This window comes from Uloborus diversus, chromosome 2 (assembly GCF_026930045.1).
Source record: "Uloborus diversus isolate 005 chromosome 2, Udiv.v.3.1, whole genome shotgun sequence".
NCBI classification, from domain to species: domain Eukaryota; kingdom Metazoa; phylum Arthropoda; class Arachnida; order Araneae; family Uloboridae; genus Uloborus; species Uloborus diversus.
In genome coordinates, this window is record NC_072732.1 from 64665507 (window position 1) to 64809685 (window position 144179).

At 33.9% G+C, this 144179-nt stretch overlaps 1 protein-coding gene across 1 annotated transcript; it reads left to right on the top strand.

Moving 5' to 3' along the window:
• Positions 1 to 4895: 4895 nt before the first annotated feature.
• LOC129217085 (glypican-6-like) lies at positions 4896 to 120818 on the top strand. Its single transcript, XM_054851333.1, has 8 exons — positions 4896 to 5052; positions 72195 to 72397; positions 76231 to 76419; positions 96072 to 96237; positions 109771 to 109901; positions 110878 to 111158; positions 117146 to 117321; positions 119883 to 120818. Exons 1-8 carry the CDS (start codon positions 4923 to 4925, stop codon positions 120137 to 120139), a joined length of 1533 nt encoding a protein of 510 aa, XP_054707308.1. The 5' UTR covers positions 4896 to 4922; the 3' UTR covers positions 120140 to 120818.
• The last annotated feature ends 23361 nt before the right edge of the window (positions 120819 to 144179 follow it).

Sequence of the window (144179 nt, forward strand, 5' to 3'; positions counted from 1 at the left end):
TATTGTGGGTATGTAAAGGGCAGTAACTGCTTTTTTTTTTTTTTTTTTTTGTCACCTATTGTACGCTTGCCTTATGGTACAAGCTAGCTTATTTGGTTTCCACCGGAACAAAGACTTGAAAAAAATGCCTAATTCCAACATTTCCCTATTGTTAGTATTGAATCCAAAACGCGTTTCTTCAAATGCATCGAAAACTCATTTCTGCAGATACCGCCGTTTACCTGCCCACGGCAGTATGGTCGAGAGATTATAACTCTATATTGACAGTTGAATTCAAGAGTAACCGCAGTCGAGAAGTGCCTGCGGATAACTATATTGCTATCAATAAAATAAATTACTATGAATCAGTGTGCTCACTTTCAAATCTGATGTAGTTACGCTTTCATTTAATAGTTTTACATTAGATCAGATAAGTTGCATTAAACTGCAGTTTCTTCGTTTCGTAATTATCTTTTTATTAATTTTTATTTTTTAATATCTTGCAAAAGCTTTTGTGTTCTATAAAACAGTAGTTGCCAACAAATGTTTCCTGATGCTCAAAGCCTATTGATAGATTTCCACCGTTTTTTAACCACATTTAAAATTGTTAATTATTGATAGAATTTCTTGTGTTATAAAAGTTTTTTTTTGAGTAATCACGATTGCTTATTGTTCTCATTTGACTGTTTTTGACGTTCCTTTGATTTTTCCCACCGCCACCCTCCGCACCATCACCGTCGACGGGCTCCTCACGATGCTGCACCTATAGCGAAAGCGGTCTCCAGGTTGCATCCATGTCCTACACACACGCGCGCATACATACACAACTACACACACACACACACACACACACACCTACACACACACACATACACCTACACACACACACACACATACACCTACACACACACATACACCTACACACACATACACCTACACACACAAACACATACACACACACATACAAACACATATACACACGCATACATACAGACACCCACACATACACACACAAAAACATACACACAAACATACACACAACTACCCACACATTCATGCCTGCACACAGACACAAACACATATGCCTACACACACATACACATACCCCCCCTCACAGACACAAATACACACGCCCACACACACACACACATACACATAACACGTACACACAAACACATACCCCTCACACACAAACACACACGCCTACATACACACACTCGTGATTGCGAAAAACATAATTTGAATTCAAAATGTCAAAATTCAAATTATTATTATTATTTTTTAGATTTTGACTCTATGTCGGGATTTCTCTTATCATCTAAGTTCATGTCAATTTTGTTTTTGGAACACTGGATTTTGGACAAGGCACCAGTAATAGACAATGGTCCAGTAACAGACAGTCATAAGTTTAGATTTAAATAATAAGAAATTTAGGTGGGTAAAACTGACGTTGCTGTGGCCCATGAATACGGTGCAACCACCAAGGGTTATCATAGTGAATTTTGTGAGGCAGCGGTGAACAGTTATGAACAGCACCACGAGGTCAGCTGGTGTTTCCTGTTCCTTTAAATTCAATGAAGCTTTAGTTCTAAAAATATAGATTTTTTGCACATTTTGAATATAAAAAGGGAATTTTATCCAATATTCATCCTTTCCTCATCCTATCTATTACTGGGTATCATCAAATTTTTCATAGTCTGTTGCTGGGGGTCGGACCTTTTTTCGAAATTTGTGCAAGGAAAAATAGAATTAACTAATTCAGAGGATCCAGAAGCTGCCAAACGTTACATGAGATGTAGTTGCATGAGAGAAAAATAGTTTAAAAAGTCCAAATACATTAAAAGACTCAGAAGTTTGAGTTAACCTGAGAGCAATGTCTTAAGCATGTCTGTAACTGGTGCCGTTACCCTACATTTTCTTCAAAAGAGAAGACCATATCACTAAAGAGGAAGACAACATGTTTTTTTTTTTTAATACAAGAGTACATTTGCAGAAATATTTCAACAATAGGAACATAGGGTGGACACTTAGTGAGCGAAATTCCTAAAGTAGTTCTTATGGCTTCATCTTTTCTGTTTCGGGCAATAATGGCGTCTTTTTGTCCGCTTCGTTTCTCCAAAACGTGTGGGAGTTCTAAACGACAAAAGCAATTGAAAACTCATTTCCAGAAACGGCTGAAGAAAAAAGAAAAAGATTGACTACAAAAATACACCTATTCAGATGTTGAGGGGTGGGTTTTTGTCTGGGTTTCGCGCGACATCGTGTGTTGTCACCATGGTTACCATCTACGTCGGATCAAGGATAATGGAAGACTATACGAAGCTTCTGCGTGTATCGAAATGTTCGAACCATGTTGAACCAAATTAAAGCAGGCGTTTGCACAAAAATTCGTTGCATGTCATTTTTGTTTTTTTCTGTAGTGAGTTGATTTTGTCGTTCGGAAACATACGAATATTTTATTCTGTGTTTCTTTTTTGTTAAAATATTTCTGTAGCTCTCAAGTTTCTGAAAACTGCAATCATAGTTTTAGTTCTTTATTTCAACTTAAGCACACTAGGAATTAATGATGTTTTCTTCTTATTTCAAAAGTAATTTCTACACCTCAGAGCCAGACTAGCTTAAGTCCAAAAATTGCAATTTTCAGTTTATTAGTGCATTGTATGCAGAATTCTATCCCGCATAGAGTTATATGAACATAATTCTTTAAAAAAAAAGGCTTTGTAATTATTTACCAGCAAGATTGCCAACCTCGGAGAAATAATTTGAGGTGCATCTGTTTTAATTTCAAAATTTTGCAGAGCAACTCGGTACTTTGTATAAAAATCAAAAAAAAAAAAAAAAAAAAATCAACCTCTCATGTAAAATTGCTTTTGAGCTTTGATAATCATTTTAAGCACTAGCATACGTATAAGGATTTAATTTTCACATTTACATACCTAATAAACTAGCAAAATATAATAAAAATAAATTTAATTTCATTAAAATCTTTGGTTTGTCTGGTCAAAAAAAGGGGGGGGGGGGGAATACGGAGCAAAATTAATTCTTTGCAGAACTGTGGAGTTTGGCTATTTTTTGAGTAGCTACTCCGCAAAATACGGAGTACTTGGCAACAATGCCAGCGTTAAAAGAGCGCAATTCCTATCCTTTGTATGCACCAGACAAACGTTTTCCTTCTCTCCTGTAAAGTAGCGATTATGTGACTTACGTTAGTCTGGCTCTGAGATACAGGTTTGTTCTTGATAAATTCTGTATCTTAAGTGATGGATTTTTACATGGAGTAGTTCTGTACTAGAAACAGGATCAATGCTCGGTTGTTATAATTTGTGTCATATGTAAGTATTGAGGAATTAGTATTTCCCCTCGCCACCGTTTTTGTTTTCTCCAGTTTCAAGGTTTTTCTTTCAAATTCAGGTGGAATGTGATGTTTTATAGTGTGGCTCCGATAAATTGAGCTATGGCCTTGACAATGCTCTTTCTCGGGTAATAGGGAAGGGTAATTGACACTGAGTTTAATTGGGTTTTTTGTGTAATAGTTTCGCGAAAGTATTCCAACTCAAATGGATATATCTGTTTGTCTTGTCGCTTGTCCTACTATGAGCCTTCACTAGGTCCGGCTTACGTTCAATTTTTTGATTTGAGCAATAATACGTTTAGTTTTCAACTGCTCAAAGCTCAAAAATTCTCGAAGAGTAAATGTGAATCTTATTTAAATCTTGATCGAACACATATATTTCAAATAAACTTCATCAGAAAGAACTCTTAATGTTCAGCCTCAAAGCAGACTACTACTAAATTTGCGAGGTACATTGCAGAACAGATGCCTGAGCCACAGAACAATTCTGTTCAAATGTGAGAAGAAAACTTACAAATTTTCTGCAGAAATTCTGCAAATTTCAGTGAAATTTCTGCAGAAACCGCGGTGCTGAAAATCTGCAGAAACCGCGGTGCCGAAAAACTGCAGAAACCGCGGTGCCGAAAATCTGCAGATACTGTGGTGCTGAAAATCTGCAGATACTGCGGTGCAGAAAATCTGTAAAAACTGCAGATTTTCTACAAATATCTTCCAACTCAAGATAGATTTTTTGCAAAAATTCTGCAGATTTCTTAAAATTAGAAAAAATCTAAAACTCTCGAAAATTATGATAATTTGGCGGAAAGCTTGCAATGTTGGATTCGATAAGTCCTTTGTAGGCTTTCCCAGTAGATCTTCATCCACTACAAAGAATCTCAATCGGTTTAGGTTTGACACCTTGTTGAAGTTTTTGCATGATCAACTAATTTTCCAAATTCAGTGCTCTATAATTAGTCGTTTGTTTGAAATCTGTGATATTTCCGAAAATATCTCATTTCCACAGAAATAAATAGCAACTGTCCAGTTAAAAAAAAAAAAAAGCCTACATGAAACGATTTTGATTTTTGACACCCAATTTGTGGAAAATGTCACGTTTTTTCACGTACAATGCTTGAAGTACTTGCAGAACAATTTTGGTCAAATGATTTTACGTTGCAGAACATAGTAAAGTATTCTGCTTTGGGGATGTTCAGCATGTACAAAACGAACTATTGTTTTGTTTGCCTAATTTAAACAGTTGAAAGTTTGAGAGTAGAAATTCTAACTTTTTCTTTCATTTATTCCTAGAAATAGAAAAATCAAGAAGTTAAGGAAGAAACTAAATTTCTCCGTAGAATTTACTTTTATGATGGTTAAAATGACAGTCGAATTCAGTTTACGAACTCTGGATTTATTTGGTACGCAAAAATAATGAAATGCGGCAAACAGTTTTATGTTTCATCAATTGATTATTGGAATATAAATATTTTATTTTCATTCTTAAAAAATATCATTCAAACTCTATTTCTCAAGATTTGTTGTTATTAATGGTTATGTGAAATTATATAAGATTTGTTTTTCAGGGGAACATTTGCGTATCTGTGATCGAGGCATGACGTGTTGCACGACAGATATGGAACACAGGCTAAGTACGCACAGTCGAGCCGAATTCGATCGTCTGTTAAGAGACACCATTGGTCAGCTCAGGACGACCTTTGGGGCACAAGCACAAAAGTTTGATGGTGAGTTTTTAAAATATAATTTAGAAATATGATCTTTGAAAATTACTTGATCTTATTGTGGTTCTCTCGAATTCATCTTCTTTGTTCCTTTCACATCTTCCACAATACACTTCAGGACTTCAGGTTCCCCCGTACCAGACCACTATACGTAGTTTAACCGGTTGGATAGGGCCCGGAAGATAGCTCTGCTGTTTTGATGCAGACAGAAACCGAGCAATCCCTGGTCCAACACCCCCAGAGGTATTGATTTGGAATGGGAACTTGGAAGACTTTGTCACCATGACGTAATTTAATTAGCCCCAGTCCCTATTAATAAGCTCACAGGATGTTCGACCGGCTGGCATCGAACCCAGGACCGTCCGGTTATGAGTCCGACCTTCACCAAGAACCCTCACATTTTTCGCATAAGGTTCAAGACTCGTCTAAACCGCTTGACAATTTGACTCCGGGAGCGTGGTCGGACTGTACCTTTTAGCGTGAAGCTTTAGCAATGCTATACAACGCGGGAGAAGTGGTGTGTTTATCCCATGCCCTATATCAGAGGTCGAGTCCAGGTAGTCTTGGCGAAAAATAGCAGCTCTAACCCATGGACTTCGTGGGACACACAGTTGCTGAAGACGACCACCTTGTCTAGTGTTCTGAAAAGCCTGACTGCGACGGGGAGCTCCCGGGTTAGATTCCCGCCCCGGGCATGGGTGTACTTCCTCACTCCTGTCCTTGTCCTTTCTTTGTGTGAATGTATTGTTGTGGATTGTCTACCCAAAAATGAGTCCTTATGGCATGTGTCTACTGTGGAAGTTGGACTTCACACCAACAGAAACAGTACGGTTGGAAAAGTGAAGCTTCTCACCTCAAATTGCTGGCACACGACATCAATATCAGTCGCTAAAAAAACTCCATGAATTAATCTTGCTGACTTACTTCCCGAAGTAAAATCAGAATGGCAGACTATTCCCCAGACAGTTAACAATTTTGTTGAGCCTATTAATTTCAACGTTCTACACTTTTCTTCGTGTCGTAATTTGAATGCTCGCTGGTATTCTTCAAAATACATTTCGTATATTTTGTGATAAATAGCTAGCTACCCGTAACATGTCGCGCTTACTTTTGAATGTTATTTTTTCGAAGGTGGAGGGAAAAAAATGTTCTTTTCCGGTACGTCACTAAAAGCACTGCTTTTTGTGTCCCTCGTCTTTTATCCCATGTCAAATTTATCGTGAAAGAGACGTCTCAGTTTTCTTTGGGCGTAAAACTCCGCTCCATATTTCTAATGGAAAATGCCTCAAGCCATTGACAAACGATAGGGATCGAACTTTTTTTTCCTTTATATAAAAGAATAAATATTCAAGAAAATGTAATCCATAGTAGAAGCGTTGTTTATGTTTTGCTCGGTTTATGAAAAATGATCTAACTTTTAGTATGGGGGAAAAGTGAGATGTCATTTCAGCATGTTAATTTGATAAATGCTAAAAGTTGACAGTTTGGTTTCTTTGTTTTTAGTTTTATTGTTCCAATCCCATTTTAATAGACGCATAAATTGTTGCACGAAACGTCTTGCAAAGACTACAAATATGTTAGATCATTTTTGTCACTATACGAACTTTATGAAGAACATGATCTCTAATATGCTTCTATCTTTATAAATTTTGAACTCTTCCAGAGATAACATTTTTTTTTTTTTTTTTTTTTTTTTTTTTTGGGCTCAGTAATATGCGTATCTCAGTCTGTCACCTTGGACTTGCCCATTGGTTAATTTTTACTAATAATAAAGATCAAAGTCTGTCTGTCTGGATGTCTGTAGGATGTCTGGATCTCTGTGACACGCATAGCGCCTAGACCGTTCGGCCGATTTTCATGAAATTTGGCACAAAGTTTGTAGCTTTGGGGTGTGCATCTCGAAGCGATTTTTCGAAAATTCGATTTTGTTCTTTTCTAGTTTAATTTTAAGAACATTTCCCGGAGCAAAATTATCATAAGATGGACGAGTAAATTACGAAATTATCATGACGTGGAATGGGAGAGCGAATGAACATAGCCAATTGGCGGGAAATTCGTCATCCATTATTTGTAAATATACAGGCGAACCAAATGACCTTTTAATTTTCAACTACAGGCAAAGCCGTGCGGGTGCCACTAGTACGGACATATATGGTCAGAAAATGCATCACAAGTTTATCATAAGGTTTGGAATCATTAATTTTAAAGCAAATGAGGTCTAATATTTAGAAAATGAAACTAGGTCACATGGAAAAAGTTAGGAAAACTTTCAGTTTTAAACCGAGTAATAATTTAAGAGCTATTAGTTATTATTTGTGCTGCTGAGTATAGTGATTGCCTCTTCATAAACATGTATATTTGCGTATAGATATGGGTCTTTGGTTGTGTCGAAAATAGGATGTAAATGCACTCTGTAGACTTATATTGACGATTGTTAGCAATTAATTGAGTCAATGAAAGTGAATTCAAAACGCTTTTTTTTTTCACACAGTAGAAATAGATGCAATTGATTTTACCATTGGTCACCGAGATTATTTTTTTGTATTTATTTACTATCTAAAAAATTTTATTTAATTAAAGCTTAATTTCTCTCTTTTTTTTTTTTTTTTTTGTTTAACTACGAAAAATTTAAAGTACGTGTATCTATTTCCTACCATTTTACATTGATGAAGGTGGGAATTTATTTAGTTGGACTTTTTTTATCCAGTAAATTTAAAGCACTTTATTTTCCCCGCAACTTAAACAGCAGCAAATACATTTTTTTAATGCATCAAATACATTTTTGTACCTACTATGTGTTGAAGCATTTTTGAAAAATTCTAAAGCGTGTTTTTTTTTTTTTTTTTTTTTTTGTTTACTTAACCATTTCACAAAATAAACGAATTTCCTTCCATGAGCAATATGGCTATTTCCAAAGTAAACATTCTTTATGAAAAACATCCTTTTAAGCTTTTTGCTAAACAAATATAAATTTGGAAACAAACTGTTTCTTTTTGATGTCAAAAAAAAATATTTCTTGAAAATCTGGAATCATATAAAAAGAGATAAAGTAGAAGGTCTATATTCAGCATAAATCTTTAAGTGAAGTCACAGCGGATAAGAGTGTAACATTTGAGAAGAAAGAAATGACGTGGAAGAGTTTTATGTATTCACTTTAAGTGGGAGAATTTTTCCAGCGTTCTAAGAGTAAGAGAAACACATGAGATCGTGAGTGAAGTACATTATGCCGTTACGAAATGTTTGCACTAATGAATAAAAAATGTTACGATCAAGTTTTTTTTTCTCCAATCATTTCAACGAGTGTTATATAGTTAGTTTATTGTTATGTAAGTTGTTATACAATCAGTTTCGTTAGAAACGAATCCCATTTTGTGGAGATTTCAATTAAAAAAAAAAAGATTTTTCCATCTTCTCTAATAATGAAGCTGAAAGTCTCTCTGTCTGGTTGTCTGGATCTCTGTGACGCGCATTGTCCGTTCGTCCGAGTTTCATGAAATTGGCAAAAAATTAGTTTGTAGCATGGCGGTGTGCACCTCGAAGCGGTTTTTCGAAAATTCGATTTCGTTCTTTTTCAACTCTAATTTTAAGAACATTTTACCGAGTAAATTATCACAACATGGACGAGCAAATTACTATAACGTGGACGAGCAAATTACTATAACGTGAACGAGCAAATTACTATAACGTGGACGAGCAAATTACCATAACATGGGCGACAAAATTAACATAGCATATTGGCGAGAAATTCATCCTCCATTATTGGCATCCATAACCAAATGACCTTTTAATTTTCTACACTGTTAAAAATTCAGGAAGATTTTCTGGTAATTGTTACTGTAAAATTGCATCGCCGACGCATCGCTGATTTTTACGGTAATTTATACCGGAGAAATAAGCGATCCCAGCGCCAACTGGTTGCTGTGGCCTACCGAGGAAACCGTAAAATTTTACAGTAACATTTGATTTTTACGGTAATAGTTACTGGCAACATGGATGCCAGTAACAATTACCGTAAATTTTCCGGAAAATTTTTAACAGTGTACTATGAGCAAAACCCACTAGTTCATAATAAAACGACAAAATATGTTTTGCCTTGAAAGTTGAGAAACATATGATGTTTAGAACTTTCGAACTCCTAGTCTTCCTGTAGTCATAAAGGTTTCAAATAACTTTCAAACACAATGTTGGGAACAAAATAAATTAAAACGCTTACTATATTAAAACATTTGTAAAGACTGAAAATAATATCTTTGGGGTTTTGCTGTGCAAAGTTGCCGAAAAGGATTGAATTAAGTGTACAACATTTCTTTACACATTTTTAAATACATTCCTATTTTACTTGGAGAAACAAAAATTAAAAGTTCAGTGTAAAAGCATCATTACGTTTAATGACGCGTGGAATAAAAACAGAAGAGTAAGCGAAAATAGATAAGGAAAAACATTTTAGCGAGTTAAAATAATAAAGTTTCAGATTAGATATAATTAGCTGAGGCTATCTTAAAATAAATAAATAGCTTGAACTATCCGGATGGGATGCGTGTTTCAAAGAGTTCTTTCGAGATAAGTAGATTGATTTCAATCTGTGAGAGAAAAACTGGGTTAAGGAATTGATTAATCAAATTAAATCTGGTAAGAAATAATCAACAAAGGTTAATTGTTTCGATTAGTTTACTTATTCTAAGCTCTTTTTTTTTTTCTGTCAGCATCAGAACTAATGATAAAATTCATTTCTAGTTATGGGCATTAAATATTTTTTTTTTTTTTTTTTTTTAACCATGAAGGTTCAGCCTTGAAGATACATTACTATTACTTATCTAATGTTTACGTTTCACTAGACGGAAACGTGCGTGTTTTTATTCTCAGGGTTTTTATATAACTAAAGTCCAGCTTGCAAAAAGCTGGTAAAGGGGGAAAAAAAACAACAAATACTGGTCAAAATGATTTCAAATTTGAACTGACTGTACTTGAAGAATAAGGAAATGGTATGGAATAAGACTGAAAAGTGTGCGAGCCTTTTGATCAAGTAACGCGCTCTGCATGTGATGCTGCTTTAAAAGAACCGTGACCTTTTCACTTTAAGTACATTTTTCACTCCAGAGTTCCCGTACCTGCCACTATTTGTGATTTCAACCAGTTGAATATTATCCCGAAGACAGCTCTGATTTTTTGAGCTAGACAAGAAACCGAGCAATCCCTAGTCCAGCATCTCCAGAGTTAGGACTTTGTGACCACGAGCATATTTAACGTCCCCCAGTCAATATTAATGAAGACGGTGGACCTTCGATCTGGCCAGGATTGAACTCGGGATCCTCTGGTCACAAGTCCGATGCCTTACCGCTCAGGCCACCACGGCTCGCAAGAACCGTGACTGTGCGCTTACAGTTTTAAACAAATGCTGGTCCTTGAAAAGAGGGAAAAAGGCTGTGGTTCGATGTCTGCCAAAGATCTGAAGAAAAATGATTCGAAGAGAGAGGCACGAGGGAGGAAATCAACAGCTTCGATGCTAGTAGATGTATACACAGTATTAGAGGAGAAACATTTTTCTAAAGATAGGAACTATGTTCTATCATATAGAACATAGAGTTTTCCCCCTTCTTCAAGTACATTCAGTTTAAGTTTTAAAGTCGTTTTGACCAGTGATTCCTTTCATACAGCATTTAGAAAGTGGGACATTAATTATAGCCCCCCTGTGTGTATATATATATATATATATATATATATATATATATATATATATATATATATATATATATATATATATATATATATATATATAATGTGTGTGTGTGTGCATATGTAAATCGATCGATCGGGAGATAAATAGTCCCGCCACTTTGCAACGCTCGGTTTGGAATCGGGTTTGTTATTTTTCAAAACCGGGTTCTTGTTTTAGCAGGAATGCTGTGAAACAAATTGTTCCAATGCAGACGAGATCTTAATTGGGGAAATTTTGTCAATGGTAAAAAACAATAAACAAATTCATTCTATTACTTATTTGCAGACAGTTGTGTTCATTCCCTATGGCGACTTCGTTGAAGAACAATTTTTCACATAATTAAACTAATTACATGCAACGGGAAATAAAGATTTGGAAAGTAATCGCTTTAGTTCATCAGAAGCACGTGCCTTTTGGCGAAAAACTCTGAAGGGAAGTCAATAAAAAAATATTTTAAAAAAATGCTATTCAACTAAAAAATGGATTTAAACACTTTTCCTCCGAATGCATGCACGGAAGATAAATAATACGGGATATGCTGAGGGGGAAAAAAGTATAGAATTTATAACAATAAAATAACGTTGCTTTAGGCATAGTTCCATCGAGAACAAATAATAATAGATGTGTGTTTGCACAGCGCCCCTTTTTTTTTTTTTTCGTTTTATAGAATGCGATGCATTATTATTATTTTTTTATTCCATTAAAGTAAACGGCAGCTTTAATTTTAATAACATTTTCAGAGCATAAAAGGCGGAATTTTAAAACGCGTTTTTTAGAGTAAAACGATACCTTTTCTCTTTGTGTATAACAGCACAGTTAGAACATGATTTATTAGCAGCGGAAAGAATTAGGAGGGAAGGATCTGCGCAAATCATCTACATGGCAGCCAAAGGAAGGTATGATGGTTTTTAGATTACCGAATGCATTTATTTTATTTATTCATTTAATTGAATTCACCAAATCCGGATGTGGTTGAGGAAGGAAAAATAAAAACAAAAACATGCCTTCGCAGGGGAGTGAAATTTCATTTTATTTGTAGATGATGAAGTGCAATTTTTCTATCTTTTTTTTTAAAGTACGGTTTTCATACTTGCTTTTTGAGGAAGAGGTAAAATTATAAATAATTTACTAGCACTCAAAATATTGAACCTTTTTTCACTGTATTTAATAAAGCTGAAACGAAAGTTGGTCAACATATGCTTTCATCATGCAAAAAAGTTGGTCAACATATACTTTCATCGTGCAACAAAGTTGGTCAACGTATGCTTTCATGATGCAACAAAGTTTGTTAACGTATGCTTTCATCGTGCAACGAAGTTGGTCAACATATGCTTTCATCGTGCAATAAAGTTAGTCAACATATGATTTCATCGTGCAACAAAGTTGGTCAACATATACTTTCACCGTGCAACAACGTTTGTTAACTCATGCTTTCATCGTACAACAAAGTTGGTCAACGTATGCTTTCATCGTGCAACAAAGTTAGTCAACATACGCTTTCATCGTGCAACAAAGTTGATCAACGTATGCTTTCATCGTGCAAAAAAATTGGTCAACGTATGCTTTCATGGTGCAACAAAGTTGGTCAACGCATGCTCTCATGGTGCTATGCTTTCATCGTCAAACCTTTGAGGTTTGATTTTTAAGCTTAACAATGATCGTAGCAACACAGTCACCTATGTGTCAAATCTCCAGAAAACGAAACTTTTGAGCGCAAATATTTTTCAATTTCGAAACCTTTTGTTTTCTTTCTTTTTTAAATTCTTACATGAAAGTGTTGCCTCCTAGAAAAAACCATAAAAATAGCCCAGCAAATTTCCAATTATTTAACTCATTAATAAAAAATTTTTAAAAATGCCTTGTTCACGGAAATTTTGAAAAAAAAAAAAAAAAAAAAAAGAAAAAACTTTTAATATTTAAAAATCGAGGCCAATTTAATATCAAAGTAGTAATTTTTTTAATTGTGCAAACAATCAGTTATTTTAATGATTAGTGGGAACATAATATTTTTGCTCTCTTAATTAAAATACGGCTTAATTAGAAGTTTCAAATGTATGTTAAAAAATAGTATTTAGTAAATTTGAGGACATACTGGCAATTGTAAAATTTCTATTATTGATGTATTTCTCCTCCTTCATTTATTTTCACCTCAGAAACAAAGACGTGGATAAGGGCTGTCACGGAGGTGAGGAATTTTCCATTAATATAGACCTAATAGATACATTTTTCAGGCAATTTTTTTTTTCTTCGTTGCTACAATCTGCACTTGTTAAACATATGGAAACATGTTCACTTCTTTTTTTACATTGATTTACATCCCCGAAATTCAAGTTCACGGATGTGAGAAGTCAGAATAACTACACTAGGTTTTTAAAGCAAAATCTATCTTGTTTTTTTTGACAAAAATCTCACAACTGCAACTATGGCTGAAAATAAACAAGGGCGTACAACCCTTGTATTATGGAAAGTAAAATTTGATGTCATTACTGCCAACCTGTTAATGAGAAATGGCATTTCGTGTTTAGGTAACGGACGTGAGAATTTATTGTGGGACATGACTCCTTGTCCTTCTAAAACGAACTAAAACACAATATTAAAGAATCAAATATGCTTAAACAATTAGGATGAGACACTTGTGAAAGGAATAATAAATAAATAAGTACATAATTTTAATTAAACAAATTATTAAGCAACATAAACAGTCACTCAAGGTGTGTGACATGCCACGGAGGTGAGAATTCACATGTTGCGAACCAAAAATATACTAAAATAAAAATTATTACTAAAAAATTGTTTGCAGGTTTAAATGGATAGGATTTTTGATGAAATTAAAAATCATTGTTAAATGAATTGTTCCTTAAAGTTTTTACTGTAAATGCGTGTGACAGAAAAGTTACACTTTTTGAACAATGACCCGCATAAAGAATAATCAAAAGTAGACACAACATTTGCATTTTTTATCTCGATAATTGAATAAATATTTGCAAATTTTCCCTCTCATTTTTTTTCTCTCTTTAAACAGCAATGTATTCATTCGCCAATAATCAGCTGTGGGATTTTGACTTAGTTTATGGGTGTAATAATTTATTCCTTTCGTTGCTTATCGCTATTTATCGCTATTTATTGTCCTTCGAACCATGCTATCTTCACAACGTTAATAAACTGAATTTTCGAACAACTATCGCGTCCCCAAATGCAAATATTCTATTCTTGAAACATTCTAAACTTGCGAGGCAATAATTGGACAATGTCCGGAATTATAGTAACGAGAGAGAAAAAAAAAAGGAAAACGTTGAAATGCTGAAAATGCCAAAGGATAAGAAAGTATTCAATATTATTGCCATTTACTTAAAATGTATAAATGCACTTTTTGTTTGCTTGAAGCACTAACCACCATTTCTGATTCTCCACATACCACATTACGATATTAATATTTTATTAACGCTCGCAAGTATTTTTTATGTTGAATTTCAACCACATCTCTCAGCGAGGACAAACTTCGTTTTTAATGGAGTCCACAATTTTTTACCATAGTACGTAGGATATTTTCTAATAGGAAGAACAGGAATTTTAAAACACGGAGAGGAAGAATCATCATATAATCTTAAATCAGTCCATAAGCAATCCGATCCTGTATGAATTACGGTTCATAACATTAAACGAATATCTTATGCTTTTTTTCTCCTCAGTTTGTTCAACACGGGGTGGAGGGAAGGTATAGTGGCTTTGAGACCAAACATTGTTTATTCTTTATGCCTGCAGTATAACGTTCCCGATGAATCTTTCATAATGGTCTAGTGGAGGTTCATTATTTTCCCTCCCCGCTTTCCTGCTAAGTCTCGAGATTTATTCTGGCTTATTCATGGATGATAAATAAAGAAGATTCCACCAGAAAGCCTTTTTTCAATTAGAGTGCGTTTTGGGGAAGAAGTTTTATTGCCGAAAATATATGGCATAGAGCTGCAGGATTGATGGCCCAACAGCTTTTGCGCAGTAAACGGAAAAATGTATTTTTTGGATGATATCAGAATAAAATTTCGGTTTTGCCTCAAGTCTGCTAAGACTAACGAGGAAGTTAGATTAAAAGACAGTCAGTTTTCTATTTTTATAATTGTTAGCACCATTAATCAGATTGCATTGCCTGGGTCAACTAACGGCTACTTTCTCTCACATGCTAGAGGCAACTACAACCAAACAACGGTCGTGCTGAATGGGGGTCGTTTCCAGAATTTTAAAAGCTTTTTTTTTTTTTTTTTCTGAAAGAACGTGCTTAAAAACATAGGATCTAAACATTTTTTAAATCATTTGTTTAAGTTTAATATTTTTAAAAAATTACTTAAGTCGTTGCGCTTTCATTGTTTACATTTCTTGCCGATGACATCATAAATGATGAAATGCCATTCTGTGTTGCCATTCACAGAGCAAAATATTTAATTCGCATCTTTACTCACGTGTATTGGCAATGATATGGTTGACAGCAAGCGTAGAAGCGCAATTTTAATTCGCTTCTTGATTGTTATAATGTGGAAACGCGGTGCAAAATACGCCAAAGAGCATCATTTGTGACGTCATCAAGAACACGCCTTGTTTGCAAAATCGGACGTTTTAAAAAAATAATCAAAAAAAATAACTGTTGGGGAAAATGAAAGAATTTTCTCGGTCCATGTTTTTTTTTTTTTGAGCAATCACGATTGCTTATTGCTTTCATTTGACTGTTTTTGATGTCCTTTGATTTTTCCCACCGCCACCCTCTGCACCATCACCGTGGACAGGCGGGCTCCTCACGCTGCTGCTCCTATAGCGAAAGCCGTCTCCAGGTTGCATCCGGGTCATTCCATGTCAAGTGATCCAAAGTTTTTTCCCTCACCTTTTTGTATTTCTTTGAAATTTATCTCATCAATTGTACCCTTTGAGGTAATCAAAAAGTCCAAATTTTTAGATTTTTATCTCTATTATTTTTTTATTTATGACACTTTGATTTTTCGAAAAACCCTCTTTTTTTCATGGATGTTTGAACATAAAATGGACGATAACTCAGCACCAAATGTAGATAGAAAGATTTGGTGAAAAGCATGTTAAAGTACATTAGTTGCTGTTTAATTGGATATGCAACATGACTAATTTCAGAAAATTTTTAATTTAAAAAAAATGAAATTTAAATTTTAAATTTAAATTTCTCAGAAAAGGTACAATGAATTTTTTAAAAAAATTCTCAAAAATTTGTGTGTATTTCATCTTTATTTGTGCAAAGTTTCAAGTTGGGATCTCAATGGGATCATATTTTTATGAATTTTTAAATAAAAATTTAACTTATGAAATAATGACATTTTTCAGATTCTAACTAGTTAAATATAGGGTTCTCTTACTAAGGATGGTCTAGTAAGTAGTAATTGATCATGACTATGCTTGAAATGAGCTGACATGAATTTGTAGATTTCTACCCCCCCCCCCCCCCGGGCCACACAACCACTTTTTATCTTTTATCTTTTTTTTTTTTTCCAAAACTATTTAAAAAAAAAAAAAAAAAAGCTGGCACGTAAGAGTTATAATCATAATAAACTGGGATGCACGCTGCTAAACATCAGCAGTGACTAAGGCTTATAAATGGGGGGGAGGGGTCATGAAAACTAAAAGTCAGAAAAACTTTAACAGACAAATAGAACCACTCATTTGCAGCTTTTTTTTTTTTCATTCGAAAAGTGGGACGATAGGGGGAGGGGGAAAGGGAGGGGGAAGAGCAATCTGGAATGAAGCTTAACAACATGGAAGGTTATGCTCAAACTAGCAAAATTTGTTTTGATCTATAATTGCTTTTGAATATATGCATAAATAGATCTCGCTGCATTGCTCTCCTTTACAACTGAAACTAAAAAGAAAACTAGCATTAAAGAAAAGAAGACCGCCGCACTCCAAATGTTGTAGAAAGACAGTTTTATGCGGAGATACATATGATCTGATTCTTAGATTGATTTATAGTTTAGTGTGAAAAGAATGGGAGGAAACACTTCTATTTTGCTATGATCTTGGGGCAAACTATTTCTTTCCTCCCTCCAAAATTGAAAGTTGGCGCAGGGGTAGGGGATGAAATGAATCATAACTTTCCTTATCAGATAGTGAATTAATCAAGTGAATTTCGGATTGAAAAAGAAACACTTGATCCGAAAAAAAAAGCGTCAGGTGAGGCGTGATACTATTATAGTGTTAATCGTGTGTGTGGGTGGGGGGGGGGGAATGTACTTCGGGTCCTTGCTTTAAAGAAGAACATTTACCAGCTTTTTATATGCTTTCTATTCATTTTGTTTTATTTTATTAATTATTTATTTTTTGCGTTTTGAAAAAAAAAAAAAGTGGGTGGTGCTGGGGAGGGGGGCTTTTTTTTGCTTTAAAGAAGATTATTTACCAACTTTTAATAAGTTTGCTATTTATTTTGTTTTATTTATTTATTTATTTATTTAATTTTAATTTTCGAAATGTTTTGAAAAAAAATTAAAAGTGGTGGGGGGGGGGGGGGGGTTTACTAATTTACAAATTCATGTCAGCTCATTTCAAGCATAATCATGATCAATTACTATTTACTAGACCATCCCCAGTAAGAAAACCCAATATTTAACTAGTTAGAATCTGAAAAATGTCAGTATTTCATAAGTCAAATTTTATTTAAAAATTCATAAAAATATGATCCCATTGAGATCCCAACTTGAAACTTTGCACAAATAAAGATAAAATACACACAAATTTTTGAGAATTTTTTAAAAAAAAATTCATTATACCTTTTCTGAGAAATTTAAATTAAAAGTTTAAATTTCATTTTTTAAAAATTAAAAATTTTCCGAAATTAGTCATGTTGCATATCTAATTAAACAGGCAACTAATGTACTTTAAAATGCTTTTTACCAAATCTTTCTATCTATATTGGTGCTGAGTTATCGTCCATTTTATGTTCAAACATCCGTGAAAAAAAGAGGGTTTTTCGAAAAATCAAAGTGTCATAAATAAAAAAATAATAGAGATAAAAATCTAAAAATTTGGACTTTTGATTACCTCAAAGGGTACAATCGATGAGCTAAATTTCAAAGAAATATAAAAGGGTGAGGGAAAAAATTTCCCAAATTTTGGATCACTTGACATGGAATGACCCATCCATGTCCTACACACACGCGCATACATACACAACTACACACACACACACACCAAACACACATACATACAGACACTTACACATATACACGCACAAAAACCTACGCACACACACACAAAACTACCCACACTTTCATGCCTGCACACAGACACAAACACACATGCCTACACACAACATACCCCATACACACAAACGCACATATCCCCCCCCCCCCACACACACACTCGTGATTGCGGAAAAACATAATTTGAATTCAAGATGTCAAAATTCAAATTAATTTTTTTTTTTTTTTTTTTTTTGCTTATTTTATCAATTTCAGTGACTAGAAGTACTACTTTTTATTGAAGGAAACAACCTTATTATGATGTGGTTATTTTCCTAGTTTGGGATACGAATCTTTAGACTGAATTTAAGACTTAAAATTTTTTAAAAAGTGAGATAGAGAGAATATCAGACTTTTAATAATAATAATTATTATTATTTTAAGTTTTTCATTTTTTTTTTTTTTTTTTTGTAAACATAAAACCTCACCAAGCAAAGCAGACAAAACCGATATTGTACTCAAAATTCCACTAATCTTAAGTTTAACCAGTTTTTTTTGTAACTTAGCTTCTTCTTTTTTTTTTTTTTTTTTTTTTTTTTTTTTTTTTTTTTTTTTTTTTTTCACGTAACGCCGAACCGTCCGCTCAAAATGTTTTCCTTTCATGCGCCAAAATTTTAAATGATGTTATGAATTTTTTTTAGCGAAATTGCGCTTAAGTATTTACTAGTTAGTTAAAGCTACCCAAGAAACAAGAAATATTCGCACCCCGGTTGAAAGGATTTGCTCCAGACTGTTAGTCGAACAATTACCTCACAATGATAGAATGCTGTTATTATTTATTTTTTTGTATCAGCAATTCTGATCGATTGCCGTTACCAAAACATTTTCATTCAGGAATCTCAATTTATCAGATTTCTGGAGAGCAAACAAAGAAAGCAGATTGCAAGCTCGTATACAAAGCTGGGACTTGATCCCAGGAATCCCACAAAAACAACAATAATCTTCGTATCCGGATCATTTATTTAAGGAAATTGTTAGCGTTTCTCCTTCGTAGGCTCCCTCTGCTGTTCTTTTTGAGTAGTGCTTCTTGGAATTAGTGGAAAGATTCAGAAGTAGGATTACTGATCTCTAAGCAGCCAGACCCATAATTGTTTGTTCCTCCTTTTGCGTTGTTGGCTCAATATCTCCCTCTGGTCTGGATTGTATCTTACCCTTTCGTGGTTTCTTCTGCTTTTTATTTCGAAGGCAACGACAAATAATATGTGTTTCCAAAAGTATTACTTTCGATCATTATTTTTCTGTGCCCCCACCCCCCCCCCCAATTGATTTCAAATATGAAAAACCTCTGCAAGAAAACAGAAATACTGCTGAAAACTATTTGTTAGTTTGAGTGATAAGAATAACGTTGATCAGGCACGAAATTTGCAAATAATTGCAGACTCTAGTTTCGGGGTTAAGCACGCGTTTGAAATCGTTTGCTAATTTTTCAGTTGAAGGGCTCGGGGCAGAAATGTGACAAGCCACAAGTATTGACTTTTCGATCAGAAATGTTGTTTCTGATAACTAAAATTGAAATAAACATGACAATGGATTATGTCGTTTAGAGAAAAACATATCTGGTTTTAATACTGCAGAATATAGAATGTATACCTTTGAAAAATTCTATAAATATTTTTTATAAGGTGGAAATTGGTCTACTGAAAAATTCATAACATTTGGCATATCACATTCTTGCCCCGAACTCTTCAATTTATCAGTTCAAAACACTGAAAAAATAAATAATCATTAATTAATTTTAAGTTTTCATTAATTACATTTTCAGTATTAAGGTATTGTTTCTGTTTCTTATTTCCTAGTTGTTTTGCTGCGTTTCCATTGATTGAGTATCATCCGCTGTCTAAAAACTGTACTTACTTTCTTTGTTTCTCCTAACATTTTGTTTTAAAGCCAATGGCAAATTCTAAATGGTTGTAAGTAGTTAAGTTGTAAGTAAGAAGGGGGAATAATCAAAACTTTTTGAGTTTAATAAATTCGGTTGAACAGTAGTTCAGTTAAAATACTGACAACATTAAAAAAAAAAAAAAACATGTTTGTTCTTCTTTTTTTTTTTATGTCGACTCAGTATCTTTTGCTGTCCAAATAGACGTCAGTCTTCTCTTTTCAGCTCCCTCTTCTTTTAAACTGTACTCAAATGGTTTTAATTTTAATTTGATGTGTAAAATTTTTTACCTTAATTTAAAAATTAGTGCAGCAGCTGAGCCCCCGTGATTTCCAATGCAAATTTAGTCATGCTAGTAAATCCGAAATTATAATGAAAGCGGAGCCAAAATATTTTAGACATCTGTGTTAACAGCATTTCCTTACATTTTTCGCATTATTAAAATATTTTCTTAAAAAATATTTACATTTGTTATTTGGTTCAAGCAAGGGCTCCCCGATGGGAGGTCACGGGAGGGTCACCGTCACCTTCAATAAATTTCTTTAATCGGCAAATTTTGTTTGACGATTCAGCAAAATTATCGTCATTCGGCAAAATTTGGAGTTCCATTCGGCATACATATCATAATTCTGCGAAATTTGGAGTTCTGTTCGGCAAAATTATCATCATTCGGTGAAATTTGGAGTTCCAATCGGCAAAGTTGTCATCATTCGGCAAAATTTGGAGTTCCATTCGGCTAAGTGGTCATCATTCGGTGAAATGTGGAGTTCCATTCGGCAAAATTATCATCATTCGGTGAAATTTAGAGTTCTATTCCGCCAAGTTCTCATCATTCGACAAAATTTGGAATCGGCAAATAGAGAATTTCTGCCCTTCCAAACATTTGAGTTCGGGGTGCCACTGAGTACAAGTGAAAAGTAACATCATGAAAAACAACATTCCATTAAAATATTTTAGCATTACTCAATAGTTCTTATAAAAAATATATAAAAATGCTCTTATTTAGGTAATTTTACCATCGCGAACTTTTTGATGATGCGTGTTCTGGCGTCATCTGCTATTTTTCATCATGTTTCTCAGAATGACGGAAAATAAACTTTCTTTGCAAAGCTAATTAGATTCTTGGCATTCCCAGTCTCTAGGCGTCGCGCCTAGAAAGATTAGTGGTGGTCGTAGTTCATTTAATTTACCTAAGAACTTGGGTAAAAGCAAAGAAAGAGTTTCGGAAACATTTCTTAATTGCGCCCTATCACCTTTGTTATTCACCTATTGTTACCCTGATACATTTCAGTAATAATGAGGTACGCGTTTACCTTGGTAATGCCGAGTTTTCTGAAAAATTATTTTCTTAATGATGTGATACTTTCACGAATGAATGCAATTTTTTTAATAAGTACATTTTTATGGTTTTAGCGAGACCTTTTGTCATGAGTGACGCGATGTTGGACAGGGTGAATGCTTGTAAAAAAAACTTTATTTCATTCAGAATTGTTTAGTAGTTTGGAAAGTATATGTTAGCCGTTTGAAGAGGGGGATGTTACCTTCCTCTTATGAAGATAATATTGATTATACAGATGTAAATGTGAGCTAACTAACATGAAAGTATTTTGATCTACGACACTATGGGAAAATTCTAATTCGATCGATGTTGAGGTGTGCAATGATGCCCCCACCCTCTTCGTATTTACGAAACCATGTGAAAATATTACTAAAAATTGAAGTTAAAAAAAAAAAGAATAAAGGGGAAGGGGGACGGAGATGGTGACGATATGCACATTTTCAGCTACCAATATTAACTTTCGTACGACTAGCTATGTCTCTTTATCATTACCAGCTTCATAGTTCGGTAAATTTAAGATGTACAACTAATTATGTTTATTTTGTTGAACTTTTCCCTTCACATGGGCGAGTTTTAGAATTATAATAACTATCTTTTTCCTTTCTGTTTAGTTAAAAGAACACATTAAACTAAGTTTGTTTGGATTTCTTTCATGAAAACAGAGTTGAACAAAAAAATTGCTTTTAATGATTTTAACTAAAGCTTAATATTGTAATCTGATGACTTGGTATTAAATTAATACTTAATGATATTTATTAAGTCTTAATGCTTTAGTTTCACGTAATCTATCTTAACGCGCTTGAAACTGATGTCAGATACTACAAAAACATCAACTACTGGACATCTTGTTCATTTTTTAGGTAGCCCGTGCAACGCCGGGCACGCAGCTAGTTTTAAATAAATTCTCGATTACAAATATTTACTGTTGAATGAGAAGAGTGATGCCCTCTTCTTTCAAATAAAATTTTTCATATTGATTTATCAACGAATAACCCTTTGAGGGGCAGTACTTGAAAAAAAATTAAAATCTACAAAAAAACTCACTTTTCATAATGTTTTAGCATCATTGAACTGATTTTCATTGGAAAAAAAAATTAGAATTTTTTTTTAATATTGGAACCATACGTTCTCAAGACGAGGACGCTGCCCGTCTGGAACAGAGAAAGCACAAAACGCTGTGCATAGGAAAAGCGCTCTTACAGGCACTAATTCAACTATGATATTTACATTTTTACTGATTTATTGACTTTTAATCTTATGATAAACACATATTCTAATGCAATACGATGGAAATAATTGATATATACATAAATACAAACGCAAAAATAATTTAGCATTTTCGAAAACAATTGTATTCTTATAATTTGGTTCCATTTTAACTAGTATAAATGTATAAATAAATATATACATATAAATATATTTATATATAAATATAAATGTACTATATATATATATATATATATATATATATATATTATAATATATATATATATATATATATATATATATATATATATATATATATACATATATATATATATATATACATATATATATATATATATATATATATATATATATATATATATATATATATATAATATTATAAACAGATACTTGAATATAATACGGTTGTAATAGATCGCATATATAAATAAAATTGCACGCAATCAGTGAAGATAAAGTTAAAAGCAGAATAATATGCATGTATCTATATGCAATATTTATAATTATAAAGCTAAAGAGAAATCTAAGGGAACTAGTGCTGCCATCTATTGACTGATAAGAAATGACATACTGAACCGGGGCAATGTCTTCACAGTGAGGACGTATAAAATAAATGTATATTTCTCAATGTTTTTGCACTATTAAAATTTGGTAAAGACATTTATGAAGTCTTAGGAGCCTATAAAAATAAAATTTGTGACTAATATTTTTTAACTCTGGGTCTTACTACTGAAAAAAAAAATCCTCTGACCCTAAAAATTCGCACATTTCAAACCTCTCTCAGAGAAGGAAAAAAGACTTCAATGGTGCTGACATCTATTGAGTGAAAAAGCAACTATAAGGGTTCTTTAACAAATCGATAGTTTTTTTTGCAGAGAGCTATATATATTTGGAAAAAAATTGTCAAATATGCGTTCTCAAGGCGGGGACGCTGCCCTTGAAAGGGATAATGTATAGAGAAAAGTTAGAAAAAACACATGAACTGAATTCAACATTCGTAACAAAATTTTGAAATAAATATTTCCTCGTAGAATTGATTCTCACAATCAAGCGCTTGAAATAAGGAAAATTGAATTTCATTCTTATAATTCTTTTTGTTTTGCATTATGAATAATCATTGAATTCGTGGGCTGGTGAAATTCAGGAAGAAAAACTTATTGTGTTTAAATTGGCTAATATAAACAAAACCGCATACCTTTGTGAAGGTCAATTTTTTTAGTTTTATTGCAAAAGCTTGGCAGTTTATTGTCAATTTTGTTCCGTGTGAATAACCTTTTCGTATTTAGATAAAAGAATTTATATAGATTGAAAAGAAAGAGGAAACAAAAAACATGGTTCATTTGTGATTTTCATTTTGGGCGGGGGGGGGGGGGGGGAATGTAGTGATTTTTTTTTCAGTTTTTACATTAATTCTATTGTTTGTTGCATTTGTGTATGCAACTTTTCTGTTGATTCTGTTGAAGGAGGATAGTTATTAAATTTGGTTCGTGTTTTTGATATTCTTGGCATGCTGATTGATCTGCAATAAAATCTTACTGCTGTCAACATTCGAAATGGTAATAAGTTAGGCAACAAATACTACTGCAATTGAAAGATAGAATCTTTTTTTTTTAAATTGTACTTGTAATAATTAGGAATGAATAAATTTCAAACATAATTAAAATGCTTCGTTTGTAAATTGTTCGATGTTTCAGCTTGGATTTGATTGCTCTTAGCTTATGGTTTTTAGAAATAGCTTTGAATATTTAAGCTGAGTAAGGTATTTATTTCTTCAAAAAAAAAAAAAAAGAGTAGTTAAGCGATGCTAGTGAACTGTTTTCTTTTAAAAATTGTGTGAAAACTCTTACTTTTATAGTGATGCGTAGTGTACACATTCATGCAGCTACCTTAAGACTTAAAAGTGTAATTAAGTACAAGTTTTTCCCCTAAATAATAATATACTGGTAAAGTTCTCTATCTAAAAAAAGGTGATCAGATTTCGAAATTCAAGACACGATATACACCTATATACATAATTTTTCATTTGTTTATTTTATTTTTCAAGTAAAAAATTTCATTATTATTGCGATAGATGTGGTATGCTGGTCAAATTAAAGGGAAAAAAAAAAACATTTATCGATCTATAAATAAAAAACTAATAATTTTTGTGATTCATACAATATCTTTTTGAATAAATAAGAATAAATCACAACGAAGTACAGTGTAGCTCTCGTTTTACGCGGTTTCGATTATACGCGGTTTAAGATTTGACGCTTTTATTGAAGTGATAACTTCTTATGTCACAAATCAGTTTACCCTCCCATAACTCGCGTAAGGGGGTAAATTTAATTATAGTATAGAATGCTAGGAACGTAGGATATGCATAGCCACGGTGGCTCTACCTGAAGACGCGGGCATCGCGATCCAGTGGGCGTAGGTTCGACTCAGCCGTGAGGCAAATCTCGAGGGCACTTTTCGGAGAAAAACGAAACGTTGCTAAAAATGATTTGTAAAAAAACAATATATATACGTATAATTGTCATATTTTTCTTATAAATTAACCAATAATCCTCTTATATTATTTCTGAAGCTTGTTTTTTGTTCCTACGCGAGATCTTCCTTACTTCTTGATCGATTTTTTTGATTTACCCCTCATTTTAAAGCTTATCGTGTAGGCTAGTGACGAAAAATACACCCACGTTCAAAAAAAAAATTTCTGTTATTTTTTTTTTTGTTGTTAAAAAAAACCTACTTTAAAGCACAGGACTGAGGTTTTCGGTTAATTTTATAAGTTTAACTTGCGCTCTGACTGACAGAGCTGAATGGCTCGATCGTCAGAGCGTTCGACTGGTAACCAGGAGAATGAGTGTTCGGGTCCAGCCCGGACTATCTGTACCGAAAAATCAGACTAATCACGCATTACATGAACACTTAAAATACAATGAATAACACAAGTCTGGCAATAGAATAAATGAGATTGGAATGCTCCTTGCTGTTACGAAAACTTGATGTTACCTGTAGCTAAATTGCTTCTTAATTGTAAGGATTTTGTTTTTCTTCTGTTTTTGAAACTTAGGACTCCGATCAGAAAACTAAAGCATAATATAAGCGAAAATATAAGTATCAGGTTTAAGATTTCAGACTACAATAGAATAATTTTTGCTCAGAAAAAAAAAATCGTGTACTGAAATGTAGATTCTTCTGATGACAGTTTTTGACCCTTTGTACAAATAAAATAATTACTACCCCAAATTGAAATTACGGTTTTCATTTAGTTAACCTATGAATATTTATTAGAATACAAAGCAAAACATTAAAATTACAAACAACTCGATGGGTAAAATATTTTTTTTTCCTCTTTCGGAAAAAAACAAATAGTCAGTTACATTTTTACTAAATTCGAAAAGCTACGCTTAAAAAACGAACTTAGTTCAACTGATTTTGTATTTAACCACGCGGTCAAACGTAATAATAAACATGTGCTGCCATCTAAGCCACAACAGTTCAAGCAGCTTGCGATAGGGAAAAAAATTGTATAAATTTTCAAAAATAAAAACACTTCTCATCAATATCTCATCTTAGATATTATTTCTGTAGATTATTTTTCTGTCGGTATGCGAGATCTTTCTTCTTTCTTGAAGAAATCCCCCCCCCCCCTCATATTAAAGCTTACCGAGCCGGCTAATGACGAAAAATAGACCTACAGTCTAAAAATCAATTTTTCGGAAACGCCCCTTGCTGCTGCAAAACCTTACTTGAAGGTTGTTCTTTCTTTTTTCTTTTTTTTTTTTTTTAAGTTTTGACTCCGTTCAGATAACTAAGCATTATCTATACTAACAATATAAAGCAGTAGAGTTTGTTTGTTTGAACGCTCTAATCTCGGGAACTACTGGTTCGAATTGAAAAATTCTTTTTGTGTTGAATAGTCCATTCATTGAGAAAGGCTATCTATACTAATAATATAAAGCAGTAGAGTTTGTTTGTTTGAACGAGCTAATCTCGGGAACTACTGGTTCAAATTGAAATATTCTTTTTCTATTAAATAGTCCATTCATTGAGAAAAGCTATAAGCTATATAACATCACGCTATAACTAATAGGAGTGGAGCAGCAATAAAAAATGTTATGAAAAACTGGAAAATTTACATTATAATATAAAACGTTTGAACGCAGAATATGAGTAGCCATGGTGGCTTGACCTGAAAGTGTGGGCTTTGCGATCCAGTGGGTGTAGGTTCGTGTCAGCCATGAGGCAAATCTCGAGAGTACTTTTCAGAGAAAATCCTAAACGATGCTGAAAACGTTCGTAAAACAAAAATATTACGTACGTATCATTGTCTTATTTTTCTTAATAATTAACTAATAATATAAAGCTGAAGAGTTTGTTTGTTTGAACGCGCTAATCTCAGGAACTACTGGTTCGAATTGAAAAATTCTTTTTGTGTTGAATAGTCCATTTATTAAGGAAGGCTATAGGCTATTTTTTGAGTGATAACTTCTTATGGAAGGGTCAACCGATTTGTGACATAACGCGCGTAACGGCGCAACTCTCTTCTGGCATTCCTTTCGTTCGCGCATACGACAAAAGAGCGCATGGTCGCTGAAATTTTGTTTCTTTACTCTTTGGGATCAACTTTAAGCGTTAAGTGATAGTAGAAAAAGTAATGAAACTAACAGAAGATGAATGATCGTCGCAACATAACGCAATCTCCTAACGAAAGGTGAGTTTAATAATACAATATAATGCAAATAACATTGTAAACAATATATATTCAAAACAATATTTAATCTTAAATTTATTTTCAAAACAAAAACATTTTTGCGATTAGTTATACTAAAAATATCTCGCTTCATTTAGGGTTCTGAACTGTGATAAGGTGTACATATGTTAAACGAACTTCATCCCCGCAGACTCCGCATCGCGGGGTTGGGGACGGCCGAGAAAACAAAAAATAACAAACTTTTAATTTGTACATCACAGTATAAAATCTAATCCGACTTTAACTTTAAAACAATCACTCATTAAAAAGTTAGTTATTTGGGGGGGGGGGGGGGGTGAGGGGGGATCCAATAAAGTGTGCGGTTAGGGTCCCTGGTGACTTTTGCAGGGAGGGGGCAAAAATGATGATACTAAAATTATTCCATTTTTTAAACGTATTGTGCAATTAAAGCGTCAAAATATAAGAGCAGGAGGCGTAGCAGTTTATCAGAATGATCTTGATTGCATAAATATTGTTACTCCAAATATAGGATTGCATGTTAATAATGCTACAAGCTTTAATACGGCTACACAAAACGATATTGGTGAAATGTGTATCGTGGAATGTCTCAATGAAGCAAAGAAACAAATAACTATTGCCAACATATATATATATATCTCCAAACAAAAGTGTTTCAAGTATAATTCAATTTATTCATAAACAGCTTTTAAATTATACACAAGAAGGTTCTGCCTTAGTTAATGACGATTATTATACAACTCCTTTAATTTCAACCGCAGATTTTAACGTTAATTTTGCTTCTGATCGAGCTAAAAATTTAGTATCGTTTCTACAAGCCAAATTACAATTACAAATGATTAGTGAACCTGAAGAAGCCACTACAAGTCACGGAACTGTACTTGATGCAGTCTTTGCAAGATTTTTAGTTAACATACAATGCAAAAATTTCGTTGCTTGTTATAGCTACCATAAGCCAATTGTTACTTTCATAGGATTAAAAAAATGATAATAATTTATTCCTATGAAAGTTATCACTTATGCCGAGCGTCCCGTGACGCACTTTTTTTTTTTTTTTTAAATTTTACGCGGATGAGTTTTGATTTTACGCGGATGCGGGAAAGCAAACAGATAAAATTTTCCCCTTTTTCAAAATCCCAACTCCTGAGACTGTAGATAATAAGTAATAAACTGCATTTTGGCGTGCTAACAAGCGAGCTTGGGCCACTGGAGACATTTTTTGCGATTGGTTCCCGAGCTCTTTCCAGAAGTAAAGTAATCAAACTCGCAAAATTTAGAGTTCACAGGAAGAACATCGAGAAGTGACAAAGGGGAGAACTAAACCAATGAAGGCATCAGTGGCCCACAATCGAAAGCTTTCGCACTGAAAAATTTGAGCCATTCCTAGACAATGATTAATGATCTGATTTATTGATGAAGGTAGAGCCCGTCATGAAAATTAAGCTAGTGATCATGAAAGCGTTAATGCCCCACATAGAACTGCAGAGATTTTTTTTTTTATTGTGTGCCAGAAGAATAACATAAACAGTTCTTGTTAATAAGCACTAACTTAAATCATGATTTCTTTATGCACCTTGTGCGTATGTATTGGAATAAGTACATATGAAACTTAGTATATATATTTAACACTATTATTAAGTCTCAATTTCCGCGGTTTCATTTTACGCTGCATTTCTGTGGAGCGTAACTTCCGCGTACAACGAGGATCTACTGTACTTTTTCCTTCTTTCAACAAATTAATGAATTTGTTACCTTCCTAAATTATTTTGAAATGTAATCCTGTATCTCATCAAAAACAACCCTGTTTTAAAAATTTCCCCACCAAGAAAACCTTTAACTTTTCCGCACAAAAAAGGAACGCCTTCATCCTAAACCCCAAAAACCCTCTGCCTTAAAAAGTTATGATATCTAGTTTGCCCGTCAAGTATCTGACAAACTATCATCCTCCCTCTTATCCTCTTTCATCACCCACCTCAACTCCTCAGAAATATGAATAGATCCTTTAAATTGTTTATCCTGTTTCGCGGGAAGCTTTTCAAAGTGAAGTGGTTGCTTGGTGAGCAAAAAGCTTCCCGCCACTAGTGACTATAGTCCAGCGGATTGTATTTTGGTTTACGTCGTCAGGGTCCACTAGAGATTGAGTATACGAAAAATCAACTCCGGGGGTCTTCATGGCTGCTGACGTTTGGTTTCTTTGGCGGCCGGGACGCTCCTGCGTCCCGTGATTTATCTAAAGCATGAATATTTCTTCTGACAACTTTTTCTCTTTTTTTAATCTTTTTACAGGGTGGCTACAGATCAGGGAAAATTCAGGGAACTTTATTAATCAGGGAAAAATCAGGGAAATATCAGGGAATTTTGAAAAAATAACAAAAAATCAGGGAAAATTGATTTTATGAAGAAAAAAAATTTTTTTTTTTACTTTACGAAATTAAGTACTCTAATTCCCTACACATTTTCTGCCAATTATCTGTTCTAAAAAAAAAGTAAAATTAATGAGGTGCGATTTTACACTGCTGCATATTTGTGCATTTTTGGTTGTTTATTTTACCTAGCTTGAAATTTCCTTTTACGCTTTCAATGCTACGTAAAATAAACAACCATACAGGCAAAGAGAAAGCCTTCATTAATGCCTTAGCTCCTTTGGCTTTATTCCATTGTCTCGAAGTAATTAAGTACTGTAATACCGATTTCAAGAAGAAATCTTTGGTTTTTGAATTAATACTATAAAAGCTTAAAAGTTATTACTTCTTCACGATTTTAATTTAATTGCTAAAATTGAACTTTCAATAAAAAAAACTTTGTTTTTTGCCGTTATACTATTTCTTGTCACCGCTGATTATAAAGGCTTTCCTTTCTTCAGACTTAAGTAATTCTTTAATTTTATAACCAAGTTGTATTCTTCTTTTATATATTTTGAAATTAACTGATTGCTTTTTTTTTCTCTTTTTTTTCCTTGCATTTCAAAGTTTGTTACAAAGGCAATCTAAGATTTTTTTTCGTTACATACTGAAATCATTTGAAATAGAGTTAACTTGTGTACTTAAGTAAATATCTTTACTTTTTTATTGTTAAAATGCTGTATTCATTCATTAAAACCTATGTTCTTGATTAGAGAAAAGCTCCCTATGAATGCATGTCAAATGGTTTAATCTGTTTTGCATAAATATGTCAATTAGTTATGTAAGAATAACTACATTACTTCTATTCTTTCACTATTACTTGTTATTTTTGCAACAATTATTATACTGTTTGAAAATTTAGTTCAAAATAATTTCAATTACTTTTTAGTTCTATCATAAATACACGAATGTTTTTAAGAGTAATTTTAATAGTTTCTTAAAATTCTTATGCTAAGTGGTTTCTGGAAGTAAAGTTTTTTTTTTTTTTTTTTTTTCAAATTTTCTATAATCTGTTCATGTATAAAAATTTAATATACTGTTTTGTAGGTCCCCCTCCCCCCCTAAAAAAATTGTCTTGGCTTTTTTTTTAAAACCATTTTATTAAAAAAGTAGCATCTTTTTAAAATATATCTTTAGTTCATCAATTTTACACAATTTAAAATGTTTAAAATACTGCATTTTATACAAACATACAATGGATTTCAAGTGGAGCAAAGAAAGAAAAACATTATCATTGGTAACGTAAATCAGGGAAATTTGGTGAACTTAATCAGGGAAATCAGGGAAAAGTCAGGGAACTTTTTTTCACAGTTCCTGTCGCTACCCTGTTTTACAAAAGTGCACGCAATTTTAACGCGCCCCTTTTTATAAATTCGGGGGAGTTGTAAAAAAAAAAAAAAAACGTCTCGTTGCTAAAAATTTGAGACTGTCCCTTTTCTAAAATTTCTAAAGCACTTTTCTTGAGCTCTTATTAGAGACGCATAACTACAACTGTTGTTTAAATCATACCAAATATTTCAAATGTTCTGTAGCAGTAATATAATTGATTATTTCTTTCATCCACCAGCTCTTCGAATAATATTTACCACAACTAACTGTTTTCCTGCAAAATATAAATTTTTCTTTATATACAAAAATCTAAGTCTTTCTTTTTCATTTCTTCTAAGGAGACAAAATATTATCATATGGAAAAATGTAAAAAATAGTACTTTAAAGCATGATTTTGTATCGCACAAGTTTTTCATCTTTGAAATTACTCTGGTGTATATTAACTAATTATTATTATTAATTTGCCAGTCGGTTAATGTTTTCTTAACTAAAAGCAATTTGAGTGTTTTTTTTTTTTTTTTTTTCATTTAACTTTGACTCTTAAAGCTAAGCACATTATCGCTGTTTACAGCATCTTATTTCTTAAAAAAAAGAAAAAGTTGTCTAACTAATGATCGTCTGTTCTAAGCCATTTGTATCTTAAATTAGTTTCTGATTTTTTTAAAAAAATCTTTATTTAGATCATTAGCGTCCAGTAATTTGTTTATATAGCTTATGAAGTATATATTTTTTTTTTTTCGTAACACAACAGTTGTTAGCAGATAAGGAGAGCTTAGCACCAGAGGCTGGAGTATTTTTTACAATATTTTTTTACGAATTGTCGCTTCTCTGTTTTTCTAGATTTTTATGAACACTTATCAAATTAAGAATTAAGTACTGTGATGTATCATAAAGTAAAAATAAAGCAATAAATATGTAAAATATGAGAGCCATTCCGTCAGCAAACTAGTTAAGCTCTCGATATCCTTCTGAAAATTTATGAAGAAATAATTCTTATGAAGCTTCTTAAAAACCAATTTCCGTTATTCACTACGAGCCGAATCAAGTGTCAGTGGCTATTATATTGTTAGATAAGACAATATTTATAAATATTTTTTTTAAAGTATACGTATACAGAATACGGCATATTTTAATACTCTATACTTTATTCTTCGATTTTTTGCCAATTTAGAAGGTAACAAAATCATTTAGCTGTTGAAAAGTAAAAAGATCATTTAGTCTGTAGGTGATGCCGCACTTTTTTTTTTTCAACAAATTCGATCCCGGCTTCCCTCTGCCCCCACTTCGCCTTAGCCCCTCCCCCACCCTTGTCACATGTCAAGCCCTATCTCATAAGCACATTGTTATAAAAAATAAATGTGTTGTCACACTTCTTGTATCTCCTCCCCCCCCCCTTGTCACAAACTCAATTTCACGAACTTCTCTGGTGCCCCTACTCGTACTGTACATCATTTGAGGACGACCTATTAGCTCACTAGTTCCGAATGTGACTTTTTTTGCTGTGACTGCCGAAGGCGGCAAGTTTTTATATTAAAGTGTTACCCCCCCCCCCCCTTGTTGTTTTCCAAACTTTCTTCGGAATTTTCAAAAGCTTAACATTTTGCTCATTTTTACCTTAACAAATTAGTGTTTCTCTATTTATTTCATTCTATTCGTACTATTAAGCAAAATCTGTGTCAAGAAATAAATTATTTAAAAAATTAAAATTAGCTGTACAATGAGTGTTACTTGCGAAAGAAAATTTTAATGTAGAACCACAGCCATCTTAACACAAGGCCTGCGCGCTCATTCAACATGGCCGCCCGTGAAGGCGGTTTGTTTACATCTCAAAATAGCTCTACCGTGAATAAAAATTTAGATTTTTTTATAATCCATTTAAAAAAAGTTAATTTTTACATGAAATACTCCGATACATCTCTAAATTAAAAATTTATATCGTTCGAGTTTTAATATCGACACAAATAGTTCTTAAATAGTAAACTAAATTAAAATTCATGCATGACACATTTAAATATTATATTCGCAATGAATATATAGATAATGAATAAAAATGAAAATTTTAATGGGTAAAAAGAAAATGCACTTCAACTTCAAATCATAATGCAAAAGAAAGTACGAAATAAATTTTGCTTACTGTAAATTGTAAAATGATTAATAAGACAGACGGGGAAGATAAACGGGAAGTGCATATTTCTTATTCATAAACTAATAAATATTTTGCATTTTTCACACGAATGATTTACAGTAGTATTGATTTCCTTTGATAAAAATACAGACAAATGAAAAAAAAAAAAAAGATGGAATAAAATAAACCAATATTTAGCCATATTTCTAACTGTTACAAACAAAAGAAACAACATACATTTTTGAGAAAAAAAATCACTCCAATACCCAATAATAATTACAAAACATCTGAACAATTGAAACAAACTAAACAATTGGTATAAAAGGGCAATACTGATGCGTATATTTCAGAGTAAAAATATAATTAAATTTGTCATGAGTTATCTGTTTTTTTTTTTTTTTTTTTTTTTGGAGAAGTTATTCAACAGTATGTTATAAATCGTTTGCATAATATTTCTCAAAATCAAGAAAATGGTGTGAGAGCTAAGCTTGTAATGGTCATGTACCACATTTCTAGTGCATGGCTCGCTAATAGTTGTTAAAAGCTTTTATTCATTTTCATTTGCTATGAATTCCTCAAAAAAAAAAAAAAAAAAAAAAATCCACAACATTTTAAAATACATTTATACAAATAGAAGCTGGGTTTAAAAGAAAAAGTTGGTGTTTTTCAAAAGTCACGATTTCATGTATCTATTAAACTGCACTCTTCAGAGAATTCATATTAAAAAGCTCCTTGGAATTTTAGTTACAAAAAATAATCATTTAACAAAGCGATGGCAAAAAGCTACGTCATTAAAATCGAAAGTAATAAACGTGTATTACATGAAAAAAACATAAATAAAAATGTGTACCTTTCAGTAATAGAGTACAGTACCTTACAGAAATAGAAACTGCTTTAAAAGTTAAAACAGTTGCTCTTTTTAATGAACCGCGACCTAATGTATATATTAAACAGCACTCTTCAGCCAATTCATGTTAAAAAAGTTCCTTGAAACAATAGTTACAAAAAATAATCATAACACTAATTGAGGGCAAAAAAGCTTCGTCATTAAAATCCAAAGTGATAAAAATATGTAGCATGAAAAAACATACATAAAAATTCGTCCCTTACAAGTAAAAAATCCTTAAAATATTATTTAACAAGTACAGTAAAACTCCTCTAATACGGACACTAACAAGACAAAATTTTTTGAATTAAATACTGTCCACATAGGAGGGGTATCCGTTAGGAGGGATTTTACTGTATTTATTTTTATTATTAATTCTGCTTAAAAATAACCATTGGTAACCACACTTACCTTCTTAACATTTTTTAATCCAACAATAGTAGCTTCAAACATATTTGGAGATGTTAAACATTTGATACGTTAAATTTTCACCACCAAAGTATTTCAACGGCTTATAATGTAAACTTGACGAAACGTAACGATTTAGCACAGTCAAATACAAAGAACAAAAAAGAAAACATCATTTCAAGTCTCCATAAAGACAGTTGATAACGTATTCACACATTTGGAATAAATATTACTTTGCTATTTGATACTAAAGTTGTGAGATGAAATACAATATTGCATCCGCAACGAGCAGCTACTAGTCCACAACACTGTTTGAACTAAAGGGATTTTCCCGCTCAACGCCTGCTTGAGGTCACATGACATCGATTGCGCAATACAGCGCGTAGACCTGATATATAGAAGGCTGTGGTAGAACCCATAACATTAGCTTCCCTCACTCGATACATCAGGTTTCTTGTTTTACTCTGTGTAACCAGTTTTGTGGAAACCGTTGTATACATCTGACACTTTAACGAATGGTCGTTTTTTAAATTTGCACCAATGTTTTTTTTTTTTTTTATTTCTTTTTGATCAAAATTATTTTTTTACATACGTTTCGTTTAAAACTACCACCTATTTGCGAACATAAATTTTTAAAATTACTTTTTAATTTATTGTGCTGAAACGTGGATTAAATTACATCTCCTTAACACCAAAACAGGAAAAAAAATAGACTGTCTCAATAAATTGCTCATTACTCAATATTGCTTCTTACCTTTCACGTAATTCAAATCCTAGATCTTTGGAAAACTAATTGTATCCCGCCTCCCCACTCCGTTATAATCGTGTTGCACAAGTTCAAAAACACTTCGGAATCTTCGTGTTAATATCTCAGCTAATGAAACTGTTTTCGTTGCATTTTGTTCCTTCAGCATAATGAGAAAAATTTGCACTCTATTAGCAAACGTGATCAGAAAATTGTAACACTTTTCGAATCCAATTTAAACCGTGATTAGAATTTTCCTATTCCTGGTTCATGACACGTTTTGGTTAGTACGGTTATCTTCCTTGGCTAGAAGTCGAGTGACCACCTCAATCTCTTTGCTTCCATTTTTGTGTTCCAAAACCTATCTTCATCCCATCACTCTTTTTTTCCCCTGATATTTTTCTTTAATCCCGGTTTTCATCTTCAGGGACAAGCAATGAGGCTTCAGCGGTCACGCCATTTGTCGGTGGCGGCAAACATCAAAGGGAGAAAACCTTGTAAATCGTCGTTCATCTTCTTGAGAATCCTTTGACAACAAGCTCTACATTTTTTTTCTTTTTTGCAGCCATCATTGTTATTTTTTCTCTAGTTTTTCTGGGACAATTACTATTTAATTTAAGGGCGAGCAGGTTTCTTCAAAGGTGCGGCCATGCCCGATGAGTCATATCAGTAGGAAGGAGGTTTTATGATTAACCCCTCCAGTCGGAATTATGAAATATTGGACCAAAAATGTTGATATTTGGTACACAGTGTACTATGATAAAGGGTATCTTATAGACAAAATTTTGAGTTTCCCGGAGAAAAATTAAAATAGTTATGGCACGTCCAATATTCCGGACTTATATTTTTGAAATCAATATTTCATATACAAAAACGATAAAATACCTAACAAACTTCATTATAAAATGTTCTGCAAACAATTATAAAACATAATATAAGCGTTTGAAACGATTAATTAAAGATTATATATTTTTTTAAAAAATCAGGAAAAAAACCTCGCTTTTCAGATGAAAATCCATGGTTGGAAAAATGAGCCACTCTCTTATCTCTCAATCCCTATATGTCAGTGTTGTCAATCTCAAAACGAAAAATTATTTCATAGATTATAATAAGTAGAATGTAAAGAGTCAACTACAAAAAAAATCAACTAATTAAATCAATTATTAAATGATTAGCAGCTCTTTAAAGTGCATGTCCGGTATACCGGACACCAGGTCTGAAGAGGTTAAATGATCCCTTCGAAACGGTTCAGAGCAGGAAATCGCTTTGTGTTTTTAACGTACAGTGTAACCCCCGATTTAACGATTGTCAAGGGACTGGAAAAAGTTATCGTTAAAGCAAGGATATCGTTAAATCGAGGAGCATAGACATTCAATGTAGCCAAATCCGGACCAGTGTAATGTATCACTAAATTGAGGAAATCGTTAAATCGGGTATCGTTAAATCGAAGTTATACTGTAATTGAATTTAGTCGTATTTTGCAGGGCTGCGGAGTCAGAATCAGACTGATTTTGAGGTAAAGGTGTCGGAGTCGAGAGTCGAAGGTTTTAAGTTTCATAAGTCGGTGTTGGTCAGATTTTGGGGTAAAGGCGTCGGAGACGGAGTAGAAGGTTCTAAAATTTCAGGAGTCGGAGCTGGACTCCGCAGTTCTGGTATTTTGGACGGTAAAGATGAGAGAGTATGAATAATTTTTTACTGTTCTTAAACGGTGGCTTTGTAGAAAATCTATACCGCAAAACGCACCCTTCACAAATATCTGAATCTCTAAAATAGCATCTTTTCAGGAGTCTCATTTGTAAGAATGGACCATTAAAATTTTTCGATCGCAAACACGAACCCTTTACAAAAATTTCGGTCGTAAAAATTGCATGAGAAAAGGGAATCTTTCAAAATATTTTTCTCTGCAACGAGTTCGGGACGCAAAGGGTTTTATCACAAAATCGTCGAAAATATCTTTTTTTCTTGTTGCAAAATAGTTAATGGCTGTGAAATAATTTTTAACTTCATTGCGCCTACGAAAAAATTTCCTAACATGCAACAATTTTGAGTTGTCCGGGGGGGGGGAGGATCTCCCTGCTCTAAATGCCATTGTACATTTAACAGTTCTTAGATTTTTGTTCTAGAAGTTCCAAAGGACTGCACTTCTGTGTTTAGAAATAGTGATGAGTCTTTTAAGGTGTATTCTAATTCAAAATTTTGTATTGAACGGAATATTAAATCAAAATTAGAATAATAGTTAATGCTAACACCTTTATTACAGATTTTTTTTATCACGCATATACACATTTAGCTAGTTGTCACATGAACATTAAAAAAAATATTTCCTGGAAATCCGAGAAAGCCATGGATTTTGATTCTGAATTTCTGTATTGAATGCTTAATGCATTGCTACTCGCAGCGTTATTGTAGGACACCTATGCTCCCAGTATTCTTATTTCATCTTAGAAAACTTGTAACCTGTCACATTTTTATGAAATTTTAATTTTACGACGATTTTTCTTCTGTTCCATCAAACCTTGTGTAGCATCCCTAACTGTGTGTGCTTCCAACTCATGAAGCGCGAGACTGTTTCAAAAGAATAAAAAATTAAAGAAACTTTTTCAATAATAAAAAATAGTATATGAGCAAATGTTAAGAAAATTTTCTGTTTTTTTTTTTTTTTTTAGTGTAGAATACATACAATATTTCCTTCTTTTTCGTTGATATATACTGAATTGTTCTTCAGTGCGGGAAATAAGATGCACCATGCTTCTTTCTTTTCTTTTTTCCCCCCTTTCCACTGTTTTATTATTCGTAAAATAGTTTTTTGAATTGCACGTTTTATTGCAACTCGCTCGATTTCAGCCTTCTCATTATTCAAGTAAACTTCACAAGAAAAGAGAGAGAGCAATGCTTTAAAATAAGCAAGCTAACCGTACGTGCAAACCCTTCCGCAAAATTTAAGTTTTATTCTCGGTTGTTTGGACAGCTAACTTCGCCAAATAATTACAGCTGCAAGCCAATACCCTGTAAAAATCGCCGCTGCGTAGGATCTGTGTTAATTACGCCGGCTAATAATCCGCGCTCGACACCCAAATAAACCTGCTGTCCTTAATTACATTTCCTTCGGCCATAACTATAAACGAAGCGTGCCTTATTTAAGGATGCATGGCCCCATCGATTTCGCGTGACGGCCTCTCCTCTTTCATATCTCTCCTGTTTCCTCTCATTAGAGCCCGCACACCAGCTGGAGAGGAGGGTCTCAAGTTTCCTCTCTCTCAGACTTCCTTTTGTCGCCAAGTTTTTAATTAGGAGATGGCCTTTCAATCGCCAGGTTCTTTTCCCGAGGACTTCGATGAATGAGCTTACCTTTATGAATAACGATGGTTTAGTATGTTTCTGTGCACTTTTACCCCCCCCCCCCCATATATATATATAATGTATATATATATATATATATATATATATATATATATGTATATATATATATATTATATATCCTTTTTTGGGCCGGTTAAGGTCAGTAACTGCGAATTTTTCAACCTTTTTTTTTGCTTTTTTTGTCTTTTATTGTAAGTTAGCAGCTTTATTGAAGAGTTTGATTATTTCGTTTCCCCTGAACGAAAAAGAAATATATATATATATATATATATATATATATATATATATATATATATATATATATATATATATAAGCGCATAAAAAACGTCGAATTTCAACACTTTCTTATTGTTAGAATTGAATCCAAAACGTGTTTCTTCAAATTTCTACAAAACTCATTTCTGCAGGTACTACCGTTAACCTGTCCGCGGCAGTGTATATAAGCAGTGGAACCTCAGAAATCCGAACCCCGGATATCCGAAATTCCAGATACGTGATCGTTTGAAAATGACCCGCGCAATCACACACAGCACCTTTTTTATCTTCACTTCCCTTTTTCACTTCACTCTTCCTTTTCTGAAGGGGGAAAAAAACTTGTTCTGCCCCATATTGTGCACTTTGCTCGTTATTGCACCTTATACCCTGTATTGAGCGCTTCTCCACTCCGAATTTCACATTTAACCAGTATATACATTAATTTTCCTTGAAATCGAATCAATACCTTAAAAGCCCGTACTTAGTGTTTATACAGATGAAATAAAAAAACTTATTTTTAATGTATTCCCTGCCTAGAGAAATCTTTAAAAACCGTTCTAGTTAGAATGGTAAACACTTGTATAACGTCAGTTATAGAGACATTTTTAAGACAGTATTCTAGAAAAATGCCAAGGTTAAATAAATTGAAAATCATTAACTTTAAAATAAGAAACTTGTTTGTTATCTTTGAGAATCCTTTTGAAAACGTCGACAACCTGGGAAATTGAAAACATGATCAGTATATTTCACTGTTGAAAGAAACGTTCTTCCCTTCCTTTTTTTTTTTTTTTTTGGGGAAACCAGAAGGAAAAAAAGTTCTCGCTTAAAAATGAGTGTGAAACTGATGAAGGCAATGCGGATTACAGTTTGAAAGTTTATGATGAAAATTTTATGTGTAAATATAACAAGTGGTATAATTACCGGGCGCAGGAGGGGGTGGCCCGCCCGGGGGACACCTTTCTAGGGGTGACACCCAAAATATGTTTAAGAGTTTATGAAAAACAAACATACTTTAAGTCTGAAAAAGTTTCCCCATCTATTTCAAATTTTTTTTAAATCAAATGTTTTACATTTTATCTTTACACACGTTGACTTTAAATACAAGTTTCCTTCATGAACTTTTATATGCCACATTATGAAGTTTTTTTTTTTTTGGGGGGGGGGGGAGCTGCACCAAAAATTACCGCCCCGGGTGACATCCGTGCTAGGTACGCCACTGATATAACTATTATTTATTTGCATTCATTCATGTTATAGAAGAGGGCAAGGCTGTGCCCATTTCTAATCAAGCGTGCCGTACATTGTTGGGAAAGAAGAAAAATAGCCCCTTATTCACTATGCTCGCAATGATTTTTTTTTTTTTTGCGAATGTTCCATTTTAGTAATCGTCTTCATCTCCCCCTCCAAGAACTAAATTTCTTTTATACTCTCCTGAGTAGATGGAGTTCCATTAGCGGTATTGGGGTAATGTCATATACGGAAGTTAGACGAAGACGAACCACGCTTTGTGCTCGGAGAAGGAATAGCCCGTGCAATTAGTTACCGTCTTCCTTTGAAAGAAACCAACAGTATCGGGTATATTATGTCGTCCCTGTATGATAGCTTTTCCTTACAAAACATTTTCTGTTTTTTTGGTCTCTACTTTGAATGGCTTACGTTGTTTTTCGTGCTTTCTAGGTTATTAATTCTTTCGTTGCCATTTGGAAAGTAGGCGGGAAATAAAAGTGTTTTTTGTGAAAACAATTAGGTAAAACCACCGATAGTTGATACTGCAAAAGTAGTTGATATTTATAAAACAAAAAGAAATTGACAAAAGAAACACAAGATCGGCTAAAATCACTCTGGCTAAATAATTTTCAGTTTCTGCCGCACTGTAAACTACTGACGTTTTACCTTATTAGAATTCTTTTAGCTAGCGCGCTAAGTTTCCTTCAATGGTTAATAAATTCTTAAATACTAATTTTCCATAGTGCAGTTTTTTTCACACATGTACCCTAAGGTGGTTCAAAAATACATGTAAAAAAAAAGTTTATCCTAGATAGCGGGGTAAAAAAAAAGTTGATCCTAGATAGCGGGGCACCCCTCAATATTTTTAGACTTGTAGATAGCAATATACTGGAAGAATTTTAGCTTCCTATTTCAACTGAAAGAGGGTGCTCATCTCACCCCCCCTCCCCCAAACTACATAAGCATAGGGAGGGGGGTTAAAAAATACATTGAACATAAAAAGTAACTAATGTAACTAAAAGAACATTAAACTTGCCTAAGTTAATTATGCATTTTTTCCAAGTGCACATACTTACCTTTCAAGCGACAGTACTTTTGCCGTGGCAACTGAAAGGTGCAATCTATTTTTCAACCTCAAAAATGCTAAAAAATGTCAAAAATGCCACTTTTTTGTGACCTTCATTGACTCTGCGGCAACAACTTGCTACAAATTTAACATTCATTTTGTAAAGTTTGAACCTTCTATCCTTCATACGTAAAAAGAATTTGGAGGCAAATTGTTCTCGAGCAAGTTCCGTGTCTTATAAATCCGCTCAATTTTTGCAGCCGCGCGTTGACCTTTAGGGGCCTATAAAAACTGAACAACTCAACTTCAGAACATAAAATTCTGGATTTAGATTTTTATTAAGATAAGTAATAATAGGTAATTTTTCGAAGAAAATCTGAGATGGCTTGAATCACCTCATAATGCTAGGCGTGACAGCTTCTCAGATTCCCGCTCTTAACCATTCTCTTTTGTTTCAGTTTAATTACTTTTTAGTTTGTATTTATATAATGTCGTCAAATTCGAGATAATTTTTAACTTAATAAAAGCTCGTTTGATTAAGCTTTACGCTTTTGCACCCAACAAGTTTCAAGAATCGAAATTATATGCATTAAAAACACAAAATGCATGCGAATTTCAGCTTAAACGTTCATGAATTTCACGAAAAATATAGTACAACCTGTGAAAGCGAATCTACTGTCTGTTCTTCTATTGTATAACTAATGCATTATGCTGAGAGGACTTTTTTCTTCTTTAAAAAAGAAAATCTTTATCATCACCACAAGTTATTCGTTTCAAGTTTATTTTCTCTTTGCAGTCTTTTACTCCACTTTTGCATCTTTTAAAGATACAAAGTTGCGCTATGTATATTGGTATTTCTGATAGTGAACAGCGGTACATTCAGTTGCTATAGTAGTACCGTTGACGCTGAAACTTGTGTAATAACTTCAGAAACTTCTTTTGTCGTGCGTTTTTCACTAGCACAACTTTCTTCAAACGAAAAGTATGCTTCTTATCAAAAACACGCTTTTGCTTTTTAATGACTTTCTACACCGTCGGAGAAAGGTGGACGTTTTCAAAACAATAGTACGATACTTTCTACATTTAGCATACATACAAATCTGCGATGTAGGGGATAGACTGAAAACTTCTTTTTGAGAGTTTTATATAATTTAATAATTTTTCAAGCTGTATGTTATTATTATTATTTTTTTTACTTTCTTGAGTATGAAAGTTAATTATTTTATTTATTTTTGAAAATAAATATGGCACTTTATAATATGGCTTGCTATTTTTCATTCTTCATTATTTTCCATCTGCACTTTTTTTATAAGCATGAAGCATTTTTATCAAGTTTTAATAACGCTTCCTGACGCATTTAAAATCCTTACTGTTATAATATTTTCAAAAAAGGCAAGTTGAGGATAAAAGATTCGTATGACTGTCTAGAATTAGATATTAACGAAAAGGTTTTACGGATCTTTTTTATTTCATTTGTATTCCTTTACTATTTTTGAATTGTTGTTTTTGTGTAAAAATAAAAATTTTGTATTTTTTTTTTAAAAAGTACTCGGGGTAATCTTAATCGCGATTCCTTTTTATATTGCTGACGTTGGGGAAAATTCTTATTTATCCTTTTCATTTGAATGAGAATAATAAAAGCGTTAGATTTTTTTTTTCTTTTGCGCGTTTTTATTTTCATAACAGTTTGGTATAAGCTGTTGAATCTATTCCAGTAGAACTCTGTCTGATACTTCGCTAAAGCCAGTGGCATTCTTGGCACTGGTGTTACTCGGTGCGAGAATAATAATTATAGTATCATCCTTCCAAAAAATATATTTATGTCCAGTGTTTCATAGAGATAGTTCAATCTGCCTGATTGGTTATCATTTATTATATTACTAAAAATTATTTTCACTCTTCGACTATAGTTTGATAAATGCACCATGACGTCAACAGAACTGGAAATTCTTTGCCAATGGTTTATGTCGTTTGCATGTCCACTTCAACTAAAATGGCAACAACGTGAAATCAAAAAATAAAGAAATAATTAATAATATTAGTTTAATCATTTATCCTGAAAGTATTGGTCTTCATTCTAAAATTAATAATTAAGTTATTTTCGCTTTAACTAATTTTCCATTTCGTGTTCTTAAACGGTTTTCTGAAATAAGAATTCTAATTCTGCTCAAATTTTTCATCTTATAAATTAAATTCTTCAAACAACTACACTTAGCAAATGTATAAGTCAAGAAAATTTCATCATTTCCATTTACTATTTTTAAATTTATGCTCCGAATTTCAATTTTAATTAAGTCTAGCGTTCTAAAACTACCGGGTATTTTAAATGTGTTTTTGTTTAATTTTCCCTAAAAATTGTTAACATTGTTTCTTCATCACGCAATTAACTTTTAGCCGAAGGCGTTTCTTTTTCTTTCCTATTTTCCAAAATTTGATCAAAAAGTTCCAATAGTGTCCTACCTGCATTTTTTCCTCTCTTTTTAATAAAGCGGCCGTAAGAGAGTGTTGTTAAAACTTTTAAAATATTGATTCTGAGAGAAAGATTATTAGGAAGGGCGGCTGGAAAGTGAGTTAATTTTGTTTTCTCTTTGTGAGTTAATAAATTGTATTTTATAAAAGTACATTTTCTCGACATACTTGTTTAAAGTCATTACTTCATAATTTTGAGCCTTAAATTAATTGCTTTGAGTGCTGAAAAGAGGGCCAATTGCATTTATTTTCAATGTGTTTGTTGAATATGGAAGCGAACAGTTACGGCAGTTACTAAACTATATTTTCATATTTTCGATGAAAATGGTAAATGTTGATTTTAAAAAAAAAAAATGATTTTGCAAAGTTCTAACACCTATGTGTGAATCTTGTTAGAGTCGAAAGTGTATATATATAATCCCGGCGTCCCCGCCAGTTTACTCCAAGTCCCGGAAAAAAGATTAAATTGATTACAGATGGCCAAGGAAGTCTAAAAATTATTAATTTTGAAAGATTATGTAGGATAATTATTCTGTCATTTGAAACACTGACTGAAAAAATTAATATTGGATTAGCTTATGAGGATTTTCACAAGATTGAAACCAAAATATTGTTTAAATTTTTATTCCTCATACGATATGTTCCTTCTTACTAAAGTAACTTGTAAATATTAGCATAGAAGAAATAAAATGTTTAATCTGCTTGTGTCATTTATTGTTACCCCTGGTTTAGATTCATAATTAACCATTGATCCATACCATAGCAATGAGAATGAATTACTCTCTAAAAACAAGCTAGAGATAGGTACCCTTTTGAATGCTCGCTACACTGGGGGGGGGGGGGATGGGGGTGCATCCCGGTGTTCCGGTTGAACATTTCGAAAATTTGGCTAGCCTATATACATATATATATACACAAAATGATGTAGATAGGATAGATTACGTTTTTCGAAGTGAACAAGTTGGAAATTTGTTTTGACAATTACAGGGCATTAGGAAAGAACAATATATTTTATAATAAAACTTGTACTGAAAGACTATTTTTCCATTTCGGCCTTAAAGTTTTCCCTTCAAATAAAAGTGGTAATCAAAATAGTTTTCTAATGAAATATTTTCTATTTGACAACTAAAAATATTTTTCTTCAAATGAATGAACGAATAAATAAACAAATTTGGGAATAATAAACGATTATAACAATTAATTAGTATGAGTAAAGAAATGAGTTAATGAATGGGGGGGGGAGTGAATGTATAAATAAATGAGCGATTGAATAAACAAAGAAATGTAAATGTTTTAATTAAGGAATAAATTAATGAATTATTGGATGAAATAAAATATTTCCCTTGCCTCCTTCACTTGCCCCGCCTGCACTTAATGAATTGTATTAAACATTTAAAATCAACACAGACCTAATATTAGATAAATAAGTTCTGCACTGTACATCAGTAGCTTATATATACTTTTTACAAAAACTTAATTTTAAAGAAACAAAAGTTATGTTTTATTAACCACAAAATATTACAAAAAGAGTATACAATTTTGAAAATGACTTGTATTAATTTATACCTTGATCTTTAGAGGTATTTATCTTTTGACCAGAATCAACTACAGGTTTAATAATATAGCTTATATATTGTTAGTTAGGTGGCGCTGCAAAATGCAAAACATTTTATCGTTTGGCTTTTCCCCGCTTTTTCATTTCACTCCACGTTCCCCTACATCAGCGCTTCCCAAACTTCATAGCCAACGGACCCCTTTTATGAACCAATATTTATTTTTGACCCCCTTCATTGGAGTGTATAGGATACTTGTACTTCCCAGTTAATTGAACTTAATTACATTAACCAGTACCAGTTAGAGGGGAACATCACTATTTAGAATTTTTACTTTATTGGGTTTAATATTTTATAGCGTGAGTCATCAGGTTCAGCATCTGCACAACTTCGATGTTTAATTTCAGTGCCTTCATAGGTTGAAAATCCGGATTTGAATAGGTAAGGTGTGGCAAATGGAAGAAACTCTTTGCTTTTGCAACGAGCAGTTGGTATTTTCCTTTTTCAGTCCTAACCGAAACTAGGGGTATATTCTTGGAAGGGTGATTTCAAGGTACGTGTTTCAGTTATGCGTTTAAATTTTTATGCATTTAGTGTTTTTTAATGACTAATTTTATTTTGTTTGTGGATTTTTGACTTTACCTTTTTCTTTACTTTTCAATGACTGAATTTAATTATTTAGCTGATCATACGTATTATATTTAAAAGGAGCTTTCTGATTTTGGCTTATTCTATTTAAAAGACTCCAAAATGGCAAAATAATGCATGGTGTTCTTCGGAGGGGCGGCAAATGGGGGGGTCGAGAGGGGGCGGTCGCACCTCCAAATTTTTTGAGAGGAATGATAAAAATCGAGCAAATTCAATTTACGTTAATCGCAAACCAATGTTCATGAAAAAAGAATCTTACTCGTTCTCCGTAATGGTTGAAGAAACTCGACATATTTTCAGACATGAGCAAGTGTTTTCCGTTTTTTTAAATAATTAGAACTTCATCAAGCCTTTACCGGCCTTTTCAGAACAGAGAAAACTGATGAAGAATCATGGTTAATTTTAACTGAAGACGTAAACCTTATATAGGCTAAATATTTCATTCTTGTGTGCTCTGTGTAACGACGGTTATGAGAAGCCCGTGCAGTGGTTTGGCTGCATGATTTTCACTAAATGTCTTGGTATTTTACATTCATTGTTATTTTAAGTTTGCCTTTTTAATGCCTGTTCATCACTTTCTTCTGCTAGAAACACATTTCAACTGCTCAATGCATAGTATACTTTCATAGATACGTCTTAAAAATACATACTGTTTTTGGAAAAAAAATCTCACAGCAACAAATATCTTTTCTGTGGGCTCTTTAACAATGCAATCTCAGGGTGACACGAGAGGGTTTTCAAAAGACAACACAAGATGGCCTTTTAAACCATAAAAACCCTTCTTGATAATTTCAAAGCAGCGATTTTGGAAAACAACTCTTTCAACATTAAAGAAGCTAATATCCTTTAAAATGTCTTCATATGAATTTTTATTCGTTTTGTTTGTATTGTGGAGAGTTTTTGAACAATGCTCTACTCCATCAAAACATCTTCAATCAGCTAACCTTAATTTTTGAAGTGTTCAAGCTTCAGTTTAAGCTACAACTGAAACTGTTAATAAATTTCACATGGATGCGTATTTCAACCAAGATCTTTTTAAAAAAATTCTTACTCCAGAGAATTAAAAACTTGCAAAGAATATTCAAATGAATTTAGAAGAGATCACCAAAATGATCATGATGATGTAAAGTCAAACCTTGATTTAACATATTGTATGAAATAATAGATTTAGTTTTGTAATGAAATTAACACAAGATTTGATGATAAATATTTTCCTGTATTATTGGCTCTATATTATCTGGATTGGATCTTGAAAACAAAAAATAAATTGTTTCAATTATGAATAAAATTTATAGCATGAGGCAAGAAGAATTGCTCAGAGACTAGCCTAGAATGGACTATTCAATGATGAAAAAAGAAGATCATCAGAATTTTTAAAGTTACCTGGGTGATTTTGAAGAGTAATATGTGAAAGGTGTGTTCCAACTATTCCAATCAGTTCAGCTCGAAGAGAAAAATCATTTTCGTGTTTCAGGAGGTTAGAGAATTATTTGCGAAGTAAAAATGGTGGAAAAAAACTTAGCTGAAAAAAGAGCATGACACTGGGCATTGCTGGATTAGTAACAAGGTTTCCTGTTCTTCCGTATTTTAAAAATCAAGCATCAAAACATTATTAAAAGATGAAAACTATAGTACCAAAACACTTGATATGATAACATATTCTAAAACAAACTACAAATTTTGTCAAACATTTAAAATTTTTTTGAACACTTATTTTTATTAATTCTAATCCCATATCATGATTGCTTGCCAATATGTGTTTTGGTTTTACACCGTGGTAATGCATATTTAAGCAACTTGACCCCCCCCCCCCAAATGAAATGCTGAAATGCCGCCTCTGCTCCGGACCAAACGTGGTAATTAATTACCTTCAAAAGAAGAGCTTGGACAAAATGTTTTCGTGAGCACCGAATACTTTAATGTTCCTCAAATCGTGGATGAATGCATTTAGCAGGATAAGACCTCTTTCACAGACAACTGTTAAGACATATGAGCTAATTGAAGTAAAAATTGTCTCAGCTTTACATCCGCTTCTTCCTGCATACATTTCCCTCTGTACACGAAGTCTTGAATCGTTTTAACCAATACATCAAATTTCAAAGTAGCACTTTAAAAAATGGAAAAAGAGGATTGTTTTCGGGAATGGAAGATCCGTCCATCGAATAGGAGAAACTTGATCGAAAAACTCTTTTTCGTTCCTCGGTATGCTGCGTCAAAAGTAGTCTTTTTTCCCCTCGACCTATTCGAAATGGACAATATTCTGCGCCGTATTTGCATGGAATATATCAGAGCAAATGGCAGTCGAGGTTGATTGCACACGTGTCGTAAGATTCACAATATCGCAAACAAGGAAAAGAGAAACAACACTGGTAAATTTCTTTTCTTTTTATCAGAAAAGGGAATCGAATTTCTTCGTGTAAAAAAATATCTATAGTTGAAACAAACCTAACCTGGCAGGCTCGTAAATTTGTGTTTGGGATCTGTGTAACCTTAACAATGCTGCTAGGCTAGGTTTGTCCCAACTGTAGTTGACCCTGCATTTTACGAATAGTTTGGAACCACAAAAAGAGCTCATAAAATGGAAAGTTTATAAAATCGAATAGCATTGAATCAATAAAAGACATTTTGGCACTGGTAAGCTGTTTGGAAAATCGTGAGTGTTTGTAAGTCAGAGGTTCGTAAAATGGAGCGTCAATTGTATTTTTAAGACACGAGTTTTTCGCTAACTTAAGTATTTTTTTCCCTCCCTGATAAGTTTTTTAAACATATTTGATGCACTATCCTAATTTTACGTAAATATGCTTTACAGTCTAGTCTTAATCTAATCTAGTCTAGTCTAGAATGTAGAACTACTTATATTCCACAATTTCTAAAATAGCAAATATTTCCACAAAAAAAAAAAAAAAATCATTAGAATTTTTTAATTTTTATGTTGGATACGACTTTTAGTTTTTCCGAGTTCAATTTTTGGCGACAAGTATAATCAATAGTATTTTATTTATTTATTGCTTTTAACTATATTTGTTAATAAAATATGTATTTCCCGGAATAAGAGTTATCTTTCGATCAATGTTTTTATAACCTTAAATGCATATACATATGCGTATTTTTTCAGTCTTTCAATGCTTTTGAATAATTACTTACTTTGGTTTTAATTTACAGCATTCATCTGAGTTATTTAACGCCGTCAGTAATTTCTAATTTATGTAAACACGAATCTAACTGATGTCTATTCAATAATAACATGCATACCTTTATCATGTTTCACAAAACAGGAGATTTCAATTCCTTTCCAACTGCGATATGTAAAACTATTATTTTACCCACATAACAAGCAACTAATATTTATGAGTAATGCATTTGTTATTCCAGTTAAATTTCGAAAACGTAAATATGAAACCCCTCTTCCGTGTGTGATTAACGATTGCGAAAGTAATTAATCACCCCTTAAATTGCATGTATCGAATTGCAGTTGCGCTAGTAATGACTAAAATCTTCAATGCTGGTTGAAAGTGTTAATTGCTTTATTAGTTTCCTCTGAAGGCATTTGGTATTGGTTTACCTATATGAAGCACATTATTGCTCTGAATTTGATCACTTCAGTGGGAATTAGTATTGGAAATTGCCACAACTGTCGAAGTTTTCGTTTACGTCGTTTTAAAACGATCGGAAATGTACTATTGATTGCTGTTACATTCCTTTGAGCGTAACAATCAAATGCACATTAATTTAATTTCGAATACCGTTTTGTGTTTGCTTTAATTATCTGGTTTTGAGGTTATTTCTCAGGTCTGTTCTTCGCAACGAAAAGTAAGTAACTATTTTTATGTCTTTTGTTCGAAAACTAATTCTTCTGTGATTTTAGAAGTTTTCCACTTAATAATTTTTATTTCTTTCCTGTTATTGCAATGAATTTTATTGATTGCGTTGAAATATCTTTTGTTTTCTGTATTTTAATCGTTGAAGTGTGACTTTGAGAGCTACATATTTTACTTTCAATGATTTTGCTTTGTAAATTTTTACATAACTATTAGTATTCCAATGATTATGTTTAGATGATGATTTTTACATAAATCAATGGATTTTTGAAAGATGTTTCTTCCGTTCTTTTTTTTTTTTTTTTTTCGTCTGTACGAAGTTTGAAAAATTATTCAAATCGATCATATGCTTAGTCCAGAAGTTCTCAAAGTCCAGGCCACCGTGAATCCCGCCTGAAAATGTACCAACTTTGCATCCCCCCCCCCCCCCCCAATCCATCCACAAAAAAAAACTTTAGATGATGCATTCAATTCTTATTTTCGAACTTTTTAATTTCGTATTGTTTTTTAATTCATGTTTCCATATATTTTTAGAGCTGCTATCAGTAAAAGTTATTTCAAAAGTAAACGTCTAGGAATAAATCACCAACTCACAAGTTTAATAATGAATTTATTGAAGTGAAGGAACAAAACAATGTTAGCTTGTTTGAGTCATAGAAACATTGTATTAGGATTTTAAATAACAATACGGAAATGTACAAAGGTATTTATTAATGTGTGAGAAGTATTGAAATACCATGTTGGAATTGGTAATACAATGTGATAAAACCAAGGATTATGGAGGGTAAGCTGTGTGGGCCTCTGTGTGTGCGTAAACTGGTACATACTTATTTTTTCTCAAATTTGTTAACAAAGTACGTCTTCAAATGCGTTTATAAGCGCTTTTGTTCTAAAATAAAATGTAGCCTACTCACCCTGTGATTGCAAATTATTTTATTTATTTTGCTTTTTTTAGCAAGCTCATACCGCTGACCAGGGTTCGAGAAACTTAGGCTTAGTCGACTACCGCGCGCCTAATACAGGTCGCTCTGAAAAGCTCCAAAAAGTAGCAGACAAGTGTGATGCTATGCAATTACACATCACACTCCAGGGTCTGCCGTACCTACCACTATTTGTGGTTTTACCCGGTTGGATGGGGAGCGGTTCCTGGTCCAGCACCCCAGGGGTGTTGATTCACTTGTGAAGTGACCACGACATATTTAACGTACCCAGTCACCATTAACGAACACAGAGGATCTTCTATCCGACTTGCGTTCGAATACGAAACCCTACAGTTACGCGTCCGACGCCTTACCTATCAGGTCACCACTGCCCTTTGCAATTAAGCACGTGGCTTCATAGTTACTGAAGGGGAAGGGTTTTTCTAACCAGGGCAAAGTACTCCCAGTATATTTATGGAGTGCTTGCCTTAACAGTGCTTGCTTGAAATGTCAGTGAAATAGAGCATATGAAAGTTAATTTTGAAAAGCAACATTGCTTTTTTGACACAATTTTACCAAAACAGTTGAAATTATTGAAAAAAAAAAACGAATTTAGACTAGTTTGTAGGAAAGCTTACAAACTCTATTCCTCCCTTTTAGTCTCCCCACACTGTTGTTAAGCTCTTTTCTTGCAGAACGCACGTAGCTCTTAGCAATCGCTTTAAGTAAACGGAGACATCATTGTCATTCATGAATTCTGGGTCGTCTGTTCATTTTTCTGTATTTTGCGCAAAGCCCCAGATGGAGGGCACTTATGTCTTGTCCACAGCCTGGGCGTTAGCTAATGTCCTGTATAATGAGTGAGACGTAGAAGGGAGTCTATTTTATGTCCCTCTTTTCTCGACTTTGCTAGGGCTTTGGTAGATTTTCTTCTTTATTTTTTTTTTCTTTTACGGTTTTCATTTTTTATTTTGGGATATAGAGCATTTTTTCAACAGTGGAAGAAAAAAGTTGGATTGAAAGCCTCAAATATTCCTAGTTCCTACCGCCAACTTTCGTAGCTTTGTATCGTCGTAATTCTTGGAAAACAATGTAACTCAGTGCTGACAAACAGAGTCTATTTATTTACCCCCCCCCCCCCCCAGCACGAACACTTACACACTATATCGTCGCCTCAGAGCAACAGTAAGAGATTTAATTCCAGGAGTAACAGTAAGATATCCTACTGTTGCGATGAGGCGACGATATACAAATAGGATAGCTTGCGTATTAATGCATCATCGAAGAAGAAGGAAATCGTAACAAAGTAAAAGTTGAAGTTATTAAAAGTCTGATTTTTGAACATTAAATAAATGCAGACGATAAACGGAAAATAACAATTAATACGAATATAAAAAATATAAAATAAAGTATACCACAACAAGTAGAGTCATTCGGGGTACAGACGATCCGCAATTTTTCTATTTTAAACTAGCCCCACTTATATTTCAATACTCTTGATGTATTTACCGAAGAAAAACTTCTACTGCATTGTATAGTTACCAAAAATTAAGAAATGATGATGATAAAACTATTTCAAATGAATTATTAACCTGGTTCAAAGTTATCCTACCACTTCGATAAATTTGCGATATTAGTTACTAATTGTACAGTAATACAAATTATAAATTTTCTAATAAAATTCTTACATTTGATGATAAAACATTAGTGTTCATAATTATGTGCAAGTTGGCAGAAAAATAATAGAACTATTATTATACTGAGAAAATACACACATACATACAAGGGGGGGGGGGCAAAAGAACAAAAATGAAATCATCTTCATTTATATAATTGCGAATTCACTGATCGAGTAACCCTCTCACGTCATCAACGATGAAATTCGCGCCATAGCATGATAATTTGATAACATTTTTTGGTAATGTTTGACATGCAGGGAAATGCTTTATTTTGACAATGCTGAACTGTATCCGGTCACTTAACTGCTTCACAGGTAAGACTCATTTTAGGAGAAAGATGAAACGAAAAAGTGGTCAACAATGAACGCTATCCACTAGAGTTTAGGGTCAATCCACTGGAGTTGGGGTTAACATTTCAACTATCAAAACATCACCAAAGAGGTAATTGCTTCGTTCAAATGTAGAAGCAATTTTCACTCGTCATACCTTGACTGGCGATTTACTACTTTGGTAATAAAACATTAGTTTTCATAATTATGTGTGAGAACTGTTGTTATACTGAGAAAATACACATATACAAACAAGAGGGGGGGGAAGACCGGTAGAACAAAATAGAAATTCTACGCATTTACACGAATTAAAAATAGGGACAGTTCCAGGAAAACATGCAGAAAAATCCTGTATCCTAACGCACACCTTTCGTTCTCTTTCAGCCATGAGCTACTACTACAGCTATCTTAAAATTCGTGTTTCTAACCTCCCTCCAGGTTCTTATTTCATTCCCCTTCTTACGCTCTAACATTAATCCATGTGACTTTCTAGTAAATAAACGAAAGGAATAAAATTGTAAGTAAGTTGATGCGCTTCGGTTGTGAAGGCTATTTTTGAGATTGCACCCCTACACTGGCATTCCGAAGCATCCTTTTCTCGAAATGGAACATTTTGCTTGTTCCATCATCGCCCCCCCCCCCCTTCCCATCTGAAGTTTCTTTTTATGAGGAGAAATTCCCGTTTCTGTGAGATTATTTTTTGAAAATTCTAAAATGCTTTCGAGTGTTTTAATGAAGTTGTGAGGGTAGAGAAGTCTCTTGTTTTTTATTTGTGCATTTTCTTTATTGTGTGTGTGTGTTGGATATTCTTGGAAAGCATTTTTTATTCTTCCTCATCTTGTAAAAAATTGAGTATCATCAACTTCTCACTATTTTTCGCAGTAATTTCCGAATTTTGACCGTTTTAAAAAGTGAGTGGCACTAAATCTCTTATTTTAGTGAACTGTATAACTTCATTATTGTTTCTGCATTTTTCTACATGAAGATTTTTTTTTTCTTATGCAAATAAATAATACTTTTTTTAAGTCAGGTATGTGCTGTAACATCAAACGACATCCGCAGATAATAAAGCTCTTAACTCTTTAAAGATTCAGATCACTTGTTCCGTAAGTTCAAAATTTATTTTATAAACTAGAAAATCGCCCGTCAAGGTATGACGGGTGAAAATTGCTTCTACACTTGAACGAAGCAATTGCCTTGTTTGGTGATATTTTGATGGTTGACAGCTTAACATTAACTCCAGTGGACTAACCCTAAACTCCAGTAGATAGCGTTCATTGTTGACCACTTTTCTTTTATTCATTCTCCTTAAATGACAAGTGTTACCAGTAAAACAGTTTAGTTGCCGGATCCAGTTCAGCCTTCTCAAAATAAAGCATTTCCCTGCCCCCATGTCAAAGATTAACATAACATATTATCAACTTATGCTTTGGCGCGAGTTTCATTGTTGGTGACGTCAGGAGCGTGTCTCGATCAGTGAATTCGCAATTAAACGAGTATATATGAGGATTATGGAAAACTGATAATCTATAAGTTATATATATTTTTTCACGTTATTGAGAATCAGAATCGTAATTTTATTAGCAAAATGAAAAAAGTTACCACTTAAGGAACGTACTGTAGTTTTTTTTTTTTTTTTGAGCAATCACAAATTGCTTATTGCTTTCATTTGACTTTGATGTTCTATGATTTTATTTTCCCCCCACCTCCCTCTGCAGCATCACTGTCGACCGGCCGCCTCACGATGTTGCTCCTCTAGCGAAAACCGTCTTCAGGTTGCGTCCATAACCTACACACACGCATACATACACACCTACACACACACCTACACACACGCATACATACACACACCTACACACACATACATACACACACGCATACATACACACCTACATACATACACACATATACATACACACACTCATGCCTGCACACAAACACAAACAGACACGCCTACACACACACCTACACACATACATACACACATATACACATATATACACACATTCATGCCTGCACACGAACACAAACACACGCCTACGTACACGCATACACATACACACACACATATCACACGCGTACCCACACACATATATACACACGCCTACATACACAAACACACACTCGTGATTGCGAAAGACATAATTTGAATTCAAGATGTTAAAATTCAATTTTTTTAAAAAAAATTTTGAAAGCAGCACAAATTTTCATGTTCTACCTTAAAGCTTCAAAGGGTTGACCAATTTAGCTTTGAGAAACCATTGCAACTTGATTTACAAAGGAGTCTTTCGACTGATGGTTGCACATTTTGATTCTCGCATGTTAAATTAATTTGAACTGCACTTATATCTCTTACGTAATGTACACTGAATTAGAAAGTTTAGGGAAAAAAAGAAAGATCAATAGATATAAACAGAGTAATAGGAAGACAATTGAGACGATGCGAATTAGTAAACTTTTCATAGTATTGTGTTTATAAAAGCGAGTACGAATTAAAGGGCTCGGCTCAAGAATGTGATTTGACACATGATGTGAATTTTTCAGTAGTCTAATTTCTAATTTATGAAAATTTTTTGTAGAAATATTCAAAGGCATTACACACTCTATATTCTGCAATACTAAAACCAGATATGTTTTTCTCCATGTAACATAATCCATTGTCATGTTTATTTCAATTTTACTTATGAGAAACAAAAATTTTAATCGAAAAGTCAATCCTTGTGGCTTGGTCACACTTTTGCCCGAGCCCATCAATTCTACTTTTTCCAGTCAATTAGTGTAGTTAAAATGTTCTGTTAAAGATTGTAACTTTTTTGAACAACGGTTCTACTCTGTTAGGACAGTCGGATAAGTAATTTTAGAACTTACGTCATTAGTATATTTATAATTAATAAATGTAATGTTTGTTGTGCCCGTCCCCCCCCCTCCCAGAGCCTGATTACCGCAGGGGCATGTGGGCACAGGCCCTCCTCTTAGATTTTAGGGGGGCACAAAATCCCCTTAATTTATCATGCTAATTAAAATTAAATAATGATTTCACTCAGAATCTAGAGTACAGTGATATTGATAGTTTTGCAAATGCCAAAACAAGGAAAAAAAATCTATTTGTTGATAATAAAAAAAAATTCCCCTTAAAAATGTGATCTCTTTGCAAATCAGAAAACCACTCCAAATTTAGTACGGTGTACTTCAACCGGCAAAGTTTAACCACATTTTATATATTTATCGTATACTACTATATCTCTTCTACTGTTTAAATTTAAACGTATATATTACATTGGGATATGAGGTACCACCAAATTTAGTATGGTTGTGTAAAAACGCAAGTATCGAAATATTTTATTGCTTCAACATATAAAAAAGCGGGAAGGGGGGAGGAGCACAAAATGAATTTCGTGCCCCGTGTCTTCAAAAATCTTAGTCGGGTCCTTGGGGGGGGGGGGGCCTGAAATAGAAATATTCCCCATGTCTAATGTCAGGATGATTGGGCTCTGCCCTCCGCCCCCCACTCTGCACTACTGGCGCTTATGCTCGTGCTCATTGCTAATTTCATCTACGACGATCGCTGGTATTAGAGATGGCTGCTTTTTTCTTTCTTCCTTTTTCTTTTTTTTTAATAAATGTTTTTTGTAAAATGTTCGTGAATTCAGAAAATACATGTGCCATTCCTCAAAATATAGCTGTCGCGTGCCTTAACATTGCTATCTCTGCTCTAGACCTTTACTTGTTGAAGATATTAGTTAAAATTCATACCTTTGAAGTATGTATCCGCAACTAACCGCGATTGGTATGAGATGTCTTCCGGATTGACGTCCAATTTTGCGATATGGATGCCTCAATTTCCAAATCGATTTAACTCTACTTTTTTTAAAAAATCCTCATTTCTGCTTTAATAGTGCTTTATTAATGCTTAGCATCTGAATTAATGTTTTGGTTCAGTACATTTCTGTCCATGTGATGGCAGAGAATATAACATGATAGCCTATTTATTCCTATGGATAACACCATCTTCTTCATAACTAGTATCTACTTTTTGCTTCATGGAGTTGGTCGATTTGGCAAGTGAGGCATCCATATATCACTGGATATGTCGCAAACTCTAACAAAATACCGCCAGGACCTTTGCCAAATGCCATCCAGCCTCCAAAGGCGGCTGCCATTGAGTGGTCGCTGGTCGCAGCTCGAGAAAGGGGTGAATGCCTTTATGCCTCATAAAACTGGAATATCCATACGTTGTTGCTTGTTTTAGACAATTGGAACCTGAAAACATAATGAGTGTTAAAATTACTTCGTAAACACAATTTCAAGTTATTTTCAAATTGTGAGTTCTTTGGATAAATATTTCTACAATGTTTATTTTGCCTGTGTCAAAAATTATTTTTAAGTTTTCGCATCCGCATTCTTTTATTTCCATGCATACGAGTAATGACCCCGAAAACCATTTGATTAGAAAATCTTATTCCTGTTCCACCACATTTTCTCTCGCTGCGCACATTGACTTCGAACTCCCCTCTACGTAACAAGAGTTGGAGATCTAATAGTTCTTGGTGGTCTCATTTTTAGGTCTATAACAACTACTCAGTTCTCTAGAAGTCATTTTCAGTCAATTTATTTGACTTCTTTCCTCTGGAGTTTCGGATTTTGCGAAATGTTTACGAATGTAACAAAGGGAAACAGCGGGAAGAAAATATGAATCCGAAGAAATTTTGCTTTATTTTTATGGGGAATAGTTTTCTTTTCCCCTCTTACTTTCCTAAACGAGCTTTTCGAAAGCACTAGGAGCCCAAACTTTTTTCAAAAAGCTTTTTGAAGTAGAATCTTCTGCTGCTGCATGATCTCATTTAAGGTCTAAACAATTTTTAGTCGTTTCTTTGCGCACTTTGGCCGTTTCCTAAACCTTGCGTGCATATTTATTCTTTCGCTACTGTAAACTTTTACGTTATTTATAACATGTTGTTCTGAACAATGAAACTTAACAGATGAGTAAAAACTTTTAACATCAAACTTTTAACTTGAAGGATCAATATTGGAGATTTTTTTCTGGTCGCCTCTATTTTATTTTTTAACCGTAAAAAACAACAAATTAGTTTTTATATTTCCTCTGAAGCAGGAAAATTTCCAGTTTAAATAAAGGTTAATATTAGGTAAGTAGTTAATAGCATTAACTTAAATCAATAACGCAAGTGGGGGGGGGGGGGGTTGCGAAAGTAGTTGAAAGAAATTAACCGAAAGACAAATGATGCTAATATTTTTAGTCGCCACTTTTTCTAAATTAGTCACCACGTGGAGAGTGGCGATCACTAATCTTTATCTTTATTTTAACTCTACTTTTCAGTCCTTAATATTATGGTATTTTAGTTATCTCTCGACTAATTAAAAATTTTAGATTGTAAACGGTATGAAAGCTTTATTTTCTATCAAGTCTTATCCTTTGAAAATCGTGTGATACCAAAAAAAGTATGACATCATTTCATGAACAGCATTTATTCATCTTTTTATTTCGCAACCGTTTGTTGTCTTTACTAATAATAAAGCTGAAAGTCTCTATTTCTGTAGGATGTCTGGATCTCTGTGACGCGCATAGAGCCTAGACCGTTCAGCCGATTTTCATGAAATTTGGCACAAAGTTAGTCTGTAGTATGGGAGTGTGCACCTCGAAGCGATTTTTTGAAAATTAGATTTTGTTATTTTTCTATTCCAATTTTAAGAACATTTTCCCGAGCAAACTTATCATAAGATGGAGGAGTAAATTACCAAGTTATCATAACGTGGAACCGTAACATGGGTACAAACCAATTGGCGAGAAAATTCACCATACATTATTTGTAAATATACAGGCGAAACAAAAGACCTTTTAATTTTCTACTACGGGCAAAGCCGTGCGGGTACCACTAGTAGATATATAATTTAATAGCTAAAGTTGTTAGTAATGTAGAAGTAGTAGTTAACTATGTTACAGTCAAAATTTTTATTCTCGTTTTAGCAATTACTTAAGTTGAATTCTTGCTAAGCATTTCCGAAAGTTTTCTTTTTTTTTTTCCCCCAATAGTTTAGTTTAAGAATCAATCAATTATCGCTTGCTTGCCGAGACGACTGATGGCTGCATTCGATTCTGATAAATGGAAGCTGATTTGCTATTGTACACAATAGCTTCGTTGTTTATTTATATCCTTGTGTCTTAAGTGCCGAATAAACTCGAGTGCTTCGTCCGGCTTGATATAAAATACTTCGCATGCCATTTTTCCGATTAAAAAAGTAATGTTTACGCTCGTTTGTTTACTTTTGAAGAGAGTTATTAAGAGAGTATCTTCTTAGTTCATTTGGCTGCATGATTGTCTATTTTGAGACTACAGTTGAGTCTCGAAAATCCAAGGCAATCGGGGCTCACTCCACCTCGGATTACTGAAAAGTCCGATTATCCGGAGCATTCTTGGCGATTAAAATTTTTCACTACTCGGTCAACCCAAGGCATCTTTTACTTCCTTGTACAATGAAAGATGTGTATTGTCTTCATGACAAATTTATCACTCAAATTTCAACAGAGATTCATTACCTCGAAACGAAGTTTGATTAGCTTTATTCATACCAATAACATATTTTTGTGTCAACATTATTTTGCATGCAAACTTATAGGCAACGAAAAATGTATTTTCTCTTTATTCGAATTAATTTTGATATTAGAATTCATGTGTGTGCGATCGAATGTAAGTACCTCGCATAACACAAAACGGTTAGTGTAGTACAAAGTTGAAAATTCGTACATAAAACTTGTACGGCGTTAAGTTGTGTAGTTACTGTCCAACCGCAGATTGCATAAAATTGGCAAACGTACAGTTAAGATGAGTTCATCTGAATGATTAAGAAAAATAACAATTTAATGCGAGTGTTCCGCTCATTTGAATGTGCGACTCTGCTTAATTTAGAGGTTAACATACATCTGTAAAAGCTGAGATGTCTAAAAACTAATAGATGCGCCCATATCCGCCAGTAAACCGGATGTTTGCCTTTCCATACAATCCGTGGTCAGACAGTAGTTACCTTGTTGATTGTAATCGAACACATCAAAATGGCTGTTTAATCGCCTTTATTGGCAAAACAATGTTACTTTTAAGGTTTTTTTTTTTTCATATCCCTAAAGTTATCTCTGAGGCATCTATAACCTATCTTTAGCAGTCAATGAATATTTCGTGCCACTTGGCAAGTGTTGTTGACACCAAGCTTTTAATACCTCTTTAGTATGGTTAAGTAAGTTTTACAGTTGCAATAGGTTTCGATTTTCGGATTTTACTAAAAATCATTTTTTCAGCTTAAAAAAAATTTCTTTAACATTTTAATAAATTATCTTGAACTAAATGAAACCTCGGACTTTTAAAACGCGGATTTTCGAGACTGTACTGTACCATCCTCTGTTTTAAATCTTGTAGACCTAAATTCTACGTTAGTACAGAGTGTGCATAAAAAAACTCCCGGGGTGTTGAAGCCTGTATTTTTTTATTCAATCATAAAATTGTTAATGTTATAAAAATGTACTAAAAGGTTAATTTATCAAAAATTTTACCATTTAATAGATTTAAATGTGTGCTTAGTTTGTGCACTGTAAAAAAAATTCGGAAACGTTTCTGAGTATATCGTGCAGCTGCGGTTCATGAAATTTTCAAAAACGTTTCTGAGTATTTCGGAATTCTCTTTCTGTAATGTCCGGAAACGTGTCTGAGTATTTCGGAATCCTCTTTCTGTAATGTCCAGAAACGTGTCTGAGTATTTCGGAGTCCTCTTTCTATAATTTCCAGAAATGTTTCTGAGTATTTTGGAATCCTCTTTCTAAAATTTTCAGAAACGTTTCTGAGTATTTCGGAATCCTCTTTCCGTAATTTCCAGAAATGTTTCTGAGTATTCTGTGCAGCTGTGGTTCATGAAAGTTTCGAAAACGTTTCCGAGTATTTCGGAATTCTCCAAACAATTTTCAAAAACGTTTCTGAGAATTTCGGAATCCTTTTTCCGTGATTTTTTTCTAAAAAATAATTTTTTACTATAGTATTGCATGCCATATCAGTTTCAATTCTTTCATATCTAAGAGCAATGAAACAAGCAATTTTAGAATCATTCGTGGATTTTTTTTTCTGAATTTCTAATGACAAATAGCATGGTAAACAGCATAACATATGCACAGTTATAAATTTTTGAAAATTTATGAAATAATATAGTAGTTTCATTCATAATCACAAAATCGTCGGGGGAGGGGAAGGGGAGTACTTTCTCAAAAGTGGGATTGTTTGTTAAACAATATTAAACATCAGTTTTTCTCTCAATATTTTCAAGACAAAATTATCAACATATTGTATTTTTAATGCAGAACTTAAAAACATATCTTGTATCAAAGTTGATAGCTTTTATTTTCGGATAAAATTTGACAGAACTTACCTACACTTTGCGTTCCGAAATTCGTTCACGTCAAGTCAATTTCTTTGACGAACAAAGTGTACCGAAAAGTACCAACAGAGAAATTGATGAATTTAAATATGACACCAAAGTCCCCCTGCTGGAACCTTTCGGGATTATTCTTCTGTTCTTGCCCTTTTCCAGTTTATCACAAATATAGATACTTAATCAAAATAGGTTACTGATTTAGAGTGTGCGCAAAATGCATTATATATTTTATTTATTAAAACATTGAACTCTATTACATGATTATTCCATTTCATATATACGAGAGTCCCCCCCCCCCCCCCGCACACCATAAGAGTGATGGTGCACCCATAAAATGATATAAAGCGCCCCCCCCCCCACCTTAAAAAAAGCAACCCCTTGAAAATGTCAATGGCACAGTCTGCGTGGTGAACGCCCCTCGTCTTCTCACCATATGTGCATTGCATATTCATAACATAGTATTTAAAAACTGATCACTTTTAAAACGATGACATGAAATAATATTACTTTTTATTTCAGCATGTAAATGCAGCTGTTCCATTTTTGCCACTGACTCATTTCTCCTGACTGTCCTACATTAAACTAGTATATCCACGAAGGAAATGTTATTTTTGGAACTAATGTCAAGGAATTTTTTTATTGTTAACCACATTTAACAAAATGAATAAGCAGATGAATTAATTTCATAACTATGTTCTTACTAATAGATAACATGGTCATTTTCTAATGGTATAAATATTTTTAAATGAATGAATAAATTATAATAAAAAAAGATAAATTATACCGGCACATTTTTTATGAAGCATATTACAATACTAGAAAATATTTGCATTACCATATTTCTAATGAATTAAACAATTGATTTTTTTTTCTTTTTAAACCAAAATGTATGTACATCCAAGTATTTCGAAATAACTTTTCTGTGATTGCTTCTCAAATATAAATCTTACTTCTTTTGCGTAATTAATCAGTTTCAGTTAGTTACAACAAATAGTACACCGCGCACATAGGTATGTAGGATAACTTTAAATTAATTCGATAAACCCAAAAACAGTTACAACTGGAGCGTCATCAAATGCAAATCAACAAAAATATAAATGTATATAACAACATGTTTTAAAATATTCATTAATACTTACAAGTGAACATGAGCGGAAGAAAATCTAAGTACCTCCATTACAACTGAATAAGTAATCCAAAGGGTTTCGTTTCATTAAGTATAAACACGGGTGTTGAAACTATTCACGCTTGAACACACAATATATATCTAATTATGGTCGCATTGGAAATTGTAAAGAAGCAAATGGTTATTAACTAACTTAATAGCTGCGTACATCGTCTAAAAAATCAAGGGCAGTCCAAAATGCAAAGGCATAAAATTAGTTTCGACACATTTTACTACTCTCTAGACATGAAATAACAAGCAATCCAATGCTAAACAGTTGCTGACTGCAGCAACCATAGATAAGAAAAAAAGAAGTTCTCGTTATTTCCGACTCATTGACGCCTGTGTTGGAAGGATGAAATAGGTTTCGAAGCGTTGCGTCATCACTTCCGCTTCTAGATATCTTGAAATAACAAAAAGCTTTCTGAATATTGAGGAGTTCGCTATTGGATGAAGGATTCCTACTATTTCGGAAACGTTTCCGATATATCTAGAAACGTTTACGAAATTTGTTACAGTGTGGCACACCCAGTTTGAAGCACATCTAAACGGTATTTGACGTCTTCTCAGGTTTTGACCAAGATGTCTGGAATGATATTTGCCACTCTAGTGTTGAAAAAGCAAACTGAAATTGGTGTGCATAAAATTTAACGAACTACTGATTTCTTCAAAATTAACTGACCTCACCTTACTCATACCGTTAACTTGATTTGATTTTTTAAAACCGCGGAGTTCTTTTGTGGTCACCCTTGTCTAGTTCAACCAGAGGCGCCGACTTGCAAAAATTATTGAGGGGGCTAGACATCACCGGGGGTTTAGGTGGTTATGCAATCCCACGGAGGTGCCCCCCCCCCTCAAATAAAGGTCAGATTTTTGTACCTTGTAAATGCCAATTTACATATTTGCTGGTGTTTAATTTAAACAAACAAATGTGACATGGCGTTTTTACCGTAAAACAATCTAAAAAATGGTACACAAATTTTCTAGTTCAACTAGATTATGTCACTTGTCTTAGAAAGAGACAGGTTTTTGTTCTTTTCTACGGGGAGCCGTGCAGTGCTGTAGCGAGGCATTGAAAAAGGTAGGGCACTTGACTTGCATGGAAGGGCACTCCTAGAGATGCCGACTTTAAAAAAAATATTGTGAAGGGCCGGGGGGGGGGGGGGGGGGTCTTGCCGCGGGAAATTTTCTAAATTTGAGATCAAAAATAGTGAGCTTCAAAGTTTTTTTTAAAGCATTTTAAAGGCATTTAATCAACGTTAGAACCCCGAAAACTCGACAAGCCTGACACATATTTTTTGGCTTTGAAAAAAGGAAATAATAAATACAAACACGCACAGTATTTTTGTAAAAAGGTAATTTAATTAACGCATGTTTTTTAAGACCAGTTGTTTTTTCATAAGTGATATCGGCTGACATATTCAAGTGTAAACGCAGTTTCTCAATGTCTAGGTCATTTTCGAAAAACTCACTTGATTTTTCAAAATTTGTTTCACTTTTGCTTAATAAAAGCAAGCACTCTTGTTCAACTGCAATGACCTATGTGAGTCCAGTTGATGTAAACCGCCCAGTAATGCAAGATTGTACCATTTCACAAACCTCAATGTATTGCTTTGTAGTACTTAGGGATTTTGAAAGTGTGCAGTGAGCTGGCTTTGTTGTTTTCATACTTCTTTGGTATACGTCGATTCCGAGGAAGCGAAAGGATCATCATTTTGTGAAGGTTTTGCTTTTAAAAACAATTCCCAAAAGCATTCAAAACTATCACGCCTCCCATTTAATATACAAATCAAACCCTCATATATTTTTTCCAGATCAGCAACACTTAGAAGGGCGCGCCGCAGCGCTGCCCACTAGCAACAGACTTGACCCGTAAGTTCGCGCTCTGGGACAAATTCTTAGTGTGCTTGCAGCACCGTAACATCATCATTGTTCACACCACTCGTTTTCAGTTAACCTGCTTACTACCATAATAATTATTTGTTTTAACTCATTACTGAATGCATTTTACAAGGTAAACTATCTTCAAACAAGGAAAATAAAAGATAAATTTATGAGTTTAGAAAGCATAAAATGACTAATAATTTTCTTAATTTATTGGAGGGGCTGTGCCCCCTCAAAAATATTCTTGAGGGGGCTCGGGCCCCCTCAGGCCCCATGGAGTCGGCGCCACTGAGTTCAACTTTGGAAATATATTTGTTTGGAGAAGTAATAATTCCAACAGAACATTTCACCATCAACAATCCTTCTTTCCTGGTTAGACAAATTGTTTCCTCAGACTCCGCCTTTCTAATATCAAATTACTGGTCTCATGAAAGATACTTCTACCTGTCACGATTTTCTTAATCATTTCGTCTCACAGGGAGGTATCGAAAAAAAATTCCGGATCTCTGATTAATGTTGCTGCCCAACGTCCTTATCATTTTCGCGTTTGAGGTCTCTTGCGTAGAAGTGGTTGCGTGGAATGGATCGTCTGCAGGGGAATGACAGCTGAGGATGGAATCGGGTGTCTGGAAATGGACATGCGTATGAAAAATGAAGGATTTGGTGGTTTGTTTGCTTCGGTCATCTACTCCTAAAATGGCAACAAGAGTGTTATTTCTATTGGAAACGGTTAAGTTCGGTTCGAGAAAAGCATTAAGTAATTGATAAATATGAAAGAGAAAGAGTTAGTATTTCTAAAGAATGTCTTTACGTGCAACTTGAGAAGGAAATGCCATTGCACTTTTTTCCTCGAGAAGTTTTCACACTGCTAATGAAGATTGATTGATAAGTGTGAGATAAGGTTGGATGTTGAAAGCTGGATACGTGTATCTGAAGCGTGAAAATTCATTAGTTCGGTTTTTTTCCTTTTTTTTCTTCCTTTTCTTTTTTCACTTCCTTTTCACTAAAAAAAGCTTAAAGGATTTTCCAAAATAAGAACGCTCTAGTTATGTCAATCGAATTAAAACATATTTAAGTCACAGATTCAAAACATCAATCACATGTTAAGTATAAGCTGCGGATTTTTTTAGTAGATAAAAATGGTTTTACGTAACAGACTGAGAAAATTTTATGTTTATAATTTCACTCCTCAAAATCAGCTATGATAGTTTACCGAAATATGTCAATTATTTTTATTGCAATTCTATTTGTTTGAATCCATTTCTCTCCTTGCTTTGGCACATTAATTTTCTGAATTGGAGAAAAGAGATTATTTAAAGCAGTATTACTATGATCAATTGCCTGCATTTTATGATACTAATTTATGCCTTAAAGCGTTCAATGTGACTGTGTTGAGTACTTGAATAATATATTTAAAAAAGCTTTATGTCATAATTTTGTCCATTTTTAAGTCAACAGTTGATTGTAAATCGTTAACAAATGACAATATATTGTATATCCGATCAAAACGTTTGTTTATAAAATAACACCCCGTGGATATATCCGTTCAGGAATGTTAGATAAAGGTTGTAAATGGGACAGAAAAATAACTAAAAAGTTTAAATAATAACGTTTAATTTTTAGTTTTTCAGATAAGAGAAAGAAAGTCACGAAAAGAATCGCAGTATCCGAGGTAGAGAGTAATATACACTTAGAACTTTTTTTAAAAAATCCAAATAAAAATCTTGTGTTGTATTACCCACATTTTTTTATACCACCTGATCAAAAATGTTCCACACAAACTAAATCATTTTTAACTTCGAACGGTTTTGTATCAGGAATTCCACAAACATCAACCATCATAACACTGATATCCTTTGATCACATCATAACTTTGAATTGATGCATTAAGTTTATCAGAGCAACGTCACATTGCATCTTCTCGTTAACCAAAACGTATCGGATGTTTCTCTGCAGTCAGAAATGTGTTTCTCAAAGACGCCGCTAGACGAATCTCTTTTGAATCGTATTTATACTATACTTTATTGAATACTAGCGGCTCCCGCACGGCTTTGCCCACAGTAGGAAATTAAAAGGTCATTTGGTTCGCCTGTATATATACAAATAATGGAAGATGAATTTCTTGCCAATATGCTATGTTAATTTGCTCGTCCATGTTTTGGTAATTTGCTCATTCATGTTATGGTAATTTCCTCGTCCATGTTATGGTTATTTACTCGTCCATGTCAGGGTAATTCGCTAGATAAAATGGGCTTAAAATTGGAATAGGAAAAAAAAATCGAATTTTCGAAAAATCCCTTCTAGGTGCTCACCCCTAGGCTATGAACTAATTTTATGCCAAATTTCGAGAAAATCTGCCGAACGCGTAAGATATCCAGACACACAGACTTTCAGCTTTATTATTAGTAAGATATTGCGTAAAAATAATTCAAAGTAAAAAGTAATAACACACGACGCGCTTCTTTTCTTTCATTGCCGAGTTCATGCAATCCATGCCAATGCCTTTCTAAATGCTTTTAATACCACCCTAAAGCTACTGGCACATTACTTAAGCACACATCTCATGGAATCCCAAATTGCTCTGCGAAGATAAAACCTTTTACCCTGCTTCACCTTTTAAATCAAATCAAATAACAGGGGCTTCTGTGCGAAAACCTAATTTTATCTCCGGTTAATTGCTTGTAAAATTCCGCCATTTTCACCCTTGCCTCGTACACATTTAATTCAATCAGAACTTTTCGGAAATGCAAATATTGTAGACGCCTCCTTTGTGTGTGCCCTTTGGGACGTCGCGTTAATGCCTAGGAGGTATCATTTTCTGGAGGATTTCTTTGTAACTGAGGTTAATATGCAGCGAAGGAGGGTGATGCATGTCCCGCGCGAGAGGCGTCTTCGAGGTCAATATTTCTAGGCATCTTTTTTAGATTTAGTTATGGGAGTGTTTCTTGTATTTATACTGTGAAGCTCAGCTTTCAGAATCCGGATTTACCAAATGTGGCTTAGGTTCGGGATTTGAAAATATCATGATATTAATTATCAAAAAAAAAAAAAATCTGTTATTTTGATAGTCGTTAAATTGAGCGTCGTTAAACAGAGAACCAACTGTATATCGGATATTTTGACGATATTTTCAATCAGCACAAGCTCGAGTCTTAGTACAGTAAATGCATCCTCAAATCCCTCTTTATTTTCTTATATTATTATTGCAATATGTTTCTTTCATTATTCATATCAAAAATTTCATTTTACATTTTTATAAATTTTAATGGAATTAATTTAGCATTAATTGTTTTACTATTTTTTCTTCTGTTAGCTACTTTTGCACAGTTACATGATTCAGAAATAAAAAATATGCAGTAGTCATTGCTCAGTCATAAGACATTTCCTTTTTTCTGACCAATGTTTAATATTTGATTAGGCACTTTCAATATGAATTAAAATTCTTACACTACAAATAATTTTATGTATATAAAATAAAAGAGGAATATTATATTACTTTTTTACATCAATATTGTATTTCTACATCACAAAAATGTAGTTCATAACTTTTGGTTCTTTTTAATAATAAATATTACTATGATTAATATAATTTTTATATTGAAAACACCGTAGTTGAAAAAATAAATATCGGATATATATCATGATATATAGCGACCGATACATATCGGCGAACCCTGCTTAGGTTTATCCCCAAAATTTTCTCCTCACACTGATAAGAAAACGGTAGATTTTTTTTTTTTTTCAAATTATATTCGTGTGTATTATTGATAAATAATAATGTATTACATTCCATCTTTGGGTATAAGAAACAAAACAGAAAACTGGTTATACAATGGAAATAATCTGTTGAAGTGCAATGAAATTTTCACTTGTTGTTGAACAAAAGGAGAGGCTATGTCGCACAAAATGTCAGAAGAAAACAACAATTAGTTTTCAAACACGCAGTTTGATCCTTAAATGCATCTTGTTGCTATTTGGAAAACCAATTTAGTCTTCTGAAATACTATAAGAACAAATTGAAACTCTGTAGTTGACAATAACCGAGAAAATACTCCCTGAAGATGCTATTAAATCAATTTTAAAGTTGTAAATGCACCAATCTGATGGGAAACGAAAATAGATTTCTTTCTTCTGCATTCGCGAATAAAGGTTTTTTTTTTTTTTTATTTATTTTTTTTTATTTATTTTTTTTTTCAGTTTAGTGCACTTGAAAATGCCTACTTTTTTAAAATTCTATGACGAATAAGTTTTACTGACTGTAATTTAAATAGTAAGGCACTTTTACAATTTTTAACCATGTTTTGGAACATTTGACTGAAAATTATTTGTTGTTTTTCTTCTTTTTTTTTTTTTTTTTTTTTTTTTTTTCAGTTAAAGCTCTATGTTGCCAAGTGGCTGTAAATAAATTAAACTATGATTTTTTAAAAGTATTTTTCTCATGATCTGAACAAAAGCTCAAAGCCAAAGAATATATTTTAAAGTGTTTTTAAAAAATCATGGATTTATGGGATAAACACTAGTGACTTTAACTTCTGCTAAACATTTTAATGGACAATATTTATCACTATAGTGTGTGACCATCTCTACTAAAGATGGACTGTTTTTTTTAGAAATTTATTTTAAAAAAATGAAGAAAAAACTAGAGTTTACCAATTTCTTACCTTATTATAACGGCCTATTGGGTTCATCTACTCTTATATTTTTTACAGAATAATAATTAGTATATTAAATTACAATGCTAGCAGTTTTTAACGTTGATTTTGAATTTCCCTTTTTCTTTTTAATTACTTGTTACATACGGAATTTCAACATCACGGTCTTCTGTCTGTTATAAAGCATTATTTATGCCTCGAAGGAAAGAAAATTAAAACCCTGTTAATCCGACATGAAATTGTGAAAAACATAATGACAGTCATCATGAAAGTTTTAAGACGACAAGAAAAAAATCACCAAAAACAAAACGCTCATTTAAATTTCCCTACCGGTAATACTTGAGAAATGTTGTTCATGATGATCAAATGTTGAGAAATGACACGTTCATTTGATTTGCCATTTATCTCTTCTCTATAATTTTACTCTAAAAAATTATAATCAAGTATTCGATGATAAATATTTACGATTAATCAGTTTCATAGCTACGTGCTAATCATCATGCCGTCAAATTGTCGAGTTGATGGATTGGACAAATACCATTCATTGACTGTCGTAAAACGTTGATGTATAGCTGTTGAATCATGTCGGAAAGGGATTGCATATATGGCACTTATCTCATTCTCATTTTGATCGAATACCAAATTTTTCAAAGTCGCTGTTTTCTTTCTTTCTTTTTTTTTTTTTTTTTTTGGCTAATATGTGTAATCATTTCCTACTTGAAGTATACTTATTACGTCCAACAGGCAGCCTTCCATTATAAAATACGAGAAAGCTTTCTTCATTGCTTTTTTCTCCCCTTCTGAATTTTTTACTTTTGTCGAACATTTTCGAAAGAAGACATTGATAATCTTAAAGGGCTGTTCATATTTGAGGACGAATTTTTTACAACAAATTTGACACCACTCCCCCTGTGTCACTCTTCACCTTACCCTCTTCCTTCTCCTTGTCATATTTCTCGCTGTTTTTCACAAACATATTTTTATATTAATGTGTGATGTCGCATTTCTTGTTTCTCCCTCCCTCCTCCTTTTCACGTGCTCACAATTTTACGCCCCCCCCCCCCCCCGAAAGCGTGACATCATTTGTAGACGGCCCCAAATAAATTTTTCAAGGTTTTTAAGCACTATAACTTCAACGTGTATTTGAATGAAGCAATTTGCGTACTGAAAAATCCGTATTTGTTACACCTATAAAGCAATGGTCAATTGGTACCGGTACGACGTTCTGGCAACGCTTTTCTAGGAAAGTATTATCTTTTCACATGAATCGCTTCATTTCACATTAAATTTCACTTAACACTAAAGATTAAATGTATTTTCGCTGTACATGCCCTGTGCTTATAACTTAATCTTCTTCTGCAAATTCATATCTTGAAGCCAACAGAAGTTTGAACCTTAGAACAGGAATTAGTAACTGGAGGAAGCATGTCCAATCATTGACTTAAGAAATGCTAAGGCAGAGGTCTCATGTCACATGGTTAAACTTTGACGAATGGGATGAAAGCAAAGTATGCCAATACTTTGTTATCAAATATATCACGTGACTTGGGATCTATGCTTTAAGAATTAAAGGCTTCACTTTCTCCATCTTTTATTCCTTCTCAATTGTCTGAACGCCTGAGACTGAAACCGAAACCATCGCTGTCGACTGGACTCAGTAGTGCAACTATAATTTTCTTTTTGGGTGGGGAGGATGGGGACTGTAAAAATCCTTAAATAAAAAGTACCCGAACCCAATGGGCAATCACATAATTTTTTTTTTGGAAATGACTATTGCCTTACTACATCTAAGAAAAACGTTTTAAAATCTAATTTATTGAAAGAAAAAAACAAAAAAAACGAGCGTTCATTCACTGAGAGGGGGGATGGGGTCATTCACTTTTCGGCATATCTTTTTCCAATGACGGGGGGGGAGGGTATTTTCTTAGAGTAATTTCGTGAGAATGAATTTAAAAAAAAAATTTTTTAAGAGTACGTATTGGTTTTATATTTTGTAATAAATATTTGCACTTTTCCGTTATCGTTCGCAATATCAGATATCTTCCGGATGTTTTCGAAATGATGAAAGCTATTTTATGCGATTTTCATGAGAAAATTTACTTTAATCGATCATTTCATGTTTTAACAGTGGCGTTTCAGAAATTACTGCCTCCTTTATGAAAGGATTTGAATAAGCTCTGTTAAGTAAATTACTCTTATTCATATCTAGTAAAGTCTCTTCCTTCCATTCACATTCCCCGAGCTGGCAATACATTACTTAAGCAAACATCTCATAAAAGCCTCAAAATTTAATACCAGAGCGGAAAGGATAAACTTTCTATAGCCGGCTTCTTCTCCCTTTAAATCAAATCAAACAAAAGGTTCCAGATACCATATCGGTTAATTACGCGTAAAATTCGAACATTTTCAATCGCGCAGAATGCAAATATGTCCCCCTCATGCTTGTGTACTTAGTCCTAGTTGCCATAAAAGTCAAAGGGAGCTTCATTTTCTTAGAAGAATCTTATCTGTCGCCAAAATTTTACGCTTTTCAGAAAAAGATATTTACTTTTGGAGCCATTGAAAAGAAGTAGAGTCTATTCCTGGAAATTTAACGTGATGGGGTTTGTTCGTAGAGATGATCACGGCGCTGAGAATTCGCTTTTGATACTTTACGACACTTTGTTTTAAGAATAACCGATTTAATGTTAGAAAAATTTGTAAAGGATTCGGTAAGAGATTAGTTTTAAACAAAGAACTTTTGCTATAAAAACTATTCACACAATGGCCATTGTTTTTTTGGGTTTTTTTTCAAGATATATGCCTTGTGATTGCATACAGAACTAGCTTTATATGTACAATACAATTCTTGTTAAGCTAATATCGATCGCTAACAAGATTTTAAACTAGTTTTAGGTAGAATTTGAAATTATACAGAACTGCAGTAAGAAAAAGGCTTTAAATCGAGTTGAAGCTTAAAATTCTTTCCTTTTAGCTGGGTTTTTTTTTGTCTTAAAGTTTATTATATAGTTACAAAATCTTAAAATATACTCTCAATCTTTATTCATTTGTTGAACAACCATAACATTAGAGATTTCATTCTTACATACGTGGCATTGAGAGTGAGCTTTAAAAGTAGTTTAATCTTTAAAATATCAGCCTGATGCATTATATTATCATACTTCATTATACAGTGACGTACCTAGCATGTGTGACATCCTGGGCGGTAATTTGTACTGTCACCCCTCCCCCACCCCCAATCTAAAGGCGCAAAAGAAGAAAAAAAAATGGAAACATAAAAATACGATATTTATGCAATTTTCAGAAACAACTACATTTGTGTTGTAACGAAATTTTAAGTGGGCTAATGTACAAAAAAGAAATAAAAATGGGAGATCCAGGGGTTTACCCCCGAAAAATTATCAAACTTGTAGTCTTAAAAATGCATGCGAACCGTCCCCCCCCCCCCAGTAGTGACGCCACTGCATTATATTATTATAACATAAGATGGGGAAGTAGTCCACTACCGAATCTTTAAAAAAGTAGTGTAATAATTACATCTGATGTGAGTAACAATTAAAATTGGACTTTGAATATTGCATAGGGAAATCCTGGAAAGTGAAGAGTTTCAATGTATTTCTATGTGAAAAGTTTGATTGTGATTAATTTACTTTTAATTTTGAATTTCTTTTCTTCCAGAGTTTTTCAAGGAGCTTCTTCGAACGTCGAAAAAGGATTTCCACGAAATGTTTCTTCGCACTTACGGTATGCTGTACGACAGGAATTCTTTCATATTTAATGACATGTTCAACGATCTTGAAAAGTATTATTTAACGGGTGGTGTGGACCTCACAGCAGCTCTGGACAGCTTTTTCGATCGTTTGTACAGAAAAATGTTTCAGGTAGGTTAAAGTTTTTTTTTTCTTTTTTCTGTCCAGAAGTATCAAAGAAAAAGAACGTAAAATACACTCACTGGCCAATGAGTTAGAAACCTTTGAGAGAAACTTCTTGCCTTACTCGCACTGTGCAAGAGTTTGGACGGAGTATCATGATATGAAGCATGTTCTGCTGGCATGGAAATGGTGCCCTGGTGTTCCTCGAGGGTCAACAAACAGCCATGCGATATCTAGATATACTGGCAAATCAAGTGCAACTTGCAATGTTGCATTTTTATCCTGTGGGCGACGGATACTTCAAGAACGATAATGCAACTATATATCGTGCCAGAAGTGTTGAAAATTGGTTCGCTGAGCATCAGTCTGACTTCCAACGCCTTCCCTCGCCACCGCATAGCCTGGATCTTAACCCCATAGAAAATGTGTGGGATATGGTAGAAAGACGCATCCGACAGAGCGTCTTCAGAGCACTCTGCTCTTCCATATAATTCGCAAGATCTAAAAAGCTGCACATCCAATGCATATTATTCTCTGGATATAAATGCACTGCAGAAGCTTGTAGACTTGATGCCCAAGCAAATTAGAGCAGTTATCTGTACAGAAAGTGACCCAATAAAATAATGAGCTTGGATTTCTAATTCATTGGCCAGTGAGTGTATGTAGCCTTTATCTTGCCACATTTGCAGTTTCCATTGCTCCATATTTGCAATTTTCATTAGACAATATTCTTAGCTGTGTCATTGTTTCTTCGTACTTCCGCGTACAAGCCAAATAAGTTTTGATACGATTCATTTCTACTACCGTATCCATCCCTCCCGCTTACAATAGAATAAAGATGTTATATTCCCTTTGGAAATTTTATAAAATGTTTTTCATAATGAAAGGTTATGAAATTGTTCAGAAGAATAATGAATTAAAGAAGAGGAAATGTATTGATTTTTTTTTTTTTAAACTAGACAACCTCGAAATGGTAATTTTTCAATTGTTATACTTTGTTTTTTGACAATTACTAACAGGTTAAATTTTGAATTTGACGTAAAAAAAAGGAACTCTAACATCTTGATTTTTGTGATTTTGTTTTTGGTGTATAAAACATACAGTGGATGCATCTTAAAATATTTAAATCAATTAATGATCCATATTTGCATTACTTTGAGTCTAGTTAGTGAGAGATCTTAGAGTGCATACTTCTATTTCTATAGTAATCAGAGGTTCCATTTGCTATACTCGACTTGATGCCACATCCTGTGACTTGTCTTTTCCCTCAGTGAAGTGAAAATCCGGTCCACAGCAGGTGGTTTGCTCTTGCCGCTTTGATAAAAAATTTCGTTTAAACGTTTCTTTTGTCGCCACCCGTTGGCAACTGTTTCCTTACTTTGCGCCATCAGTGTGAAAAAAAAAAACTTTGGCCCTCATTCAAAAATGTACTTCGGAATTTTAAAAATAGTGGGGGAACACCAGCGGCATCAAAGCATTTCTTTATCGCTTTGATTACCTGCTAAATATCTTCTGCTCGGATGTTGATGAACGTTTTTAAGTTGGAGAGAATGGTTCCTTTTATTCTTTAAATTACGAATCAGTTGAGGTCGTTGGAATCCTGTTGTCACATTGGAAGTCCTGTGATTAGTTCTTGATTTAAAGTGGGTATCCATTAAAGTTTCAGAAAGCTATCAAGCAGTTGCGTTTTCTTCTTTCTTTCTTTCTTTTTGTCTTTTTGAACGAATTAAATGTATCGTGAAAAGTTTCAAAAATAGCAAACGAATAATTTAGAATGGTACTGATAGTTTTTCTTTGCATTAAATGCTTTGCATTGGCTGTCAAATGTAGACTTGTCTTATTTATAGAGCTTCTATAAATGAGCTCGTTCATCGCTCATATATATTTCGTGGATTACTTTTATGTATTGCTTTAGTGCTGGCAGTAGTTCATAATTTGAAAGAAAAATAACGAGAGTTAAATAGATCATTCTGCAATAACTGGTTCATTCTGCAAAGAATACATAAATACCTCTTTGCTGACTTGTAGAAGGTGATTAAACTACTGTAAAGTGCACGAATTTAGAAATTAGTTGCATGCACGTGTTTTAGAGTGAGAAAAAATGTGGTTCTTTTTCAATGCAAAAGAAGTGAGCTAATGGATGAAAAGATATCCTACAAAAGCTGCTTTTGTGCATTGAAAAAAGACCTTTGTAACCTTTGTAGAATCTTTGTGCTTGGCTAGAAAATGTCTGTCAACAGATTCTGGAAAAGTTTTATATGATGGTATATTGATGAGTGTATACTAGGGTGGGCCGAGGAAAAAAAAAGAATGTTTTCGACAAGCAACTTCTAAGAGCGATAAATAAATAAATAAATAAAGTTGCGTATTGGCATCTTAAATTCGGGAAAAAAGATTAAAAAGAAAAATAAACAAATTTTTCTGCCTTTAGATCTTAGATGAGCTTCAAATTTTGGAAAAATGGTAAAAAATGATCAGTTTTCAAAATTACAAATACAAATATTTAAAAATTTTGTTATAATACCATTCAAATGCTTCCTCCATATATCTTCGAAATTATTTAAATTCCCTTACAGTTTTTAGTTCGCGCATAATTCGCAACGATTTCTGTGAAATTTTAATTTTTCAGTAGTCTAGTGATTTTACTTTTTTTTTTTTTTTGCAATAAATGTGCACTATGCAGCTCTTAGTTGGAAAAGTAATTATATATTATTACATTAAAACTCAGACTCAGACCACCACAAGTAGGTGGTAAAGTACAGGTATGTAGGTAAGGTGGTAGGTAACACTTTGTGTTACACCGTACACTTTTTATCCACCCAACCAAGAAGGATAGTTATTTACGGGACTTGTATGTTTGCAAAATACCTTACACTCACAACAACTATATAGTTTTAAACAAGTTCCAATGCTTCGATCATGGTTTTTAGTTTTAATTATGATTCTCATATGAATGACTCATTTTGGCATTGATGTTTGCGAGCATCAATTTTTTCAGATGAATCCATCTTTTGCTTCTATCTCAAATGCAGATTCATGGTGTGATTAATAAAACAAAATATATTTGGATACATGTATTTGGTTCTTTTAAAATGACATCTAATTCGTTTGTTTTGACGCCTAAAAACTTATACTGGGCGCCATCATTCCAATTTCTAACATTGACTTTCATAAGATCCCTTCTAGTGCACAGTAGCATGAAAACCCAGCAGAACGTTCAAGGCAAATTTCAGCAACATTGTTCCAATTATTAAACGAATTCCTAGCCATTAATTACAAGATAATTAAGCTATGAGCTCTCTAATGTTTTTCAACAGTACAATCTGAATTAATTAATGCATTACATTAGAATACTCATCCAGATGAGCAGAACGCATAGTTGCCCAGAAGTACACAAAACGCAATCAAGAGAGGCAATTAAGTTAAAACTGCTTAAACTATTACATCTTTCAATTTCATGCGTTGGCCTTTATTGCAAGGTTTATAGACGATTATTTTCCACTAATTATGCTCGGTTACGTTTACGGGTAGCCAGGTTGTCGTTGAACTGTTTTCACAAAACTGAAGCACTTCTTAGAACCATCCGATTCCTAGATTTATCGTCGAATGTTTATTCGTCGACTTCCACTGAATGTTTCTGATCTGCTTATCCTATTTTGTCTAGTACCGGCAATCACGTTCTGCTTGCTACCTTTGATCCACTTTAAGATTAGCATTTCATAATCTAAACTCATTGATCTTTTGCCGATGTCCAACTAAATTTGATTTTGTCACCCATAACGTAATTTAAAACATGTAATTTGGGTTTATTTAAATTGCAATCTCCTAATTATTCATTTCAGGTGCTAAACAGTCAATACAGCTTCAATGATCTATACATGAACTGCATCAGCCAACAAATGGACGAGCTAAAGCCATTCGGAGACGTGCCAAAGAAACTCACCGTCGAAGTGAAACGATCCTTCGTGGCCACCAGGACGTTTGTGCAAGCCCTTTCCATAGGAAGAGATGTTGTTAAGTTTGTGCAAGAGGTGAGAAACTCGGTTGTAAAATATTTCAATTGACGGATTTTTTTCAAACTTCCAGTCATTCTAAGATTTGCGACTGACATCATATCCTTTCCTAATCGTATAGGATTTCCGTAGTGTTTAAGTTTTGGATTTTGATAATAGTTACGGTATGCACAGAGCTTCCAAGTTATATTCAACCTTGCTAGACTGGTCAAAAAGGTCGAGGGTGAACTCGAATCTAGGCTGCTGTGAGAGTCAATTTTAATTGAAAAATCTGGGCAAGAATGTGATATGCCACATGATGTGAATTTTCAGTAGGCCAATTTCCAACTTATTAAAAATATTTGTAGAATTTTTCAAAGGTATCATACGTTATATATTCTGCAATACTAAAATCAGATATGCTTTTCTCCAAATGACATTATTCATTGTCATGATTATTTCAATTTTAGTTAGGAAAAGCTAAAATTTGATCGAAAAGTCACTCCTTGTGGCTCGTAACATTTCGGCCCCGAGCCCTTCAATTCATCTAGCTTAGATTAAAGTTACTACTATGCTATGCAATTATCTGTTTTGTATTTTTCATTTAAAGATGCCAGAGACCTTATGTATCATAGATATAATAATGGTGATCGAAACAATGTTATAGAAAGGAGAGGAGCAGACACTTGGGAAAGGAAAACTTATTTGATCCAATTTTGCAACTTCAAAAATTGGCTCAAGCAAGAGATAATTGGTAATGAAGTTAAAAAAGTGTAATTTTGAACAAAAATGACAACGCCCATTGGGAAATCTCTCAACAATTCACTTTGTCAGTACGATGGCCTATTTATAATTCATAGAACATAAAAAAAAAAAAAAAACCGCTACTAACTATGTACATCAGTGTCGACTGTCAATTTTAAAACATCTCGTCATATTTTAAGATAACCATAAGGAATATATTTAAAAAAAATAATATGCTTTTTGACAGGTTAAACGTTTTGCAATGAAGGTTTGCTTGTTGAGTGAAAAGAAGGAAATTTCCATTAACAGTATCAACATCTTTAAAACTCTTCCATGTTTCAGCCATTTAAAGTCAAAATGAGATTGTACTCTGAAACTTTTAGTAAAATCTGTTGGTATAACTGTTAAAAAATTAGATCTAAAAATGTAAGTAATTAAAATTTTTATAACAATAATAATAACTGAACATGAACAAAATAAAATATTGATATATATGTATATAAAAAATTTGAAAAACTAATCATGGAATATTTTTCCTGAGATTTCGTCGAATATTATGTGAAGTGACGAGTTGAAATAGTTTAGAATTTCTGAATGAATTCTAATTCAAACTCTGGTTTTTGACACATCAAAACCTGCTTATTTTAAAATAAACATTTTAAAACCGCTTTGCTGTCAACTGCAGTGAAAAGCGAAAAAGTATGTATTGCAACAAGAAAGCATTTAGTGCCATTATTTAGTATTTCTTTTGATGTTTTACTCGGGTCAGGGCCGACGAAGCGACACGCTTCTAATGCTTAATTCTCCTCCTTATCCGGCATCAAAGGATGCCGACAGGCGCAACTTTTCTCTCTCTCTCTCTCTCTCTCTTATGAGGGAGGGGGGTGGCGGAATATTTATGGACATATGGTTCCTCTTGATTGGTACAAACGACTTGCTTCGCTCTCCTGAGGCCCTTTTCTTACGGATTTTTGGGGCTCTATATATAGATGTGAGGTACGAGGAGCCGTTTGGCTCCAATAATGGGCTGTTTCTTACCTATATCGCGGCGGTAAAGCACAAAATTGTTGCTACGTAATTCATAACACTTCTCACGTTTTGGCATCTGGCGTTGTTTTATGATTTGTTGAAAAGGATTTTCCGCTCTTAGAAAGTTTCACTTCGTCTCCAAAGAATTTCCCAAAATGACTTTTCTCACGGAAAATGGTTTTTATTAGGAGTAAATAAACCTATCTATAGTTTCTGAATTTTTTTAAAGTTTTGAACTTAAGTCTTTGAATAAAGTTCTGATCTCGTGAAAATCGTTTATTAAATACTACTGAGGTTGGCTTTAATTATTTCTGTTGTTTCAAACATTTGTATTTTTGGTGCTCAAGCGTTTTTCAATATAAACTACTAGTATAAAAAAAAATCCTTTTTTAAAATCGTTTTAAGGAACGTGCAGGAGGAGGAGATCTTCGAATGCCGACTTGATTCAAATTACGTTGAAGTTCAGTTTTCGCGATATTCTGAAGATAATTACAACGAACTGATAGACGTAGTAAAAACTTAAACTTCTGTCAGGGGAAAAAATGTTGTTTTTTATTCTTTCAAAAAAAAAAAAAGGGAAAACGTTTTTAAAAAAAATCGAAAATTGCACCTTGTTTCGAACATCAAATCCAGTTACCAATGATCTCAGCACCATCTACTATCCCCTGACTTATGTGTGACTTCACTTCAACTCCACGTAAGAAATTAAGAAGTCTGATGTGCCTCGTCTCTGTTGGACCCATTTAGTGTAATTAGATAGAGCTCTCGGTTTAGGTTCTGCATCCCGATGGGGTTCTTGAACGACGCGAATCTGACACTGCAGGATCCTTATCTAATATCCCTCTCTCTAATATGGAGGGGAAAAGTTCCCCCTTTTTTTTTTTTTTTTTTGCCGAAACAAGTATCATATTTTCAGTTTATACTCAGTTTAAAAGGTTTTCTTGTTCTCAACGGGAATTGCTGGGGAAGTTTCTTGCTCGTTAATAAATTGTCTGTTGTTTCTTGCCATATTTTGTTTTTTAAAGTTATAAGATTTTCCTGAAACTGTTCTTGCTTTTTTCTCATTTAAAAGGCTTTCCCAATTGATGCTACTCCATAATAATTTTAATATTGTTAAAAATTTTGAACTGTTGCGAAGAGAAATATTTTTAACGCCTTTACTTGAAACACTGTAATAACGCGTTTCAAGAATTAAACATTGTTGGAAAATACTACTCAAAAATTTAGTAGAGATTATTTTCACTCTTTTTTAAATTTAATTCAAAAAACACAATTGAAATTTTCACAGCATTGCATTTGAATGTTATGTTTTATTTATTTTTTTAAGTACAAACATCAAATATTTTAAGTTTTGAAAAATTTAATGCATTTATCTTTTTTTTTTTTCTCTATCATCTATCTCATACTTAGAAAGAATGTTTTTTTTTTTCTTTTTAATGGAATTGGTCGCTATTATAATTTCGTATATTTCACTCCACCGAAATGAATTCCACTCCTCTAAAAATGCTAAGGAGTGTTTTGACTCCTTAAAAAATCTAGTTCATCTCTAGTTGCAAAAAAAAAAAGAACAAGAAGAGGAAGTGGTTGCAATAGATATATGAATGCTCTGATTGAATCTGACTAAATTGATGCAAAAAGTCAAACAAATATGACTTTTTTTCCGATGAGATAATCGAAAATTAATGGTTTTCTTTAAAATTGATATAAAAATCTTGAAATACTTTCGTTTTGAATAAAAGGTACCTTATGTTCCACTCTGCACCCCTGACAACGTGTATACAAAATTTGAAGATGATCAGTTGAGTCACTAGCGCAGCGCCAGAACTTCTGGAGGGGGTTTAAAAATACCTTCTGGAGTGGATTGTTTGATCAAAAATACCTTCTGAAGGGTTTTTTTTTTTTTGATCAAAACAGCCGTTTTATATGCATAAACTACTGTATTAGGATTTGCATTTATGTTAAAACCAATGGCTCTGGAAGGTGTTTACCCCCCCCCCCCCCTTTTTGCTGCGCCACTGAGTTGAGTACTTGAAAGCATGAAAACATTGCAAACAAATAAACAATCTCACTACCGCATTTATAATATTAGCAAGTATCGGTAACTATAACCATGTCGATAAAAGTAAAAACAAATCTCGGGTGTTTGGTACCAAAAAATAATACGAGATAAAATTTTTATAAAACTAAAATTATTCTGATGAGTTGAGTTACTCTTGTTTGAAGTCAGATAAATTGAGTTACACTTTTTTGAAATATCAGACTGAACCAGAATAAAATCAGCTGGAGAAGATCAAGCTGAGTCGAACCGAAGTTCACTGAAATAATTGTCAGACCAAGCCAGTGTGAAGTCAATGTAATACTTAAGAGTGAGGTCAGGCTGGGACTGAAATGTACTGGAATTTTTAAGTGCTAAACCTGATCCAAAGTTTAAAAACATTTTCGCTTCGGGTTCGATGAAAAAACACTCCTGATTGGTTCTTCATTTTCTTCCTGGTGAAATTTCTAGCTGGAACTAGAATATTCATGTAGGTATTAGCACAAGGGTATTCAAACAGGGTGCCGCGGCACCCTGCGGTGTCATAAGAAGAGTCAAGGGGTACCGCGAAGTATCCATGGTATCCATATATATGTTCGGTGGGTATGCCAAATAGGGCCATGTAGGTCAAAGTAGTCATCTCCCTATTTTTGATGTAGCATAAGAAAAACTCGCTATATCGTCTCTTCATCGACATCATAAAGCCTGACTGATGATTAAGCCTTTTCAACTAGCAGTTTTTGGTTACCAGGCAACAATATAGCCGAAGTTATCACAAAAAAGAGATGTCAAAATTATCTTCTCTTGTTTTACGGTAGATTTTGTTTCTACGTGGTTCACTGCAGTTTACTAACATTAAAAAAGTTGTTTATTTTTCTTGAAACCAAATCTATGTTGTTGACGAATTCAAAGAGAAAAATGCCTTTGTGTACCATCATTTTTTCCTATGATTTAATAACTTAGAAAAGTACATTGTAGCCCAATAATGCAATCTGATGCATATATAAAAGCTGGTGCCAATTTAGTTATAAATGAGCTTAATATTTTGTTATGAACATTAGGATGGCCTTATTTATCGCATTTTTGTTATATAAAAGAGATGGACTAGAGTGCCGCAAGAAAATTCTATTCAGAGGGTGCCGTGAGTCGAAAAAGTTTGAGAACCCCTGCATTAGGAATTGATTTAGAGTTACATCAGCACCAGGATTGAGATTTTCCTTCAACATATATAGGGTCTGGTGGGGTAAAGTGGTCATAAAATCGTAGGTTTTTAACTTTGGTGGATAATAAATACAAAAAATTATTTGAACACTTCAACTTTTTTTGTGGATATTTTACATTGCATTATTAAAGAACACAGTACATTGAAGTTTAGAAAAAAAAATATTGATTTAATTAGTTTTACAACACTTTCTTTTCCCTTCGTATTTATGACCACTTTACCCCATGGGATGGGGGAAAGTGGTCATAGCATGGGGTAAAGTGGTCATAGTTAAAAATGATTGCCAAACCATATTAAATAACCATAGTATTTGTATATTTCAGTTATTTTTATGGTTACAAGTATATGCACTAATATATGTGTGTATACACGAGTATATACGTGTCGTGTAAACATGAGTAAACACGTTCATATATGAGTAGATACATGTATACATCAGATACATGCATGCACGTGCCTACTCAAGTATATACGTGTATACACGAGTATATAAGCATGTATACGTGATTACCTAAAGGAGTGTTGACGTATCTACACGACTATATATGTGTCATGTTTATATACGTGTTACGTGTATATACGCGTATAAACGAACGTCATATGCATGTATGCACTTGTATCTCGAGTATACACGTGCATACCTGAATATATACGTGTATAGTAGACGTATATACGCATATATATACAGGTGTACATGTGGGTACATACACAAGTGTACATAAATGTATATACGGGTATACACGAGTTAATTCGTGGATGCATCCAGTGGGTGTTTGTACGTATCTACTCACGTATATACATGTATATATGGAAGCATGATTATATACGTATGTATACGTGTAAACACAGTTATGTACCTGAAAAGACCAATATACGTACATTTACGTGCATACACCAGTACATATATGTATACATGAGTATATACGCTTATATACATGTATGCCTACAGAGTGAATCCAAGCCTCAGGAGCAAAAATCTAAGGAGTGTGAGAGGGGAGGATAAAACGCAAAGAATAATAAGGAGCTTATGGTCGCTGACGCACTACATGCACACAAAGCCAGAAACTGATAGATGCAAAACAGTTCACAAATTTTTTACACAAAGATGATTTTACTCAAAATTTTTGTTTTTAAGACATATTTAGAGCACTTGTTAAAAGTTACGCCCCGTAGTAGTTCTAATACACGCATCGCAACAAAGGCGCAGCGATGGATGAAAGTTTTTCAAAAGTCTCGTTATTAAAACAGAGAGGTCTTTGTCATTACGACGCCTGTATTACAGCTGCAGGCTGCAGATTTCTTCAATCGCTTTAAAACTTTCTTACGACCTAAAATGTTGTGTAAAATTGTCTTAGTGTAACAAATTTGTAACCTGTTTTGCATCCATCAGTCTTTGGCTTTGCGTGCATGTAGTGCGTCAGCATTGTGTTTGTGACCATATGTTCCTTATTATTCTTGCTTCTTATCCTCCCCTCTACACCTTTTAAAAATTTTCCCAAGAGTTTAAACTCACCCTGTATACTTATATATCATATGCTTGTATGTAAGCGTTTACTTGAGTCCGTACATGTATATACGTGTCTAGCTGAGTATATAAGAGTTCGTATACACACGAGTAAAAGCAAGTATATACGTGTATAGTCGAATGTATATCTGCATAGATAAAAAATACCTATATCGCAGATACCCATATACGTATTTATTGATGCATTTATGTGAATACGTTTATGTACGCGCCTACACGAGTATATGCGTATGCATACGTATATACTGGTATATTTAACCCTACTTACTGTAAGAACAATACATATTAAGTGAAATTAATATTTAATTTATATCTGCCTTATACTTAACTATTAAGTGACATTAGAAGAACAATATTCGTTAAGCCTAATATTATGACCACTTTACCCCATCTTACTGAAATTGTTCTAAAAAATTATCTAAAATATATTCAGCTAATTGCTAATGAGCAAGCGATCTTAAGACATGTAGGAAGCTTCCTGTGCCGTCAATCTGTTCATAATTCTAACAAACAAAATTTCCCAAAGAAATTAAAAGAGGTGTTTAGATTTTTAAAATTTTCGTGTTTACACTAAATATTTTTTTTTACCAAATAAAATTTTGCCAGTTTTAAAATTTTGTATTCAAAATGTAGTTACTAACTCACCGAACCTGAAATAAAATTTTCACATTCATTCGAACATTTATTTCCAAGCTATAGTCATTTATTTGAAGTATGACCACTTTACCCCATTGACCACTTTCCCCCACCAGACCCTAGCAATTGAAAAATTTCCAACTGCTTATAACAGCATAGAAACTTATCCCAGCTTATGAACTTTCTGAGAGCATGTGGTGTCAATCCTGATAACTTCTACTGTGCTTCAGATGCCTATAAGTATTGAAAGTGTTTTTGCAGCAACGTAGAATGCCTTTGTAGAACGATCAAATCTGCCTCCATTTTTTTCTTGGGGCATTAATACGCAGCCTTACGTATTTTTCTGTCATCAATCGGATCCAAGGACGGATCCAGAAATTTTTCAAGTAAGAGGCAATTGATTTTTATTACTTTTTACTGTGTATACTGATTTTAAAATATTGATCACAAAGGTTTTTGTCTTTAATTCCGAAACAGTTCCAGGATATTGTCACAAACCCAAACCTCCCTTTTCCCAACATCAGTGAATTTGTGTTTTTTGAACTTCATTTTCAAAAAATTACCGGTGGAGATCCTAGTAGGGACGGATACAAGAGAGGGGCGATCGCCCCTCCCTTGTATCCGTCCCTGATAGGAACATTATCGATTGATGACGACAACTGAGATGGATGGCCTTGGCTTGCTGCTAATGATTACAAAACTTTGTTATCAATTATTTGACCATCTTAAACTATCGGCTGCCTTGACTCTTCTCTGCATTAAAAGAAAGAAAAAAAAATACATTTAAGATATTCGATGAAATATCGTTTTGTTTTGTCCCAGGAACATTATTTTTCACAATAAAGGAAAAAAAAATATGATTGAGAAATAATAAAAACGTTATTAATATAATGACTATTTTTGTGTCCTCTACAGTGTGTTTAACGCTAAATTGGAGCAACTTTCCTCGAATCTAGAAGTTCCTGTAGCCATATAGAGCAGTCGCCAGGGTGTGTCACTGTTAGTGGCAGACGATTAATTTTGCTCACACTCCTCTGTTCCTCCTTGCGAGTTTTGCCCTCCTTCTGAGCTTCGTGGGCAAGATTGTTCGGAGTCATCTTCCCTTCTACGATATCTGATCTTGATTGCATCAAAGTTTGGGTGGAGTGTTTCTTGTACCTATATAGATGGGGAAAAGAATAAAATATAGAAAATGAAAAACTTCATATTAGTTTTTAAAAAGGAAAATTTTTGTTTTAATATATTTTTAATGGAGTTTTTGAAATATTATATACTAGTCGACCCGTGCGGGACTCCGCACTGTGCTTCGAGTCCTTTCATGTGGCATTTTGCTCTTTAAAGATTTCAGAGAAAGAATATTATGAAGAAGAGTCGAAAAAGCTAACGGATTCAAGTAAACGGAAAAAAAGTAAACGCACAAAAGAAGGCATATAATTTGAAGAAATCAGCAACAAAACCTCGTTAAATACAATATTGTGATAATGTGATTGATCATCGCTCACCTTTTGGCTGTTCGTATTTTCAATGCAAACATAAATATCATTAAAAGTGGGACTGAGTTACTCGAGAAAAAGCAGTAATTGTGCTTGTGAAAAAGCGGGTTGTGGCAAATACAGTCCTACTTATGCAAGTATCTGACGGAAGAGAAGAGATATTTATTGGCACGGATTTGCAGCACCATTCTGATTAATAGCACGACACTCCAGCCAACTGAGCAGTTGCCCCTTCGTTTTCGAATGCTATTCATTTTGTGTAACAAAAACACAGCAAAAAAGCTCCCCCCCCCCCCCCAAAAAAAAAGACCACGCGTCTATGCATTGTCATATTAGCCAGCATGATACGCTTTAAAATTATTCGTAAAACATAGAATTTGATTAAGGAATAAGGAAGATCTCGCGTAGCGATTGAAACAAACATTTTAGAGAAATAATAAATTAAATTAAAAATAAGTGTTTTATTTTTTGAAAAATGATACAATTTTGCATAGCAGGCTGCTTTAACTGTTACAGCTTGAATGCCAGCACATGTTTTTCTTTTAATCGAACATTTAAAATTCAAGACCAAAACCAGTTGAACTGAGTCCATTTTTTAAGTGTAATTTTTCGAACGTAGACAAAATGCATCCCCCCCCCCAAAAAAAAAAGCAGAGGAGTAGAAAACGATTTCTTATTAATGAAGTTGATAATAATTTTAATGTTTTACATCGTATTAGAATAAATAGTTAAAGGTTTACTGGGTGAAACTCGTAATTTCAATTTGGCGTAGTATTTTTTCATTTATACAAAAGATCGAACACTGCTATGAGAAAAATATACATTTCAGCGTACAATGAAAAAGTCTCTGCACGAAAAGGATTCCCTTGAGAAGTGAATTTTTAAATCAAATATTTTTTTATGCTTATATTATGCTTAGTGTTCTGAACAGAGTCAAAGCCTTTAAAAAAAAAAAAAAAACCTTCGATTAATAGTCAACATATCTGAATAATAACTGCAGCCTGCATAAAGGAGTCAAAACGCCAAGTAGCATTCCCGTCGCATTTATTTAATTGCCTTACGTGTGTTTTCTGTCGTATGTTATGAGTACATGTAATGCGTAATATTAATCTAAATTATAGCTATAATGTCGGACAGTCCGGGCGGGCCCGAAGTTCAGCTAGTATATAGCCGAACGCTCTACCGAAAAATACTTATCAATAAAACCGAAAAACTAAGTCCAGTGATTTTAGGCTTTATTTAAAAAAAAATAATAAAATGAAAAACAGGTTAATTTGATTTTTTTTTCGCAGAAAGCGACGAAAAAGAAATAGAAAATTGTATTAAAATTTTTCTTAAAAAAAAAAATCTGCATAAGAACTACAGGCTGCATCAAAGTTTTGAAACAGCAAGGGACGTTTCCGAAAAATTTATTTTTAGACCGTAAGTCAATTGCTCGTCATTAGCCGTCCGGATAAGCTTTAAAATGAGGGGGCAATTTCTTCAAGAAATAAGAATGATCTTACATACCGACAAAGCAATAATACACAGAAATAATATGTAAGATAAGATATTCAAGAGAAGTGTTTTTATTTTTGAAAATTTATACAATTTGTTATCGCAGGCTACTTGAACCGTTATGGCTTAGATGGCAAGACGTGTTCATCATTTAACCGAACAGTTAAAATAAAATCATTTGAACTAAGTTCGTTTTTTAAGCGTAGCTTTTCGAATGTAGTAAAAATGTGACTGGCTATTCGTTTTTTGCCGAAATAAGGAAAAAAAATATTTTACTTATCAAGTTGTTAGTAATTTTTATATTTTTTGCTTCGTATTCTAATAAATATTCATAATTTAACTAAGTGGAAAACGTAATTTGAATTTCTTGTAGAAATTTTTCATTTGTACAAAGGGTCAAAAACTGTCATTAGAAGAACTTACATTTCAGTATACGATTTATTTATTTTTTCTGAACAAAAAACTATTCCATTGTAGTCTGAAATCTTAAACCTGATATTTATATTTTCGCTTACATTATGCTTTAGTTTTCTGACCGGGTCCAAAGCTTTAAAAAAAAAAAACATACAAATAAGAATTAATTCAGCTTGTAGGTTGCATCAAGTGTTCGTTTCAGCAAGGAGCGTTTCCATCACAATTACTTTATTACCTCACTTGCGTTATTTATTGTTTTCAAGCGTTCATGTAATGCGCGATATTTGTCTAATTTTTTGATGCAGGATCGTCCGGGCGAACCCGAACACGCGTTCTTCTGGTTACCATTCGAACGCTCTGTCGATCGAGTTATTCAGCTCTGTCGGTCACAGCGCAAGTTAAACTTATAAAATTGACCGAAAACCTCAGCCCGGTGCTTTAAAACAGGTTTTTTTTGACAGAAAAAAAATTTAGACCTTGGGTCTATTTTTCGTCATTAGCCTGCACGATAAGCTTTAAAATGAGGTGTAAATCAAAGAAATCGATCAAGAATTGAGAAAGTTCTCGCGTAGGAACAAAAAACAGGCTACAGAAATAATATATAAGGATGAATGCTTCGTTTTTTCCTTTCTTAAATACAAAATATCAAGCATTTTAAATATTAAAAATCAAAATCGTACTCATTCCTTCTTTGACTGCTATTTTCAATTCATCCTTAGAAAGTCACTTTTTTTATGTAACTCACCACTAATTCTAATAGTCTTTAGTCCTTTTGTTAATTTCGTACTTATATCGTAAGTTATATTTTGTACTTTCTAAAAAATGTCAAGGAGTTTTTTCCCCGTTGAAAAATAAAAGGGTGTAACGAAACGAATAAAAGCTACTTTTAATTCTTCAAACAGTTATAATTAAAACGATTTCATGATTTTGTGATAGAATACTGTGATTGTACTTAGCTTTTTTGGCTCCGATTTTAAATTTGAATAATGATTTTTTTTTTTTCTTTGAACAAAGAAGTTGTATAATTTTGAGACATTTTAGCATGAAATACACATTGGAATTTTTCATTATCCTGACAACATTGCAATTAACAGTAGATAATTTTTATGTTTTAACTTAGGAAATTTTAGACATTGCAGTTTTATGAAGCAGTTTATGGAGTCGAAATTGGTATTGTTACAAATTCTGTAAATAGTAATTATTGTAGTAACGTAACCTGTAAATAGTTTCCCGTAATGAATATGCAGTCCCTTTACATTCGGCCGAAGTATACGAGTCCCCTATTCTTTTTTTCTGATTTCATTCACTGATTTCATCAATGAAAGTGTAGAACGGTGTAGCATTTTCTGGAATATTTGAGAGCCTCTTTTCGGTGTGTATATAAGCCGTTACGCTGGATAAAAAGTTTAGTTTCGATTGAGAATTCGAACTGAGAGTGTATTAGCTCTGTTTATTGCGAGGCATTTCTCTGTGTTGTTTTTCGTATTTGGAAGTAAATACGTGTGTAACCGTTGAGTTTACGGTGTTATATGATATTTGCTTAATTGCTGATGATTAATTTAGCAGTTGTTGACGATCTTCCCTTTACATAGTGTAAATAAATTTCCTGTATTCTTAATCAAAAACTGTGTCGTCCTTTCAAGAAAGTCGGAAGCCGCACCGGATCCGTTACAATTGGCGCCCAACGTGGGGCATCGGAGCTGTTTTATCCCAAGAAATTGACGGCAATGCGCATGTCATCGCTTACCGGAGCAAATGCTTATCAAAGTTGGAGCGAAATTACTGCGTCACCAGAAAGGAGTTACTGGCCATAGTGAAAGCTGTAGAACACTTCCATCATTACCTCTACGGCCGAAAATTTCTGCCTCGGACAGATCATGCCTCGTTAACTTGGCTTTTGAACTTCAAAAATCCGGAAGGCCAGATAGCCAGGTGGATACAGCGACTCCAGGAATATGACATGGAGATCAAACATCGAAAAGGGTTATCTCACGGTAATGCTGACGCTTTATCAAGGAGACCCTGTCCTGAGAACTGCCACTATTGTTCCCGAATCGAGAAACAGTATGGAGCGACTAGCCCTACCGCCTATCAGGTGACAGTGACTCCAACATCATCAGAACCTGATCCATGGAGTGACGACCAAGTTCGAAAAGATCAACTTGAAGACCCCGATATAAAACCAATTTTGGAGTTCATAGAAAGTGACAGTCGGCGCCCTAGCTGGCAGGACGTTTCCATCTCCAGTCCTGCTACAAAAAGATACTGGGCTTTATGGAACTCACTCCATTTACGGAACGGCGTACTGTACCGAAAATGGGAATCTGATGACGGCAAAACATCTAGGTGGCAGTTACTACTTCCCCGATCAAGGATTTCAGATGTTCTGAAAGAAATTCATAGTAGTGCGACTGGAGGACATTTTGGTGTCTTGAAAACCCTCAATAAAGTTCGGGAGCGCTTCTCTGGAGCAAGGCGAAGGATGACGTGGAGAAGTAGTGCCATTCTTGTGACGCCTGTGCTGCTCGTAAAGGACCGAAGAAGATAAGCAGAGGGAAGCTACATCTGTACAACGTTGGAGCTCCTTTCGAATGAATTGGGATCGACATCCTCGGTTCTCTACCAAGAACTGCTGATGGGAACAAATACATTCTTGTTTCCATCGACTATTTCACCAAATGGCCCGAAGCGTATGCCATTCCAGATCAAGAAGCTACCACCGTAGCAGAGACTCGAGTCCAACATTGGATCTCGAGATATGGAACAACTTTGCAGATTCATTCCGATCAAGGGAGGAATTTCATCTCTGCTGTGTTTAAGGGCCTATGTCAAATTTTCGGAATTGAGAAAACTAGGACAACACCACTACACCCACAATCGGACGGCATCGTGGAGAGATTTAACCGCACAATCCTGAATAATCTCTCGCTTATGGTATCCAGAAATCAACAGGATTGGGACAAGAAGCTACCTTTGTTCCTGCTGGCCTACCGCAGTGCTGTCCACGAGACTACCGGATATGCCCCATCTCAGATGCTCTTCTGACGAGAGCTTCGGCTACCTTGTGATCTCGTCTTCGGTCGTCCTCCGGATGCGTCTTCATCGCCTGAGGAGTACATCCAGGATCTCCAGGCCCGGTTGGAAGACATTCATAACTTCGCACGAGAGCGAATCAACATCGCGGCGGAGAAGATGAAGACCCGATACGACACAAGGTCTACTGGACATGAATTCAACGAAGGCGACAAGGTTTGGTTATGGAATCCCATCCGACGGAAAGGTCTTTCACCCAAATTGCAGTCGCATTGGGATGGACCCTACAAAGTCCTTAACCGACTGAATGACGTCGTAGTGAGGATCCAAAAACCACCTAATGCAAAACCTAGGGTTGTACATTATGATCGGTTAGCCCCATACTATGGCCATAGTTCATGAGTATTACGTAAACAACCATGGTTGATAACATAAAAGTAGTAGATAATTTTTGCTTTTAATGTTTAGTAATATTTCTTGTTATTATTGTGTTTTCTGTATCTGTTAGTTATTAATTAATGTGTATATTTGTAAACTTGTGATAGAAGTTTGGCACCCTTTCTGGGGATTGTACTGCCCGGGACGTGCAGTCCTTAGGAAGGGGGCAATGTTATAAATTCTGTAAATAGTAATTATTGTAGTATAGTAACCTGTAAATAGTTTCCCGTAATGAATACAGTCCCTTTACATTCGGCCGAAGTATACGTCCCCCCTATTCTTTTTTTCTTATTTCATTCACTGATTTTATCAATGAAAGTGTAGAACGATGTAGCATTTTCTGGAATATTTGAGAGCTCCCTTTTCGGTGTGTATATAAGCCGTTACGCTGGATAAAAAGTTTAGTTTCGATTGAGAATTCGAACTGAGAGTGTATTAGCTCTATTTATTGCGAGGCATTTCGCTGTGTTGTTTTCGTATTTGGAAGTAAATACGTGTGTAATCGTTGAGTTTACGGTGTTATGTGATATTTGCTTAATTGCTGATGATTAATTTAGCAGTTGTTGACGATCTTCCCTGTACATAGTGTAAATAAATTTCCTGTATTCTTAATCAAGAACTGTGTCGTCCTTTCAAGAAAGTTGGAAGTCTCACCGAATCCGTTACAGTATATTCAGTTCTGGCTCAGCTTGTGTTTTTAACCGTTTTTTTTTTTTTTTTTTTTTTTTTGAGTCCAAGTCGGTTGCGTAAACGTGCCCCGGACACGAGTCACGTTAACGCATTTTATTTTGACACCTAATGTGATTCTGTTAGTGTTTTTAACATAATGTCTTATTATCGCTAAAATGAAGCAAATGTATTGCAGGCTACTGAATAGTGTATAAAGTTGAGGCTGAAGGAGCATGAAGACAGCACTAAATGTTTAAGCTATAAGATACGAATGTGTAACTTAATTGAAAATTAAATAGTAATTTTAAAAACTAAATAGCCAGAAAATACTAAAAATGTTTGAGACAGTTTAGAGCGAAAAAAGTGTGAGGGGCACGTTTAATTAAGACACAGTAAGAACGATCGTAAAGGTGCTCCGACGTTCAACGCGTAAAGGTGCTCCGACGTTCAACGCGTAAACTTGCCCCGTCGCTAAGTTTGGATTTATTTTTAACGTGCAAAAACATTTAATAATATTTCAGCTCATACAAATACAGTTCTCAAAAAGGAATAAAACTCTGCTAATTTTTATATATTTGTTTTTTCTTCACGAAGTATTATTTATTCACAATAAGCTTCAAAACAACAAGGTTTGGTAGAAAGCAGATTATTCCTTCTGCATGTTGGACCAAAGCTCCACTAATGCTCAAAAACTTGTGAGAATATTTGCTTAGGAATAGCATCAATCTTTTATGACTGTTGGCTCTCCAGTTACAAAATTTGTTTTGAAACGAGCTGATGTGTGCATCACATGACTTGCTTTTACGCCAATTTAATGATAACAGCGCTTTGAAGTAAGCAAGGAAGCACTAAATATTTTCACCCTTAGTTTCTTGCGAATCGAAGTAAAAAAACTTTTCACACAGATTTATTTTTCCATTATTGGCAACTTTAAAGTGATTCAGTGGTTAACTCTTTAAATATCACCAGCATTGGCCGAATTAAACCCATACTTGAAATTTTTTTTTTAAAAATCGACAAATTTTTTGCCAAGTTGGCGACTAAACTTGGCGGCCAAAAGCTTGGCGATATATCACCAAGTGTTTGACAAATTATAACACCACTTAAGTTAGCATTGAAATTAACAATGATTTCCCCTAAAAAAGGTGTAAAAGACCCCCTTAGGGACAATCGAATGCAACCAAAAGGGAAGGTGCACAACTAGGCCCCACTAGGAGTCTACGTACCAAATTTCAACTTTCTAGGACATACCGTTTTTGAGGTATGCGAGATACATACGCACATACATACGGACGTCACGGGAACACTCGTTGTAATTAGCTCGTGGATCGTCAAAATGGGTATTTCGGGTGCCTGTATGTTCCTAGGCACGTGTGGTCGAGTCGAAAAAAAACGCAACATTCATTCGGGGGTGAGCAAAATGGAAATTAAGGCCGATTTTTGAGGGAAAATGTTTTTGCGAATACAATACCTCCTTTTTTATAAAAGGAAGTAAAAAGAGCACTGCGTGAACGTGCCCCACGCATAAACGTGCCCCTGTCTACCCAATGGTGATTAAATTTGCACATTAAAAAATGCATCAATACGTTACTTATTTCTGTTTAAATTTAAAATAAACGTTCCCTTGAAGTGTTCTTTTTCTCTCTCTCTCTCTCTCTCGCTCCGACGCGATTTATATTCTTTTTCTTCGGTTTATATTTTCTGAAATAGAAAATTAGAAGGAAAAAAAAAAAAAAGATGTGACTCTCACTTTGTTAGGAGGTTCAACACCTAAATGATCTCATAATTAATTTCAAATAAACTTATTTGTAATAATGAACTTATGCTTACCTCCGACTTGATACGAAATGAATTATATTAAAAGAGAACTTTCCGTTCAACCGCCAGAGTTTAAAAAAAAAAAAAAAGAAAGAAAGAAATCAGTCGCGCTAAATGCTTTTCACCACTAAAGCTTTTAATCTAATTTATTGTGTTTTCTGAATCCTCACACGCTAGTTCATGACAACCCTAGATGAATGACAGAAAAGAGGCTTTTGCTAGGCGAAGCTGCGTTCGTTTTCATATTTTATCCCCCCTCCCCTCTCTCGAAAAGCAAATTTAATGCTTCACAAATTGCTTTGGCATGGAGTTTGGAATCGCTCTCCCCCTACATTTGTAGTTTTTGGTTTAATTTCGTTTTCGTTGGAATAAAATATGTATTAGGCATGTTTCTCTGACTTCCGGTACAGCAATCTATTTTCGCTTTCTTTTTTCTTTCGGGTTCTGAATGGAAAATCATGCGAAGCGAATACCCAATTTAGGAACTTCGTATATGAGATTACGGCAGTTTCAACATTTGGGGTGGGAGTCTTTTGTTTGCTTTTCTGCGACGGATGTTTCTGTAAATATTCAATTCCCGTATTAGCATTTTCTACTTGTAGCTTTATCCAGCACTCTTTGAAATAATGTGTTTTTGAATTTTCTGTGTAAATATTATAGAAAAAAAGAACTTTTTTGTGTGTCATGGAAGAGTCATTTTCTTTTGTGTTTCTGTTTGTTCGTTCAGTTTGAAATCCTAATTATTTTCTCCCACAACAAACTCAAGAAATTAAAGAACTTTCGGTCATTAAAAAATAATAAAATAACTTCGAGAATGAATTGAATGAGTAAACGGAATAAACTATTTTACTTTGCCCCGCATGCACTTGACTAGTTGTGAAAAATAATTAAAATATAAATAAGCTTAATATTAGCTAAATAAATACTGTACCAAATTTTATTAGGTCTTAATTATCGTTTAAAATGTTAATAACAAGAACTTTATCATTTGATAGTCACAGAAATATTTTTTGACTGACAAAAAAATATTACAATCTGAATATCCATTTTTGAAAATTGCTTGTATTGTCGTATGTTTTGATCCTCTGAGGTGATTTTTTCCTGAGACTACATGTGTTACTAAATAATTAAAATATTACTAGATAGGTGGTGCTAAATGCAGAGTAAGTATTTCACAATTTCACTTTGCGCCTGCTATTTCACTTTGCCCCACCTTCCCCTACTTCAGAAATAATGATTTGTACATGTTGCGGGCGTGACCGTACACGTACAAGCATTACTTTAAAGTACCAGAAGACTTTTTAGAAACTTGATTCTTCATGTTTGGCTCCTTATATTCGAATATCACCATTAAAGCCACCGTCTAATGTTTTGGAAATAAAGTGAAAATATCTGAGTAAAAATGTCACACCAGTGCAAATGGATTAAGCATTGTATAGATTTTAAACAATTTGTGCTATATTTAGGCTGCTTGTATATTTTGACCCATTTTTTAATCACTTCTCTACGTTCACGAAAAAGATAGACTAGATGTAAACGAATGCGCCATTTGGCGACATGGCATAGACAAGGACAAATTGGTACCAAGCTGATGGCGTATGCGAATAGTATTGGTTTACTTTTTTTTATATTCTGGAGAAAATACCCAAAAGTATAGTCGGACCTCAATATAAGGTCACTCGCTTATAAGGTCACCTCGCATATAAGGTCACTTTTCTTAAGTCCCGGCTCATTGAATAGGAATTCTATGTTATGTCTAATCGGATATATGGTCAAGTTTTAATACATTAATCGCTTATAAGGTCACTTCTGTCTGATTTCTTTAAATGATTTCAGTGGCTAATAAATTCACTTCCAAGAATATTCCGCGATATACTATCCTTAAAAAGTGAAAAGTCATATTCTTTCTATTAACGTAGCATGTAGTGCACTTAATGCAGTAGAAATGAGTATTACGACAGTGAAACTAAAATATGAAGCACTAACGATGGCACTCAGAGTGTACATATCGCACTTTTTACCAGTCATGAGAAGCCGAAGACAATTTTCAGAAAACAATTAGAAACCATTGTGCTTAAATTAAAGAAAAAAACCTATTAGTCCACTATTAATGATAATTTTAAGTTTGGTAAGTTGCACATCAGTTCTCAGCTCGGGCATATTTGTAAGCAATTTTACTCTACATGAAAGTTCTAAAAAATCATTTTAAAATTTCTTATTGACTCCAAAGATTTTAATTGGTTCAAATCTATTAAACTATTATAATCTTATTACTGATATTTTTGAATGCTTTAAATTTTAAAAAGAATTAATGTATAGATGTTTATTCCTTGCACACTAGAGATGAGACGGGCTCAGCCCGGGCCCGACAGCCCGAGCCCGAGCCCGGGCCCGAAGCGGGCTCGGGCTCTAGAATCGAAAATAGGTTTCGGGCTCGGGCGGGCTCGGGCTCAAGCACAGATATTCAATCGCCTATCTCCATACAAATTCAAAGGAAATAAACATTTTCCCACTGTGAGAAAATGAAAGGAACATTTAAATCAGTTCAATCAATGTCAAATTCCCCCCCCCCCCCACAAAAAATTAATTAACGTTTATTTATAGTGTTTTTTTTTGCGATTACTATTGCAATATGTCATACAGTAATGCATTTGAAGTGGAGCATTTTAAGAAAATTTAGAAACTTCTGTTAATGAAAAACATTTGACGTAACATTTTTCATTAACAGAGAGATCATGTCAGACTGTAGAAGGCTCAGTTTTTGATACAATAAAGTTTCCTTCGGGCTCGGGCGGGCTCGGATTTCAGTCCGAGACAATATCGTTCGGGCTCGGGCGGGCTCGGTTACAAATTTTCGGGCTCGGGCGGGCCCGGGCTCTCAAAAATGAGCCCGAACTCATCTCTATTGCACACATGTTATGAAATATATATGAATCGGTTATAAGGTCATCCCGCTTATAAGGTCAGTTTCGTGAAGTCCCGAGAGGCGACCTTATATCGAGGTCCAACTAGCTATAATGGCTTACCTTCTGGCAACTTGTTTGTGTATATTCGGTTTATCTTCTCCGTGAACGCACTATAGTCTGAATTATTTTTTGATGCCCTCTATTTTGATAAAAATTGTATGTTGCTTTGTAGGTTGGCCCGACCGCCGAGTGCAGCCGTGCCCTGATGAAGATGACGTACTGCCCGCACTGTCGAGGACTAGCGGACACTAAACCCTGCTCCAATTATTGCCTAAACGTGATGCGCGGATGCCTGGCTTACCATGCAGAATTGCATCTCGAGTGGAATAATTATATAAGTGAGTACATAATACTATAATAATTATTATTATTTTCTAATATGTTTTAAACATTTTGATTGATTTACTTCTTAAACTTGAGTCGCATTGGCTCAAGTTTGAAGTCGCGCCGACTCAAGATTTTAAAACATCAGTACCTTCTTCGTATCAAATTGTAGAAGGAGGAAATAACACCATTTTCTAACTTTATAGTATTAATACCTCACGAATTTTGAACAGGAATTTATTCCTTTCAAATTTCTCTGCGTTTCAAATACAACGGATAGTTTACATTGCCAATGTTTAAATACAATTTAAGAGAAATTTGCATGTGTTTATTATTATCGTAATGAATTTCATTCGGCAATCAGGAGTGTTCAAGTGAAACATAATCTTTGCAAATTCAACCAGAGAGAGAGAAGAGCACAAGATAATCTCTCAAAAGAAAAACTGACTTGAATACGTTATTCTTTCATGAAAAAAAAAAAAAAAAAAAAAAAAAAAAAACTAATGAGGGTGCGTTATGGGCACAACCTTTCCGAGTGCGTTGCCTCGATATAGGATACATTCTTTTAACGTGGTACCACTATCGGCGGATGCTTTTATCAAGAGAATTTTCAAGCCCAGTTTTCCTACTAGATGGAGCCACCTGGACTCTCTTCGATGCGAAATTCACTAAGAGTTCAATTCTGCCAAGAGCACTCCAAGCCGAACGAGTTCTCAGAGGATCTTTTACATGCTGCATAATCATATGACATGAGTGCTGTCGATTTTCTGCGTCTTGCAAATCCACCGACTGGAGCTAGGTTCCAACCTGTGCCTTTGGGCGTAAGAGACCGACGTCTAATCAATGCACCACTTTGTTGGCTCGCGAACTTCGTGTTCCATATTTGGTTCGTCATAAAGGTTCTACTTTTAAGTCTAAATTATTCTCTTTTGTTCTAAGAAAAATTTAGGGCAAAATCATGGAACAAAGAAAAGTTAATGTTACACTGAATTCTAATTTCCTTGATAGATTAACATCTTAGAAACCCACCACGTTCCTAAGACTAGAATATGTATCATCGTCCTCGGTGATTTCACTATTTCTCACTAGAAAGTAGCATCGCACCAATTTTCCACAAATGAATCATGAGTTGTTCATCAAATTGAAATATCCTTTGGGAAACATTCTCCAAAGACGCATATTGCTTTAAGGAATACCGTAGAGTGGTATTTTAAAACGTGTTTGCTATGAATCATCCCTTGAGAGTACTCAAACTCTCTGGTGTATAAAATATTTTTGCGTTTGTTCCACCCCCCCCCCTTTTTTTTTTTACTGAAGCCTTTCATTGTTACGTCAACTTCTATTTGGAATATCACGAAATTTCTCCCACCCTCAAGATTTAAACTTGTAGTTCATTTGTTCTGTTTTATCCCTGTAAGCGCTCTCTTGTCGTCATACTGTTACTTTGTGAGTTTTGTAGACATGTAGATCAGTTTAAGTCATTTGATGAGGATTACATCACACAAATGCAAAAACTTTCAGGAACGTTCCTTTCAAAGTGAAAGTTCCCATATGTTCTCATAGGAGTTGATTACCAAGTGTTTTCGCAGCAGAAATTTTACGATAGGAATAAATCAACTATGCATATTAATCTGCGTCTCTTCAAAGCAAAAATGTTCTGTAAATTACCCAAGCACAATATTTATCCAAGTGTGAGTGTTTTTTATTTACTCCCGCTCCACATTTCTTGTAGATCAAAATATAATTCCTGGAAGTTCTTTTTCTACCAATGTTCTCTTTCATGTCTTGATCCCCTTTCCCCCTCTTCTGCCACTCTTCCCTTCTTTTTTTAAATGCACATATCAACGTTGACAAGTATCTTCATAAGTTGAACGAGCGAAAATATTTCCTTTCAGAAAAAGAGACAAGATAAATTGCCCTCTCTTGGCGCCACCCGGAAAACATGCGCAACCGGACGTTGATCGTCTCATAACGCATGCTTTTGGCGAAATTAAAAACAAAAGAAAGAAGACAACCGAGATAATAATTTAATGCCTTGGCGAGATTTGAGAAGTGGGATGACGAAAGAGTGTCTGCCTTCAATAATGTGCCTTTTCATGGGCGTGTTAATATAGCATGCGGCGATGTTTGTTTGGACTGATTGCATCCGTCACTTCGTTGATTTAAGATCTTGTAGCGCTTTTGGGTTGTTAGGTTTCCTTGCGTGAAAATTTTCTCGCCAAGAAGCTGCACATTTTTCACCTTATAAATGAGAGAGATGAATAGGAATTAAAAATAAAAAAATTAAATAAATTTGAATTTTGACATCTTGAATTCAAATTATGTTTTTCGCAATCACGTGTTTTTTTGCGTGTGTGTAGGCATGTGTGTGTGGGCAGTGGCGTAGCGAGAAAAAATCCTTGGGAGGGGTTAATTTTTTCTGAAGTTTAAAGTAAAACAATGCCCTCGTGTTTATACACACACCCACACACACACACACACACACATATATATATATACATACAAATTTTTGGGGCTCATGAGGGGTTCCAATTCCTCTATATCCCCCCCATAGGTACGCCACTGTGTGTAGGTATGTGTGTATGTATGTAGTTGTGTGTGTGGGCGTGTGTGTATATGTATGAGTGAGTATGTGTGTATGTTTGTGTGAGTGTATATGTGTGTAGGCATGCGTGTGTATGTATGCGTGTAGGACATGGGTGCAACCTGGGGACGGCTTTCGCTATAGGAACAGCATAGTGAGGAGCCAGTCGACGGTTATGGTGCGGAGGGTGGCGGTGGGAAAATAAAATGATAGGACGCCAAAAACAGTCAAATGAAAGCAATAAGCAATTGTGATTGCTCAAAAAAAAAAAAAAAAAAAAAAAAAAAAAAAAAAAAACAATCACAGTGAAAGTCAGCCTGATTAAAATATTTATTTTTCTTCCTCTTTTAAAGTTTGTAAAGTTGACGAAAAATAGTTTTTTGCATCCCTCCCCCCGCTCCCTATGTAGATCAATAAAACTTAACCATTTTGTCCCAGCTTGGTAAAAATAGAAAGACCCTGTTACAGGATCTGGCAAGGGGGCATGGAATGAATTTGAGGACCATGATGTTTTGTCTCATTTCATGAAACAAAAACGATCAATTTTTCATACTAGTGCGGTGTTGAAGACTTATGGGAACTACCTTTCTGTAGAAGAAGTATAAGAATGCAACTAATAATAAATTAAGTAAATAAAATGGAATAAAACTCTTATCAGGCAGTTACATAAAGAGTAAATAAATATTTTCGTTCGTGAATTATCCACGTCGGTGTTTTGTTGTACGAAACTTCAACTTAGCAATTTGCTTCAATGCAAAAATGTTCATTCGTATACTATTGAATCGTCGTCGATCTCGTGCAAATTAAGTCCTGATCTTAGTTGAAAAAAAAAAAAAAACGATTAAAGATCTTTAAAATGTTATCACGCTTTCATAGCTAAAACTGTAAGATAATTTTATGTCTACTATAAAGTTATTTCCTAATTTTCTAACAGTTTTGTTCTTTAACAGAAAGATTACGTCATGCGGCAAGGGGTTTTTTTTTGCGCTAATTGTTACTATTTTTCTGTATTTCCAATTTATTAAACTTTCATTAACCCATCAAGATCCGATTCTTTCTGTTTCAAAAAAAAATATATATATATATATAGTATATCGCAATGAAAATATTTTAAAATTTCTAAGAAATATTTGAAGAAAATGTATTTTTTAACCATTAAAAATAATTTATAAATAAAATTGAAAAAAAAAAATAATAAGGACTAGCAATTATTTATTTATTTGATTAAGCAAAATAAAGAACTACTCCGGAGTTAAAACAATAATAATGTCAAAAAGAAAAAAAGTGCGACTAATCAAGAAAAAGTAACAAAATAAAATTTATTTTTCGATTCGCTTCAATTGTAAAGTTAACAGAGCCACTTTGTTGTTCAAAAGTTTTTTTTTTTTTTTTCACAAACTGAAACTTTTAAGATAGCTGTCCCCCCCCCCCCCCAAAAAAAAAAAAAAACGTGCAAAGCATTAATTTGGAGAATTGGAAGGCTTTAGAGGCAAGGTTGGTATTCTAGCCAGCTTTTATTCTTGTTCTTTATGATATTGGATAAATCACTTTTCATTCTTCCACTTTTGAAATCCCAATAGGTTTTTAATCTCTTGAAAGATTCTTTATAATGGTTTTTAATTGGCATCTTATGACATTGTTGCAAGTTTAGTCTGAGCAATTTCTTCATTTGCAGCTCGGGCAGCGACGGTTTTATATCATGGAATACGAAAGTGTAGTATAATGGAAAAAAACAAAAAAACTTTTGGAAGAGCATGGTTTTCCCCAAGAAGATTAATTTACTACTTTTGCTCGTATTGCATTATCTTTATTTGTTACGTTTTGAAATTCGTGAACCAATAACCAGTTGCGTTATTTCAAATACAAAACATGGATTAGTTGAAAAAAAAACTTTTCAAAAGGTTTTTTAATTGTTATTTTAGTGTTTTAAAAGCAATTTACTCTTCATTTCAGTAGTAGGAAAAACTACATTTTTTTTTTTTTTTTTTTTTGTAGCGAACTACACTTACAACTACTTTAGTACAAGGTCTTGAGTACGAAAAAAGGAAACAAAACCGTTTGGAAAAAACGCTCAAAATTTATTAAAATGAACTCAAATAAGAGATAAAAACAGCAGGTGCACCAACATCCTTTTCAGCACGTTCCTTTTTAACGTAAATAACCTTTTTTTTTCTGCGACATTTAGAAAAAACTAAACTTTCACTAAAGAAACTGCCTAGAATATGACTAAGCGTAATGAACTATGAGGCTATTAAATGTGTATTGAATGAATGAAATTCAATTACGCAGCTGCATCGGCTAGCATTTCAACTATTTCGTTCACATTTGGCTGAAAGGGCTCCTAATTAACTCCCTCGATAGATAGTGTGCTTTTCATTTAATTGCAGTTAATATTAATTGTTCGGTTAAAACTGGCCTCCTTTATCCAATGAAAGCGAAGGAATGAGATACAGTTAAATTTTCCCTGATGGTTCACATGTTCCGAAATAGTTCACGGTTTGGAATTCATTGATAATGAAAGTTTTTAATTAGTTTTATAGCGATTTATTATTAGATTCTGTTTTTTTTTTTTTTTTTTTTGGAAAGTAAATTGGTTTTTCGTGCAAGAAGTTGGATGAAAACTTTTTATTGTAAAAAAAGCATTCCAATAGGTTATTGCGTATTATTCCATAAAGCAATCTTAGTCCAATTTAAGAGTTTTTTTTTTTTTGCATTGCGGCCCCTGACGAAAAACTTAACTTCAACAATTTTTAGGAAGGTTTCAATCAATATTCATCTATATATTACTTATGGTAGAACGTATGACGATTGCAGAACTTGGAGTGTTCCTTTGCTCCCCCTGCCTCCTTATGAGCTATAATGCTTTTTGCAAACTTAGAACCAAAACTGTTCTTCAAATATGCGGTAGCCGTGCTTACTGAATAACGCTAAGTAAAGTACTGAACTATAAAAAAAAAAAAAAAAAACTTTCGTTTAAAATTAATTTTGTAAATTACGAATGATTCTCAAAAGCCACGTGTAATACTGCTATCACACGAGGGAATAAACAATTCATAACTGAACGATTTCGTTTATTCAGCTATTGCACCTAATCATTGTGAGCTAACATTTTAAAAAACATAAAAATGTGTGATCGTGGTAGGAATTATGTTTGGAAAATAAACAAGAAAACAATGAGCCTCGAGGAAATATCTCTTTTGTAATATATTAAGTTGTAAAATATTTTGCTACACCTAAACAGATTCTTAATAATACCGTCAAAGCCGATTAAAAAAAAGATACAAATCATGAAGAGATGATAAAAAAATTTCGAAATTTAATGTGTACATTTTGTTCTTTTTATTTTAAAGCTGTGAGATCGTTCACATATACAATTTTTTTTCTGTTTCAAACTGCAAGAGAGTAAAACAAACGAGACCAGGTCCCTAACTATTAACCCAAGAAGTTGTGTTTTCTCCTCGGTCAATTTGAACCACACAAATTAATTTTTTTTTAGTGGTTAAACATTTTAAAAAATATGTTAAGCTGTAAACTCGTTTTGCCGTGCCTAAAAACCAGATTCCTAATGATATCGTCATCGCAGATAGGAAACAAATTAGATACAAATCATCAAGATACAAGTTTTAAAAAATTCTTAATTTAACATTAAAAAAAAATATTTTTTAACTTTATTTATTTATTTATTTTTTGCTAAAGCTGCGGCATCTTCATATATTCAATGTACAAGGTATTGAAATGCGAAAGAGTTAAAAAAAAAATAAAAAAATACGGGGCCTGGCTTCTAACTATACAAACTAACCCAAAAAGTTATGTCTTCCCCTGCCAATTGGAACCACACAAACTAATTGAAGTCAACTTATAACTAAACAAATATACTAAGCTGTAAAAAATTTTCGCTATACCTAAAGAACAGATTCCGAATGATACCGTCAAACCGTTGGAAAAAAAAAATAAGATACAAGTCAACAAGAAGCGGTTAATTTTTTTTCTAAATTAAATGCGTAAAATTTGTTTCTTTTACAATAACTGTGACGTATACACTGTTTATCTGTATCGAACTGCAAGAGGGTAAAACAAACGTGGCCGGACCTCAAATTCCGCAGATTAGCCCAAGCAGTGGTGTCTTCCCCTGGGCCGAACTACACAGATTAATTGATGTCAACCATCAACGGCAAAGGGTTAAGATTCAAGAGGGGCGTGCCGGGAAGGATGCGCCGCCAGTCGTCCTTTGGCACTCGACCCCTCGGGTCAAGATGCCGAGAGATTCGTTGAACTGAAACCGTAAATCCGTCATTAAACTGGCTTGATGGCCGATCATCGGCTTTTGCGATCTTTTTTTGCTTGTCCCTGAGTATGTTTTACGAGGTGCATTCCGATGTTTTCTTTTTAAACATTCTGTGCTATATTTGAGGCAGTGAGAAGCAGTAAGTTTCAAGTGGACGTTTTTAAGGGTTGAGTAAAATGCGCTTTTTAGCCTACCTACCAAACCTTTGGTCAGAAGCACCCCGATAGAAGGTCATTGTGGCCTCCCAAACATGATCTTTTTCGGTACATTTTGAATGACAATTCAGAAAATTTGGACACAGTCACGCAGTATTTCTATTATATATATGTATATATTTTTTTTTATAATGCCAAATGGCTCTTTTCATTAGATGTAGGCATATATGCATGCGCGTATTTTATTTTGTCAATTAATTATTTTAACTATTCGGTTATTTTTGGAGTTAAGAAATTTCCCCCTCCCAAAAGTTTAGGTTCGGGGAATCCCTGCTTTTCTGCTTTTCCCTAACTTGTTCTTGTCCAAGCCAAATACGTGACTGACGTCGCCAAATGGCGCATTTCTTTGTTCGCAGTCTATCTTTCCCGTGAATACAGTTTAGTTCCAGCTCTTGTCCCAAAATAGCAGAGTTCTTTTTACCATTTGTTTGAGCTATCTCCTAACTTTTAATTTTGACACAGTAACATTCAATCTGGGATTTGTGTTACTATGAGCAGAAAGAGTAACATTCAATCCAGGATTTGTATTACAATGAGCAGAAGCATAATCTTCAATCTGGGGATTGTGTTGCAATTAGCAGAAGCAGTAACATTCAATCTGGAATTTGTGTTACTGGGAGCAGAAGCAGTAACATTAAATCTGAGATTTGTGTCACAGAAGTTTTTGTACTTTCAGGAGAATCTATGCTGTAGGAATAAGATCTGACAGAACATGAAATAAAATAATTTGTATACGAAATTTCAAAGTTCGTCTTTAGAGGTGCCTTTCAGAATACCTGTATTCCAAATTTTACTGCTCAAATTAGAGGTGGGCGATATCGTTCTTTTTAATGATTCGTTCATTAGAAATTCCTTCATTTAACTCGTTGAATTAAAAAAAAAATTGCCGGTGATCTCGCTGCACGACATACTCATGTGCATTCGAAATGTTTCATAAGATCAGTAATATTCTTTGAAGCAACAATAACTAGAATCATCTAAAAGTAAGAAAATAAGCCTATGAAAAATGAATCAAAAAAACTTTATTCAGGTTTAGATGAAAAATCAATTACAGTTCATTCTGTAAGATGTTTCTCAGTTGCCGAGCGGTAAGATATGTTTTCCATTCCAAAAACCGAAGGTTGCATTTCAACAAGTCAAAACATTAAGTTATCCAATTTTTCCAGCTACAGTACTGTATATATACATACATTACTACCTATAGACAATGTATAACGGAAAAGGTAACAACAAATATATCGGTACCTCAGTCGGAGTACCGGATCGGATAACTTAGTTTAAAAAAAGAAAAGACCCTTCTAATAATATTAAGGAGCATCAAAATAATACCACAGTACCGATGAAAACTGAAAGAAAAAAAACGCAACACTTTCTTAAATGTGGGGGGGGGGGGGATCAGATAGTAATAATACTTATTAAAAATTTCTGGATACTGAATGTAAAATAAGCGACTTGGAATTAGCCAATCTAGTTAAAAATAAAGCCAAATCAATATAGATGGTAATAGATAGGGAAGTTTTAGAAGACAAAAAGAAAGGTAGTTCTAGAAAGAGTTTTGGCGACAGCATAAGAAGGACTTTAGCAGGTGCGTGAGACAGAAAGTTGAATGTCCGAACATGTTGTTAGTAGCTCAAACAAGTTACACAAAACATTACCTGTGGATACATTGGAAAATTGCAAATGAGCTGCAACGATTAAAGAAAAATGGTGAATAAAGCAGAAAGTAAGAAGGTTCAAATGAATATAGTGTACTGCACTGAGAAAAAGGAAATATGAGATTGATTGATTGTTAAAAATTTGAAGATGAATGTATTTTTTTTAAATGGTGAATTCCAGGAAAAAGGGGGACATGACAATTGAATTTTAAAAATTAATATTCTGTCCTTGCCATATACCATTCTCTTCAGAAATAAATGAATTTCTTGAATCTTAACCTGCTTTTCCCATATACAGTAGAACCTCTCAATAAGGGGACCAGACATTTTGTCCCTTAAATAGAGGTGTCCCTTATTCGGAGGGGTATGATTCGATGCTTGCTGTGTACTAAGTACATAGTATAATATCACAATGAGCATGAACTATTAACACTTAAGATTAAATGCTGAAAATGTCTCATTATGTTAAACAAAATTCATAATCATTCAAATTTCTAAGTTTATATAACTTTATTAATTAAAATTTAATCAAAAATTTTGTAATGACAAAGTTTTGATGCATTTTGTAATGACAAAATTTTGTTGCATACAGAAATAATTTTGAAGTAATTCATTACATATATTTGCTTTACTTCATGTAATTTACAATCTAATACTATATGAATTGTGATTAATGTTCAAACTTTAAGTTTTACATACAAGCTAATTAGTTACTGTGCACTCTACGTCGGCTTTGAATCTACTTGAATAAGTCAAGGGCAAATCATGCATGTTAATTTCAGCAAGTTTTTTAATTTTTTTACAATACATTACTTGTTTCCTTTCACATATGTTTATGTCAAACTTACCTCAATTAATATTTAGATGAAAATTGAAACTTGAATTCCAGTAAATTCACTATTTCTTAGGTACTTATACATTATTTCTTGCATTATTTATTTATTTATTTATTTTAGTTTTGTGACTGTCCCTTAAACAGAGTGTCCCTTAACTAGAGGTAAATACATGGAAGTCTCCATTCAAAGGGACTGGGACCAGAAAAAATGTCCCTTAAATAGAGGTGTCCTTTATTCAGAGGTGTCCCTTAGTGGAGGTTCTACTGTAGTTTGATGACTTTCAGAAAATCAAGGGCAAAAACAAGTTTTTTTCTTTGTGTGTTTACAGATCAAAAATCTCTTTTTTGTTACATGCTGTAATTTCAATAAAGTTATCAGAATATAATATTCAGGTTAACTTTTATCTTTTGAATGTCTAGTTAAACTTTTTTTGTTAAGTAATTTAAAAAAAAAAAAAATTCAACCATGAAATAGGCCTATTTCTAAGGTGACAATTTGATGTCCTTCCGTTACCAAAATACTACTTCTCAGTTAGTTCACCAAAAACCTATTCTGTATAGAAACAAATGTTTTTTTATGCTAAGCAGAATTATGTCCCTTGTCAATGAGGCATACTTGTAATTTGATTAGATATTTAAAATATAATTTTTAATGACATCGGAAGGCCAAAAAAAAAAACGGTAACGGAAGGATATTCATCTATAAGTTGATACAGGGTAAAATTTTAGAATGTTAGTGGAAAGGAAACCATTGTTTAAAGTTAGTAGTCACATTTAAAACATAAGCAAGTTATATTTGTACAAAAATGTGTGCTTTCATTTTATTTATTTATTTATTATTTTTTTTTTAAATGTTTCGTGATTTTATTTATTCTATTGTATGTGATGAATATCATGAAAACTGCACTTAAAAATTCCTAAGCATGTGAAAATCATTTTGATATGAAATATTTGTAATATGACAAGCCAATTTAAGCAGAAACAGTTGCTCACAAACTTGATATTTATATTGGAACAATACAATATTGAAACTGCTTTCCGATTTGTTGCCACAAGTCGCTTGAAAGGATTGTTGAGAGCATTGGTTTAACTGTTAAATATATTGCGATGAGAGCAGCAAATTAAAAAATCAACTTACAAAAAGATATAGTAACATCCAAATAATCTCATCCTGGCACTCAAAATATGCATTATTTGAATCATGTAACAAGTGATGTTATTGAATATAGTGAGTACTCCAACAAATCGAAGGAGATTTCACTTCAAATTGAACAGACTGACAGTTGTAATTGTAAATAATGTTAAAAATGAAGATACAGGTGAATCAAAAACACCAAGTCATGAGAATGTGCCACAGGATTCATTAAAGTTTTTACAAGTTTTATCAGTTGAATGGAAGAAAAAGAAATTAAGAAAGAGCAATGTTGGGCAGGTACCTCATATGGAAGATGAAGACATAGAAATATCTTATTTGAGAATGCATAGTAATGTCGGAATGATCTTTGTGTTCCCGTAGAAAAAAGATAAATGTTCTATGGATTTTGATAAAATTATTGGGTATTTTAAGAATTCAGAATTTTAACAGATGACTCAGGCATTCGATATCATTGTTTCAGATTGCTGTGTTAGTTGAATAAATGTTTGTAAGTTAAAATTTACCTAGCTTAATTGCTTTCGTGTCCTTCCGTCACCCTTAATTTATGCATAATTTATGTGCTTAAAATAATTATTTTTTAAACTCGAGCTGAAATTGTAATGACTGAACACTCTTGTATGTGCCCTAATTTTTGTACACTTTTCCTTTTTATAGTTTGGCTGAACTTTTGGGGAGAACACGATAGCGTGAAAATCATGTCCCAGAAATGTTCTTCCGTAACGGTTTTTTAAATTTGAATTTAAAAGAAAGTTACTAACAAAAAACTCTTGGCTTTGGCTTTTTTAGCAACTTACCATGATGTGTATAAAAATCTATGCATCAGTTTTTGAATAAATATGTATTTTGATGGCCTCACACACAAAAATACATCGATTTTTTTGTACTAACTATCCTTCCGTTACCGCTGGAATTCACCAAATGCGATTTTATCACAAGTGCATCAATACAATGTTCCGAACTGCTCACCGTTCAAAGAAACGGTCGTTCATTTTTTAAGTGAACGAACGGATCCGTTCATTTTAAGGATTCGTTCTTTTTGACTCGTTCGTTCATGAACAACACATCTCTACTGCAAATGCAAAAGATTCTTCTGGGTATCGCACAGAAACACACATGCATTTTACAATAACAGGGACAGAAAATTTTCTGAGTAGAGAAGTGCGAGGGTTAAATAATTTGCTGGTCACTCTTCCCGTGATTATTATCTGAATCGCCTTCATTAAGAATGGGATAGGGTGGTTGAAAGCTACTCGTGGAATAAATGAATGCGAAAGAAGATAAGAAGAAAATTTATGTGAGAGGAAAAATACTTAAACTTAGTTTTTTGAAAAAATATCTCAAGGCCAAAATTTTGCCTTGAATATTTTATAAAGTCAGATATAATTTCCCGAGGTTGAGTCATAAATTTCAAAATCTACGTTTAAACATTAGTATGAAATTTCACTATGCATTGACTTAGTTAAACCTTTAATGCCCTTCTTTATTTTTAAACGAATATCTGCAGTTTTAATGCAAACTAAAAACTAAAGCAGATTGTAATATTTTTAAAAACATTTCAAAATTCAGTATGGATTGTCATTGAAATATCGACTATGTCAGAGAAGTGTGACATATCATTGAGCTCGGTTATAGTGACACCGCAATAAATGACATATCTTTAATGATGTCGGTAATGCATAACAGTGTTTCATTTTGTAAAATCAGTTGCTGTACTAAAGAATGGCTGGCAGTTGTAATAATAATGAAACACTGCATTAAGCTAACAAGCGCATCTCAAAAAGATTTAGTTTTGGACAATAGAAAGATGTTTTCCCTTCTTTTTGTGAAATTTATTGCCTCTTCCATATAAGAAATATTTTTGTTTTATTTTTACGCTCCTCTTGTTTTCCAAATTGCATTGATATTTTTTACACTGCTGGGCATTGCTTGAATTTAAATATTTTCAGCTCTTAAAAAAATAAATAAAATAATAATGATCTAAGAAAACAAAACGGAAGGTATTTTTTGGTAATTGTATGAACGATAAAAATTGCTTTGTTCCGAAAAAAAGCAAAAGACAAAGGAAATTCATATTAACTCTAAAAATCATACCTTCTTTTATAGAAGTGTTCTTATATGGTTTTCCCGATAGATTATTTCTTATCTCAAAGAGATGAGCAAAATTATCCATCTTATTAATGACGTACGTTCGTACATGTGTACACAAAGCGAAGTGCATTGTGATTAGATAAATTATATGAAGCTTAAAAGGCACAATTTGTGGTAGCCATTCGCCACATTGCGACTAAATGAAAAAGAAAATAGCGATTAAAAATAATCTGTACCTGATAGCCACCGCAAAAAATTAATTTCCGGAAAAGTGTACAAACGGCATTAAATATTTGGTAAAATCTTTGCCTTAAAAATCAAGTGCAGCCTTTTTGAACTAGTTTATTTAAAATATATTGCACTTGCATTTTGCACTAGCATTAATTAATTCAACAAATTTTTAAAACCTACCCTTTAATACTTAAATGATCTAAAAAAAATAGTGGCCACAGTTTCAAAAAAATAGATACTGATGAAATTGTTATTACCGGCCTCTGGCGACTAAAAAAAAGTTCCCCAGTTCTGCCCTTTAATGAAGCTGGTGATCGACTACTGCTCTTTGATCAAATTATATTTTGTTTTCCATCTTTATCAGAGCAAATTTGACAGATAGAATAGTTTAGCATAGCGATTATATTCTATGACCAAATGCTCGATAGTCAAGCATCCATCATTTATCCTTTAATTATCGTTCACTTAAAATATCCTGACCACTTGTTTCTGTTGCAGACGCCATGATGATGCTGGCCTCTCGTTTGGAGAGCTCCTTCAACATCGAGTCAGTGGTGGATCCGATCGACATCAAAATTTCGGACGCCATCATGAATTTTCAGGAAAATGGTCAAGCGGTCTCCCAAGAGGTAAGAGTGAATGAACCATTCTTCACATTTGCATGCTTCAAGTTCAATCCCTTTCCGAAATTTATCTATACTAAGTTCGTAAGTGAAAACTGTCACTTTCAGTGTTGATTAATTAGCCTCGTCTATAAAATAGCTAAAGCAATATAAATTCAAAAATCTTATAATAATGGTTTCATTTTTAGGCAGATTAAGTAAGAATAAAACGATAATTAAATTAAAATATTTATTTATTGTGTCTTTTTATGTGTTTCATGTGCATTTTTATCGTTTCATGTGTACAGATCGTTTATTTAATTTTGCTATTTTCGTCATGTAGTCTTCAGGAATATGTATTGATCGTAAGCGTAAAAGTTGATTCTTTGAAAGACCATGTTTCTGCTTTTACTACATTTCTTTAATTTTTCTTGATTTTATCACTTTTTTCTGCTTACTTTTTTGTATTATTTCTATTTTGCTTTGAACGATCAATGACTTATGATACATACTTACAAAGTTAAAAAAAAAGAAAACTATACACATTTTGATTTTTAAAGATCATCGTTTTCTACAAATGAAAAACGAATTCAAATGTCGTTAATACCTTCTTCGCAGGGACGCCCCGATGGGAGGTCATCCCTTCCTAAAACTTGCTTATTCGGCAAAATTATCATTATTCGGCGAAATTTGGAGTTCCATTCGACAAAGTGAGAATTTCCGCTCTCCCAAAAATTTAAGTTCAGGGTACCCCTGCTTATTTATAAAAATGAAAAAAAATCCGCTTCGCAACTTCAAACCACTGCTAATGGAACGAAAAAAGACCTAAATGGCACAGAAATTAAAACATCAAATTTGCAATGATTACCATGCGATTTTCTTACATCTTCGTATTTTGTTCATTTCATACTATAGAGCTACAGCACTGTATTATCACAAACGTAGTCGAGATGCCTTCTTTTATCTCTATGGTGGATTATAAAATGTTCTGCATTGCTTTCAGCTCTTCAAGCACTGTGGCAAACCTCGCCTCGGCAAACGCGATGCCCGACACGAGCTCAACTTCGAAACTTTGAAATTTGGTCATCGCGAAAACGCAGTCCGTCCAACTACAGCGGCAGGTACCAGCATCGACCGCCTGGTTCAAGGTATAAAGAAGAAAATCAAGAAAACTAGGAACTTCTGGGTTCAGCTGTCCAAGACCATGTGCAACAATCCTCAAATGGCTGGAGACAACAAGGTGCTACCGCAGGATGACTGTTGGAACGGACTAAATAAAGCAAAGTGAGTTTGTTTTCATGACTATGTTGTAGTCAGGCTCTGCTTAAAAATATCTTTAGCCTTGGATGAACTCATTTTTGTCTAGGTTGACATTCTTAGATTGAAACAAAGCTAACAATCGTTATTAGCAAGTCCCCTTTCCTATTTTAACAAAGGGAAATGTTTAAGCCTCAATCGTTCATGATTCTTTTTATCAGAGATTGATTATATTTCTCATAATTTTCCGTCAGGTGAAGACTTACTGAGACTTTTATGATATCTCAGTCATGAAAGGTCTAGTAATGTAAGTAAAAGCAAATTAGTTAAAAGTATGTATTATTGATTACCTATTCGTTTATTTTACTTTGGAGGGAAGTAAAGTAGAGAATTTCCTAACCACTTTGTTTGCTTATTCATCTTACTTGTGAATATCCTGTCCTTCAAGCGGTTGGCAGAAATGATGGAAGCATTTTATTTTCAAGTATTCTTTAGTACCGTATTACATTTTGTTTGGCCAGTAGAACTGTAATACCATAAGCGCGGATCTACGACAGATGGTAAGCAGAGAAACACAGCAACAAACAATAAGTAAAATAAATGAAATTTATTAAAACCTGATTCAACACACACACATCGATACCAAACTTAATCGTAATCAAATTGTTATTATTTTATTTTCACATGTTCTGTGCCTACAGTTTCTACTAATAACAGAGATTGTCCGAAACATCTGAAGCATTATAACTATCAATATCTGACACGCTCGAGTATGTCCATGTAACTGCTTTTTTTACATTAATGAATATCAGTGGATGCTTTCCCCACCAGTAAAATGGAAGATTATTAGAATTTAAATAGAGTTCTAAATTTCCTGCAAACAGTAATTTGCCCTTTTCTATTGTTTCTCTATTTCCTTTGCCTTTTTCTTCTTCTTCTTTTTTTTTTTTTTTTTTTGGAACTGTTTTAATCTAAACGAGAAAGTGTGCATCTTAAAAAGAAAGCAAGAAAGAAAAGAAAAATAGGAATGAGTTAACCTGCAATGTTCTTCGGAGGAAAAAAATAAGTTTTTTTCTTAGAAATGGACTCGTCACATAAAAGGTTATCGACATCCCCTCCTACAGCCGGATTGCAAACTTTTTTTTTGTTTGTTTGTTTATTTGATATTTATTTATTAATCATTTTGTTTTGACTATATTAATCATTTTTAGCCATAGTCTTTAGAGATATTACGCCTTCCTTTATACTTTTATTTATTTAGTTTAGCTTTTTAAAGAAATGTAGGCTAAAAATAAAATTAAATTTAAAAAAATACCCTTTTAAACTAAATTTTATTTGTACGAAAGGGTAAAGTGCGATCAGCGACATTCTTCTGCGAAGTTGTATAATCTTAAAAGAAATCATGCATACTTACCATTTTACTGCATGTTTTTCAACCCCTTTTGAACTTGTTAATGCTTTCCGCGCTTGTTCAACAAGTCCATGAAAATCGTGACGGTTTTCTTAACAATTTGCCTTGGCGTCTCTAACTTGTGTCTCTCTGTTTTTTCTTGCAGAACTATTCGTGACAGTAAATGATCTTTATCTTCCATTATCGTTCGCATTGCTACCTTTTATCTAGTTTGGCCTTTAGTTAAAGGTTTTAGATCTAATCCGAATTGTCAAATAGGGGTTGTTTTGTTTGTCCAAGAGTCGTAAACCTGGGATAATTTTTGATTATAATGGCTGTAAATTGCTGCTTTCTTGATATTCAGTGATTTCTCTGTTGAAGAAAGAGTTTGTTTCAGTATTGTAATACACTTCCATTTGCTTCTAGAAGAAGTTTTTCTTAATTTATTTTTAGAGAGGAATGTGTATTGATTTTACGAATGGTTCATTCTCACGAAAATAGTACAAATCATGTCCGACATGTCTAAGTTTTCTTTATCTATCCAAATAATATTAATCGTCGTTCTTTTGATTGATTTTCTTACTAATTTGTGTACAACAAAATTTCTACATAAATAATTCATGAAAGGTTTTCAAATATTTTGACCACTTCGTGTAACATTATGAACGAATAAGCCTTTAAAAATGTAGTTCTAAAAAGTTGCAACTGCGAACAAGCATGAAAAAAGTAATGACCCTTAACTCAAATTAACTATCAGAAGAAAAAGAATAAGACTCACCTTGTTTATTTAGAAGTCAAAGCGGCTAACTAGGCACAACATTTCTACTACTTAGACTCTTTAAAAATATTAGCAGACTCAATGTAATTGTTTTATTTTATTTTCGAGATGACTGTCACAGAGTGGTCAATATGAACCATAGGAAATGTTGAGAAAATGAAAAATAATCCTTCTGTAGATATTCTTCCATGTTGTATTGCTATCTGTGTAAAAGATATAATTTAACTGATATTTTATTTTAATGTTGCATTTCAGCACGATTTTAAATCACATTTTAAGTCCTCATAATTCACAACTGGGACACCTAATATTCTGCTTCTTTTTCTAAAATAAAATGATTTTAAGCTCTTCGTAAATGACTTATGCAAAAACCATTGATACCTGATTGTACCCAATTGGTGCGGGCGAATTTAAAAATATGATTAGTTGTAGGAATTATAAAAATTGATTCAAAATAAATCACAAGTATCGGGCCTGAAATGTTCTATTTTTGTGAGAATGACCAAAACATTCATTTCCTTTTATATGCCTTTTTTATATAGTTGTAGTAAAAAGATTTATTCTTCTGGGAATAATAATATCGGTTAGAATATCAGAAAAATGTTTGCATCTTACCAAAATAAAGGTTTTTAACTTTAAAAAAAAGCAAGTTTTTAATTTTTTTAATGTGTTAGTTTTCTCAAATAAAGTTAATTTTTAATGTTTCATTTTTCGTAGAATTCAAAGTTCTTTTAAAATTTATTCAACATTAAATTATTTTTATGTTGCAGATTTGACAATTCTAAATCAACTTTACAGACAAAAATATTTTTTTATGCACATAATTCTGCAATGCTGGAATTTTCCCTTAACTTTCAAGTATTTATTGCAGTGTTGGATTTTATTTTTTTAAAGCTGTGCTGTGAAAAATAAGGAACATTTAAAAAAAAAAAAAAGATGTGAATTAAAACCTGTTAGAATAACAAGGTCTGTTGAATATTATTAAATGACATTCAACTTCAAGTGAAAATAGTGTTTTTTTTTTTTTTTTTTTTTTTTTTGGTCGATGTTGTTTATTTGTACGGGGCACTATATGTCGGAACATGATTTTATTTTCAACCCATTTTTCTGATTTTGCAGTGAAGCACCGTTTATACGTTTCTGAAGGGATTGTGTGAAAAAAGCGTATACAATGAAGCACCGTTTATACATTTTTGAAGCGACTGTACGAAAAAAAGTATAAGAGGTATACAATATGTATTAGATTCTGCGGGAACCAAAACGTATAATTGATAAAAACGTGTAAAACAGAAACGTAGAAACGGTGCTTCACTGTACATTTGTGTTGTCAGTTTTCCTCTCTAATGGGGTCGTTTCCAAAATTTTAAAAGTATTTTTGCTTAAAAGCATAGGATCTGACTATTTTTAAAATGATTTGTTTAAGTTTAATATTTTTAAAAAAATTACTTAAATCGGTGCGCTTTCATTGTTTATGCTTCTGTCCGATTACGTCACAAATGATGAAATGCCATTCACAAAGCAAAATATTTAATTCGTATCTTTACTCACGTGTACTGGCAACGATATGGTTGATAGCAAGCGTAGAGCGCAATTTTAATTCGCTTCTTGATTACCATAACGTGGAAACATGGTACAAAGATGCGTTAAAGAGCATCATTTGTGACGTCATCAAGACCACGCCTTGTTTGAAAAATCGGACAGTTTAAAAAAATTAATTAAAAATTAACTGTTGGAAAATGAAAATATTTTCTGGGTCCATGTTTTTTTTTTTATTATTATTATTATTATTATTTGCTTACTCTATCAATTTCAGTGGCTAAAAGTCACGCTTTTGACTGAAGGAAGCAACCCCATTGTGCAATTGAACTGGACTTGAAACTTTTTGAATCATTTTGTGCAGATCATCCATTTTATTATGTTGAACTGATAACGAAAGAATATTCTGCCATAACTCTGTTTGTTTCAAGGGTTTTTAATTAATTATGTGATTTCTTCTGCTCAGAGATATAGAATTATTTGGAGACTAATCTTTAGGTTTAATCTGATGGTTTCGCAGTAATAACACTGCTGTCGCAAAAAAAAAAAAAAAAAAAAAAAATTGACTTGAAAGATCAAATGTGACACATCAATCTATTCCTAAAAACTATTGTCTTGTGGTTTTGGGCGATGTTATGCCACCAATCAGAAGAAACCAAATACCATAAAAGAAAAATTAATCATGTCGTTTTCTCTGTTCAGAGATCTAAGATTTCTTGGCGATTAATCGATAAATTTGCATTGATGGCTTCACTGCAGTAACACTGCTGTGGTAAGAAAACTCGATTTAAAGAACTAAATGACTCGTCAATCACCTTAAAAAAAAATTTCTTGTAGTTCTGGGCGATGTTATGCCTCTAATCAGATGTAACTAAATATGACAAATGAAAAATTAATCATATTATTTTCTCTGTTCAGAGAAGTAACCATCTGTGGGACACATCTTAACTACGTAATTGGTAAGCTCTATTATGTTATAAAGTTAGTTCTAAGATGCTTTTTGAGGGAATTCACGGTATTCCCGAACTGGGGGAAGAGGGGGAGAGAAAGAGAGAGAGAAAACATCAGTTAAGTTATTTCTAGCAATATCTACTCATCTAGGGATATCACTCATTTATTGTTCGAAGAAAATTAACTGTAAAAATATGTTTTGCATAGGTATAAAGAATTAATTACAGAATTTTTTTTTAAATACTAATCACTATTTATACTTCACTCAAAAGGACAAAATAACTTTCCTGGGTCAGAAAGGACAATTTTATTCCTGTAGTTATCAAAAATTCCAAGAAAATGACACCACAAACGAGGAAAAGTGCGGCTCAAGTCATGAAGAGAATTTCTTATCATTATCTAGCTTTGAATCATACTTATAGGAAAGGTTTGGTTTGAAATGATTAGAACCGCACTTTTCTTCGTTTATGTTGTCATTTTCTTGGAATTTTTTATAACTACAGGAATACTTGAATTGTCCTTTCAGACCCAAGGAAGTTATTTTATACTTTTGAGTGCATTATGAAAAGTGCTTAGTATTTTTTTTTTTAATTGTTATTTCTTTTCTTTTCTCTCTTTTTTTTTAAAGTGTAAATGTATTTCGCAAATGGAATAATGTTACCATCACAAAACTTCACCTATTTTTTTAATATAAATGCTCCGTACTAAAAAAAAAAAAAAACTATATACGTGTGTAAAATTTAAGCAACTGGCAATAAAAATTTATCCTTGCTCTCCTCTACGATTTTTTTGTTTGCTCATTTAATTAAAACCATTTAAATAATAAAGGTTTCCCCAAACTCATTTATGTTTCAAAACAAAGTCATTCGTGATAAAGATTCTAATATGTCTCTTTACTTAGGCCCGTTATCGATTATTGGCATAGATGAGAGCAATGACAGAGAATGAGAAGCCTTGATTCAAAATTTTCACTATGATTACTATTAACATTATCTATTGCAAGGCAAAAAAAAAATTGTAACCATGGATTATTTAAACATTTAATGGGGAAATTACATGAAATTTGCTGTTTTCCATCCTAACAGAAATAAAAATTTTACTTTAGAATTTTAATTTTTCCGCGTTAAGTTGTACCTTAAGATTAAGCAAGTAATTTAGTGAAATCCCGAAATCTCTAAGAGGTCTAGTTGCTGAGATATAAGCAAAAGCAAGCCTCAGATTTTTCCGTGACAATCAAGCCAAGTATAATAAAAGTGCTTAATAAAATATTGAAATGATGGAAGTTTTCATACAACCATTCTATACTTGTTGAGGGTTTATGCTTCATATTTTATTTATTTATTTTTTAAATTCTTGCAGGTATGAAACGGAATTGATAGGAGAAGGCCTCGCCAACCAGACAAGAAATCCGGAAGTGAATTTAGATGTGTCTCGACAGAATTCCCTCATCAACCAGCAGATCCTCACCCTGAAACTCATCACAACCAAGCTGACGCACGCTTACAATGGGCTCGATGTAGAATGGCAAGACGCAAGTGAGTACTGTTTCTCCTTGTATGGCACTTTGCGAAGGATGACCTGGCTTACTGACGGGAGTAGGGATTTTATAGAGCATCTGTTTACATTATAACCTGCAGTTGACCAATACCTCCTCTGAACTATTTTCCACTAGTTTACCCATTTAGGGAATTTTCCTATTGCAGTTCAAAAGAGCAATTCCATGAACTGGCTTTTTGGTCAATGTAGAGCCCCTACATATACCAGGCCGAACTGTCCGCCATTTTGGATCAAAAGTCGGAGAAATATTACCACACTGGATGTGTTTTTGCTTCCTTTCAGCTTCATTTTATGTCAGCGTAATGCATTCCTTTTTATCCCGAATCGTTACTAGAACTACAGAGTGTCATATTTTGAAAAAATAAACAAACCAACAAAACATCAAGAAATCGAAAACATTTCAATTGGTGAAATATTATATATATTATTATTCGGTTATTTGCATGTTTATTTAACTTGCTAGTTAACTATGAAACTAGTATTACTTTACATTATTAATGCTCTTAGTAGTATTAGTGTAACTATATATTTTTATGTGCTGATACTCTATACTTGAATTTCCAATAAAGTTAATTAGTCCTATTTTTGGCAGCATTGTATTTTTGGATCTTAGCAATTAATTTATCAACTGATTTAAAAATGTAACAGTTGTATATAAAAAACAAAAAGCATATTTCTTCAGACTAAATTACTCCATAGCAATAAAAGTAGCACCGAGAATTTACATAACAATGTTTACTGCTTTCGCACTGCCGAGTTTTAGTTTCGGATTTCCAGCAAATCGTCAATAAAATTGATTTTTTATCTTGGGTTATTAATTTTAAAATTTAAAGAAACAAAATCCTTTCTGTGAACTATTAGCACAGTACACTGTGGCACATTCAATTATTTTTATGATATCAACATTCTTTCTTGCGTCCTTTAATAATTCACCCTATGGCAATGGCTCAAAAACAGACGGTCACTTTGATTCAAAATGGCGGATGCGTCGGCTCCCTAGTTATAGGGGCCTAGTTATAGGCCAATGTAAACAGACTCGAAATGTGTAACTTGGGGCTGGTATTGTCCGTTTTTCAGGTGAAGGCACTTCGCCACACCCCTCTAACGCAGAGTTCCAGTTTACGCGGGGGTGATCGGTACACAATCGACGCGCTTCTAAAGAAGACAACCAGACAGCCTTAACTTGGGCGTGCATTTTAATGTGCAAAAAAGTCTTATTGTCCTTTACGTCACTTGCTTCACTTGTTTGTTGGCATTTTAGTTATTCTTACATTTTAAAAATTGCTGCTTTTACAACAAAATGCTGTGATCCGAATATACTTTTTGCCGAAAACAGCGAAATAGAACCATCGGATACCACGTGACGAGGGAGGAGTCAAGTTCCTTCTTGTGAAAAACGGACAATAATGGGATCGCACTTTTACGCCATTCTGAGATAGTCTTTTTATTTTCCTTTCTTGTAAAATTAAATTTTTGTTAATTCTTTTATTTTGCCCGATTTTTTCAATGTATTATTCGGCGCTCATTTTTCAAAATTGAATTATTTGTCATGATTTCATAATAATGTCAAGCAAACGTCCGCCCTTCCGAAGTTAACTATATTCTTTCAACTTGCCAATCAAACGTTGCAGTACTAGAAAATTTACGTGTGCGATAGGCGATTTAAGAAAATTATTGTAGATCTGTTTAAAACATTTTTTAGAAGGAAAATGTTGTAAAAGTTGTAGTTTAACTTAAAGAAAAGTCATAATAGTGATCTTAATTGCCGAACTTTGGGTCCTGCCGTTTGTTAACTACACTGGCGAATTTAAGAAACCTCTACTCACATTTTAAATATCTCTCTTGCAATCACATTTTTGAAGTCACCTGAATTTTACGAAAAAGTGTTCCTAATTTTCAGCTTACAATGTTGGCGACATTCTTCGACGCTATTTATACACTCTGTACAATTTCTAAAGTGCCAAGATAACTACACGTAACCCCCCGCCCCTCCCCGTTTTTTTTTTTTTTTTTCTTTTTAGAAAAAGTTTCAGAACAACTTTAATAGTAATAAATTTTTTCTCTAAAATATTCTCTCATATCCCTCTTGGTCGATAAGTTGCTCAAACAACTTTCATTTTTGATTGTGCTGGTTTGTACGTAGCATAAAATTGAGCTACGCATGAATTTAATGGGAATTTGAATGCTTTTTTTTTCAATTGATTTATTTTAAAATAGCTCAATTCAATCAAAATTATGTATCTTTATCTGTAATAATTGGACAACAGTGCTAGTTTAAAAAAGAAAATAACACAAAATTTAAGTCGTGAACTAAAGGTTATTCAAATGAAAACTAATTTCTTTGGAAAAAAAATTGAGAGGGCGATGCGTGAAATGATTTTTTTCCCTCCGGAAATTTTAAAAACTGTACTGAACTCGTTTTGGTATTAACCGCGCATTAAATGCAACGATAAGATTTTTTAAGTCAATGTTGTGTTGTGGGAAAATTTACACAAAAAAAAAAAAAAAAAAAATTATTCATTCAAAACTTTTTTTTTAGGCGATTCAGATTGGAGTTCAAGTGGAAGTGGCAGCGGCAGCGGATTTGGCGAGGAAGAACCCACTGACAGTTTTGGCGATATTTATTTCTCCACGCCATCTTCGCCAACGCACTTGATTCCCGATCACCGAACACCGCCAAAAGTTTCTTCATCATCTACTAGATGGCAGCACGATACTCTTATTATGTTCGTTCTTCTCATCTCTCCTCTCGTTTGGAATGTACTGCAGTTTACAAAGCCTCCTTCATACGTTTAACGAAGACTGCATATTTAGGCTTCGGATCTCAAATAAGTGCTTCCTAACTGTGCTAAAGAGCTCTTGAAATGATGCCTTGTTATGGACACACGAAGACTTTCTTTCGAACATTTTACGAAAGCAATCTTCTATTTTTTTTCCTCAAACAAAACACAGTAAGAAGTATTTCAATGTGATGTAAATAGTAAACGATACGCTTTACCCTCGTACTACACTGCATTCCAATTGCTCAATACGTACAAATATTTATATATGTAGTTAAAACAAAAAATTATTTTCCCTTTTTTTTTCTTTCTTTGGCATAACGTTTTGTTTAGTAGTAGTCAAAGTTGCAGGGCATCTATTGAAATTCCTCCTTCCTCCGTCACTACACTCAAGAGGCAAGCTAATTTAATACTAGTTATGCAACTACTTTAATGTGTATTGCTTTTATGAAGATGACTACAAAAGTATTTGAATTGCGTTTCGTTTTCTTTTCTTATTTTTTTCTTTTGGAATGTATTCTACTTTTTCTCTAAAAACTCTTACGTCGAAAATACATATCATATTTATAGAACCTAGTTTTCATGTATTTCAATTGTACAAACTTTTCCTCGATTCCAAATTTCCATATTGTATACTACTACGTACTATTTTAAATGCTACGCTAAATTACTCCTAAATGAGAATAGGTAGTCTTTGCCAGCTATTCTCAAGCAAAACAAAATTTAATATTTAAATAGTATATCCGAAAACCGTGTCTTAATTTTTCTTTTCTATGGTGACAGACAGATGCACATGTACTTTTTATCTCAAAACCCTATTTTCAATATTTATTTTATTTGTTTTAAACTTTATTTTCTCTTTAGCGATATTTTAGCAGTAGGTTAAGTCTTCTTTTTCATATGTCTTTATTTCATTGTTTTTTACTGTTACAGGAAAGTTGACTGATAAAAAAGAAAAAAAATTATCAAATACTCATTCTATGCCCTATTAAACCAATGAATATGTGCTGAATTTTAATGCTATTAATCTTCAGTGCTTAAACTTATGTTTAGACCAGTGGCGCCGTTAGCCACACGTGGCCCGTGAACGTGATCCACGTGGCCCCTTCTTTTGTTCAATATTACAAATAGAAAAAATATTCTAAAAAATTCCTGAACAACCAATGCTCTTAATTCGATAGTAAGAGCGGTCGTTGCAAAATCGGGGCCGAATGGTCGGAAAATTGTTTCTAAAAAGGCAGAAAGAAACTTCGTATTCGTTAAAATAAGCATATAGTAAATGAAGACGAACTCTTGGTTTGTAATTTTTCTTTCTTTTCTGTACTTTCCTATGTTATCTAGCAAGAGAATCAAAAGAATTTAAATTTTGCATGCATCCTGGCAGACGAGAGTCATTTTAATAATATGTGTGACCCTGGGGTAAAAAAAAGTTAGGCACCACTGATATAGATCATGCTTTCAATTTTTATATGAATAAAATACAGAAAATGCCTCTATTGCGGACACTAGCAGGACAAATTTCTTGGTCCCCAATAGAGTGGTGTCCACGGAACAGGGGTTTAATAATTTCCTTTGCCTTTGAATCGGGAAATTAAATATTGTCCGCACAGGAGGGGTGTCGTTAGGAGGGGTTCTACTGTATATACATTCTTACCCCAATAATTTTAAATTAAAATCTTAATTTAGACTGCACATTACTTATAAGGAGCTTATTTGGAAGCCTGTAAAACGAGGGTCAAGCGTATGTAAAAAAGAAAAGTATAGAAAAGCATTTCATTGAAGTGATCGTTAAGTCTTTAATAATGTATTGTACAATATGAATTTCCTAGTAATGCTCAATTGTGATATGTCATTGAGCCTGTCTTTTTTTTTTTTTTTTTTTTTTTTTTTGTGAATTTTCTATTTTACATGTTTTTTCCCCCGATCATCATAAAAAAGTCTTAAAGTGAGAAATTGCATGAAAAAAGCAAATTGTCATTATTTTTATACTAGAATCTCCCGATGAAGATCATTCATATCGTCGATGAAACAATGAATTGTGCTAAGAGACTTTTAGTACTTAGTCGTTGAGAAGAAATTTAGTCATAATACTTTCTCATCGTGCAGGTGCTTACATCTGTAAAAATTGTATATTTCAATTTGAAATAAATCGATATAGTGTTGTTCATTTACTACGACTGTGTTTGTGTTTTTTGCTAAATGTTTGTTTATTAACTTTTTTTTTTTTTTTTTTTTTTTTAAGAAACGTAAATTTTACTATATTTTGAAAAAATTATTTTGTGCCTCGCCAACAGAATCAACACCTTCAAAATTTGAAAAAATGTACCAATTTTTGATTAAAAATCGAAATTTAATGTTCTTACTTGCCACAAAACTTACTCAAAATTAGTTTTAATAATTAATGCGTGGTTAAACTATTTTATCAGCAATGCCCATAGAGTAAAGAAATTTAATTAAAGAGCTTATTATTTAGCCTTTTATGGGAAAAAGGAGATGAAATTGAAGTTGAAATCATGGAATATATCTGGACTCAGACCCGATGTCTAAAATGATGGAAACCACCAATAGTTGCAGTATCGATTAATTCCAATAAAAATACCGACGCACTTAATCTAAAACTGATTATTATTTTTTAGAATTATAGATTTATCAAGAGTTTTTTTCTCATTGGGGACATTTTCCCCTTTAACTTTTATTCTTTCTCTTATAATTTGATTATTAACTATTTTTTTCAACTTATTCGAAAAAAAATTCCATTTCACATAAATGAAACAAGTTGATAACTGGTTACTCTTCATAAAGAATAAATTCAGTAATTCGCAACTCCTCGGAGCTCAAATACGCTACCTTGCGATGATTAACAGTACTAAAGAAAAAGGTAAAATATTCCGTTTTACATGTTTTCTTTGGGGAAAATTACAGGCTTCAGACAGTTTATGGTGTAATGTAATTTCAGAAGAATAAAAAAGAAAGTTTCCCACACACACGATGAAAAATTAGTTTCGTTCATTAAGCTTCAAAGCAAGTTATAAGTTACGGCATCTGCTTGTTTTACCTTTTTCATCCGCCATTAGACAGTGGCTGCAGCGCCCCCCTATAGTTTATTGGAGTTGCGAATGGAAAGAGTTGATTGGTTTTGAAAAAAACAACTGCCATTAACAATTTCCTTTGCGAAAATTAATGCACTGAACTAAAAATTAATGATTTAAATTTTGCATAAAAAATTTAATATCGTCACTGGTGCTCTTTAAAATTTAATTGTTATCTTAATTACGTCTGCTGATCTAAGATCTATAAATATCAAACATTTTACTTTACAAATGGCAACACTTTACTTACTAAGTTATTATGATATTCAATTTCGTATACAGTGAAGCACCGTTTATACGTTTTTGAAGGGGCTATATGAAAAAAACGTACAAATGAAAAAATGTATAATAATAGGTATACGTTTTTGTAATAGACTCTACAGGGACCAATTTGAAAAACGTGTAAAATACAAACGCATACATGATGCTTCACTGTATGTTCAATAGATGGCAGCACCAGTGAGAAAAATTCATGTATAGCATTGAAACACGGTGGACGATACATCACCTTCGGCTGAAGGATCCAAGGAAGTGACGTTACGAGCTTTCCACCAGAGAAGTATCCCTACGCTAAGGCCCCACTTATAGGGGCTCTACCCTACGCGAGCGGAAAAAGGGCTGTCACAATGAAAGTCAAAAATGGACGATAATGTTCAATGTTGGGAGAAATTGTTTATCAAATGCGAATCTCCTTATTTTGGATATGTTTCATCTTATGACATCTAAATGGGGAGCGGGGCACGAAATGAGGGGGCGACGCGACGTAAGGCGTAGAACCTTTGTGTCTTTTGAAGTACTCGAGATAAAAACCCTGAGAACATGTTTTAGAATCTAACGAAAGTCACTTCTAATTTGATTAGTTCCTCTAAATTTCTTGGAATATAGCCCCTGCGTGGGCTTCCTGGGGAAGTGGGGAATCTAGCATTTAATTTTGTTGCTTATTTTAAATTCAAATGCATTCAAAATTATTACATGACACTAATTACAGTTAAATAAATTTTTCATCTCTAAATTATATTTTTTAGAAGATCTGCATATTAATTTGTCAAATTTCCTTTGACCCCCCCCCCCCCCGAAATAAAAATCTCGCTACGCCATTGATTGGACCCCTCCGAAATAAAATCCTGGCTACGCCACTGCATACAATCCTTTACTGCTGTTTGACTCATAAAATATGACACTATGAAATACAAATGGTAATAAAAGCTCCATATGTAAAGAGAGTGCAGGGTAAAATTTATTACTATGCACTTATTTCTGAATATTTAGTTGCGAGTTTTAAAGATAGTAAAATGTAACATCTATTTTTATGCTGTACACATTGAGGGGAGGGAGTCTTGACAAGCCTATGCTTTACACATTTTTTAAAAAACAATAGTTAAACTCTGTAATTGCAAGTTGATTTTTGTTTTTTACATTATACAATGAATTTTTGAAATAAACAAAAATCATTTTTTTTTGCTATGAATGGGGCAAACCTAACCTGGTTAGTTTTTAATAGTGTGATCTGCTTGATAGGTCTGCAATGCCAATCTCTTCTTCAGAACATAGGAAAATGTAAATTTACCTTGTCACCTTGTCTAATAATCGCATAAATTCTGAATTTGAAGTAAAGCACAGTGTCTTACTGTTTAGACACAAACTTGCTATGAAAATATAGTAGGCATGTGTTGAAATTTTCGGAACACCCTTGCCAATCAATGCCAGGAAATAAAAACTACCCGAAAATAAAATATTTTGGAGTTAAATGCAATGCCTTCAGTGCAGAGAAATTAAGTTACTCACCAGAAATGGCTATTTTGTCCGATTAAATGAAACTAATTATATGATCCCATAAAAAAAAAGAAGAAGTGATAAGTTTCCACTTTTTTTATGGAGATACACAAATTTACTATCAAAAATAAATGTTTCAATGCAAGTCATATATTATTCTTTCTTTATGAGCCACAATTTTCAGAACAAATTTTACACTTTTTCATTTTTTATAAAGTATAAGTTATAATAACTATTTTACTTTGCCCCACATTCCCCCATATAGCGAAATAACACTTCCTCATTCTTCAGGAGTTGATACTTAAAAAAATTAAAAATTGGTTCTTTAAAAATTCCAAATAAAAAACTAATGAAAACACATTTAAAAATTAAGATCGGTAATTTTTATTATTGTTATTTTATTTATTTATATTTTGTACATTACAAATAAAAATTAAGATATTACTTTATATCATTAAAAATAAAGTATGTTCTTTTATCCCAATCAAAAAACGACTGAAAATACTTTTGGAAAATATAGAACAGAAAATATATTTTTTTACACTTGTATGTTAATCACTCCCGTCATTTCTAATGCTCCCATAAATTTTCTCGGATCAGGCTGGGGGGGGGGGGAGGACAATAAAATAGTTCAACAATCATGCCTTTTTCCGTTTGTTATACCATTTTAAGGAATTCCTGTTATTAAGGCAACGAAATACGGATAACTACTTCTGCCGCAAACATGGGAGGAAAAAAAGGCGGAGCTAAAATGACGTCACTTCCTTGGATCCTTCAGCCGAAGGAGACGTACCGTCCACCTTGAAACACGGCTTGTTCTATGAGTGACAATTATAGTGGAGACAATAAAGCCCGAATTAAAGCTTTTGTTCCTTTTCATTAACAATTTGATCCATGAAAAGAAATTTCTTTACGGAGGTCTATTTATTTTCTGTTTTGTAACTCATGTAATTTTCTTTCTAAAATCTTAATTAATCTTTGAAGGACTGCAAAACAGAAAAATAACCTATTCGATCATGAAAAACAAAGAAAAGAAATCCTTCATGTCATCCTCGTTTCACACCATTGCCAGGCGTGCCCACCTGGGGGGGGGGTCATGGCGCAGACTGCGCCATTGCAATTTTTAGGTAGAGGGTATTTTGAGTGGTAATTTTTACTTTTTTGAGGAGACTTGTTTTTTTTTTTTGGGGGGGGGGGTTTTGGCGGTAGTTAGGGGGTGCGCCCTTGTTCTTAGGAAGGTGCACTGCTGCTATTGCTTCCGTCTTTTGTAGTAAATGCTACTGGACCCAGCCTCGCGTTGCTGTAACTCAGTAGTGCTTGAATTAATTTTTTACTCATTTTGATACAATCAAATTAATATTTATAATAAAACTGGAAAAAATTCAGCCAAAATTAAATCATATGAGATTGAAAATGCGCGCATTTGGTCGAAGTAAGTACTTATTCAATTTAGTAAGTAGGGGAATGTGGGGCAAAGTAAAATGGTTAAGATAACTTACTGTTTTCAAAGTGAACAAGTTGAAAATTCGTTCTGAAAATTGCCGTACATAAAGAAAGAACAATATATTTTATAATAAAACTTCTTTTGAAACATAATTTTTTATTTTGGGCAGTAAAATTGTACCTCCAAAAAAAGTTGGAAATTTTTGACATATTTTTTTCATGGGGCAAAGTGAAAAATAAAATATTTTTGTAATGAAATGTTTTCTATTCGATAACTAAAGATATTTTCTACCAAAGAGGTGAGTTAATAAAAGAATGAAAGAATACATGAAAAGGAAATGAAACAGTTAATAAATGAGAAAAAATAAATCAGTTAATCAAATAGTGAATGAATGAGTAAATAATCGAAATATTAAGCGAAGGAAGGAAAATGAACTAATTAATAAATGAATACGAAAGTGATTTCATAAAAGATTGAATTAGTAAATAAAATAAACTGTTTCACTTTGCCCCATACACTTTGCCCCGCATGTACTTGATTAACTGTACAAATAATTTAAAATACAAAAAAATAAATAAAAAAAATAATTTGAATTTTGACATCTTGAATTCAAATTATGTTTTTCGCAATCACGAGTGTGCGTATGTAGGCGTGTGTGTTTGTGTGTGGGGTATGTGTTTGTGTGTAGGGGTTATGTGTATGTGTGTGTAGGCATGTGTGTTTGTGTGTGCGCTGGCATAAGTGTGTGGGTAGTTGTGTGTATGTTTTTGAGTGTGTGTGGGTGTCTGTATGTATGCGTGTGTGTATGTGTGTGTAGGCGTATGTGTGCGTGCGTGTAGTTGTGTAGGTATGCGCGTGTGTGTAGGACATGGATGCAACCTGGAGACGGCTTTCGCTATAGGTGCAGCATCGTGAGGAGCCCGTCGACGGTGATGGTGCGGAGGGTGGCGGTGGGAAAAATCAAAAGACGCCAAAAACAGTCAAGTGAGAACAATAAGCAATCGTGATTGTTCAATAAGCTTAATATTAATTAAATAAATACTGCTGTGACTATTAGTAGGTCTCAACTTATATTTTAAATGTTAATAACAGAAACCTTATCATTAAACAGTAGCGAAAAAAATTTTTGACTTGCTATACGCGCATACCTACACAACGAAGTATTGCAATAAGAGTATCAATTTTTGAAAATTGTTTGTAATATATTCTGTGATTTTCAGATGTAATTTTTTCTTGATTGAAATAAGACTGCACGTGTTACTACACAGTTAAAATATTACTAGATTGGCGCTAAAAAACAGAGTAAATATTTCACCATTTCACTTTGCCACGCTATTTCACTATTGTAATCAATGACTTCTTCACAAAATGTACTTTTTTTTTCTTATCGGCTTTTCTTTCTTTCACCAACCTGGTGTTGGTGATAGAGCCACCGACCGCAGGCGGCGAACGAAGCAAACAGGGGGTGGAGCTCTCCAGTAAAATCTGCACACGTTTGAAATATTAATTTTTTTTAAATATTTTAGCAATTAATATTTTTCCTTTTCAATGAAATGTTTGCAAAGTAGTTTGTCTAAATGTTTTGCGTTATACAATTTTTCAGAGTTTTTTCTTTTTTTTTCAAAGGCAAGATACAAGACATAAACGAAAGATTAAAAGAACAGCAACTGTTACAAAATAGTACTTTTCTTTTCTATAAGACTGAGTCTGACTTTATATAAAATTCCTTTAATCATAAAAATAGTGCAAGATATTTTAAATTTTAATTTAAAGTTTTTTTTTGGAATGATTTTTACATTACGTGCAAATAGTTTTAAAAATCTATATATATAATTCTCTTACGTGCCGGCAAATGAAGGGGTGAATTTCTAAACCTCTGTTGGCAACACTTCGCCGATAAATCATGTAAACAAACTTCTACGTTGTTTTGAAATCTTGAATCACAGAATACTCAACGAACTTTTTTTTTTTTTTTTGAGATGAGTTTGAGTCGGGCTGTGGCCCATTTCAACCTTAATCAGCAAAGAAAAGCTCAAAGAAGGCAGGAAACCGTTCTTGAATCCAATTTAAGACGAGCCATTTCCAGAGTTGTATTCTCTGATTCGCTGCCGATAATTTTTAGCGGCTGGGGAATTTTCAGTCAGCAGTTCCTTCAACAGATCAGGTGCGTCACACAATGCCGGTAACCGCACCTTTCCGTCATGGCAACATTTAGTATATTTATTTGCAGTATTACGCTCTTTCTGCCAATAAAGAGCACCACAAAATTCGCATTCTTCACACATTGCTCCACAATCATGTTCATCGGCAATGTTGTTTTGAACGCGTAGGCGCTTTGAGCGTCGTCTATTCTCTGCTTCAGTACGACAGTTCAGTTCAAAATGAATAACCGAGAAAGAATTTACTTTATTCCTTTTATTCTCAGCTGAAAGGTTTCGCCAAATTTGTTTAGGGTTATAGTAGTTTTAGTATTGTGCAAGCAAAGTAGCCTTGGCGAGTTTTCGCGTTTTTAGTTAAACCATTTTTTGTTCGTGACGTGGCAAGGATTCAGAATAACAAGAAGGACAAACGTTTGAGAAAATATGTTTGGTGCTCTCTGAGCCTGTTTTTAGTCATGGCCAGCTCTATGTGGCATTATCAAGAACAAGATCTTTTGAAGCAGTGTCAGTTGTGGCTCCCAAACGGGACATTTTTAATTGTGTATATGAGGAAGTTTTCTCAGATTAGAATATATAAGAGTGTAAATATGTAAATATATAAGAGTGTAAATAATGTAAATACATCCCTCGGGGGAGCCTGTAACCCCTAGAGGGCGCGTCCCCAGGTGGCGGATAGGGGAATGCCTTCATTGGTTTTCCAATGGGTGGTAGAAGGGAAATAAAATACCTTCCGCGGACCAACAGGTAGAAGTGCAATCTCTCCAAAGCAATGACAGACACTTTTGTATCTATAATGGTAAAGTTGTGCACATTGCCAAGGCAGTCATCTTACATACAGCAAAGTTAAACTGTCGAAAATCTGGCTAAAGCAGACAAATTAACATTATGAACGTAATTTTCATATTGGTTAAATGGATGGTGACCTAAATGCAATTACCAACTTTAATTTTTACGGAAAATTTTAGCTAGGCTAATGTATTGGCATACAGCGAGCGAGCGAAGCGAGCATGGATCGCGAAGCGATCCACAGGGAACTGCGTAAGCAGTTCCGGGGGTTGGCGAGCGATAGCGAGCAGGGGGCGATAGCCCCCTAGTTGGCAAATAATACATGGATTTGGCTGATTATTTTCCATTTTAATGCAACTTTGAGGCAATTAATGGGTTTTTTTATTTATTTGTATTGACTGGGTATTTAATCGACCAGCTGGAATCTAGCCAAACTTTTTTTGTGGAATCATTTCAATAGCTAAGGCATTTGGCATTTTTTTCAACTGTCGCTGTTTTTGAAGCTAAAGAGTATGCAATACTGTTTCTCGGTTTTCACCATGTAACCAATTATCGCCATTTCTTTAATATTTCTTTCTTTAAACAGAAACAGTTGATTTCCTTCTTTTGGGGATTTTAAAGGTTTGATGTTCAGACTCGAAAGGGACATTATTAGAATCAGAATTTGTAGTGATTGTTGACCCTATTTTGGGACGATTTCTACAGTAAGAAGTTATACATTATACAATAATCTAGACTGCCAGTGTAGCGCTGGATATTATGTATTTGACGGAGATCGGAATTATAAGGGAACTGTTTCACTTTATTTAAGAATAATTGACCTCACTCGAATTGGATTTTTTGGGAGTCACCCAAACTGACTTCTTTACAACTCCTGAATGTTTTCGTGATTTATTTTTTGTGATTTTTGGGTGTCTTCTCAGTTTTCCCGACATTTCATTTACTCCCCTTCCCCCTAATTTTCAGTTTTAATCATACCTTTTGATACATTTAAGGGGGCGGGAAATTTAAAATGTCGGCGAAACTAGAGACAAACAATTTTTTGCTAACTATTTGACCTCTGCCTGTAATGGCCATTAACTTGAATCGATTGAAAAAAACTGCATCAACGTGAGCGAAGCCGCGGGTAAAAGCTAGTTTGTTATAATTCAATAACGTCTGCTGAATTTGCAGATGGTATTGGCTAACATAAGATGAGAGTGATAACTATATCGGACATTATTTTCTTATAACTATTTATTTTTACGTAAGTGTATCGGCATAGTTGTCACCCCTGTTATTAACATTTAATAAACACTTCTCACTTTTCGTCCGAAAAGCAGTATTTTGCTTTTTATGATATGAAGTAATCTGTTAACTTTCCTTGTTTTTCTTATTTTTTTTCCGCTCATTATTTTTACATTTGTTCATTCATTTTGAAACATTACAAAATCGATACTGAGGAAAAAAGTATTAAAGTGGTTTAAAATATTTCGATTGCAGATGTCTATTTTTTGACCAGGGGGAAATTATCCGGTGTTAAAACTTAAAGAACATTCTATGATTTTTTTTTCAATATTGAAATATAATATTCTCAAAAAGCTCTCGTTTTCAGTGTAAAATTTTCAGATGAAAAAATAACACTGAGTAACGACATAAGTAACAGCTGTGTCAGAAATTTATAAAAAGTGGCTTTATTTAACGGAAATTTTAGTCCTGTTTAAAGATTTTTGTTTTTAAGTCCATGAAAAGGGGAAATGATATCGCTAAACAATTTTTATGTGACTTTGACTAAGCTTAGTGGCGATGAACAAATGATCACCAAGGTTTAAAATGAGCCAAGTGACGCAGTTATAACGGAAAAATTACCCAATACTTTAATGTTTGTGATACTTTTATATGCTTAGGAAAATGTTTTGAAAGCTATTCTTTTAAGAAGTACTCTGCCGTGGGAAGGTAAAGAGTAGTATCGGCAGAATTGAGTTTTGAAATATTTAGAGAAACGCGTTTTAGATTCCATGGTACTTACATACTAAAAATAGGGAAATGTTAGAACTCGACGTTTTCTTTCGTGCTTTATTTTTAACTAGTTAACTATTTTTAACTCGCACGGCTTTGCCCGTAGTAGAAAATTAAAAGGTCATTTGGTTCGCCTATATATTTTACAAATAATGGATGATGAATTTCTCGCCAATTGGCTATGTTCATTCGCTCTCCCATTCCACGTCATGATAATTTCGTAATTTACTCGTCCATCTTATGATAATTTTGCTCCGGAAAATGTTCTTAAAATTGAAAGGGAAAAAAAACAAAATCGAATTTTCGAAAACTCGCTTCGAGGTGCACACCCCCCATGCTACAAACTAACTTTGTGCCAAATTTCATGAAAATCGGCCGAACGGTCTAGGCGCTATGCGCGTCACAGACATCCAGATATCCCGACAGAGACTTTGAGCTTTATTATTAGTAAAGATGGAAACCAATTCGTGCTTATTTTTAATGGAAACCAATTCGTGCTTATTTTCAACGGAAACCAAATAAGCAAGCTTCTTTACTAATAATAAAGCTGAATGTCTCTCTGTCCGGAGGATGTCTGGATGTCTGTAGGATATCTGTAGGATGTCTGTAGGATGTCTGTGACGCGCATAGCGCCTAAACCGTTCGGCCGATTTTCATGAAATTTTGCACGAAGTTAGTATGTAGCATGGGGGTGTGCACCTCGAAGCGATTTTTCGAAAATTCGATGTGGTTCTTTTTTTATTCCAATTTTAAGAAAAAAAACTATCATAAATTACGAAATTATCATAACGTGTAACCGTAACATGGGCACAAGCCAATTGGCGAGATACGAAATTATCATAACGTGGAACCGTAACATGAGTACAAGCCAATTGACGAGAAAATTCACAATACATTATTTGTAAATACAGGCGAACCAAAAGACCTTTTAATTTTTCTATTACGGGCGAAGCCGTGCGGGTACCACTAGTTACTAATAATAAAGCAGAAAGTCTCTCTGTCCGGAGGATGTCTGGATGTCTGTAGGATGTCTGGATGTCTGTGACGCGCATAGCGCCTAAACCGTTCGGCCGATTTTCATGAAATTTGGCACAAAGTTAGTATGTAGCATGGGGGTGTGCACCTCGAAGCGATTTTTCGAAAATTCGATGTGGTTCTTTTTTTATTCCAATTTTAGGAAAAAAAACTATCATAAATTACGAAATTATCATAACGTGGAACCGTAACATGGGCACAAGCCAATTGGCGAGATACGAAATTATCATAACGTGGAACTGTAACGTCGGTACAAGCCAATCGGCGAGAAAATTCACCGTACATTATTTGTAAATATACAAGCGAACCAAAAGACCTTTAATTTTTCTATTACGGGCGAAGCCGTGCGGGTGCCACTAGTTATTAATAATAAAGCGGAAAGTCTCTCTGCCTGGATGTCTGTAGGATGTCTGTGACGCGCATCGTGCCTAGACCGTTCGGCCGATTTTCATGAAATTTGGCACAAAGTTAGTTTGTAGCATGGGGGTGCGCACCTCGAAGCGATTTTTCGAAAATTCGATTTTATTCTTTCTCTATTTCAATTTTAAGAGCATTTTCCGGAGCAAAATTATCATAAGATGGACGAGTAAATTACGAAATTATCCTGATGTGGAATGGGAGAGCGAATGAACATAGCCAATGGACGAGAAATTCGTCATCCATTATTCGTAAATATACAGGCGAACCGATTGAGCTTTTAATTTTCAACTACGGGCTAGCCGTGCGGGTACCACTAGTGTACAATAAAGTTAATTTACAATAAATGACAAAAATGCAAAATAGAGAGAGAGGGGGAGAGAAATTAGCAGATATTCACCCTATACTTTTCCACAGCATTATTTTTTCTAACGCACTTACACGAGTGCATTTATTTATTTATTTATTTGAGTTATTAAAAATCATGGATTGTTTAATAGATCAGCCGCCTTCGGTGGCTTGTGCAGCCCAACATTCACGCCTCCCTTGAAATTCTTCTACGCCTACTCTAGGGGGTGCACCCCTCATGTTGATAACCCCTTGATCTAGATCAGCGGTTCCCAACCTTTTTCTCTTTGCGAACCCCTTGGAACAGGCAAAAAAGTTCGCGAACCCCCTGATGTTGAAATTAGTAACATGTAAGAAACAATAAAAAAAACAGCATGTTTGCTTTCCATTTTTTGCAGCATTTGATTGCAATAAACAAAAATATAATTGTAAAATATCATTAAGTGCAAACATTAATAAAAAGTTAAAACTACATCTACAAGAAAAATTATAAACAAGAAGTTTTATAAACCAACTACTTTTTTAAGCATACTTTAAATTGGGGAAAAAATCCTTAATGCGATATTTGTGGCTGTTTGACGGAACAAAGAAACTGAAAGTTTGGTTCAATGTCTGACAGTTTGAGTCTTAAATCAGGCTCTGCATTCAATCTGCTTCGGTATTTATCTTTGAGATAAGTATAGGAGGAAAATATTTTCTCGCACAGATATGTTGTACAAAATGGTAATAAAATTCGAATTGCTTTTTTGGACAAAACGGTATAGTCATTTCTTACACTGAGCCAGAAGTCAATTAACGAGAGCTCTTTAAAGGTAGTTTTCAATGAATTATCACAGGATAACTCGATGAGCATTTCCTTTTCAGGTAATGTCTGGGTGTTCTCTAAGCATGGATTTCCTTCAAAAGGATTGCGTATCCAGTTGTTTGAGAGAGGGACGTTACGCCTATTAGGAAAATACTCATCAAAAGTTAGTTCAAGATGTTGCAGATGTTCACATACATTTCTTTTAACGCTTTCATCAAGTTTCATTGAGTTTTCTGATAAAAAAACTACTAAGAGAAGTGAAACAAGAAAACTCACCCATTTCCAGGCATTCGATCCAGAAATTCAATTTTTTTACCATAGTTTCAATTTTATCATATACAACGAAAATATTAACAACTACACCTTGCAAGGATAGATTTAATTCGTTTAATTTTGAAAAGATGTCAGCTAAATATGCAAGCCTTTGCATCCAAAGCGGATCGAATATGCAAGTGGACAAGTGAAATGGATGATCAACAAAAAATGCTTGGACTTCTGACTTCAATTCAAATAAGCGTGTCAAAATTTTGCCACGGGAAAGCCATCTAACTTCTGTGTGAAGAAGTAAAGTAACATGAAGGCTTCTCAATTCCTCACAAAGCGCGTGAAATAGACGGCAGTTTGTGGCACGTGATTTTATGAAATTTACAATTTTTACCGCATCATTCAAAGTAGCGGATAATTCTGCGGGAATACGCTTACATGCTAATGCTTATTGTCTATGAATGCAGCAATGAGTCCATTCAATTTTCTCGTTGATCTTCTTTACTCGCACCACAAAGCCAACAAATTTTCCTGTCATTGATTTTGCACCATCCGTGCACTCACCCACACACAAAGACCAATCTATTCCATTTTCTTCAAAGTAACTGTTGACCAGTTCGAAAATTGCTTCTCCAGTTGTGTTGGTTTTCAAAGGTTTTGCAAATAGTACATCTTCTTTAATTGTATCGTTAAAAATATACCTAACATAGACAAGTAATATTGCAGCGTTTGCTACATCAGTCGACTCATCAAGCTGGATCGCAAAATTATTCTCTTTTATTCTATTCACAAGTTCTTTCTCCACATTACTTGCCAAATCAGTAATTCTGCGTGATACTGTGTTGTTTGATAGCGGAAATAGGTCAATTTTTTTTTTTCTTGCTGACTTTTCTCCCAGCATACACTTAGCAATATCTTTAGCACACGGTCCAATTAAATTTTCTGCAATTTTATGTGGCTGTCCAGATCTTGCAATTCTATAACTGACTCGATATGAAGCTTCAAGGGCCATTTTACTATCTTCGTTGGATTCTAACAGGAACGTAGAGACGCTACACTTTTTATTATATTCCAATTTTCTTTTAAAATATTCGATAGGTTTGTCCTTGTGTGTCGGATGCTTTGTTTCGAGGTGTCTTCTCAGAAGTGACGGTTTCAAACTGCTGTTCGCTAGAACTTCGTTGCAGAGAAGACAAAGCGGTCTAGGTTCAGACTCTTCTCCAGTAAAATAAAAGCCCATTTGTAAATAGTCACTGTCATATTTTCGCTTTTTTCTCCCCTAGTTCACTTTTCTGTTTAGTCGGGGGAGGCGGCGGTTCATTACAGCTATCTATTTCAATATCCTGTGTTGATTCGAAAGTTACTGCTGATGTTGAGGGTTGATCGATTGACTGCTTGTCCATTTGTCGCTCAACCAAACTACCAGTTTTCAACCATCGATCCATAACAGCAGAAAGTTATTAAATCATAAAAATTACCAACACGATTATAACTTCACAAACAGAGTAGCAAGTTCACGTAGCAAAACCAATTGCAAACAAAATCACTTGTTTTCAAGCATCTCTAAAGTATCTCTAAATACGTCTGTTAACAACTATTTCCCCAGAACTATGGGCATGAGCATGCTGATGTTATAAATTTTTGAAAACGAACAGATGGCTAAAATCCAGTAATAAATTTTAAGTTTGGAGCCTTTTGCTGTCATGTCTGCTATTCGATGACTGAATTCGACGGAAATTCCCGAGTTATATTTCAACCAGATTAGAAATAATACCCCTATGATGCATTGTTTGAGAATTCTTTATTTTTTTCGACATATGTATATTATGTATATTGTTTGATTGACTCCGCGCGATGGCGCCTTTTTAAGGTCATCGTGATCCCCGCCACAGCTTAATACAACGTTTCTGCATGGCGCCTCGCAATAAAGAAGGAAGGATATCTCTTTTTGTTGTCTATCGAAAAAAAAAATGAGAAAATTTCTTTTTAACCAAGATCATAAAACCGCTGAAAGATTTTTTTTTTTTTTTTTTTTTTTGAGCTTAATACAAGAGTCTGGCGCGTTTTCAAATAAAAAAAAAATTTAGTACCTATGTGTGCAAATTGAATATTTTATAATTTTTTACCAAACTAGGAAAAATCCGCCATTGCACCGAAATTTTCGCGAACCCCCTTCCTGCACCTCGCGAACCCCTGGGGGTTCGCGAACCACCGGTTGGGAACCTCTGATCTAGATAGTGCATACAAGTTATGATTTAGAAGTTCCGAGATTGATTTTTTTCCGAGAAGGGGAGCGCGCGTGGACGGCCTAGGGAAATAGTGGAGCTGTCGGTGAATGAACGGAAGCTGCGGCAGTTGGCTTCGGAACACTGGAGAGTGCACATCGATTGCTGCGTGAGTGCGTGTCATTGACCTTAGCCAAAAAGTGGGAGATACCGAAATGGAGTAGCACGCTGGAGTGCTCCGCCGTTTGAAGGATCGAGTCCTCCACGTGAGCCCGGCGATCAACGACGATTACATTCTCCACCACAACAACGCGCCCGCTCACACGTCGCACACCGCCGAAAGTTTAGGTCAAGTTACACCCAACAACACTGACGTAGCCACCTTACAGCCCCGACTTGACTCCAAGGGACTTTTTCCTTTTCCTCGAATCAAGACAGGCCTAAAAGGGAAGCGGTTCGACTCCATCGACGCCATCCAGCAGGCTTCGACGAGAGACCTTGACAGCATGTCGCCCGAGAACTTCCAGAAGGGCTACGAACAATGGAAGACGCGCTGGCAGCGCTTTGTTGATGCTGAAGGATCATATTTTGAAGAATTTTAGTCCGCTGTACTTAATGTCCAATAAATTTCTAGTTCTGAGATCAGTCTTGAAACTTTTGAAACATACCCTAAAAATTATTAAAATGAAAGAAGTGTACTTTCAGCAACTTCCGAAATAGCTTCCAAACAATAACTTCAGAATTATTGATTGATACAATAAGCTGCGTACAACATTGCAACTTTTTATTTATTTTTATTTGTTTATTTATTATTATTACTAGAAACCCGCCCGCCAAGGTATGAACGGGTGAAAATTGCTTCTTTATTTGAACGAAGCCATTGCCTGTTTGGTGATATTTTGAAATTGCAACCCTAACTCCTGTAGATTAGCCCTAAACTCCAGTGGGTAGCTCTCATCGTTGACCGTTTTTTCGTTTCTTCATTCCACTGAAATGACAGTCGTACCAGTAAAACAATTAAGTTACCGGATCGAGTTCAGCCTTGTCACAATAAAACCTTTCCCTGCATGTTAAACATAACCAAAACATATTATCAAATTATCCTGCGGTGGCGCGAGTTTCATTGTTGAAACACGCGAGTTACTCGATCATCGGCTATTATCTACATGAGGATTTTGCTTGATAAATAAAGAGAAGAAAACAAATTTTGAAATCCAGCCAAGAAAACTTATTACTGGGCCCTTTTTTTTAAGTCAAATATACTAAAAAATTGAAGGGGCTGAAAGTTCACTTGAATGATTAAAGCTTTATCAGTAAGAAAATATTCGAAATGTACAAACTACGCAATCAAGTGCGCGAAAATATGTCGAAACGAATTTATGCGAATGTAAAGCCTGTCGTAGGGTATTAAATGAGGTCATTTACATAAATTTATTGTGAAAAGCGATTATGAATGAAATAACTCGTCATCAGCTTTCCCACGCCATGTTCTAGAAAACTAACTTTTCATGCTAATAAGCGTTTGATTTCGCGTTATAAAATTGTTAACAATAAAAAAAAATAGAGACTTGTTCAATGAACCTTACATGTGTGCAACAAGGAACAGGAGTGAAAATAAACGATTACAGAAAATGACTCTTCAGCACGCAGCATTTACAGCTCTAATGAGGCACGCGGCACACTCAAAGGTGTGATTTTATAACTTTGTTTATTTTCCCCAAAGGTGCATTCAACATTTGGGCGATGGCGACAAACAATGTCTAATAAGCCTCTAAATCTCCTCCGAATTATAGTATTCTGACTCTGTTCGACGTATGTTGATGAATTTTGTGATTCAAATTCAGAAATGCGCAATCACCATTACAAATCTGTGTTTTACCTTGAATTTGTTCAATTTTGCGGTCGGCTTATGTTGACTCCAGAGCGGGCACAGCGGCTGAGAAGGAACACCTGTTAGCCCGAACCCGAGACTGAAGGGGGCCCCAAGATTTTTAAAATTAGGGATGAAATATATGTAGGCACGTGGGGTAAAGAATTCCACGGGGGCCCCGTTACAGACATTTGTGACGAGTCTCCCAAAATTTCTGTGCCCGCCCCCTGTCAACACTGCATATACAGGGTGGTTATAAAATAACTTGAGGGGTTCCGAGTCTTCTAGCGAGTGAAATACTGGACGAAACATTGTCAAATTTCATGGTTCGTTCAAAGCAGACCACAGGATTTGATTTTGACAATAAAAAATAGCACCAAGGAGGAAATTTGTCGTTGAATAGGTGCATCTGTGAATATTGAAGGATTAAATTCCAACTGACTAAATATGCTGCAATTCTATTTTATTTAGAACTTATGATTATATTTACGAATGAGGTTCAATACGGCCACCATCGTGATGCTAATTTTTCACACATCGGAACTCATTTGTTCTACCTGTAACGTTATCCGAATTTTCGAAGTTGCGGTATCCGGAATATATCCTTGACACTACATTTTAAAGAAATACCGACAGCCAAAAGTCACGAGAAGCAAGGTTGGGCAAACACAGGAGCCATATCCAACGAAATGCACAACTGTATCAAACTGACTGCTATCAAAGAAACGTTGCCGCTACACATTATACCTTTTGTCCAATGTGGGGTGGTGCACCATGATTCTTGAATATGGTACAAAAAAGACTTCCTGCCTCCGAAACTTTTGCGTTTCGATATTTCTTCTTTTTCTTCTTTTTTCAGAAATTGAAATGTAATAGGTAGTTTATTGAAACTCCTTTGTAAGTAACAACTTGACTTGATTCTCTTAACGCCTAATGCCGCTAGCGTGGCATTCCATCCCAACCGGTTTAATGCTGCCTCCCTGGCACTCCCCCAGCTTGGCCAACCAAAGGCATTTTTAATATGGCCATTTGACGCTAGGTGAGTTTTGGACGCCCGCGCTTCCTCTTGCCATCAGGGGTCCACGTGAGAGCAGTTCTTGTAGGGTCTATTTCCTGCATTCTGAGAACATGTCCTATCCATGACTATCTGTGCTTTTTTATCAGTGTGGTTATCGGCTTGCAATTTGTACAGTAAGTAACAACTAGTTGTAGTTAATAAAATTGATATGTGCTGCATTGTTTGGCCTTTAAAACTTTAGTACTATGTATATTTTTGATTGCAGAAATCGAAATCCCATGGTCTGCATTGGACTCTTTACGCCCATTAAATTCGCAATGTTTCACCCAATACTTCACTCGCTAGAATGCTCTAAACACCTCAAGTGATTTTATAATGACTCTGGTAGTGCGCAGAAAAGCTCATTTTTAACCTACTTTCTCGAAAAAGTAAAAAAAAAAAAACATGAAGGCTTAATATATCCAGGCTCTTCATTTGAAAATTTAAAATATACAAGGGGGGTTAAAGGGCGTATTTAAAGGTTAAAGGTTAAGTTAAAGCGTAGGTTAAAGGGGGGGGGGTTTAAAGGGGGTTAGGGTCATTTTCCCTAAACAGCGCAATTTGGACAAGGCAAGGAACGGCATTCACTGTGACAGGGGAATGACACTTAGAGGAAATAATGCATTTTACTGACGGTATTATAATTTCTACGGGAAAAGGAAACACTATTCTTATGAAATTTAAAAAACCCAATGTGGCGGTGTGCAAAAAGCAGTCATTGTGGTCATTTGTTCCCCTTGCATGTGACAGGGGAATGAAAAATATTAAAGTTAACTTATATATTGTGATAACTGCAAACAACAAAAATTTATATTACTTAAAGTGAGGTGGAAAAACTATACAAACGAGAGTCAATCACTCATTGAGTGATTATTACGAAATTAAATTAGTTATCAGCATCAGAGTAATGACAGTCATTAAAAATACACAACAAAATTTAACTTGAGATCACCCAATTATACTTGACTCCGTATATTTTTGCAAAAAGAATTAATTAAGATTATTTCTACAATAAGGCAACAAGTCAAAGACGAAATTATGGATTAATACAACTATATTACCAGATGTGAGAAACATTCATTCCATTTCTCAACAGGGGAATGACAAAAAAAATCAAAGGACATTTTTTACTATTTTTTTTTTAAATAATACAAACCTTAAATAGTCATTATTTTTCAACATTGCATAACAGTTGTTAATAGGTTAAACAACAATTTCTTTACAAATATGAATGGCTTCCTGAATCTTTAGAGCTAATTTTGCTTTAAGGGGGAGGTAGGGACTCACAGGGGAATGACATTCATCATGTTAAAAAAAAATATTTAAATGCATAATAATAATACAGAGTTTGTTTTAGCGTATTTTACAAACATAAAAACATGTTAAACTATTCTAGCGTCAATTTTATTTCTATACAAAATAATTTGTCATTTTTGGAGCAAGGACAAAAATTTAGCAGTTTAGAGAGAATTACCCATATGCTCAATATATATCGTGTCGAAAAACACCAGAAACCACGCCCTCATACAGATAAATGCATTAGTTTCTCAAACCAAGGGGTGTTGGTCAATCCCCCCCCCCCCCCCCCAACGCCCATCGTAAAATTATCGTCGAAAAAAGTCAAAAATAAAAACAGAGAGCGAGAGAGAACAAATATTGACAAAAAGAACATTTAAAAGTAGCCACTAAGGTGGGGAAAATTCAGTCTGCGCCCCGCCCCCTACCTTTTAAAGGAATAGTATGATCGAGGAAACAGTTTGTTGTTCCAAATATCTCTGCACAGGACATTTCACACTCACAACTATTTTTTTTTAATTGAAAAGTGTTTTATTAAATTTTTAACTGTTCAAAACAACTCAACAGTAGTGCCTAAAGGGAAATATTGCATTGAAAGGCGAATTTGCTTTGAATAAACTTTACGGGAAATTTTACTCATAAAAGATTTTATGTGGGATGTGTACCGAAAATAAAAATGATTTGGTTTTCTGAAGGGAGCTTTTTGAACAATTTAAAACAATAACATTAACTCCTACATTTAAATTTGTGGATAAAATCCAAAACTCAATGGCAGATTTGCTTTGAACAAATTTTACTGGGAAGAACTTCTGACGCAACTTATGTACTAAAAGATTGTGTGATCTGATATGGTTATTTTTTGTTACTAATGTCGCCAAACTGGATTAATAATCACATTTTATTGTCTTGGCACAGAATTTGTAAAGATATCATCAAATGATCGCTTAACTTTTCGCCAAGCCTAGTCATTTCTTGAACATTTTCGGTTATTCCCGTCTACTTATCAGTCTTTTACCTCTCGGCTCAAAAACTAAACAGGGCATTAAACTTTTAGTTTGAGACATTTTTCTTGTGATTTTGCGTCAGTTTTGGCGCGGATCCTGTGATTACCATTTAGCTGTGCTTTTGCACCACGTGGAAAGTGCTGCAATTTTGTAAGCTGCTGTTTTTGGTGAGTGCATTCGAGCGGCACTGTGCCAGAGTGCTTTTGGAGATTATTTCCGATTTAAAAAGAACTTTAGACAATTCTTTCGAGAGAAATCCAACGGACAAGGGGCCCTCCTTGACTCTCGGTGGCCCGGTAAGAGATTTTAGCTGATGTTACGAATTCGAAGTTGGCTTACGCAAGGGAAATTAAGCTCGTGCAGTTCTGACCGAATGTCTTGCAAAAAACTCATTGTGAATGACCAAGTAAGATTGAGTACTATGCTGAAAGAGGGAAGACCCTTGAGCTCCCTCTAAATGAGATCTCCTTCAATTGGGCTAAAGAGATTGAAGTTTTTCCGCTCATTTCCTGTTTCATTCAGACGAAATGCAACCCTCTTGCTCGGTTTGTCGTTTAGAATTGAGGGAATAATTACACTGTTGAGTTCAATGCCATTCGCATTGTCTTCAGGAGGACAAATCCAGAGTTAAATTGGCCTTATGCAGAACTTTAGAAAAATTTGAAAAATAGTCCCTCGAATTAAGGGATCGTTTTGCAGGACATAAAAAAAAATAAAAAGAATCCAGAAATACATATTTTTTGAGGCTTCCAAAACAGTTTTTGATTTTGCCTGGATAAGTTTCTACACAACTTACATAAGTAAAAAGTACATTGTTACGAAAACATATCATAGTTCCTTGAGAAACAATAGGCAAGATTTGAATTTCTGATTTTTCATGAGCTCTGATAAGCTTTCAAATATTACATAAAAGTTGTTTTAAATCAGCTGTAAATTGACAGAATTTTAAAAACAATAATTGTATTTTAAAACGAGCTGATGTGTGCATCACATGACTTCCTTTTACTCCAATTTTAATGTTATTTTCCCATAATTGGCAATTTTAATGCAATTCAATAGTTTCCTCTCTAAATATCACCACCAGTGGCCAAATTAAAACCAGATTTTAAAAAAATCGCTAAATTTGTCGCCAACTTGGTGACAAAACTTGGCGACCAAAAGACTGGCGATATATAGCCAAGTGTCCGCCAAATTATAACACCACTTGAGTATACATCGAAATTAACAGTGATTTCCCCCCAAAAAGGGGCAAAAGACCCCTTTAGAAACATCCGAATGCAACCAAAAGGGGAGGTGCACAACTAGACTCCACTAGTCCACGTACAAAATTTCAACTTTCTAGGACATACCGTTCTTGAGTTATGCGACATACACACGCACAATATGTACGTACAGACGTCACGAGAAAAATCGTTGTAACTAACTCGGGAATCGTCAAAATGGATATTTCGTGTGTCTATACGTTCTTAGGCACTCATCCACGTGTGGTCGAGTCGAAAGAAAAACTCGACATTCATTCTGGAGTGAGCAAAATGGAAATTAAGGTCGATTTTTGAGTGAAAATTTTTTTGCGAATACAATACAGTCGGATCCCGACTTACGCGAGGGGGAGTAAAAATGCAAGCAAATCAAAAATTTAAATAAATACTTCACGCCATTTTTTATGTGTGATTACATGATTACTTATCATCATTTGAATTAATATTTATAAACTTAACTCCATTAAGTCTAGCTTAAATGAGGGACACTTTTCAAAGACAATTATAGTGCCGTCATTCTGAATTGTAAGTTACGAGGACCTTATCCGTAACTCAAAACATACCCCTCTTCACTGGGGGGGGGGGGGGACTGAGAATTAAAAAAAAGGACAAAATTATTACAGAGAATTGGGGTTCCATTACGAATAGTGATTGCAATACCGGTATACCGAATACTGATATTTCGAGCTATTTTGCAATTTCGTAATACCAGTATTTGCTAAGACGAAATACCGGTTTTTATCAGAATTTCCTGCAAATGATAAATAGGTTTTAGACAAGACGAATTAACGAGTTTTAAATTTAACTTATTAGATGTATGCTTATTTAAAATGTCGATTTCTATTTCAATGAGATAGCACCAAAACCAATCGATGGATGTAAAAACTTGGCTTCAAAAACATGAATTAATAGAATATCTTCTATATATATAAAAATGGAGTTTGGTAAATTTGTTCCCTAAGATCTCAAAAACTACCCGGCAGATTTGGCTGAAACTTTCACCGTTTGTTCAGTTTGGTACTGGGAAGGTTTATAGACCAGTTCGAAAAAAATCCGATTGATAGTTCCCATTTTATTCCAATTTTTGTCCCAATTTTCGCATAAATGCCCCCAATATGGGGGTAGAAAAAACGTGCACATACTAACATTATATGTCCATCGAAAGCGCCAATTTTTCTGCTGAAGATAGTATTTGTTCGAAGTTTCTAAGTTGTATAAAAAACGAGT

Excerpts from the sequence above, each read along its gene's own strand:
- LOC129217085 (XM_054851333.1), top strand. The coding sequence starts at position 4,923 with ATGACGTGTTGCACGACAGATATGGAACACAGGCTAAGTACGCACAGT. Across the intron at positions 5,053-72,194 it reads ACAAGCACAAAAGTTTGATG|AGTTTTTCAAGGAGCTTCTT; the intron begins GTGAGTTTTTAA and ends CTTTTCTTCCAG. Across the intron at positions 117,322-119,882 it reads TGTAGAATGGCAAGACGCAA|GCGATTCAGATTGGAGTTCA; the intron begins GTGAGTACTGTT and ends CTTTTTTTTTAG.